Source organism: Gallinula chloropus, assembly GCF_964237585.1.
Source record: "Gallinula chloropus genome assembly, chromosome: 1".
NCBI lineage: Eukaryota > Metazoa > Chordata > Aves > Gruiformes > Rallidae > Gallinula > Gallinula chloropus.
The window spans coordinates 80,619,413-80,756,858 of record NC_140085.1 but is presented as its reverse complement, the minus strand read 5'-3'; the positions used below and the strand labels follow the sequence as shown (position 1 = coordinate 80,756,858).

The 137,446-nt window shown below is 42.8% G+C and overlaps 1 protein-coding gene across 4 annotated transcripts; it reads right to left on the bottom strand.

Moving 5' to 3' along the window:
* Window positions 1-18,281: 18,281 nt before the first annotated feature.
* Window positions 18,282-122,202, bottom strand: MICAL3 (microtubule associated monooxygenase, calponin and LIM domain containing 3; the record flags this gene model as incomplete). Of its 4 annotated transcripts, none has more annotated exons than XM_084267763.1 (42): window positions 18,282-18,665; window positions 18,750-18,823; window positions 19,771-19,870; window positions 22,151-22,216; window positions 31,744-31,794; window positions 36,279-36,372; window positions 37,103-37,210; window positions 39,018-39,068; window positions 42,508-42,602; window positions 43,519-45,379; window positions 46,485-46,576; window positions 46,983-47,108; window positions 48,281-48,385; window positions 51,537-51,599; window positions 53,728-53,865; window positions 56,941-57,078; window positions 58,117-58,358; window positions 63,018-63,213; window positions 82,879-82,966; window positions 84,057-84,145; window positions 87,125-87,311; window positions 87,946-88,053; window positions 90,741-90,848; window positions 93,261-93,365; window positions 95,251-95,307; window positions 97,499-97,594; window positions 102,722-102,808; window positions 103,921-104,094; window positions 104,826-104,888; window positions 105,364-105,476; window positions 106,355-106,551; window positions 107,249-107,396; window positions 108,736-108,829; window positions 109,305-109,431; window positions 110,780-110,895; window positions 111,483-111,740; window positions 112,370-112,470; window positions 112,990-113,145; window positions 113,366-113,467; window positions 114,132-114,248; window positions 115,738-115,945; window positions 121,939-122,202. In XM_084267763.1, the coding sequence occupies 42 exons, from the start codon at window positions 122,200-122,202 to the stop codon at window positions 18,481-18,483; spliced, it is 6,948 nt and encodes a 2,315-aa protein (XP_084123889.1). In that variant the 3' UTR covers window positions 18,282-18,480. The 4 variants fall into 4 exon arrangements, with proteins under 4 accessions (XP_084123889.1, XP_084123890.1, XP_084123891.1 ...); XM_084267764.1 differs by having other exon boundaries at window positions 56,989-57,078; XM_084267765.1 differs by lacking the exon at window positions 31,744-31,794 and having other exon boundaries at window positions 56,989-57,078.
* Window positions 122,203-137,446: the final 15,244 nt, after the last annotated feature.

Sequence of the window (137,446 nt, the reverse complement as noted above, 5' to 3'; positions counted from 1 at the left end):
CATTATTCCTTTTCACACTTCCAGTTCATTCAGACAAGTGAGCTGGATGTGTTAACTGCTGCCCCTGAGAAACCACTAGATGCCTTGAAGTGTTCAACAGTTAATACTACAACCAGAGTTGTGGATCATTAGTTCTTTTCACCTTTCTTAGGAAAAAAGGTGGAGGGGGCATTTTAAACACAAGTTTAGGAGCCTTAAATCAGCTCTGAATAGTCAGCGCAGAGTATGCCTGTTCTGACTCACTGAGTTGGGTTGGAGGGTTGCAAGAGGTGTATTCCTCTAATTTTACTAAACATACAGCCACTTGTCAGCACAGACCAAGACCCCATTCTACCCCTGTAGATGCCACTTTTCACAAGACAGAATGATGTGGATGCTTCCCCCAGAGGAAGTCCAAGACAATCACAGCTCTTTAGACAGGCCCAAGAGTACATTCTGAGGGATGGTACACACTGGTCTCCTCCAGTAACCCAGGTCCTTCAGGTCTGGTGCCCCATCTCCTGCTTCTCCCTCTCATCCTCAAGTTGGATTAGTCTTTAAATCTTACTAGGAACTCACTAGAGCAGCTGCGGCCCATCCATGATGGGTGGCAACACTAACTATAGTCAATAGCAAGCAGGGCCAGAATCCCCTGACTCAGGGCCTAAGGGAGAGATGGCACTGCAAGTTTGCAGGGTGGGAAAGAGGGAGAGGTAGGACCATGTAACAATTTGCACTCCATGGGTTTCCTCCACAACAACCTCCCCTCCCACATCACTGAACCACCTCTTGCAGTTCTGGGAGGGGTCCTCATCTGTTGTATAGCACTATTCTCCCACAGCTCTTCTGGTGGTACCACACCACCTTGGGAAAAAAGGCAGCACTGGCCATACTCATGCTGGAGAAGAGACCAAACCTGGACCTCCCTGTCATACCATTGTCACATATTATGTATTTCAACAGCACACATTTTATCTACCCAGGTAGGCAGGTACACACAGAAACAGTACAGCTGCAAAGCACGTGAGGTTTTACCTGCTCTAAAAGCAGTGTGGGGTTCTGCTGTACCTCTAGACACAGCAAACGTTGCCAGCAGCACTCCATGTAGCAGCAAGGATCAGCCTGTAGCATATGGTTGCCTGTTAGGGGAAAATTCTCAATAGCTCTCTCCAGGTCTCAGAATCCCTACAACAGTGCTAAGACACCCTAAAAATCAGCTTCTGTCCCTTCTTCACACTTTTGTTACAACTTCAAAACAGCTCAGAAGAGATTCCACCCCAGAAAATGCCTCTGCTCACCATGGCTTTCCCTCAGATCCCTTCAGCACTCCTCACAGCTCAGCCTGAGAGTTCCTGTTCTCAGTTGTACCAGACGCTGTCTGGGTAGGAGACCAGCAGCAAAGCCACATGCCTACAGTGCATGACTGACTTGTTTAACAACTCGTCTGGATTCCGAGACGGATCCCATACAGACACCTGGACAGACAGACTATCAGTCAATGTGCCTATTGTGTGAGCTGTCAAGATATTTATCTTTATGTGGCACGTTTGAGGCAGGAGTGAATTGAAGTCTTCAAAGCAGAAACTGCCATAAAGCATCAGTGACTGACAAAGAAAGAGCTCCCAACCTGCGCACAGCTTTCTCTGCCTGGCAGCTGAGAGATACGAACTCTATTTTTGGCAGCCAGGATGACATCATTACCAGAAGTGAAACAGCACTTATTTCCCCTGCTCCTGGATCTGCTGGCTCTACAGCCTGTCCTGAAGGCAAACATTTCATTGAACTGCAGGCACGCTTTAGAATACAACCCATCGTCTTACAGGCAGGGAAACTGAGGCACTTGATGTGACTTGACATTTTAAATACACATTTCAAGCTATAACCGGTCCATTTTACAGCCTTCCTGAAAGCCTGCTGCAGGCACAACTGTTTCACATAGCTAGCCATTACTAGACAGTGAGGAAGAGAAACAGTGCCACAGGAGAATTCCTTATATGTGGATATTCTGAGCTGTGCCAGGCTGCTATCTGTAGCACTTCTAGTCATGCCAGTGTAAGCAATCCCCACGCTGCAGAGCCCAAAACTCCCAAAGGAATCCCCATCACCCTGCCACACAATCCTAGACTGTAAGCACAAGAGGAACTTAACAGCCCAGCTAGCAGCAAATGACAGAGCTTTTCCTCATCTTTCTGCAGCTATGGAAGAAACCTGACTACTCCCATGGCAGTTGCACACGTGCTTCAGAATCTGAAGGGCGAGAAGGGGTGTGCAGAGAGCATGCAAACATGAGCCAAAAGCAAAAAGGAAAGACAGCCAATCTACAGATGAAAAAGCGGAGATAACTTCCTACTTATCAAAACCACAGAAAACCTGTCCCCATCACTAGAGCCTGCAAAGAACATGCCAGCCTGTAGCAGCACTTAGAAGGCCCCAAGACTTTGCCTCATCCAAGACCCACAGTCCTCCTGAGGTAGGATTCTAGACTTCATAAAAAGCAGAGTGGTGGTGGGGGAACAGCCATTGCAGGCTGCTACCCAGGCAAAAGATGTGAGCAAGCTCTTTTGTGCACCTGTGGATGTACATACATGAGCTACTGTGAAACACAAGTGATGGTTTGATACCACAAGTTTAATACCAAAGCTATTGGCTTGGATTTTCTCGGGACCTTCCCTACCTTAAGGGGCAACGGCTTCCAAGCTACAGGCATTTTCTACACATTTGCCCCCAAGGGAGGATACAACATCCAGGAGCTTCACTTCAGAAGTGGCAAACCTGACAAGCCAAGGACAGAATACTTTGAGATGCCAGCAGGTCTGCGGCCCAGCACCAGCCAGACCCATTCCTCAGTCACCTGTGATTCACTTGCTAGATTTTTGGGAAAGATGCCCTGCTTGTCAGGAGCCGCTAGACTGCTTAAATCCACCCCCCTTCCTGCTACTCTCAGGCAGGACTGCCAGTTGCTTGAGGCAGTTAGCTTTTGTTTCCCTCCCTTTCAGCTTTAGATTACATCCTCCTTTAAAGGGTGATTAATGCCACCACAGCAAGAACAACAACAGCAGCTTGCTCATAACATTTGACACACAAAAATGACATTGTAACATGACAGATACCTCCTCCTCCTCCCAGTTTCAGTGCATATTTATCATTCGGTGGCACCGAAACTCTAAATGGAATGAAGACCCAACACCCCCAATGGATGTTTGCCCAGCCATCCCCTTAGCCTGTGCATCTTTATCTCTGCTTCTTTATGCTGCCTTAGTGAGTGAACAGCTCAGCCTGGGCACTGGGTACTCTCAGCTGTGTGTTTTGACTTAGAAACACCCCACACAGTTTGACAGAGCTCTATTTTCCTTTTTGAAAAAAACAAAACTTTAGAGAGAGTTCTGAAGAGGAAGTTTCAATTGGCTTTATCAGAGATTTCTTTCAGCCTCAAGGTCTGCTGCTGCTGCTTCATGTTATTTTTCATGACAACATGAGTTGTAGCAATCTTCTAGTTATCAGGGCAGTACTTTGACTTCTTCAGAGGAAAATCATCCAGCTTCCTTGTCAATCTTTTTTTCCATGTGGCTCACAGCGCTGCTGCCCAGCCCTTACACAGCACATCAGTGAAGAAATAACACTGCCCTATTACTAATTCTCTTTAAAAAAAACCCAGCAGGAACTTTTGATTACTGTGGTTTCTCTATCAGATCAGCCCCGGAGGCAGCATGACAACACTGTTCAGTGTTCTTCAGAAGCCACCCTGCAGATGCAGCTGGGCTGAAACTGAGTCAGCAGAAAGCCTGCATCTAAAACTGCCCCGAAGCTCGGAGCTAGGATTTGGATTCAGCTCCCTAGAGCTGGACCCAAATGGAGTTTCCACACCTCCATATTGTGGAGGTGTTCACACCTAAGAGGAAGGGGCAAAATTTGGATCTCAGATGCCACACCACAAGTATTTTGATCTTAGCTCCCCCTACCAGTAACACCAGTCAGGTAAACCCACCCTGCATTTCACCTCTCAAGTGTTAAGAAAATGCTTCTACATTTCTGAAGACCTGGCAGGAAGAAACGGGGCAAACCCCGATGAAGAGGCCCCATCACCCTTGCAAGACTGCTGGTCTTCATGGGGTGCCGTTTGGACAGGCTCTGGCAAGAGCTGCCATCCAGAAGACCCCATAAAGTGGGATCAGATACTGTATCCATCACACCAGCTACAGGACAACAATTTCCTCCTCATTTTAAACACAGGTAGTACTGTTAGCATGCCAGCAAGAACACACACATCCATGATCAGAAGAATCAGGAATGACTCTTCACATTGCAACTTAGATGTGTTTCACCACTGAGATCAACAGTAAAGAAGAATGTAAACCAGTGTTTTCTTTGCCTGACTGGCAAGTTCAGTGAGCAAGGAAGGAAACTCAGGAAAAATATTAAAATCAGTAAGATGGCTGTCTGGACACAGATGGTCACTAACAGCAGCACTTTCTGCCTTTGGTTACCTTCAGGCCATATCATAGAATGGTTTGGGTTGGAAGTGACTTTGAAGATCATCAAGTTCCAACTCCCCTGCCATGGGCAAGGTCACCTCTCACTAGATCAGGCTGATCAAGGACCCATCCCACCTGGCCTGGAACACTGCTGGGAGGGGGCATCCACTGCTTCTCTGGGCAACCTGTGCCAGGGCCTCACCACTCTCAGAGTGAAGAATTTCTTCCTAATATTCGATATGACTGGAAAATAACTCTTCTTCCAGACTTGTAAGCACCAGGAATATCTGCACTGCTTTCTAAAAAGGACAAGTCTTCAGCTGCTTGCCTGTCTGCTCTGAAAGCATGTGCAATGCTGCCTCAACATCTGACTGCTTCTCCAAATTATGGAAGTGTATTTCAAACAGGCTTCCTTCTTCCTAAACATGAAGTATATCACAGCTACAAACATCTCTTACATGACTCACTTTTACAAAGCCACTATGTCCCAGTACAGGCAGGCTACAATCCCCAGAAAGCAAGCATGACACTGGTCCTTTAATTATGCTTGAACACACTGGCCCTTCAGAAAATTCTCTCCCACATTGTTACACTGCAGCCTCCTACTCCCACCATGATAATTAAACTGATGAAGCCAGTGAAGAGTTAAAGTCATCTTGAAGCAACCTCTTAAGGCAGGCCTAGACATCCTCAAGAACCTCAAAGAGGGAGTTGTGCATCAGGCCAGGCAGCCAAAAATTATAGTAACTCAAAAGAGCGTTCATAGCACTGATCAAAGCCTTCTGACAGCAGCTCCTCAAACACCGTGAACATAAAAGAAAGCATCATCTCTTAAACACCTCTAACAACACCACACATCTAGGAAAGTTAATCTCTATCGAAGAAACACAGCAGGAGCTGTTTGGGAACTGAGAGCAGAAGCACAGAACAGTTGCCTCCAGGAACACAGGGTTCCTACTGCGGAGGTTCACCCCTGCAGCCACACAAAATGCCTCAGCACCCCGCCCCAGCCTTCCACCCAGCACCGCTCCGGGCTCTGTAGGTGTAGGTCAGGGTGAAAGAGTGTCAGCTTTACAAAGAGGAAACACATGACTGCATGTGAAATAACGCAAGCCATTTCACATTCAGCTTTTGCTTTAGGAGGAAACAGATCAATACTGAAGCCCAGGAAGTGAATGTAAAACCAAGGCACAACAGCTAGACAATTTCAGTGGATTCCCTTTGTACAGCTGGTAACCGAGGGGTACAACAACCACCACCCCAAACTACCCGGAGTTACACTGACCAAGGAACATGTTTTCTCCTCTAAAAGTAGCAGCCTGCGGCGTCACAAACCTGCACGTTGCCCCTACACCACAAACCACAGCCAGAGCTTACTAGGAACTGGCCAAAGGTCACTGTGTTCTATCAGGAAACGCAGCGGGGTCAGGGACACTTAAACACCCATGTGTGCAACAGCTGCACACGCAGCCCAATCCCCTCCTCATTCCTCCAGTGACGCTAAGTAAGAGCTCTGAGACTTCAAAGGAAAGGGATGAGCAGAATACTGGGGTAAGAAGAGCCACAACAACACTATTCTCTTGCGAGGAAGAGTGGCATTACAAGGAGGTATTGAGGTGTACAACCCTTTCCATATGCACACAGGCAGTGACAGTCCAACCAGGGCCAGGAAGCACCCCCACAGATACGGTGCTGCACAGAGGTGACAGAGATAGCAACGCTTTTGGGCTGAGTCACAAACAGAAGTTAAGTTCCCAAGGCAGCACTAACAGCACCCCAAGCCATGGGGCTGCTGAAGAGGATGGGACTGAAGGGTTCCTTAGGGCAACCGCTGCAAAGAAGGGTGCAAAAGAGACATCAGCACACCACTATGCTCTACCCTTGAGCAATTGCTTCAAAAATCATGCAGGAAGCATTACCTGTCATATAAGGAGGTAGAAGGTATCTAATGCACACCACAGGCAGCTACAGGCCCCTGTTCATTTCCCAATACAGTTGATTTAACAGCAGGATGTCAGGACATGGTTCACTATAGACATTTGGTGCAAGTCAAGGCAGTGACAGAAGCCTAACAGATTGCCTTCAGACCTAAAGAATAAAGATTGGACACTGTGACTCACAACATTTTTCTGTATTTTACCCCTCCTTTCCTGCTCCAGTCTGGGTCAAAAGGAAAAAAAACCACCAGACTTAAAGAACTCTGGGGAGAGGACCAATTACAACACATCCTGTAATTACTGATTAATTAAAAACTGAACCCAAACCCCTGCAACCCTAAGATAAGCCATGCAAAGCTAGAAGGGGGTCAGACTTCAAGTAGGAGTTTCACACCTTTGGCCAAGCCATGAGTTGACCTCCTCATTTCAAAATATTTGCATGTCCTTGGCTTTGCACAGCACAGATGATAATTCCAGACCCAAAAAAGTTCGCAGTCTGACACAGACAGAAAGCCACAACATGCTAAGAGAAAACCAGAGGAAGGTGCTTTGCAAATAAACACCAGATTTGCTGGTATGTTCTGCTCTTTTGCTAGCTGAGGAGCTGCTGTCTAGTGGAAACCTGCTCATCTGCACTTAATTCCCAGCAGCAGAGAAAGCCTCACACCAGGCTGATTCTCTACCCCCTACCACTAATAGTTCCTACCCAGCAGCCATACAGAGCCAACACCTCACTCACAGCTGCTCCCCCAGTTACACCAGCAGCCTTCACACCAAGGGTATAAGCCTGTTAATAGCTACTAGACCCCTTACCCCCTCATTCGATGGGACATGAGGGAAGCGATACCTTCCCAATACCAGGCTGCTCCGGGGAGGTCTCCAAAGGTGGCAGTCACTAGATTTATACATCTGCCTGCCTCCAGATGGAACATTTTCATTCTGTTACAGAAAACCAGTATGTTTTATGGGCCAGCTTCTCTGACTCCTGCTGAGCATGGATGACTCCCATCACCCTGTTACACAGGAAAAACACAATACACAGAAACAACACGGCATAAGTGAACCCTGTGTGAGAGTGCTCAGTGAACACACACAAAACCACAACAGCTCTTGTTGTTTCGGGAGCCAACAGAAAAATGCCACACTGAGCACTTTTAAAAGGCCTGTACATTCCTCATGGATGTGGCGTGCTGGGTACAGGTACACCTAACTCTGCCCATGAGCAGATACTCCAGGTTTGCACAGGTGACACTGGTGTAGCACAGCACACAGTTCAGCTGATGGTGCACAGCAAGAAACCAAACTGAACTCACTTGCCACCTCAACTGTGTGAGTGTCCACTGGCCAAATCTGGTTGTAAGAAATCAGGAAGGCAGGAACCCAACAAAGCCACCTAACCAAGAGTCAGTCTTATTTTTTCCTTCCTCCTGAACTCAGCAGATATCGCCAAACACAAACTCAAAGGAGCAGCACAGTAAGAAGTGGAGGTTCTCATACCAGCCTTCCCTATTACAGGGCAGCCTACCCAGGAGGCTTAGAAATGTACACAATGGATGCTTTTTGCCTGGGCTCACCCTAAACCGTGCCAATCACTCACTTGCAGTGACAGACAGGAGACCTGGAAGAGACAACAGGAAAATGGGAAGGGGTAGATTGCAGAAATTCAAGCAAGTGAAGTGATAGTGTTTCCTTTTATTCAACCACTGCCCCAGTGTTTTTGTGCAACACCCTCAGCAGGGAAAGATCATCGCAAAGAGTAGGTGTTTCAAAGCATTACTCTACAAACATCTCTGAACAGTGTTAAACTTCTTTACATTGTAAGTTGTCAAGGAGAGAAAAAAAAAATATGCACAAGAAACTCCACTTTAAATGAATACGTTTTAAGATGTTATACTTCCCCAGGCAGGTGAGAGCAGAGTTTCAGTCTGACTAGTGACAAAAAGTTACAGCAGAACACCATCCACTCTTACCCACAAGTGGACTTTTGCAAAAAGTCCACTATCAACAACAAAAAAAGAAACCCCAGAGAAAAAACCTTAGCAAAGAAAAAAAATCAATTTCCTGTTGGGGAACCACCGTGCTTCTTCTGCCACTAAAGATTTTAATCATTTTTAAAAGATAGAGTATGGTACAGCAAGACTCTTGGCCCTGAAACATCAAGAACTGCCAGCTTCTCCCAAAATAAGCATAGGCTTTCTGGACAAAGGCTTATTTGATTTAAATACCTCCAACGCCCTGGAACTTTTTTTTTTTCAGTTAAAGCTATAAAACGCCGTGCTTAAAAAAAGCCCCTGAACAAGAGAACACCTTCCCAAACCCCCCAGATCCAAAGCCACTGTCACTGAAAGGCAGAAGCCGTCCCCCTGACCGCATGCGTGAGAGAAACACCTTTCTGAGGAAGGGGACCTGCCGGCTCGGCTCCTTTCCACTCCCTGCCCCAGGCAGCCACCCTGACCCGGGCACCGCCGCCGGAACGCCAGCGCGGCTCCGGGGAAGAGAAGGGGCAGCCGAGGAGCAGCTCAGCACCTCAAGAGGCGGCCGCGGCCACCTACAGCTCTGTGGAAGGGGAGGGGGCCGAAGAGCAGCACACACCGACCGGACTCACCGCTGTCGGGTCAGCGAGGCTTCCTACAAGTTGCAGCGCTTCATAGGAACCCCTTCTCGCCCGGCTCTCCCGCTGGGATAGCCACTCCCTCGCCCCTCCGCTCCCCGCTGGAAAGCCGAGGCGAGCGCCGCTCCCTCCGAGCCGCTGCTACGCGGTGAACCCCTCACCGCCCCCTGCCCAGCAGGCGCCTCTCCGGTCCGAAAAGCCGCAGCACAGCCCGCGGGGGGGGATGCCGAGGCTCGCCAGGCAGGGCCAGGCGAGAGGGAGCCGCTACCTCACAAGCCACGAGGAGAGGAAGAAGTTAAGGCGGACGGAGAGCGGGGGGCGGCCTAGCCCCGAGCGGGCAGCGCAGCCGCCGCGGGAGCCCGGAGCTGCCGGCAGCGGGACTGGGCGGGAAGCGGAGCGGGAGAGCCGGCAACCGAGCCGCCGCAGAGGAGGGCCGGCTCCGGCAGATGAAGAGGAGCCGGGGAGCGCTAGCAGGCGGAAGATTTTCCAGCGTCGGTCAGAGAACGCAGAAGCCCCACTCGGCGGGGGGCTTAAGGGCTGCAAGAAGCGACCGGCGAAGCGGCGCCTTCGGGCTCTTCCGCGCAGCGGCGACGCCGAGCGCGGGGAGCTCCTCCGCCCGGGAGCGGGCCGGGCCCGCCTCGCCAGGCCGCTACCGCCGCCGGCGCGCCTTCCTGGGGCGGGGGCCGCACGGCACTCCCCCAGCACCCACACCTCAGGGGCGGCGGGGCGAGCCCGAGCACCCGGGAGACTCACGACACTCGCCCCGCCGGCTTCCCGCCCTGCTCGTCACTTCCCCGAGCCCAAGCGAGCTGGTGGCGCTCGCACCACCGGGGTCCCTCCCTGCCTTCACCTCTCGGAGGAGAGGGGAAAGGGCAGGTGCGGAAGGCAGCAGGGACCTCGCGGGGCCCTTCCCAGAGCGCCGCGTCCCCCCACGGAGCGGGAGCGGCGGCGGCGCGGGCGCTACTCACCGAGGCGGGAGCGGGCCTCTGGCGCTCAGCTCCGCAAGACCGGCGCACGACACCCCGCCGCCTGCGCCCCCAGCCGCCCGGTATTTGAGGAGTACCGCGAGGCCCCGCCCGCTGGCGGAGGGGGGGCGGGGCGGAAAAGAGCCGCGCGCGTGGGTGAGGGGCCGGCGGATGGCGCCGGGCAACGGCCGCGCGGGCTAACGGCCAGCGCGCGGCGGATCTGCGGGGGGCGGGGGCTCGGCCCGGGCTGAGGCGGGGAGGAGCGGCCCGGGCTTTCCCCGGCGGGGCAGGGCCGACCGGAGCTGCGGGGGTCACGGCGGGGCGCCCGCCCTGCGCTTCCTTACACCGAGGCTGCGAAACCGATCCCGAACCGTGGCCCGGGGTTTCCCCGAGCGGCGCTCCCCGCCCGCCGGCGCGGCGGCCTCCGGGGACAGGCAGCCGGCGGGGAAGCGGCCCTCCGACCCCCCCACTGCGGGCAGGGACAGTTCTAGAGCTCGGGCGGGTTCCGACCTCGTGCTTCTCGGCCTCACTTCCCACCTGTAACCCCTCGCATGGTGCCAAATCATTTCACCTTCTCGCTTCATAGGGTTTTGGGGGGGCTCAACATAGTTCTGAGGGGATTTTTATGCATCGCAGCCTGTCAGCTTTGGCATAGCCGTGTTCAGAGCAGCGCTGGCTTTGTCTGCAGCACAGGTTTCCTGTCACGCTCTCGCTTCCTAACATGCCAAGTCACCGTGCCGCCTTCCCTCAGCGGCGCGCGCGGGGCGTGTTGTGTCTCGGGAAGGAGCTGCTCACCCAGCGCTCGCCTAAAGTTCCCAGCATTTCAGGAAACGAAGACCAAGCCTTCAGGCTTGAGTCATTCGTGTGCTGACCAACCCATCGGGTGGCTTCACGCCGAGGATTACACAGGGGGACAGAGGGGCATGTACGTTACCTGCCATCTTTTGTAAATTCTAAGGAAGCGGGAAGAGGTTTCTGGCGTTTCAAACTGGTCAGCTCGATCTTGAGAAGTTGGCGCTGCGAGCCCCAAGTAGGCAGAACTCCTATTCACCCTTCCTTCTGCCCAATGTACATCTTTGTACAAAGCGCATCTTGAAAAATCCATGTGGTTTTTTGTTTCTTGTATCTGCATAATACAGGTTATTTTATACGTTCATATAGAAAATTTTAATAATTCAAAAAAAGGAGATGTGATCTTATCTTTGGCTTACAGGAAACCATGTGATTCCTGCATCTGAGACATTCAGAAAAGCACCAAATACTCAGCAAGGTTAGAAAAACTTGCTTCTCTGCCCCTTTGGTCTCCACAGGCACTTATGCTGCTGCAGAGGTGCCAAGGGAAAATGACACTCAGGTTGGACAGGTCTGAGTTTTGGCTTTTTCCTTGAGAGGCTAAAGGAGGAGGCAACTCTTCATCACCTCCCTCGAGGAGGCCCCCTCCCTCCGGCTCTCTGGGAGGATGCCACCAGAGGTGTTGCAGTTGAGCAACCACATGCCAGCACTGTCACGTTCAACAGTTCCATTACCACCTATAGGATCCTTTCCTCTGATGCCATCTCTGTTGCTGCTGACCCTTAGGATTTAAAGTAGGAAGGTGCACCCAGGCCCAGCTTGCATTCCTAAAGGTCATCTCTTCCAAAAACGCTTTTCCTGAAGAGGTGTGGCCAGGTAGTGTCCTTACAGGATCAAGTTTGCATTTTCCTATATGCAGGAATTAAAAATGCTATGGCCAGCGTGGGCAGCTGTCACAGCACTCGTGGTGAGGACTTTGCCAAAACACAGGGGAAGCCGGAATACTGGGATTTTCACCTGCTCTGTGCTGGCAGTGCCTGGAATTACTTCCTCTGTTATTTCTCCTGACAAGTTGCACAGTGTGGAGGAAATCCACTGTCTCCCCAGGTCAAGTAGCTGTGTAACATGCTAGGTATCTTCTGCTGCCTAAAGAGGCTCTGCCTGTTACTTAATGAACCCATTGACATCTGTCTTCCTGCGCTTCCCCTCAGAGCTGACAGCACGTTCAGGCTCCCTCTGTGGTCACTACCCTTACACCTCAGTGCTGAACCCAAAGATTTGGGGAGGGGTTGCGGTCCCGTGCCAAGAGGAACACTGTAGGGTGGTGAGTAAGGCAGCTTCGAAGGCATAAACCACCACATGCAGAAAGGGTTGGGGGGTCCTGAGGGCTGCTTTCATCGTCAGTGGAAACTGAAAGCAGCAGCTGCCACCACGCTGGGCTTTGGTGGTGGGATCTGTTTGTTCGAGGGCCGTTTTCGGTGGCATTTGCTGGGCACACATGGCTAATCTGTGCCAGAAGTACGACCTTGCTTATCTTGGGGTGAAGTGGGGGGCCCACCCAGGGCCAGGGTAGCTCTTTGACAATGCAGGTAATACAGGAAGGTCTCTCTCGGAGAGTGGCAGTTCCCTCTGTAGCTTATAAAGGAGCATAACCTCTGGGTCCCTAATTGACACTGGGGCTAATTAGGTTGCAATGTAATTAAAAAGCTGCAATGAAGTATTGCAAGGCTGGTCTCCTAAGCTATGAATGGGAGCCGACCTCCTGCATCCCAGCATCCAGGAGTCCATTTCTCTTTTGGCAAGGGGAAAAACCCTCGTGGACTGGCACCAGAGGCTTCCCTCCCACGTAACTGCAGCTTTCCCCCACCGCTGTTTGAAAGCCAGTGGCTGAAAGGGCGGGAAGAGTTGTAGGGTTTGAAATGTCTCCAGGGAACTGCTGACCTACTGAGCTGCACAAAGGAGTGAGCTGTGTCACTCCTGCCTCATACAGCACAGCCTGTCCTCTCCATCCTCCCGGAAGAGCTGGGCAAGAGGACATCCATCACCACCCTCCCCCGTTGCCAAAACAGGCCTGCTTTGATCCAACCACCTTGGGAACACCAGGGTTTATCCTTTGTTTTGAAAATGGCGGGGCAAGACAGGAAAGCAAGACTCATTGTTTGGGATTTCCCCAGCCGGGATTTCCCACGCCATCTTGTGTGCTTGCTGCCTGCTGTAAAAAAAGGCACAAAGTCTTATGATTTTCCTGACTGTCCAATGACAGCAGCGCTGCTGACTGGATGGCATTCCTCTGGGTTTCGAGCTCCTGACACTCACTGGACCCAGCACCCACCGCTTAGGCCGAGCATCCGCCCTGTTCAAACACAACAACCAGACAGGATGCCTCTTCTGACGCACGGGCTGGCGAGGTTCAACCTTTGAATCCTTCCGCCCGTTCAAGGGGCACAGCTCTGGAGCCACACACCGCCTGGCTACCCTTCCTGAGCTGGCACAGCGCGGGGCAGACGTGGGCACCGAGTGCTGGAGGCTTAAAGCAACACAGAGGCACTGATGTCCCTGGCTCCTTATTTCACTGAACTCTGCTATACCAGCGTGAGGTGTTGGGGCTAGTGCTGCAGCCATGTGAGCTACAGCTACAGAAATCACAGAATCACAGAATTGTAGTGGCTGGAAGGGACCTCGAGAGATCATCGGGTCCAACCCCCAATGAAGTCCTGGTGCCTACAATTCATTGCCCCTTCTTGCCTATTTCTTGTAATTTCTATTTAGAGAACCTGAAGAAATGATGTAAAATACAGAGAAAGAACCACCAGGTGCTGGGCCTGTATCAAGATCAATTTGTTTGTATCTCAGGTAATTCAGATGGGCCCTGAGTGCTCCAGCAATAGAGAACCGAAGTCAGGCCCCCGAACACCTAATATTTTATCTCATGTCAGGATCACCTTCCCTCAGCTCCCTGCTTCCTCTTCAACCATTGGCTGGGGGAGGGGATGCAAGGGAAACAAATGGCAACTCCACCAACAAAAAGAAAAAATAATTAATGACTTTATTTTTTTTTTTCTTTTCAGTTCAGTTGGCCGTCTGAGGTGCTAAATTCTCAACACCAACAAAGCAAGTGTGCATAAAAACAAACGGTAAAACACAACCAAACAGAAGAAAACAGGCTGGAACAGAGTTGGGTTTTTTTACAGGTAGGGTATACGCTTTCTGTTAACACTCCACACGTGCCAACCGTAAAAGCCTTGAACAATCTGAATATCAGAGTTCAGTGTCGTTCGGAAGGGAAGATGCCCAGGCAGATCCCTTCACCTGGACGAGACTTCAGACACACACACACGCACAGCTACGGAGCAGTTCAACTTACTGCAGTGCCATCAGAACACGGCACCCTCCCCTTCGCATCGGCTTCCGGCGACTACCCTGCCTGTAGCAGTACTCGGAGCAATCCAAAAGCAGGGAACTTTTGGAAAGCTGCTGATAACCTCTGTTATTCTGCAGCGGTCGAGAGCCAGCGATCTCTTTCTCTGTGAACTATATACAGGCTGGTTTTTAGTACGCTGTAGAGTTCTCTTCACTGCAGACAGCGACGACGGAGATTCCCATGCAGCCGTACCGCGGCTTTTCACCTTGTACATGGGAGATGTTACAGCGCAACACCTTTCTCATCCACCGGTGTCTGGTGTAAACGCATCATTGAAAACTCATTTAAAAAGAATGTTAACCAAACAAGGTGTAGCTGTGAATGTTTTTAGGAACAGCTGCTAAGAAAAATGAAACTGCCAGCTGCTTTAGATCATGCAGTCTAGACCACTTATAATACTTGATAATGTTCAGGATTAGGATGTATAAAAATGTTAAAAACCACCAGAGTGCACACAAATGTGGTGACTAGCTCTATGCAAGCACCGTGTTCTAAGAGAGGCCTAGGCATTGCACAAAACTCAGTTTCTTGACCGTTGGGGTAACCCAAAGATCCACTGGTCTTTACATACAAACAAATATTTACAGAAGATGCAGAGACAGATAGAGAGGAGAACAGACTTTGTAAAACTTGCGGTTTGCTCTAAAATTATGTTCAGCAATGCGGTTTGTAACACGCCCTAGCGAGGCTGTGGGGCACTGGTTAACTGAAAGAAGGAATATATGTAAGTTGGAGCTGAAATGTCTTGTCACCTCCCCATATATATCTCTCCGAGGCTCGGGATTTTGCAGCCATTTGCAAGTTTTAATGAAAACATGGTTAAAAAGGAACAGAACAGTAAAACCAAAAATAAATTGTACTGTGAAAACAGCAGATTGGTTGTTTTGGCAGTCCTCGCATCCCCTATCGCCCTTCACCTCCTGGGTGTTTCCAGGAGGTGACATCCCCCTCCCTTCCCTGAGGGGGACTGAAATGCTTGCCCCATCCTTAGCGTGCCCAGGTCAGCACCACCACACATTGGGTTCCCAGCTTGCTCCCCTTCTACCTACTGCTGGGAGGAAGCGGACAGCCCCTGGTACAGCCCGTGTCACATGGGGATGGATTGCCCTTGCGTGCCCACTTCTGGGAAGACGAGGGCCTTTTTACTCCCCTCCTGCGCAAAATGGACACATGTCATTGAACGCACATGGCTGAGTCATGTGCTGCTGCCCAGCTGGGCAGCACAAAGAGCTAGAGCATCCTACTTGGATTTTGATACAAATAAGGGATCTTGTGGTCACAAGAGCCTTCTTCAGCTTTAAAAATATAAAATTTGAATTAAAAATACTCAGATAGTAAAAAAACCCAGTAGCTGATATGCAAGTCGTATTCTTAAAGTGCAACTGAACAGCAAATACAAGTTGTGCCTTTTCCAACCATTTTGATATAAAAAGGCCATTAACATTCCCTTTCGTGCATTTGTAATTAACTGGTGTGTGTGGTGCTAGCTCTTTGTTCTCCTTCTCAGGGCTGGAGGCCTTCAGCACAACATGAATAGTTCAGTTTTTGAGTATATGATTTTCCCCTGTCACTACACCCTCAAGCGGTGTTGCCGCTCAGCATTGCAAAGATCACAGCCAGCATCCCCCAGTACAAAAGGGGAAAGCAGTAATCCGGTATTTCTTCCTCAGGATTTCTTCTTGTTCTACGATCTTTTGTTAGAAGTTAGATCTGGCCCGTATACCAAGTGCCCTATAAAACAGACTGAGGCCAAGTCTCTCTGTGAGACAGTCTGCAATACACTGAGTGAGCCTAGCTTCTCTCCTCCTTCTCTCCTCCTTTCCAGCTTCCACCACCCCTCAGATCCAGGCTGTCTAAACTACTGATGCCAATTTGACTTGTGCAGCTGGCCCAAGGCCCTGGCATATGGAAGGGACATCCTGTCTGTAAGCCAACAGTTGGTGACACCGGTACAGCAGGTACCACTTGCTGGGATGCACAGATCCTGAAAAACACTGCAGCTGCCGGCCTGTGTCTTGGTTTCACGAGCACCTGGATTTAGTTTGTAATGCCTTCGCAGAATCACTAGGGGAGGTAAGGGGGGAACACTTCAGGCTGAAAAAGCACATTCCCGCAGTTAGCAACCAGCACTGTGCAGAGCCCCTGGGAACAGTCCTACCCATTCTTCCTCAGCCTGAGATGTGCTCCTGAGTCAGAGGGGAATTCAAATACCCACATTGCAGACCCCGGTTTACAGAAAACCTCTCTGAAGGAGGTAGAGACCCACCAGCAAGAAGCCAGGCTAGCTGCTGCCTCGGGGCAAAAGACTGAAGGATGTTCAGCCCTGCTTGAGTGCCTTGCACCAACAGTGCAAATCCGAGCTGAAGGAGCAACTGCTCTGCGAATATGCTGGGGAATCGGACTCTCTCAGCGACACCGGGGCACAGGCCCTGTAACAGGGAAACAGTCAGCATCCCAACGGTGAAAAACCTCTTCACACGTCGCTTTAAGGATGGGACGCTTAACCCAACGCACAGTGTCGCTTCAGCTCCTTGGGACACGGGAAGGAGGTGGTCTGCTCAGGGAACCTGTCACACCGTGAATGGCGCCGACTCGCCCAGTGCACATCCTGCCCATCGCTTAACACGCAGTTACAGTGAACACCCTCCTGGCTACAAAGCAGCAGCTTCATTCGCTGAGCCAAGAGGAGCTTCTTCCAACAGATGCAGCAGGAAATGTGCTATTTTTGTTTTCATGGAAGTCCCTCTAGCTCTGTCTCAAGCGTGAGGGTCCCCTCTTTCTGAGACACACACACACGTGGGATGTTTCTACCTCAGAGTTTTGGCTTGTTATAAAAACATAAAATTTAAATAAATTATGGGTTTATTAGTCCGAGAGAGGGAATCTGGGATGCCGAAGAAAGATGCTAGGAACACAAGTAGATTCTTACAACTCCATGAGTGCGCATGACTTTGTCATAAAGGGCAGGATGCATCTGTGGGTCCATGTAGGCTGCCCTCGCTGTGAAGCAGGGAACGGTCTGCAGTAGTGTTCTTCCTCTAACAGAGTTAAAACACTCTCCTCCACAATCAATTATCTGTAACAATCAAATTATTAATATGAACACTAATAAATAGCCACAGGTAACAACGTCCAGTAATTTAGAAGTGGAAGTTGTAGGATGCAGCAGGCACACACACCCATCACTCGTCCCATTTTTTTTTTCCCTAAAAGATACAAAAATGAATCTTCTTTCAAGTATTAAAAAAATAAGTTAATTGACATAAAAGGGTCAAAGTGACTGAGGGCCCAGGCAGGTCTTAAGCTTCATTTCCAATGTGCAAAAACAAAATACAGAGGAAAAAAATAAAAACACTGAAAAGTCTTAATGGTGTGGTTCAGTCACCTAAGGGCTTCTCCCTTTTTGGAGCCCAACAGCCAGGGAATGCCGCCTGGTAACACCCCTGCCCCGGCACACAATTACCACTGCCCCACAGTCAGTATTTTCCAGTGTCAAAACAGTCACAACAAAAAACAGAACAAGGAAGCCCACCAGCCTCTGAGCTGTGGCCATAAAGACTAAGGCCAGCAGTAGCTGTCTCTCCAGTGTGTAGCAAAGCAGGAGGGCATCTTCCCTCTCTCTTCTTCTCCCCTGTTTTCCCCACAAGAAGATTTAGGAGAGGGTCCTCTGATGCCCACATCTCTCTCAAAAAACAGGAGGCAGAGTTTTCCATCGTGCACACTAGCAGTATCTTCTCTGTCTCGTATTTCTTTGTAACGATCAACTGCAGGTTTCTTTGGTGGGGAGGAAGACTAAAGCAAAGAAGGTGTTGCCCTGGGCTTCTGGAGCTCTCTCAGACAGCTGACTCCACCATACAGGCTGCTACAGGCTGCTGTGGTTTTCCAGAGAGGGTTGCCACTTCCCTCCCTTTTATTATAACTGGTGTAGTAAAAACGGGAAAGGAACGGACTGCCATAAATCCAGTTTAGTTAAGGGTACTTCTTCCCTTAACCTCCTTCCCCACACATGGATTCTTCCTCTCCTTCTTACCCACCCCCCGCAAAAGACTGAGGTCCACTGGACCTCAAGGAGACTCCACAGTCTCAACTAATTATCTTCAACTTGGCTTGCAGACAAGTAAAACTTAAGCTTCTGGAACCAACACATTTATCAAAAGGCTTCTGAGTGCTTCAACCCAAATCCCTGCATGCTGTTGGACCCTTCAGAGGTTTCCCCTTCAACATCTTCCTATCCATGTAATTCTGGCGAACTCAGGGTAGGCCAACTGGACAACACAGACCAGCAGAGGTAAATGTGTTAAGCTCAGGACCAGTTCAAGCTAAAACCTTTGGAAAGCATGACTGCCTCCAGGTCCTTGTCTTCCTCTTTTTCTCGAAGCCGTTGCTCCTCAAGGAGAGCCACCAGAGAATCTCTCTGCTCCACTACTTCTAGCATCTCGTTCAGGATCCTCTTCTCTTCTGAGAGCTCCTCATCTGTCTTCAGATGATCTACAAAGACATCAAAAACCATCAGCACACACAAGGCTAGAAATATGCACGTACAATCTACAAAGCATTCCCTTCTGCACTTACCCTCTACTGCCATCCTCTCCCGCAGCTCCTGCTGTAATCGACTCTGCCTGTCTTCCAGTTCTAGCTCCCGAGCGCTGAAAGGGAAACATCAGGAATCCAAGTTCTGGGAACATTAAATTCTCTATACACTGCTTCATATCCAGTCCCAATTCCTGCTCCCTCTCTAGATATTTTACCAAACTCTTTTGGAACAACTCTTAAAGCACCTAAAATATTTAACTGTGTTTCTTAAGAGATTGAAATGTACTTTCAACATCTCACATTCTTTACCTTCAGAGCCAGGAAGTGCAATATGCAAAGTTGAGCAGATTGTGGAAGGGATTAAATCTAGAACAATGTGGAGGAACAACCAAATCTCCAATCACTGCAAAATTCTACTTTACCTCTATGTATCTCCTGCCATCTCCCACTCTAAAGGCAAAATCACAACCAAGGAGGTGTTGGGGCCATTAGCTTTTTCAGATTCCAACAGACACCACCATGAGCTTCCACAGGCCATCAGCTTCCACACTGCAGGGATCAGCTGACATATACTCAGAAGCACAAGGACTGCAAAAGCTCCCAATTTCACTACAGGGAAAAAACCCCTTGTTGTCTGAGCCCAAACGAGAGACACAGGGGTCCCGCTGCAGGCAGAGAGCCATGTGGTGAAGGTGACTGAATTAAAGACTTTGGGCAACACTTAAAAATGGACTCTACCAAAGCCAGGAGGCAGCACACAGTATTTTGGCGTGAAATATGTAAACAAAACGTGTTTTATCCACGAACAGCTTGGAAAGGGCTCAGAGCTTTAAACATACTTCTGCTTGTGCACAAATATTTGGAATTTTCATTCCTAATTGTTCCTGTTATTCCTTCTTCTACCGCTCTTCAGAAATGTACTTAGATTCATAGCTCAGCAGGCAGGAATCAGCCTAAGAGATGGCTGGCCTGCTGGCATTGTAGGGAAGACAGTACTGACAGACCAGCCAATGCTCTCTGTAGCATCACCCCCCTTTTGCAGCTTCACACGTTCACTCACAATATCATCAGTTCGGACTCGTAGCGGACCAAGGCGTTCTTCTCCTGCACCAGCTTGAACCACTCCTGCATCAGCTTGGGATCGTCTTTCTTACCCATGCCTGCCAAAAAGGAAACCCGGTGAGTTTTCAGGTGAGGCCCTGCACTCCTTACAAGCCCAAACTGCAAAAACAACAATGGGGCAAAATGTGCAAAGAAAGCCGAGCAAGATGCTGCCAGAGCACTCCCAAGCCGGGTCCATTCAGTTTGCCTACAGCACACGGAAGAGTGGAAGTCGCCTCCAAAAGGATTCTCTTCTCTTTGGAGCCTGATTTCATTTTATTTTATTTTAAATTACTTTTTGCTTTCTGATTTTCTTGCGATTGCTCATTTCTTCCTCACTCTTAATGCAGAAAGCCCACATTTCTCTAAGTATTTCACTTTTCCTTTCCTTAGAAGAGTTTGATAGGTCCTCATACCAGCTATTTAAACAGATGCTCATCAGAAATGGACTCACAATTGCCACTCCATGTGTTTTACCTTCAATTTCTTCAACTGCATGTCCTCGGTCTTTTCTTTTATGGGCCAAACGTAACATCTTGTCTTTTCTTTATTTAATAGCTAAATTTTTCTCACTCTTAGCCACATGTTTCTATCCATCTTCAAGATCCCCTAGGCCCAGTGAACACAGAAACTACTCTTGTATTGCACATCAGCCATGGAAAGGAAAAGAATCCCCAGGCACACTTGCTAATATCAAAGCAGAATAAAAATACCTTGGGCCTTGGCCACCTAGAACAGAACTCTAGGTTGGTATTTCATTTATTTTAACACCAACTCCTAAATTTACTCAGACCACTGATGAATCTCCTATCTGTCAGGAGGAATAACTTGCAGAATGCTGTTCCCAAATCCTCCTGTTGGTATTTATCAAATGCAAAAGCTCCTCCTAGCAGTCTCCTGGTCTGGGCCACTGATCCCACCCTGAACTACCTGGAGATGAATGCTGTGACCTACATCAGACACCTTCAAGGGCATAAGCCGTGCGCCTGCCTCTAATCAAGCTCGAGAGGATTTTGAGGTTGCTGCACCCTGTCAGCTTGCACTGTGTGTAACCCAGGCATCCTTACGTAACTAGCATATCTGTGTACGTTGTCATTACGGGCACATCCTACCTACATCAAGAGCAACAACTCTCAAAGGGTCACTTTGATGCTAAAAATAACCAAGGAGCAGGCTTATTAGTCAGACTCTGGGAAACACTGCACGACGACCACATTAAGGGCTAGCTCCTGCCGAGCTGGACCCTGTCTCCGCCCTTGGGATCTCAGACAAGTGCTGCACTGGCGCTAAAAAGAGGGAGAGCCTACGACTCCTGTTAAGCTGCAGCTTAGGCTGAGACTACCTGCCTTGGAGATATCCTAAGAGGAGACCCTTGGGGAATACTAGATGTGGTTGAACCACCCTAAGAGCCTCCGGCTCTGTGGACTTTACACCAGTGTGTTGCTCAGTTCCAAGCATTCCTTTCTGAGCCTCTCTGCACAATATGCCCGTGTGGCGACAGGAGAGGGAGACTGTACATGCAGATGTCCAGTGCTGTGGCGCCATGAAAACACTGGGAAGTCTCCCCATCCCTCCCGATGCCAGGATGTAGAGAAAACAAATGCCTCTAAGAAAAAGCCAAAACCACAACGCTACTGACCTATGAAATACATAAGTATTTTTAAACAGCCAACAAGCAGAGGAGTAATGGGAGGATTGGAGAGGGAGCACTGACAACTGATGTGAGGGAGCACCATGGAAAGCAGAGTAAGTGGTTAGCAAAATTACACCATGAACACACATAAACAACCCCTTCCCCCATGCCTTGGCAATGGAAGCTCTACAGCAAACTCTGTTTGGGACAGTTAAAGAATGAACTCGTCAAGACAGATGAGGGGAGAACTGGTCTAGCTTAAGGTTTGTTCAAGGATGTTTTCTCAAACCAGTATTCCTTTAATCCATACACACTAATTAAAAGGCCATATTTAAGGAAGCAGATTGTCTTCCCTTACCCCACCTTCCAAACATCTTTCAGGAGAAATAAAGAAGTTGAAGCCACCAAAATGAAAACAAACTTTTGAGCGTTAACGTTACTGCTCCCATTGCTGCTGCCGAATGTCCCTCCCAGTTGCTACACCTTCCCTAGCACAGCTGGGGACTAGCAAAAGGGATACTGTACCTTTAATAACCTGCCACAGGCCCAGAGAAGCTGGTTACCAGGTTGCTACTGAGATGGTTGATGTGGGGACACAGGAAGAAAAGGGCTGGGGAGAGGGGCCTTGTGTTTGCTAGCTGACTAGTGCCGCTACGACAACCCAGCTGTGGTCAAGGAGAACAGGGAGCATGTGAGGTTACGTTACCTTCATGGGCACAGCAAGGGCAGAAGGAGAGAGGTCTACGACGTGGTGTCCCGGCATTGGGCTCAACTTCAATAGGATCAAACGAGGAAGAGGAAGAGGCAGGAGAGGAAGAGGAAGTTGGAAGTGGAACGGAAGAGGAGGAAAGGGGTGAAATAAAAGACAAGCAAAGGACAAAAAGCGTAAGAGTGAGAAAGAAAGGAAACACAAGAAGAAAAGAAAAGAAAAAAATACAAGAAATGGAGAAGCAGAAACAAGGGATACAGTCTACAGATGAATAATGTCCCTAGCAAGCACAGATAACAGGTAAGAGGTAGACTGAGGCACTGGTGAACTCTTACTGAGCTGTACAGATACCAGGCAGGAGGTTACTGTTACTGCGCTTTTTAATAACGTACGTTTTTCAGTCACAGGGTCTTGCACTGAAAGGTTTGTGAACAAGACCTCAGGACAAGCAGAGACAAATATTTAACTTCTGCTGGTAAATGTCAAATTTCAAGCAGGGTTACGTTAAGTCTCACCTGCATATGTAAGACACCAGCCATAAGCAGCCGCCCTAACATTAAAGCTTCATCAGGACCATGCTTTCTTCACCACGGCACCATTCACTGATGGCACAAAAGTGTCCTTTTTAATGGAAAACAACTCCTTCAGCCAGGGAGCATCGCAGGGACGATCTGATTAATGTGGAACCAGCCTGCCAGGGTCTGCTGTGTCAAGTATGGCGAGTACACGTGTACTCAACCGGACTGTCGTGCTTAGAGGGGAAAAGGCTTTTGCACAGGTAAAAAAAGTGATTCACATCAGGGTCTGTGGGGGCAATGACCAACTGCTAGGGCCCTGCAGAGTTAAAAGGGCAAATTTAAAGCTCTCCTTTGACACGCTCATTTCACAAAGCATTTTAAAGCTTACATGTCCTGCCACATTATCAGTGACTTACTGAATGTTTTTCATCTTCTCTGTCGCCCAGTCAAGGACAAACATTTCTCATCTCTACAATGGTTCAGCTGTTTCAACACTGAGAATAACTTAACATCACAAAGACAAACAGCAGGAAATAATCAACATCACTAGCAGTTACAGAACATATGCACCAAGAAGGTGATGAGCCTGAAACGTCAGAGCTAGCAGAACCGAGCACTTAACCGCTCTCGACGCATGACCGCGTTCATAGAGAGGAGGCATTTCTGCATCAGGAGAAGGCACAAACTCCACAAACAACAACATGGCAAGAGCAGCGCTTGTTCTGGAGAGGTCAGCAGAGCTCGATACACACGGTTTGGAGACAGCTTTGCAGAACTAGACTACTGGTGAACTGGGAAGGCTTTAGAAGGGACCATCACAGAACTAGACCAGCACATGGAGGACACACTGGAGTGAGGGAGAGCACGTCGGCTTCAAAGCCTGTGACTGAGCAGCGTGGCTTTCTCAGACAGGAAGAAACCTCTGTACTGGGGGCAGGAAGGGGCCACACTAGGAGAGGTGCCACGGTTGGCCATATGACAGTTACAAATAAAGCAGCATACTGACATTAGCTGACAGCATCAGAACCTTTGTTACTATTGTTCTGAATTTTCTAACTCCTTCATCTATATAGTGAAAAAATACCAGGGCTTTTCCCCAATGCCTGCCATTTCACAGATTAGGTTACAAAAGCAGAAAACAAACAAGAAAGCCCCCAAACCACAAAAGCACTGTGACGAGTAAACTTCTACACAAAGCAGACCATCTGGTGAACGGTACCTGTTACCTTTTTTATTTCACACCCTATCTAACATTAATTCTTCTATGTAAGCTTTAATACTTTAACTTGGTCTAACCACTATTTTGGGGGAGTCAGGAAACAGATATTTAACTGTATGGAAAAGTCCACTTCAATTTTTCATGGTTTGAGATTTCACTCAGAACTGTGGGGTGCAGGGCAGAACGTTGGTAACTCAAGCACAGCTACTGCATCTATGCATTTCAAGCCCTGGACATACAGACTTAGTGAGGAACTCCCAATTTTCCATATTTGAACTGAAAAATAAAAATGAGGTATGTAAAAATGCCGTTCATCTCATTGTGGTGGGCCCACAAGTTACTAACTTTTGTCATCAGTAAGCAAACGGTCTGATAGTAGAAGATACCATCTGGTCTCCAGTAAAAAGCCACAGGACTTACACAGCAGAAGATGGTAATATGGAACTTGCTCCCTGCAACTGTGTCTTTTTCCTCTGCTCTTAGTTGTCCTACTTCTAAACACAAATAGGATCCTCCCACTCTTGCCGAAGGAAACTTTGTCCTTGAACGAAGTCACAAAGTTCATGGCATCAGTAACAGCCCTGCTATATTGGAAATGTTAACACTGCTTTTCAACAAGATAATGAACATAACCTGTACTATTACGATCCTTTCCAATGACTCCAGCTGTAAGTTATAGTTACATCAGTAAATACAGGTTATATCATCATTACAATTGCTTTGGAAGCAACTTCTGTCCAGACTAGGATGATCAACAAGGCTGTAAAAAAAGGGTTCCTTACATACTGGAGGGCCTGAACAGCAAGGATAGAGGAATGTGCAGCCCAAGAACTTACCTCCTATGCTCCTCTAAAGCGGTGAAAATTATTATGTCCTAAAAAGTGCCATAATCGAAAGTTGTAAGCTTTATAAAACCTATCATGTGGTAGAATTTTAAATATATATTTAAAACTTCTCTAAGGTGACAGTCATTGAAACTGCTTTCCCACCCTTAGTAACCGTATCAACATATGTGGTACAGGCTCTAAGCAGACTGAAATGGGAACTTTCTAATTTTAAGAGAAAATATATCCTATTTCCTGAAATGGAAAACATTTTTCACTGACATAACCAATCTTTAAGTGTATTCCATGTCACATATTTCTCTATCCCTTCAGATGAACTCTTTCAAGTGAAGGCCTCTGAATGGTTTCAGGCACAGAGAACTGGAGGGCCAGGGAGGGCGGGGGTCGCTTGAGAAATGGAAAAAACCATTCCCTCATCCAGCTGGTATTTTCAGACAGTGAATGGATCACCAGATCATTCACATTTCTGTCCAAGTTAGTTTTGTAAAAATACAACTTCACAGCAAGAGCTCTCACCTGTGCAAATGTATGGGGAAAGACAATCCCGGGGAAATGCTGAAGATTCCTCCTCCAGTGCTACCAAAAAGGAGAACTAGACAACACCCTGGTTCACAGTATGGTGTTAAAAACAGTCTCACCTACCCTGCCCTTATCACTCGTCCAATAACATTACAGAAATCCTTACATGCCATCTTATTTCTCCCAGAGCCATTACTAACCCTACAGCAAATAGCATTATATTATTGTTTAAAGAAGAGAAATCACCACCTCATCTTCCCACTGAGTTACAATTATGATCACCACTGCAAGGCAGTTTTCCTGGCCACGGAGCCAGGACCTGACAGGAAAAAGTCTTCTGTCAAACAAAGGTAAAGAAACCAACAAAGCCCCTTCTGTTCAAGTCTCCACCACCAAAACCTGGCGACACAGGTCTTCATCCACAGCATGGGAGTGCTGCTGGGAGCAGCCCTACAAGCTGCCCACTGGGGCAGTTTGGAAGAAGCTGAAAGGCAAGAGAAGAACCCTTTCTGTGACCACTCACCCCTTAGGTTCCCTCTGTGCTCTCAGTGAGAGTCGGGTGCAACTACAACTGCTGGACAGAAAGTGACCACTCGCCCCCCCAACCCTGAGAGACAGATCCACCCACAGACCGTGTCATGGGAGGTTGTTCCTGCCATGGGGCCAACTTTTTTGGAGGTGTGTAAAGCCTTCACAGCCAAGGTCAGCAGCCCAAGTTGCTGGAAAGCAGAGGCATTCAGAAGTGTGTATGGGGCCATCGGTAGGAGCCAGGTGCTGCATCTCACCCAGGGAAAGGAGTATGCCCCAGCTCCTGAGCACACAACATCCTGGAGAGGTAGAAGCGCTGCCTTGTAGATTAGCCACATCCCATCAATGAAGTGACCGGAATTATCTTGCATCTGTGAAAGGAAGCCTTTCCAGACCTTGCTGGGATATGGTTCAGGTAGCCTGACAAGACCGGCCTTGTTTGTCACAGAACCCTTGAGGGATCGCAGACTTTGTTACAGTGGTAGAAATCAAGACCTAGGCCAAGAATAAACACCGTAGTGCCAAAACCTCTTCCAAATGAGGACCAGAAATTGTATAGACATCATGAAAATACACCTTCCTTTTCACTGTTCTTTGTTACACGAGCTACACTTGACTGTTGTCTTTTCTACTTTTTGTTTTGCTATTGTTTAAGCAGCAATACTTCAGAGTGGTTTCGTCCTTCTGCTGTAGCTACACAACCCTTCTTCATAATCAGAAGCACAACAGTAAAAACAATCGATATGGATGAAGAAAGCATGGCAGAAAGTTCAAGATGGCAGCCACCGCTATCCCCAAGGTACAGCTCACAATGATCCCTTCACTATTTGCCCCATGTTCTGTGGTGTGATGATTTCTGAGAAGACGTGAACCACTGCAGATCGAAATGACACGAACAGATGCACCACAGAACAAGTGGGATCACTTCCTTTGCAAGTTTGGTATCCGAAGACTTTCATTTTTCTACTGCTGACTAACCAGGGCAGTTTGGAAATGAGTGACACCAGGCAGGAAGTACCTCTCCGAGGTTAATCTCTCTTCTTGTGAACCATTAGGCTGGCACTTGACCTCACAAGCTCAGAACACGACACTTTAGAAACTCTGACTCTACTAACAACTTCCATTACTCATTTAGCAGGCAGACTGAGAGCTCTAATTTTAACGTGGTGCTTAAAATAAGGATCAGTCCAAAAGAGATCAGCAAGACAAAGTGAGCACAGCTGAGAGGAAATATCCTCCTTCCCACCTTTTAAAAATCAGCTATAGTCACAAACCTGATTACTGAAAAACAAATCATTCCAACTGTATTATTTGGGGAAGGTGTTCAACAGCAGCATTGTACAAGAGCCAGAATCCAGAAAGCCATCCCTTGGAAAACAGCACCCACACAACTGCAGGTATTACAAAGTCGAGGGCAACCACTGTGTAAACTCCTTGCTCTGTTTTTCTGACTTAGCAGTGTACTGGGTCAAAACCAGTATCCTCCCATGTACCATCACTAGAAGAAACCTGGGGAAAACTCACAGGCCAGCGAATTGTCACACAAACTGAACCACACTTCTATTTGTCCAGCAGAAAAGGGGGGGGAGAGTGGAAAGAAAACTAGGGAAAGCAATAATTGGAGGTGAGTACACAACTGCACAGAAGTCTTCTGCTTCTACTAGATCTCAGGACTCCTCAAAATGCAGTCTGAATTAGTAGTGTCCTGCACTGCTCTACTTCCCAAGACTGTTAGTTCCTGCGTGCAGTTGTAAATGGTAATTGTTTGCCTCCAGCACCTACAAGTTCTGCTTATCAACTGTGTTTTCCTGCTCCAAGTTCACAGCAAAGAAACCATGTCACCAACCCACTTCAGCGTCAAAAGCAGCTGCAGACTGCAAAAACAATGCTTATCTTGCAACTCCACTCCTCTTCCAGGAGAGCTGCATTCGCCAGCCACAAGAAATAGGACTGGTCTCCTGTGAGCATATCAGACTCCAGCCCTGCAGAGCTAGATCTGCAGGACTCTAAAGAACATAATCAGCTCCAGTACTTTAAATAAGCTAATAAAAAGTGATGTTGTTGTAGAGGTTGCTTTAAACAAAGTACAAAGAATGAAAACCCCCCACAATCTCACTTCCCTCCCCCCCATTTATCTGATGTTCCTAAGACTCTTGTCAAGAGTGGGGGACCGTGACAGTCTGTGGTCAGCACTGCCAAACACACCAGCCATCTTCCCTCTTGCCTGTCTCAGCACCCTCCAGGCAAGATGGGAGCGAGGGGGCTGTTTCCTCAGCGGTTCCCTGCTGAGTGCAAGGAAAAGGAAGCTGCTCTCTGGGAGGCAGAGGGAATAACCAGGGTACTTTCCACAGGCAGACAAGGAGCGAACTGGGACAGGGAACCAGTGGGTAAGGAGAAACTGAGGCTGGGACGAGTTAAGCAAGGAGACTATGAATGCAAACTACTAAAGGAGAAGAGACAGAGAGGAGAGGGGAAAAGGGGTAATGGATGAAAGGAGAAGGCAGGTTTGTGAAGATATGACCAAACAAAAATCAGCAGACAAATAATTCTGGGTAGAAGAGGGAGCAGAGCCCAAAAAGTTTGGGAAAAGGCCAGAGGCAAGGATTAAGGCTGTGGGGACTGAGTCAGTGGGAGGACCAGAGTCAGAATGGAACAGCTATTGGGGAGGAACAGGAGGTCTGAAAGGAAGAATTCTAGGATTTTTTTGTCAAGAAAGTAGGATTAAAATTAAATGCCTGAGAAGCAGAAACTGGGACTCAGAATGAAAATGGAAATGGGATAAGGAGCTTTGGATGGAAAAAGACAGGATTAGGACAAGGACTGCTGGATCATGGGCATAAAAGGGACAAAGAACATATATCCACCAGACTACTGCATCCTTCCAGTTTCCAGCTCAGAATCCACATTTTCAAGTTTCACCACTCCACAGCTGTCAGCAAACATCTGTGAAACCCCCTGACCATGTTCCATTTCCTCTCCACGAGGATCTCCCCAGAGGGTGACAACCTAGCATTGCTACCACCAGTTACTCTGTAAGGACAAGAGAGATTCTCTGCACTGGATCTAAAGGTTATAGATCTGTTGATAGAACAAACATAATACCAAAATCTTAATTTCCATTGACTTTGCAACTTTTGCTGGGTTCTTTTAACATAAATGCATATATGATATACACATAGGAATAACTACTCAGGATTGAAATGTGACCTTCTGTAGCGTGAAGTGAAACATCTGGTTTATGGCAACAGTACATGACATTCTAAAACAGGAAGAAAGGATTATGGCATCTGAGCAGAGCAATGGGGGTAGTTAGGATAGCAATCTGTAATCCTGCAAACTGGAACTTGACCAAGGGTGTCAGAAGTTACAGCTCCCTTGCAGAAGTTGTTGTGCAATCTGTAACAACTAAAGGAACCGTGAGTCTCAGTAGTGGAAAGAAAACCCAGAATAAACTGATGCCCTAATCATTCCAAGATTATTACCAGCATGCAGATAACTTTTCAAAGCATTTTCTTATCATTCTACTGACAGCAAGACTCTAGAGCCATGCCTGTGCCTCCGAGACACAAGTTTCCAGCAGAACAGTTAACAACGGAGCCATCCCAGCTGCTGAGCTCAGCAGGACCACGCAGCCACGAGCTCAGCAGGACCACGCAGCCACCCAGCGCTCCAGGGACTTTAACGGCGCTCCACCCAGATGCAGCATCCTGCACAGCCACCCTAATTTTGAAGCCGAGCTCTAAATCCACCACGGAATAGTGAGGAGTGTCATCAGAGCAACGTATCCCTTCTGGAGAAAGTGTTCTGGCAGCCCCAAAAGCAAGTACCAAGCAGTTACAGAGGCAAAACAATACTATGAAGCCACATACTCCAGGCAGGCTGTACTGGCTCACTACATTTAAAGGGATACTGCCCAATAAAGTTTTTTAAAGTTTGTTTCAAAAAAGGTATTTTTGAGATGAGTAGAAACTTGATCATCTGGTTTTAAAATACATCAACTGTCTTTAAAAACCATGAACATTCTCTGACTGCTGGCAGCCCGAGTGACTGAGTCACCATATAAATAAAACCAGCCTGCTGTAGAAGATAAAAAAATTACTGCTCCAGGGTGACTGTGTTCAGAGAAATGGAAAAAGCAAACACACCAAAAAGTAAACAGTAAATCTGATTTGCAATTACGATTTTCAGCAAGACAATATTTTTTTAAGTGACAGTGTCCCTTTAAGTAACAATCATTTTGCTTTTCTTAAAGCCACTATTAGTGATTTTGATGGGATCGCTGTCTCTAAAGAGGCATTAGGAGGAGAAGCAGGAGGAGGGAGAGGAATAGTGGAAATAGCATTAAATAGGGATGAGGGTCTGTTAAGTGTAATTCAGCATCAACCCTTTTACAGCTCCTACTCTATGTGCATACAACTATGGGCCAGCCCTGATGGGCATCATTGGGAAGAAAGGTTCAGAGTCTCTCTACAGAAGATGCCCTAGGAAGGAGTGCTGGGGGGCTGAACAGTGAATGAATGAAGCACAGGGCTAGTGGAGGGTATCACATCAAAATTAGCACAGGGGAACTGGGCAATGGATTAGGTCTATTAAGGAGAAAATTGTCTTACATTTCAAAACTTGAACTTAGGTGGATATTCTTAACTCAGGTGGATGTGCCAGGACAGTTTGGAGTCACTCCCAACAGACAGCTACAGACAGACACTTTGTGGGACAGGCTCATTCCAAGGGGGAGAAAAAATGACAAAAGTCTGGGCAAGGTAACGTTTCAGGATCAAATGCAGAACACAATGAAACCAGGGGAAGACTTCTAGTGACATGTCTTGGATCAGGCCTAGAGCATGTGGATCTGCCACTCCAGCGGGGCAGGTCTGTAATGCACTCCCTCAACAAAAACACAGCTTAGATCACACAACTTTATATCCCAAAAGACAAATGAAATGAGACTCTCAGATGACGAGGCAGCTAAGCAGAGTTTGCTTTCTCTTGGATCTGCTGACAGATGTGCTCATTTTCTAGGAATAGATTTAGGATGATTAAACTAGCAAAGGGAATTTTAATTTTCAAGACAGGCAAATGCTAAACAAATGCCATTTGCAACCCAGAAGTTATTCACTGGCCAAGGGATTCAGGAAGTTAATATTAATTAAAGAAAAGCAGAACCATGGTGCAGAGTGATGATCAGATTTAATCACTTGTGGGAAAAATAGAAAGCTAAACACTGTAATGTGTGTGCTTAGCAGTGAAATATTAAAAAAAAACAACCAACCAACACAAAAAACCCTGAAAAAAGATAACAAGAAGCTTACTAGCTGAGTAACGATGCCAACTGGGCTGCCGGGAAACTCTAACAGCAGATTCCAGAAAAAATGATTGGAACTCTTAACTATGGATTGTCTCCTAACTTACACTAATACAAAACAAGGAAGAAGCAGCATTTCTGAAATCCCTTGAGGGAACATTTTGGTTTTGTTAGATCATCAACACACTCTGGCTTTTTTGGAAGAAGCAAAACAGGAGGGGAAGAGGGAAGCAATGGTATGACTAACCCTTTACAGTGCTGATAGCTCTCGGGAGCCGGTCAGTTCTGCTGTCCCCTTCATGTTAAAATATTCTCCTAAAGAGCTTTTTGATGATGGAGTTGAACTTTCCAAAGGAGAAGCAAAAAAATCCCAAAATGGCCTTCCACCACTAGCAGGGAAGGTGGCTGGAGTGAAAACAGTAAGTAAATTTTGAAATAACCATCAGCGTGGAGAAACGAAGTGGGAGCCTTACAGGAGGTTTGTGGAGCCTGCCAGGATGTCTTCTTCCTGAGCTGGAAAAGGGGTTCTGCTATAGCCGGTCATGTGCGAGGGCTGTTTCTTCTTGTGTGTGAGCCAAGGATGGGAGAATTAGGTGAAGGGAGGAGTGGGGAGGAGTGTCAGCAGGGTTAGTGTCAGCAGGAGGTTCAGCTATACATACCACCCAGATGCAAGTCGATGAGGTCACTGTAATAAGACTCTCCCCAATAGTCTACAACAAGGAATTGGTGAAGACAGAGTTATTGAATCAGGTACCTGCCCCAGCCCCACACAATCAAAGCAATATATGAGAAAAAGACAGAAACATCAAAAAGCAAACGAGAAATGCAGCTATACACATGGGCACACATATATACATATACACACACACAGAGAGAAGTCTTTCTCTGTATGTATACATAGATGTACACATACACAAATATATCACAGACATATATATGGGGAAGATGAGAGGAAAATTCCCCACAGGCAGGCAAGGAAAAAAAATAATGAAGAAGTCTACACAGAGGCACTTTCAGTCTGCATCAGTACCTAACACTGATGTCTTTCCTGTTGGTGCTGAGAAAAGCAGAACTAAGTCTTGTTGCTTTCACACTGAGCAACACCTCAGGAGGAAACAGTGTCACTTCTCAGCTGCAGGAAAGGTGTAAGGGTTGGTTTCTTGGCGGTGACTGAGTGGAGGATGCATGTGTAAGGCACACGGATGGGAAGGCACTGACCGAAGCGCCCAGACGAATGGCAAGCGCCTCAGTGTACAAAGAAGGGTACGTGTGAGGTATCTATGGCCAGAGAAGAACCTGCACACAAGTGTGTGGAGCAGAGGTGTTGTGTCCACGGCTGCTAGAGACAGGTACACCATGAGTCTAGCACCGGGCAGTGTTCCTCTGGGGAAGAGACAGACGGGGCACTGCGAGCACTATTTCTCACTGCACGATTCACGTCGTGTAAAGAGGCGACTCGCCGGTTTTTCAGTATTCATCTGACAGTAGGAGACATTTTCTCAGCTCTTAAAAAAGAGTATCAAAGTTTATGTTAGAGGAGGATAAAGGAGAGGAAAAAGAAAAGGTTCCAGAAATTTCTAATTTGACATCTATTTAAGTTAATAATTGAAAAAATATGAAAAATCCACACAGGAAATCAAGGTCATAAGCATGTCCAAACAGGCGAATGCACTATAATATCAAGTACTGTGATGTTAATAGGAATCCCATTCCAGGTGTCCCTTGGGACACCGCAGAAAAATGGGAAAATTATTCACTGAGCTTATCCTACTTCACCTGTGCAGTGAAATACTGCAATGCAAGAGAAAGGGGGAGAGGTGGGAAGCAAAGAGAGAGGTGACAAAAGCTTAGACCACCTGTATACATGACAAACTTGCCGCCTAACTAGAGATTACATTGCTACTTGAAACGGAGCTTACATTCCAAATCATTCACTCTTGCCGTGAATGTGACTATCAAAGGCTGAGATTCTCCAAGATAATCACAGAGAACATATTAAAGCAATTAAGTAATCACTGAGTGCGAGATCATTTTCTGAATCTGAAGCTAAATTAGGTAGATTGCACATTCGGCTTTTAAGAGAATAAAAGACCAACTGTGCCTTGCCTGAGGCTGAGCCAATTTAAAAAAGGAAGAGACAGGGAGGTAGCCAAGGAGGTGCAATTATTTTGTCAAAATTAAAGTTAACAATGACCTCCAAAACGGTTCAGAGTCTGATGAGTTGAATAGCTAGTATCTTCATATAAATACACCGACTTGACAACTATCAGATAAGGAGTGAATTTCCTGGAATGACTATTGAGCTGTCTGTCCCTATTGCTAGGATCTAAATTAACTGCAAACTCTCAGAAGGACCGCAGGGTATCGCTTTGAAGAATTTATTGATCTCAGTGTAAGTCATTTGGCAAGACTGTTATTAAGGATGATGCAAAATGGATGGAAAGTAAAAGCAAAATTATTCCAAGTAAAGAAATTATTACCTATAATACCAGTTTTTGTTCTTACCAGTCCAACTGAAAAACATTTTTTGTTCTAAAATGGAAAGAGGTTCAGAGGTCAGAGACCTGAACAATTAAAGTTAATGGAATACCTCTACAAAAGCAAAATTTGAAATCTGTCACAGACAGGAAAGATGACTAACAAGCAATTTGCTAAAAGATGGCAATTGACATAGGGAAGTAGTTCCAATGGGCTTGTCTATCCTTTTCTACAGTAGAAAAAGACACATTACAAAACACAGAATTCTGTTTTCTGTCAGGATTTTCAAGTATCTAGTAGTAGGAAAATACTTCACAGTTACATGCCTATATTAGTGAGTGATTTGCTCTACCCCTGTGGAGAGGGAAGCTGAATGACCCACTCGTTACAGAGCCTAACACATTCTCCCAGAACAGTTAATACTGGTCGATGTCTATGTGACAGCCATTACTTTGATCCTGCACTGCAAATCCTCCTCTATGGAGAGGGTATGTGCAAAGGAGGTGTACCTCCTGCCCTCCCCCAGTTCTTCCCCTTATACAAGATTGTTAAAAGGAAAGAGAGTTTAAAAATCTTTTTCAGATGAAAACCACCACCCTTCCCTTTTTTAACCTTTGTTTACATGGTTTCACTGAGGGGGGAGACACACCAATCAGAGGCCAGAGCATGACTCCAGACCTTTACACAATGGTACCTGCTGAATGCAGTGGCCACTGTCAGGTCAGTACCTTAGGCAATGCAGATGACAAGAAAATTATTCTGCTCTCCTGAATAATTAATGGCAATTGGAAGAAGAAATTATTTGTCTTTCTGGAATTCAATGTCTCAAGATTGAAAAAAGAAAAAAAAAAGAAGAAATTCAGTTACTTTATCAGAGACCTATGTAAAAAGTCCATGCAAGAGTGGCTGGAGAGGTGAGGATGGAATTAATTTGTAATCTCATGTTTCAGTCAGCACAGGTTAGAACATGCTCTTCTCCCCCAAAGGAATGTGTTTCTTGTTACTGCCCTGAAATAACTGGAAGAGTTCTTTCTGACAGAAATTCTTTCTGACAGAATTAAGCTTCTGTAACCATAACGTATGATCTGTTGGTAGAAACATGTTGCATGAGCAAAGCATACCCTGGAGACTTCCTGACGTTAAGAGATTTATTTTGCAGAGAGTCATCTACAGTTTGGTAATTCTGCTAGGAAACTCACAGCTATACAAGCTCATCTAAGACTGCTTTCATTTTGGGGGACCTGGGAGTGAATAGTTAGTCACACAAGGGTATAATTCCACAGCCTTCCATATAAAATAGCAGTTCCTTCTGTTGGTCATTTTCTGCCTTCTCTGACCGTTTATTCAGGATTCTGCTCTCATTCTTCAGTGAGAGAACTTTCTACCACGAAGAACGTGCTCTCAGCTGATAAGATTTCCCACTTGTGCTGACATGTCTTACATGAAAGTCATTTAGCAGCTAAATAATCAAGATGAAGAAAAAGGAAAAGAGTAATTATAAATAAGAGAAGTGGTTTTTAGTAAGTGCAGTAACTGGCAAGCCAAAGAACACAGTGGGTCTACACAGAAATACAGCATAAGGAAGGAGGCACCACCACAGAGAAAGAGTTTTTGCACGAGGCTGTTTTTTAGAACCCACAAATGAAAAAGCCAGTCAGATCACAAAACCATCAAAGCCCTCAAGATCATTCTCCACACCTGTAGTACCAATTTGCTTTGGGAACCATTCCACCCTGCTGCTTTGACACATCTTCAAGGGGCATCAAACATACCTAATCCTGGCTGAGTAGTAATTGGCAGGAAGTCACAACAGACTTTTCCTCTGTCAAACCTTCACTCCTTAATCGAGTTCCATCTTCACAGGCATAACAGTTGCTCTTCAATCCAAGCAACAAGATAAAACATTTTCCAAGCACCTGTTCCAGTGTTACCATTTCTGATCTCTGATTCTTGCAATCGGGTACGTAATCCAGGGCCTGTCAGGTACACTGCATTTGCCTGTTGGGATATTTGACTCCTTGCAATAGAGGATCCTTTTTTCCAAATCATGATACTACTATCAGCATTATCTGAACCAAGTACTCCTCCACTCATGTGCTTTGCCAGATCAGATGATATTAATTTAATTTTACATACACGTAATGCTCCTTTAATGGCTTGACATGGATACCTTTCAGTACACGTGTGCATTTCTGCTCTGCACAACTTTCTTGGAAGTAGCCAGTGTGCTGGGCTGTGCAGTGAGGAAGATGTTCTGTGATGGTCCCTTGTAAGGACACTACCTTGGTAATCCAACACAATAGAGAAAGCACACACAATTCACAATTACTCCCTTAACATACAAACAGGGTTCTCGTACTGCGACAGCTTTATGTGAATGGCAGCTAGGAAACCCCTGCAATTTCCTAGCTGTAATACCCAGTTATACGTGGAGTCAGTCAGCCAGCTGTTATTAATAGCTGGAGGAGTACCTCCCAAACCTCCAGCAATGGAAAGCAAGCTGAGTCTCTGCCGTAGGGAAGTCCCAGAATTAGAGAAAACACAGGAACAACAAACACCTCAAAATACAGTAGAAAAAGGAGAATGGATTTGCACTGGACTCTATTTCTAATAAGACTCTAACGGTCCGTTTGCTTCTAAAATCCAAGCAGCTATGGGCTACTGCACAAGCACTTGATAAGAAAACTATAAAAGGAAACCAGGTTCTGATGGTTACCTGCTTCTCCCCGGAGAGCCTTCTCCACAGCTACCCCTCTTTCTTCAAGTTGCCTCTGCTTTTCTTCCACTTGCTCAAGCTGCCGCTGGATGATCTGTCCAGAGAAGAACAGAGTAGAACCTCACCAACAGTGACTCACCTGCTCTACCTGCAGCAATCGTCCAGCACTGTAACTTTAGCCAAACAACTATTTGTATTCAACAATACACTGCTTCAAGAGCTACCTGCTTCAAATGCTAGGATCACAGTCCCTCCAGTGACAACATCCTCCCCACCCTGGTGCATCCTATCCCTTAATTTTGCAAGCACCTTGATACTCATCTGCTACAACTCCAATCACCTTCCTAAACATTGAAGTGAAAGGTAAGGTGATGCTATTCAGTCAGCAGAGCCCCTACCTCAGGTTTTCAACAGATCACATTACCTAAAGATGATGTCAACAGTTTTCCAACAGATTTTCTGATATTTAAAGGTTAATTTGGTAACACTTCACCCAGCAGAGTAATCTAGCAAAACAATAATAGGCGCTGCTTCGTTGGGTATGATCTCACTATCACAGTTCCATCCAGTGCATGATGCATCACTCATCTCCAGATAGAAAAGTATTATGGTCATTTTTCTCACTATAAAACTGTTGTTACAGGTTTCAGCCATTCTTTCCGTATCTGTGACAGCAAATTTGGAAGAGGGAGTAGGAGCAGGGACGATCATGGAGAAACAAAGTTCCATCTCTGGATCCTCTTCTGACACACTCAGAGGAGTGTCAGAATCATGGTGCTTTCAGAGAGTCAACTGTCATATCAAGAAGATGGTGAGACAGCTACCTGCGCTCTGTGCAGCCTCTTTAGCTCCTCTTGCTTGGCTTGTCTACGGGCAGCTTTCTGTACTCGCCGGGTCAGCTTGGCATTCAGTTCCTCTTCTGTGTAGGCTCTCTGAAGGAAGGAAACACAGGAGCAGATTTGATTTGCATGCCCAGAGGTACAGGGAGACGGGCAACCATTTTTTCTTCCAAAAATCTCAGAAGTGAGGTGTTCTGTCTTTGCCACGGCTGTGTCAAAAGTCAAGCTTCTGCTGGCAAAGGTGTTCACAGTGCAGTGAGCAACAATTTCAGGGTCAAATCAGGAGTGAAGAAGTGTATAAGCCAACTGCAAAGCTGTGATTTTAACGTCCCAACCCTGTCTTTCACTGCTATCCAAAATGTTTCGAATTTTATTCTATTTCTCAATAGATTTAGCTAAATAGATTTCATTAAATCAATGAGTACCATACGGAGGGGTCACCTTGATTTAATTTTAGAAGAGGCTAAAGGCATGTCTACATCAGCAGCTACAGCCGTATAGGCTAAGAAATTATTATAGACTAGCGTAGTCATACTGGTATTCCCCTCTTCCTATTTTCTTCTGGAACAAGAACACCCATAGTTGGGAGTTACACCAGTATCACTGGTAATGACTCCTGTGCAAAACTGCTCAACTCTTCTATGAATCAAAAGGCGAAACATCATTTGAAAGCAGAACGCCCTTCTGGCCTGAGATCCCATCCCACGAGCAACCCCACAAAACTGGCTGCAAACCACAGCAAACAACCTCTGAACTGAAACTGGAGTATTACACCACCAGAAGCCATCCAAAAGGAGAAGGGCTGGGTCCACAGAAATAGGGATTTTCTCCTGTTCTTTTCTCTCGGGGAAATGAATTTAAAATTAAGTCTTTTTAGCATTACTGAACTGGGGTTTAGTATCTTATCAGGTATACTAGTTGGTTGTGTTGGAGCCTAGGAAGGCTTTCTCTCATAGACTTTCAAGAGCGTCAAACAAACGCCACAACTGCATTAAGTGAACTACAGTGAAGAAAAGAACTCTCTTCCCACATAAATGTGTGCAGGTATTAAGGGACAGCTGTAAACAGGTGTCTTCCACTTCTGAAAGGACATCTTCTCCATGGGCAGTCAACATCAAGGCCAAAATGTTGAGACAGACTGCCCTGAAATTTGCCTCATCTAGTTATTGTACTGCTGCTGGTGAGTCTACCTCTGGTTTACTGTTCTCAGGGGAATGGAGTTTAAGGTGGGATCCACAGCTCCATTAAAAATCCCTCAGATAGGTGGTTAGCGAGTGCCATCATTAAAACTCCAACAAGCAAGCACTTCACTCCTCCTTTCTTTAAAGCACAAAATCCACCATGATACCTGAATGCGAAAGCGAAGTGATAGAGGGCATGACTTTCCTATCCTATGTAACGCTGCTGTGACTGTGTAGCAGCACAAGAAGAATTCCAGAAAGCAGCAACGTTCCTGCAATAGGTACACAACTTCTGTCTTGAGTTTAGCTTGGTACAGAGTTTCACCAAGATTTCAGCGAACCCAACAATTCTGAAGGACGCTGATTAAAGTGTGACGACGATTCACCTGAACTCCTAAGTATTTAAAAAAGTGTTTAGTTGCCTTGAAAACCATTTTGTTCTGAAGCTCAAAGATCATCCACATGACTCCATACAGCGGTGCACTGCTGTGCACTGGTAATTGCATGCATTCTAACCAGACAAACAATTCCAAGCTTAATACATTTTTGGTAGACAACCTCTACAAATGATTTGCTGCCCGTGCCTGCTGACATCTCACGCATGCACGGTCGATGTTTGTGATGTTAGTGCACATGTGATGGGGTAGCTATGGATTCAATGGGTTAATAGAGGGACATGCAATGCAATAATGGCCAGCTACTGGGAATGGAGACACTACCTTTGACGAGTATGATCTCTTGAATGCCAAGGCGTGTGGTACATAAATCGACTTTAAAGGGGGGAATGGTAAAGGAAAAAAAAATAAAACAACATACAAAATGTAGCAAAATCAGTTCAACATTGAAAACAGATGCACAGTAATAAAACAAAGCTGCTTTTAAATGAAACATAGAATTGTGCAAATGCTGAACATGACCCAGACTGGTGAAGCATAATGGAACTTCTGACAGCACAATCAAGTTTCTAGCACTCTCCTGAAAGCAGTTAACTTTAGTGGCCCCTTTGAAGGCACAGTCAACTTGGAAATACTTTTTTTTAGAGGACTATCTGGCCTTTACCTACCTATGGTATTCACGTCCACTGAGCAGGTACATTTTGATGTAGGGTTTGGAATAATAGCTTATGCTGGGGCACATATGGTCTGAACCAGCTCAGACAACCATATACTGTTACTCACAATTTTCCATTTACAATCTAATTTACAATCTCTCTTAGGAGTTAGGTTTATTTCATGAGTTTAAATAATCTCTACTTAATAGAAATGATCATTTCTGTTTAACTAACATAAGCCTTCCTCACTGCTGTGTGACAGGAGAAACACCAGATGAGCTCAGAGTAAGTTATGTGTCCTACAATAATACAGCCTCCCTGTCTAGAAAGAGAGCCTGAGGAGCTAAAATTATGAGGAGGGAGAAGGAAGAAAAAAAATCACTACTTTCTCTATCCAAGGACATTCTGCATTACTCTGCACCCCAAAATAAGGAAGTATATACTACTTAGGGTTTGTAAGAGAGGTAAATTTCCCTTGTGGCATGAAGCCGGGAGGGCACCTTGCCATTCTGGGCGAACAGCCAGCATTTTGCACATTCACATTCAATCAACTAAAATCAGACACAAATGAAAAGCCACAGACCAACTCCAGCATGTATGTGTACTTCAGTAACAAGCAAGCTACCTGCGGCAGTAAAACGCATGTCTGATGGCAACACCACAATTGTACAGGAACAACGACAAGCACAGTGACACACACCTATAAGCACGAGACCCATGGGACATTCACATTAGGAATTCTGTACAAGGTGCTTCTCTTGAAGGGCACTAAATTAAACCACGCTGAATGAATTCGCTGCTGATCACAAAAGAACAGGCTAAACAGCAAGCTGCCTGGGAAGCAAGCTCACTACAGTCACCAAAAAAGCAGCACAAGCAGAATTCCAGTTTAAAGAAGGGGTTCACATAAAAGTTATGTGGCACACAGGAAGTCAACTCTTACCTGTAAAATGTAGCAGGCAGCCTGCCACTTAAAAAATATCAACCTCACCCCAAATCAGTACAAACCCATTTTGTCAGTCTGGAAGCTCAGTGACCTTTCTTTGGACAGCAAGGCATTCCAGTGTTTGCATGTGTGTCCTGCATCCTTGGATGGGATGCAGTAAAACTACTAAGTGGTGTTCTCGGGCTCATTTCCTCTAAACAGCTTCATTCTCAAAACTATTCTTTAGGAAATCGACAGATGCTGAGCAAAGACATTCTTAATGTAGCTTCAGCAACAGCAAATGGGAGGAAATGAGATACCACCACCATATCCGCGGCAGACCCGGAGAGCTATTTTCAGTATTAGGATTCCAGGCATCTGCCACTGTCCCCTATCCCTTCCAGTGCTTGGAGATGAGATCTTTTTTTCCTCCAAAAGCCATCCTAAATCAAAATAGCTCAGGAAAAAGGGACCATGGAGGCATACCGAAGTCTGAAAACAAGCATGGACTTTACTGAAGCCCTGCTTCCTCCCGCAGGAGCTTACAAGGCAGAGCAGTAACTCTGTAACTCTTATCTGAACCCCCTGTGCTGCACCTGTCCTCTGCTAGTCACAGGTACCTCATTCCTCTGCATCTCTTGGAAAATGCAGAATTTCTCATGAAATGTCTTGAGCGCATGCAAGGATGGATGGAAGGGGGAGAGAAAAAAAGGGAATAAAACAAAACCAAAATCATCTTCCTCTTAGAAGAGATCTAGATTAACTATGGAGAGAGATTAAAAGAGAGGTAAGTAAATACAGAAAATTCCTACTTACTTCATTGACTCCATCCACCAGCCTTAAAGTTTTAGTTATTCTAATTCTTCCCACTATATATATATATATAATATATAAAGCGTTTCCTATGACCCTTCAGTTTGCCTCCTTCCATACCTTTGCCATCCGAGCCAAGTGCCAACTAGCTCCTGCCATTTGAGACTATTTGTGCACACTGGATGGCAAGAGGTTCATGCCACTGTGCCTGTGACACTACCCTCTCAGGTGCTCTCTTCCTTCCAAGTTTTCCAACATGTGAACCAGGCACCACCAGGAAGGGACGAGGGGAAACACATTTTTCCTTCTTCAGTACCAGAAGGGCCTCCGTGTTCTGTGAGGTCCAGGACATCTCTATTTATTCCACCAAGCCTTGCAGTCTCTGTCTAGCAGAGCTTAGAAGCTCTCAGGAATCAAAGAAGAGCTCTTTCACGTTATTATGATTGAACAGTTCCTTATATTTTTCACTTACTTTTGCATTAATAGTGCCATTCTAAAATGGCAATAAATGGTTTAAAAGCAACTAACTTTGGCACTTGGCTCTCACCAGGTGTATTCTTCTCTTTGGGCTTTTATGAAGACCCACTCACTGGTGTCTCCTCTTCTCTCCTTAGCAACTTCTTTAAAGCACCACTTGAAGTGAAACTGGTTTGGCTAGAAAGCTGTTAATGTATCTTATAATATGACATTACAGCACCAACTAGGGAAGGTCAGTCAGGAACAAGAAACAGCTCCCTCTGAAGAGCAGAATCCATACCAGACCAGACTGGAATGAACAAGAACACCAGGCTAAGATCAACCCCTACACGCTGTTACTTCATAGGGCCTCACTACTATGTATTTCAATATCATTGTTGTTATCTAGATATGCAGACATATGGAAATACTCAGCAACCACCAAGAAATCCTCAAAGAAAACAGGGTCAAAATGAAAGAAATGGTTGATGACTCTCCTCCAAAAGAGGAGAAGGTACTAATTCAGCCTGTACACATTCTCTTCTCTCAGGAAAAATAAGCACGAGCTGCAAAACTGCAGCCCGTAGCTTACCTCTGAGTTGATGATCTGTCTTGATGATGTTCTTGATGTATGCAAAGGTACATTCCTGTCTGCAATGTGCTTTAAAGGCATCAGAGATCTGTTTTGTGCAGATCACTGTCATGTGCACAACAAGGACAAAATTCACTGTTCTGACTGTGATATTCACTGTAACGTAACAGCGAGACAGCAGATCCTTCCTATACTGACAGCGGGGAACTGCAATTGTGAAATCAACTTGTTTTAGCAGAGCTTACAGGAAAGCTTGTTCTACAGAAGCAACGTCAAGAACAAAACGAATCATCCAAGTTTCTGAGGTGATTCTCTGGGCCTGTGATCTGAACAATGCTAGATCCATCTAAAATGCATTTCCCATCTGCCTACCTCTCGCTTGGATTTTTGTGAGGAGCGTTCCAGAATGTCGTCACTGGAGAGGTCAGAGTCCTCTGAGAAACTCAGGTGTTGACGGAGCTGCAAATCTGAGAAGCCAGGAATAAAAATGGGGAGTTAGAGAAGCACTAACTGTTCTTCCTGTAAAGATTTCTGAACTCATTTGATAAATTGATTGATTTAGCCTCAAAAATACTCAATCCTTTTATGCCAGTCTCAGTTGCTTTGCCTGGGATTAAAGAGTGATCAGAGAAGCACTGCTCCACAGTGATCAATAGAATAGTTAGAAGCTTCATTCTGAGAGACCATCACTTTCCGCACGTGCTGTTAGAAATACTGATTCCTCCTTTGCACTGTACCAATGCTCTTACGACAGATACAGTACTTCAACAGCAGCTGGCTCTATTTTGGCTATTTGTACAAGGCCAGAGAAATAGAACATCCCCGTTGGGTCCCATTTATGGCTAACTTATTTACTGCAGCACAAGCTGACATTAAACATCTCTGCCTATGCCTGATGCACCTGAAAGATTTACATGAGACTGCAGAATCCCCACTTCGTATAGTGACAGACCATTGAGAACACCAGAGTAACTGCATCTCTGCAGCCTTCAGCATCCAAGGAGCCAGGTTGAAAAGAAAGAACAGACCAGCCAAGGAAAGATAAGGATCAGGTTTAAAACAGAGATGAAATATCACAAACAACTGACTCTAACAAGCAGGGCTTATTTCTCAAACCATCAAAGACAGAGAGCTGATGTGCCTTGTATGTATTGAGTGAAGCATTTATTTAAGGATCAAGTTTTTTCAGTGGTGTACCAGCCAATTCTGTCAATACACTAATTTACAATTCCAGTGGCCAGCACTTGCCTTGATCTGCTCATGTGACACCAAAGAGCCGTGCCACTCAGCACAGGAGCTGAATGACCAGGCAAGCCAAACCTGCTTTCAAGGATACCCAGCTGTAGGAAAAGCCCGCGGCACAGACACACGTATCTGTTATACCTGCAGCTGTAACCAACGGAGAAGCTTTGTGCTTGCCAGAATCCACAGTGGCACTACTCGAGGGAGTACTTGGGCAGGATTTGTCATCAGTCTTTTTCTTCTTGTCTTTCTTATACCCAGAGAAAACAGACTTCCATAATGACCTAGGCTTTGTTGCTTCCTCTGTCCCACCACTAGATTTGTCGGAAAGCCTGCTGTCGTTTTTCGATTTCTTCTCCTTTTTGTTCTTACGAGGGGAGAAGAGAGAACTTCTTTTCTTACTCTTCCCGCTGGAGCCTTCTGAAGAGGTGACAGACCCTTCAGGTCCAGCCACATCAGCAGCAGGAGTGGAGAACTTCTCGCTAGAAACATCATGCTTTCGTGTGGATCCCTCTGCTATTTTCAAGGCTAGATGCTTTGGAGAGTCATATAACAACTCCTTGGTCTTCAAGGGCATAGAAGATGCCTTTCGTGCCCTTGAGGCCGCAGCCATCTCCATGTCTTTCATCTTACACAACTGTTTAGCCATGGCGTCGCGCAGCGCTTGGCTCTTGACAGACTTCTCTCTGGCTCTCATTCTTTCTTCAGCAAGCTCCTTGGCCTCCACAGAAATTTCAGGCAACACTCTCTTCTTCTGGTTAACTCCTCCTTCCATTGAGGGCGGACCACCATTTTCCTTGACCAAGGGCAAAAGAAGTGGCTTCTCTGGCCTTGGCCTACTGGTAGGAGGTGTAAAGAACTTGTCATGAAGGCTTGAGTCCTCTGTCCTGTCATCGTATGTGTCTTCTACATCATCAGCAAATGGAATCTCATCCACACTCTCTGCAAAAGACTTCCGTACGTCATCTTTTTTGGCCTGGGTTGACTCTTTGGCAGTAGCGGTCGGCTCACGGCATCGGGGAGCAGGAGGTGTTGATGCTGGTGTTGGAGGTGATCTGGCTTCAATTTCATTCTGCCAGACTGCTTGATGCCTCTTTCTACGCAAAGTGGCTGGTTCTTCATCCTGAGGAGGTGGTGGTGGAGGACTTGATGGAGGAGTTAGCATGGTAGAATCTGAAGTGTTGAAGCTCTGGCTAGCCATAGTTCTCATGTTAGATGAGCTCTCCTGAAGACCAAGTCCAGAACTGCTGGATACATCCCTCCTTACTTCACTGGAACCCTTTAGCTCTTTTTCTGATGGGGATTTTGGAGTGAGCAGAGAAATCTGCTCATTTTCCAACTTGGCCAGTCCCTGTCTTCTTGGTGCAGGCTGGGGTTTCACAAGTTGGATCCTTTCATCCCCTGAAATATTCTCACTATTAAAAGTCTTCAGAGGAGTTGTCTCAAGAGCAGATACAGTGAAGTTTGTATCCGAGCGTCTGTTTCTGTCTACTGGGGTGAGCCCTAAACTTCTCCGGATTTCAGCACTCTTCATCCAGAACTCTTCTACAAGGTTACTCCGTTTCAGGGCTTCTTCTGCAGTAGTAGGGCTCCCCAGTTTTTCCACCTCACCGTCCTGGCCCCTAAGGACCAGTTTGGCTAAAGGAGTAGACGTTAAGGCTGGGACAGGCTGGAAACATACTGGAGGCTCCACTGGGGACGGAATGGATGTTTCAGCAGAAGGCAAAGGCTGGGAGCAGATAGGCATCTGAGCAGATGTTGGGGATGGAGCCAGTGTCGGTGGGGCTGGCTGAGACTCCGCTAGTGATGTAGGTGCAATGGCTTCTGGTGATGCAGCCGGCTGGGATAACACTGGAGATGGTGGCACCAAAGGACTCTTAACTTTCCTGTCTTTGGGAATTTCATCCTTTGGTCCTTCTTCAAGAATGAAAGGCTCAGGAAAAAAGCGTGCCTGTGGAGATTTTATTACACGGGATACTTCAGCCAGGGGATCTTTTACATACTACAAAAAAAAACAAGAAAGGAGAAATGGCAGAAATATTAATAGTCATAGGGCACACTGGAATACTGTTGGGTTTTGTTGTTATTTGATTTGGGTTTTTTTTCCTTTTAACAAAGTTAGCAATAAGGAAACCATCCAATAACCACGGCCGCCTCACTCCTTTTACTGAGTTCTGGTATTATTCTTTCCAGTGACATCTTTTGCACCAGCCTTCTTCTGAATGCAGACACCTTGGCTTAACTGTACATACATGACCACTAGAGCATGAACCTCTGTGTGCTTGTATGACACATATCAAACACCCAGGTTCTGAGTACTGCATTTAGGCACCATCCAGATATAAACAATAACTATGTCTAACAGAATAATTCAACGGTGCTAAAGAAAACCCAAACCCCTTGGTTTTAGTAAGGCAAACCAGCCTTAACCCTTAATGTGTACATCATGAAAGTAAACTGGTTTATGACAACTGTCTAATACAAAGTCTGATCTTTTAGTAATTCCTTAGATACAAACATTTGGGGTGGGAAAATTTGAAGTGAACATTTTGAGGGCCACATACTTCCTGCTCGTACAGACCAGCAGCTGCAAACAGCACAGTACTCTCGCAGGCTGACTCCAAGGCTGACAACAGGAGAGTACATCCCGGTCAGGTCTCACTTCCTTAACCTGCCCTATGCTGTTATTCTGGAACAAACAAGGACTGTTTTGGTTACTACTTAGCACTACAAATACAATTCAGATTCACAACCGTATGGAATCTGCTTTTGGTAGAGAAAAGAGCCAAAGCAGAATTAACAGGGAACACTTTATTCAGTGCTTCTCTCCTGTTATGTACGTCTGTGTGTGCATTTGTATCTCTGTGTTGTCAACTGCATGTTGAAATGAAAACATCCTATACATCTGACTGTGACACACTGAAGATAGGAAAGGTAGTACATTACTTTTTAAGGCTAAATGAGGTCAGAGTTCAAGAATATCAACACAAATTATAGAGATAGGAAAGCAGGAAAGCACACTGCTGTTGGTCCTCATTAGTTTATCCAAAAGCTGTTCTATCAAGCTACAGGTAGGAACTAGAAAACTTCAAAGATTCTTTTCTTACCTCTGCTTGTTTTGCTTTGGGACTATCAACTGGAGATAGAGGAAGCACATCGTCATTGGATGACTGGATTGGGACAGTTGGCTTGCATGGATCTAGGGAAAGCAAAAATATTTCCAAAACCACATGAGACCACTACTATTCTTTCTTTTTTTTTTTTTTTTTTTTTTTTTGTAACATTACACACAGGAAGTAGTGGTAAATTTCTTAGCTCTTTACAAACTCCAGATCGGACATCAGGTACCTGGTAAAAAAATGTTTACATGTGCACAATGGTCCAAGCTTTTTAACATGAAAACTTCTACAAGAAAAGCCAGTTAAGATGGGTGTAATTAACGGATTCAGAACATTCTTCTCAAAAGGTCAATGCAAGCATACCTTGCCACTGGAAATAGTGAGATGGTTCCAATCAAAAAAATTCTCATCTCTTACACCAAAACACCCATGTAGATAATCTCAAATGTGATTAGAATCATTCAAATACTGATGGGAAGCTGTTACCTTCTGTCACACTGCAAGAAGCACTTTCTGCTTCTTCTTCTTCGTCTTCAGAGACTTGTACTTCTGGCTCCTTTACGCCACCTTGACGTAAGCGAAACTCTGCTTCTGCATCAGATGGGATGTCATCTGCTCAAGGACGGGGCAGGGGGAGAAAAAAAAAAGAGAGACCCTAAATACAAGTCCATCAGGACATCTGTTCATTATTTTAAAATCTTTCATAATGTTTTTTTCTGTTCATATGCTGCTAATCATTTTCCTAAGCTGAACATCTAAACCTTTCACTCCTTTTTCTGTGTGCTAAGGTAAGATAAGCAGTAAATGATAGACTATTACTAGAGAGAACTTAATTCATAATTGAAGTCACACTTTACCAGTTTTCTTCAATTTCTTCAGTGTTTTCTGGCATATGCAGTTCATCTTACACTAGACAGGGAAGATTATTGGCATAATACTGTGTACTTTTGTCTTGGTTTCAAGCTAAAGTAAAGAGTTCATTTTCTTTCTAGTAGCTGCTATAGTGCCCTGTTTGGGATTTAGGGTGAGGATAATGTTAACACACTTTTTAGTTCTTGGGAGGTAGCTGTAGCAAGTCAAGGACTTCCCAGCTTCTCAGGCTACACCAGGTGCACAAGGAGCTGGGAGAGCACAGCCAGGACAGCTGGTCCAGACTGGCCAAAGGGATAGTCCCTACCATATGACATCATGCTCTTCACACAACTGGGGAAGCGAGCTTGGAGGCAGGATCACTGCTCAGAAACAAGACTGGACATCTAGTTTGGGTGGTTGGGGATTTTTTTCTACATGTGGTAAGCAATTGCATTTGTGCATCACTTGTTTTATTATCATTAGTATTATTAATATAATTCTCTTCTTTTGTTATCCTATTAAATTGTTGTCTTTATCCCAACCTATGAGTTGGGTTTTTCCTCATACACCTCCCTGCCCCCTTGGGTGCTGCATTGGCTTAACTGCCAGCTGGGGCAAAAACCAACACAGCTTTTCACAAGTTTACTTCCATTTCTGTCATTCAGCAGGACTAGTACCGAGTACAGACAACAAGACCAAGCCTTCCAGTTATCAGATGGTGAGAGGACACGAGACGTTTATTCTACAACCCATGGCATTATGGTTTTTCTGTTTCTCTTTGTCCTCCACTCCTGGCTCCCTCTTGATGATCTGAAACAAACTCCTACATCACTAAAATTAAGATCAAGTTTAAGCACTCTCACATAAAGTATTAGCCGACACTACAGTTGTGTTCACAGAACAGGTTTAAATGGTGCATGAGGGTACCCTACCATCATCCAGTTCTGCACCCGTGTCTCCCTCTTCACCAGCCTGCCCTTCTGTGTCCGCAGGCTCTGTGCCCAGCTCGTCCTCCACATCGTTGTCCTCATAGGGAGCTAGAATACATTCAGATACTGAGAAAGAGAATGAAAAAAACACCCACGACCCCCAACAAAAGCCCCTATACAGTTAAAAGGTTTTACATTGACCTGTGCCAACAGTTTATAGTGGAGATATTTATTAACTACTGCCAAAACAAGAAATCCTGAAATGCATCACCTGGAAAGACATTTATGGTGAAAAGATACTTCCAGACTCCCAACAAACCAAGGAATGCCTGCCCTTGGGGACTCTCCAAGGTATTTTTTGAACAACAGGCCTTGTGAAAAATTAAACAAGAAGGGGACTGGGAAGTCATCAAACCAGAATAAAGTTTACTGTTCTTCCAGGAAGATTATTTTTTCCTTTACCACACCAGAACAGTTACCACCACTTTGTGGCACAAGTGTATTAGAGGAAAACTGAAATCTCCCAGTGTACCACAACAGGCCCTTGAGAGTCTAAGACAGAGATAGACTCTAGCTCTGGGACTGATCACCATTACATTTGGAAACTGTTTAACTCTGTGCAGCTACAGCAGTCTACGTTAAAAGGGTTCAAGAGAACTGATGTGCTAGGACACAAATTAATTGAGATGTTTTTAAGTAAACAAAAAGATTAAGTTCAGAACTTTCTTCTGTGTTACAGATCACATTTGATTTGCTGGATCAAAATAAAGACAAGATTCTTGAATTTATAACACTGAAAAGGGCATCTGACATTACTACTTGTGACAGGATTTAATTACAGGAGAGACAAGACCAAACTGTGGGGTTTTAAATTTCATTATTAAAGAATGCTTTTTAAATAACCTAAACCTTGTGACACACCTTGTCCCATCTCCAGTGCTATGGATGGTCTGCTTACCTTTTTTGTTTTGTTAAGCATTTTCATAAAGCATAATTTAAATGTAAAAAAAAAAAAGTGAGCACTTCCAGTTTCTTTTCCCCCACAGTAGAGTCAGGCAGCTACATTTTGAGATCCGTGCAGCGAGTCAGCATCAATTCACGTTCAACAACATACAGACACTTAACTCTGTTGTGTATCCTATTGCAAATGCATACACAGTCAGCATGTATTATTACACACAATGTTTGCTAATTATACACACAGGATATGGTTCTATCACGATGGTAAGAGACATAACCCTCTTGGTTGCACCTATAGCAGTAAATGAAGCAGTGCAACACTCTAGACCAGAAGGTGTATTGTTCAATGCTGTCATCTTTAGGAGAGCTCCTGGTGTGAGTCCCAGCAGTTAGTTCCCACGGTAGGGCTGGAGGCTGTTCCCAAAAGGCAGACTGAGGACAGCCCCCTGACTCTGGATGGCCAAGTTTAACCGTGTGAGACTGAATCCCGCTGTGCCGGCTTTCTCCCGAGCTAGGGAGTGGGCCCTGATCCTTTCTGTCTCCGAGCGATGACATGGCTTTTGGACCCATTTATAAGCTAGCACTGATAATTAGGACAGTCTTGAAAACAAACCAATCCTCACTAAAATTAAGGTCTTGCAGCCGCCTTCTTTCCCTAACACAGTTTTTTTTGCTTATTTCAAAACACAGCCTTGAGTGGGTGGTTTTTCTTCTTCCTTCAACCTGAGAAACTCTCTTTTTCCATGCTTTTCCCCTCTGTAGTATTAGGGCAGGCTAGTTTACCTTCTGTCAGCTACGGTGAAGAGGCAGTTAACACTTATGTGTGATAAAGCACTGGCCCATTCCGTTACGTCAGAGGCTTATAAAATCCAGAATCTTAGATGTCGAGCGTAGGAGACTGTATCATGTGGCAAAGGTTGGACTGCCCCCAGGGGCATTTACAGATCTACTGAACAAACCCAAACTGTGCCCCAATCTGATCGTTGCTCAGGCATGCAGTAGCTCATGTTATTTCGGAAATAATAATGACATGAGATGGTTTTATAGTAGCAGCAAATGTGACTAATCTTTAGCAAAACTTGCCAGAAGTAAAACTCTGATGTTAAGAACATTGGATGCCACCACATACACGTGTGTCTTCAGATCGAGAAACCACGAACTGACATGACACACAGTGGGGGTGTTGAAGAGAGCGGAGAAAATAAATTCTTAAATAGGTTGGTACACAAAACTCAACACAAGATGACAGATGCATAGATAAGTAACAACTTGGTACAAAGGTGGTTCCCCATTTTGAGGGACATGTAGAGCTTGCAGGTGGTTGGTTATATTATACATATACTGTGCATATACGTATATACCGTTAGGATAAGGAGCGAGAGGCCAAAAGCTGTCACACAACAACTCAGAAGCTACGCACTACGGCAGCCAGAAACTGGGTTCAGCACTGGGTTCATACCAGCTAGCAGCCGTGAGCAGACTGCACCGTGTCAACGCTGCTGCCTTGCCAAAGCAGCAGCAAAAGCAAAGTTTTACAGGCAAGCTAGCTATTCTGATGCGTGAAAACCATTTAACTCTACATGAACTACCTAGCCACAAACTACCTTAGATACCTTCACTACTTCATACACATTTATCCCCTTACTCTAATCCCAGAATCATCACCCCCATTAGTTTTGTAATAGAGCTTAGAGGACCACATGGAAAAAGCTGCTGAGCTCCACCATCCTTCAGCTTCCCCCAAGGCTTTCCTAAATAATGTGAGCCCCAAATCAAAGGGAAATACAATAGCCATCACTGCCCCTGAAGATCCCAGCTTCAAGCTTATTCTTCTTTCTTGTTTTCTTCACCAGATGACTAGAGTTTGCATTTGCTACAGAGATCTGCAATCGCTCTAAGCACTCTGTCACTCGATCATTCAACTGCAAGAAAGCCCCATGTCCTTTTAGTCAGTGACCTTGAGGAGTAATAACACTTCCAGTCTTCAGCTTACAAAGCAAATCGAAGCACTCAACTAGATTCCTCCAACTACTGTATTACCCCCAACATAACCTCTCTGTTTGGCCTGCCTTCAGAAGGGTTACAACAAACGGCGAGTTCATGCAAGAATGGACTGTCTGAGCAAGGCGTGCATGCACACTCCCCCTTCCTCCCCCCCTCCCTCCCTCCACGTCTAGTCATGCAGTAGCGACAGGGCCGTAAGTTCCAGGGTTAAAGTACCAGCTCAGCTGCTGAAGGCATGGAGAAGAGACGGGCAGGGTTATTGTGCATTGGAATACATAGAACATCACCAAACTACCTCCAGGGACCGTCTCCAGCCACGCCTGTACCGCCTCATGGCGTACGGAAGGAAGGTCGGATGCTGAATTTAAAAAACAATAAATTGTAAGAAATCAAAATTAGACCATCAGCAAGTGTCTAAAACAGAAGAGTGACAAAGGGAAAATTTTCAGTAGCAAAACAGGAATAAAACCTATGAGATGTTAACGAATCAATTCCAGGCTTGGGATTTAACTCAAGATCTTATCTTCCTTTAGGATCTGTAGGGTTAGAGGAAATACGGATGGCAGAGTGAGAAAAAACCCCGCAGGTTGCTGCTGCTGTGCTCCACTGAAATCTCTGCAGAGGACGGGATCAAAAAGATGAAAGAGCTGAGCAATGAGAGTCCTAACAGGTGTCCCAGAACCAGTGCTGCCCGGGTACAAAAGCCAGCAAAGAAGAGCGCTCAAAGCAGAATGAGAGGGGCTTCTGTGCCCTGTCTATCCCAGGCCTTCACATCAAACCCTACTGCAACTGATGGGCTTTTCAAACACCTTGCATCACAGGATACAGCTCAGCCAGGAACAAATTTGTCTGTTGGACTCAAGTTGAAAACTTACAGCGTATCCTCAGGCACTTGCTGGCAACAGCCCTTTAAAAAAGACACAGCTGATGCACCTGCACACATCTTTGTACTGTATGACAAAGTAATTGAAGCAGCTAAGCTATTGATCAGGATTGCCCTAGTTTGCCCCAGCTTTAGGGGATGGAAAGAAAATATTGCCTTCCTTCCCAGAGGAAGCTGGAAAGACCACAATATCACTTTTGGAAGGATCATCTTTTGTGGGCAGCTGTATCAATACAGTATGGAAAAACAGGATGTATAAAATAGAAAATAAAAGAAAAAAAAAAAGAAACTATGGTGAAATAGACCTTCAAGCAAAAGCTGAAGTATTCTTAATTTTTGTAAGGTTAAGAAACTGTTAATACTTTTAGCATTTTTAAATGTTAAGCAACTTCTTTAGCAACAATGAATGTTATAGACAGTTGAACACGGCCTATTTCTGTGGTTAGAGTGGGAAGAAAATACCCATCTCTTCTTTGTAGGGAGCAGATTTCATACCAGAAAATCCCAGTGCATTCTACAAACTGCAATTGTAAGTGTGGCCAAAGTGACCTGGAACCATGTATCAGGTTGGACCAGGATTTAAAAAAAAACCCAACCCACCAAACATCTCGAACTACGAGGAAAAGATAATGATCTGGACTGGAACAGGATCCTGCAACATGAGGTAAAGCCCCAGGCAATTTTAATACAGATCAATTATTAATTTAATTTTACATTTGCTATAAAAACCACCCCTTTCCCACAGCATACTGACTCTACACTTCTGGCACAACGAAGATGCAGAGAAGACCTCTCTAGTCACCAACTGCATGGCTAACTTTTATTAAGCCTAGGCTCCTGTGTAGTTTACATATAGTTAAGACATACTTACCTTAAGACACACTGTAATATAGACTTGAATAAAGTCAGCAGGGACTGCTGGAAGGTGCTTACAAGAGTGCTAAGACTACTGGCATCTTCCCCCTCCAAAGTTCTCCTTAAGTAATTGGCAACTCTCAGAGGTCATACTTCACTTTAAAAAACAGATAACCTCGCAAAATGTAACCATGGGGAGTAAGAACCACCACTGATCAGATCTGCAAGTGCTTTCAACCCCATCATTCCCTACTAATACCAGATGCAGTTACACACTTTGAAAAGGAGCAGCAAAGAAATAGGCTCAATACAGAAGTTGACCCTGTTCAGCCTTTGCTGCAATAGCTATACCACACAGCCCTAAAGAGGTGTAGAGTCCTCACTGCCACAAAAAGCACAGGACAGTTTCTATTACTATCCCTAAAGTCAGTTATCGAGGGCTGGTTGCCAGCACTCGCAAGTCGTGAGTGTAGTGAGGATAAATGCTACAGAGCCAAAGCAGGCAAACAAACGGGTCAGAAGTTGTCACACCACCACGGAGCTGAGAAAGCTGTCATTTTAAGTAGACCCTGACCTGAAAAGCAAAATGTTTAACCAAATTTCATTTCAGTGCAATTTGAAAGTAGTTCCTTTCAACCACTGCTGCGCCAGCGGGAGTACACTACTCTTGAAGGGTGCAGAAGCAACAGAGTTAAACAGCAGTAACCAGGACCCAGGAGTTGACGGTGCAGGACTTGGGTGAGATTACCTCTGGAGGTGGAGGACTTTGAGGTTGGGACCATTTTTTCCTCCTCCTCTTTTTCACGGATGTGTGTCCAGTGCACATCTGCCAGGATCTCCAGAGGATCAACCGGATTTACAATCTGCTGCAGTCTAAGGTTTCCAGCTAGTAGGAGGAGGGGATGGTATACCAGGTTGTAGGCAGGGGATATGAAGGACAGGGAGGAAAAGATGGGAGAACAGTGGAAAGGAAAGGTAACAAACACATTGTAGGAAAGGAAATAAGAAGAGAAGAAAAGAAAATATTACTGGCCAAGATCAGTTTGCAAGACAGACAAAGTTCAGCATTGTGTGTGCACGCATACACCAATACAGCACTCCTCACACTTCCCATCAAAGCTGAGTAACGCCATTCCAAAGGCAGAGAGATGCTATTAAAAACTTCACTGTAGATTCTCTCTATTGCAAGCAGCTTTGCTGAAATGAAAGACATTCTCTCGGTGTCCAACAGTATGCGGTACGCAAACACCAACTTAGCAGAAATTTCCAGCTCCTTCAGCCTATTCATTATGATTATTGCCAAAGGCATCTTAAAAGCAAGGGACAATCTGCACTGTAGTTTGATGCACCAAAAAAAAAAAAGGTCTTTCATTCCCTACTACTGGTTAAGCACTCCCCCCTTCTATGCCAGGCATCTATTTTTTTGTAAATTAAATTACATGCTGGATCTCTGAATTTCACGTGATTGCATGTACATATGTATGTACACATGGGCACGTGCTTATTTTAGCACTCGAACTGCTACTCTGTTTACTCTGGCTCTTTTGTACTGACTTGTTTGAAAAGGTAGATTTTTTTGAAAAGAAAATAACAGCATGTTCATTATAACTTAACAGCCCCCACACCACTCCAGAAGGGAATTCCTGTTGCACAAATGAATTTGTTTAAAATAAATTGCATTATTCCTCAAACATCTGCCTACACTAAGCTCGGTTACTTACAGAGCATCAATGGGAATAATGGGAACCTGAAGAAACTGATAAGCAACTTGTTTAACTGTTGCAGAATACTCAACCCAGGAGCATCTACCCTGAGGTATTATATTCACAGACCCCATGTCTATTTGCTATGTGGCTGCAGCTCAGGTTTTATTTACCCATAAACAACTCATTCTACATGGGACAGGTGTTCAGCGGCTGCAGGAGTGGTCCTCAAAAGCAAATGACTCATCCTGAAAGGAAAATGCCCACTTACTTTATAAAGCAGGAAGTCAGTTTTCAGAACAGCTGGATTACCACTGAGTAGGGCAAAACACTGTTTCAGCAGTTTAGAACCACAAAAGCAGTTAAGATTTTCATATGGTCCACTAGCATTTGAAGGAAATAAGAAACATTAGCAGCATCTGGAGGTTGCACTCATTATTTCCTGATGTCTTGTTTTAATGAAGTTCCTCTCTCCAGGCCATGCTTTCCCCAGACATGACAAAGTGTTTGGAACTTCCATTTCAGGAATGATTATATATGCGATTTGGCATTAAAACTGCAGAAGAAACAGGCAGAAGGAACTGCAGGAAGAACGGGGTCACCAGCTGGTTATTAAAGGGGAAAAGGGTTCAGTCACAATAACTCGAATACAGAGCAGGGTTCGCAATTTAGCCAAGTATTTAGCAGTTTTATGTCTCTGACGCCTCGCCAGAGAGTTCTTGTTTCAATTAGCACAACCACACGGTCGAGCAGAGCGGCTGGACACCCTGCAGGGACGGGAACTGGGCGTTTCTCACTCCGTCCCAAAGCACTCGCATGCAGGCCCCAAGATGAGTAGAGTTAGCATTTGCATCGCCACACAAAGTTTTCTGTTAAAAGGTTTAGGTTTGCCAGCAATGGCTGAGAAGTACATAGTCACTCAGCAAGGCTCAGGAAGAGCAGGTCCCACGTGATCTGCATGTTTTAAAATTGTCTTCTCTGGGATTTAGACTAGTGTAATACACACACCTTCGTTTCCTCCACAAGCCTCTAGACACAGGCCCAAGTCTGTCCTGATTAGGACATGAGTCATTCTCACCTTTTCCAGTAAATGAATCGCAGCACAGCCAGCCATGAAGGACGGCTGCTCAGCAAACAGGCAAACCTAACGCTTCCTTGAGGTCTAAATGAAAATCTAAAGACACCTGGTATACCCTTCCCTCAAGACTGCTTGCTAAGCCTTGCAGGGAGCTGGACATTAATTGCACTTACATTTGGAAAGGTAGTGTTCCCCTCCCGTTCCCCTGTAGCACCTACCAACACTTTATATGCAGCGGGCAGTCTCAATGTTTAACTTTCATGGAAAGAAAAGCAACCTGAAAATCAGCTCCTGAGGAGCTAGGTCTAAAGCACTGCAAGCAACTGCAAGGTGGGGAACTTCTTCATTTACGCTCTTCAGCCATCTTATTAATACTTCTCATTCTTACCATCAGAAAAGTTAAATTGGGAAAAATTGTAATACCTCTTCCTTTTTTTCTGAAAAAAAAAAAGGTCAGAAGTTAAGCTACAGTTGTTGTAGCCATAACCTGCAAAATGCGTGGTTTGACAACTGCATATGCCCTCTTACCTGCAGGAAGGCACTTGGATTTTCCTCTAATGTATTCTGGCTTTAATGAACCACATTGAGGAAAATAAGGGATTAGCAAGCTATTAGAACCAAGTGCTTCCAAAAAAAACCAACCACCACAAATACACTGCAATTATTTGCATCGCTGCAAATAACGCAAGCAGTTAGATTGGAATGTCAGATTAGTTTTATGGCCATTATATGACTGCTTGAAAAATCTTGAGGGATCACCACAGCTTGATTAGCTTCCCCCACAGACTCTCCCCACAGACACATGCTCACAAAGGACAACAACAAAAAATGCAAGTTTGCTGACACAGGCAATCGAAAGGCAGCACTTCTGACGTGTCCCATGGACCTGACATATTGAGCAGGTAAAATTACTCTGTGTGTATAGAACAAACCTGAAACTCCTAAATAAGTGGGGTTCACTCCTCATGCACATTAAAGTAGCAAATTGTCCAGGCTTTCCCAGTATCTTGAGGTACTTGACGGCTTTATATTTTTCCTAAAACCAGTGGCTATGTCAGACCTGATACATGGCACTTGGACCAGAAGATTAAGATAACAAGAGTTACCAAATCAGTTTTTAGGGAGCTGGTAAAGCAATTAAAACACAGAAACTTCTCATGTGGGACCTGCTCTTTAAAACATTCCCCCCTCTTTCGGGGAAATGGAAGTGGAGATGGTATACGGGTACCTTTAAATGTACCCGTGTCCTCTTCATTTGAGAGACGTTGAAGCCAGAGGCCTTGCTGCAGCTCGCTCTCCCAAGGGCAATACTCCCCCTCTACAGCAGAGGGAACCACACATCCATATATAACACCAGACACGCGTGTACACACACAAGCGATGGAGAAAGAGAGAGAAAGAGAGAGAAAGGACAGAATCAGAGAGAGAGGCTGCCTGGAAATCCAGCAACTCCCCGTACTCCCACTGTATTCCAAGTGTCTGGCAGGAAAACTGCTCAAATGAAACAACGTCCAAGAACACCATGGTTTAGCAGACTAAACACACAACATGCATGTTACCATACTTAAAAAGCAGGCTTGACTTCCAGAGTCTTCAGTTTTGGAGATACAGCTCCTACGTTGGAAAAGTAGCAAAGCAGCCTGCTGAGCTCATCAACAAAACTGCCACTAAGGCTCAAAAAACTGGATATCTCTCTTTGCATTAGCCAGCCAAAGACCTTTACGAGGAAGCTCTTTGGAGCCTACCAGCCGTCACAGAAGGGAAATGTGAGTACAAAGACAAAGACAAGATCAGCGAGAAATTTGGCGTGGTGGCGAAACGCTGGGAACATCTATTCTCAGCACAAACTTTGCATTTCAAATGACTGAGACAAACACAGGGGAAGGAGTCTTTCCCTAAGATTTTTCACAGAAATCCCCCAGAGATAAAATGGGACCCACCTGAACTCCCTGATTTCTCAAGGCCTCGCCTTAGCGAGGCACCCTGCAAAACTGAAAACACTGCCTCTGCAATGCTTCCAGCTCTTGCTGCCAAGGAACAAAGGGCACATTCAAATCCAATTCCCAATAATAATGAAAAACAACACTAAAACAATACAGTGCCACAAAGCTGTGAGTTGCACATGTTGGCATGGTGTATGGGAACCATATTGTGTTGGTACTAGTGCTGTAATTGCCCTGTGGGCAAAAATCTTCTGTGTCCAGAATGATCCACCTATTGATGTCATTGACAATAACTCCCTCAAAAATCACAATAAAGAAGTGAAAGAAGAAAAGTTTTCTCATTCCACATGGCAAAACCTCAACTGTTTTCCTTGCTGTCAGGCAGAAAGGATGAACAAATAAATCTGTCTAACCTTCGCTTGACTCCTCATCTTCGTCTTCATCTTCCTCTTCCTCCTCCTCCTCGTCTTCTCTGTCCTCAATATCATGATTTTCCTCAGCCTCAATCTCTTCTTCACTCTTTCCTTTCAGGAGGGCATGGATGCGCACAGCCTCTTTCCATGGCACACCCCCCAGATCCGAAGGAGGCTGCTGAGGCAGCAGTAGTTCATCATCTTCCTCCTCATCTTCCTCCTCCATCTCAGACTCTGAACTACTGTAAGGGTTTAAGAAAAAAGATAAAGAAACAGTTAGTGTTTCCTAGACCAGTCTTAGATCACTGACAAGTTGTTTCAATACAGAGAAGCCCCAAATGCACAGTGGAAACCATAATACAAATTTTCTGCTTTCAATATTTCCCAAGCATTTCAGTGATGGCACGATTGTGGGCTGCAGCATGGTCCCTGCCCTGCTGCTTTTAAAGAAGGTGAAGCAGGAGAAAGGTGCCTGTGAAGCCAAGTCCAAATATTTGTGCTTCATTAAATGTTACCACTCATGACAGTTGGATACAGCAGAAAAACTACTTTCCTCATATCACATTGCTCTGGACAGACTGCTGTGAGAGTTCTTCACAGTGCCAGAATGTAGGTGGTCACGTCTTTCCATAATGGCAGCTACTGCTAGCATTTTGGATGGCTAAGGCAGCTTTGGCACTTGCTGGCGTGAACCACAGAAGGTTTTGGGAGCAGAAAGAACACACGACAACTCTCAGGCCAAAGGGTACATACAGCCTGTGAGCTTAGCTGCGATGATGAAAAAGCCCTGCAAAATTCCTGACTTCTCTACATCCCAGACAGAACCCAATCAAGTACACAGTATACACAGTGGCAAGAAACCACAGGAAGCAGTGCAAGGTTAATTACAATAATGAGCTTATTCTCACAGCAATGACTGCAACATGCAAAACAGTAAATCATTAGTGCTTTTTATAAGACATGTCTGTTTAATTCTAACAGTTCTTCAGTATAAACAGCAGGGGCAAGAAACCTAACTGCCTATACAATGGCTTCTTATCTAGCTCAGTCTTACATGCTGGGCTGTCTAGAGGTACTGGGGAGAAGAAAAATGGTCCCATTTGTCACTGGGAAATGAAAGTGAACTACAGCACATCCAGAGGGCATATCTGCCAGGTGAAAAGCTCCTCTTCTTTTGTTTTTCCTTAATAGATCATTATTATAAAAGGACTGCATTTATTAGAGAGACACTTAGGTGCTTCCCATATACATCTTGAAAGGCTCAAACTGATCTGGCTTGAAGGAGAAAACTGCTTGTGAAGGGTTAAAGTTTGGGTAAATCATCTGGGAACAGTATTGTACTGCTGTTGCTTCCCTATGACAGCGGCTGGCAGAACCCAGTCCATACAGACAATGAAAGGGGAAAGTGACAAGCTGAAACTAATGAAGTTTAAATTTCAGCAGGTCTATAAATTATCACTTGTACAATTGTTTTCATTTGGTTTCCCACACAGAGGTTTTATTACAGTATGTGACAAACTGACCATTCAAAAAAAGTTATATATGGCAGCACTCTTGTGCTTATATTGCAGATAAACATACTCAGGTGCAGAACCTCATATTAGTCTTAACATCACACAATATTTACATAATTATTTACATAATTTTACTCATCTACCTGAGAGACTATCTTCGATAAAAAAGTTAACATGAAAAATACCACTGTTCTCATGCACTTCTGTCGGTAAGCTCTTAAGTTCTCCTCACTGTTCTGTATGTATATAGATACACTGATACAAATCACTTTTTGACACTGTATGATGGATACTTGTTTTGAAGAGATCGCCTGGTTTTCACAGGCTAAATACTGAATACAAACACCGCTGCATGCCAGGGATTCGGTGCGTATTCCAGGAAACCAAAGCGTATTCCAAAGGCTTTAGACAGATGTCACAGAGACAAAAAGTGATGTTCCTCTCCTCCCTGATTGACTTTCCCACCCTCTGCTATGGAAATAAACCTGACAGGTGCTGCATGCTGGGGTTTTCATGGGCTGTCAGTAAGGTTTACGGCTGCTCGAACTGCTGAATGGGACGAGCTGCTGCTCTCCAACCAGCCGGCTTATCGCGTGCAGTATTGACGACACAAATTCTTTACCACACAGCTCACTTCACCTTCTTTGGCTTTTATTTATAACTTGGGTTTTGTCTGACCTTTGAATACAGAGAAACGAGAAGCTGAAAGATGGCAGTGGGATGGCCTGGTATAGCAGGCATTCCTTCCAGCTCCGCACCACTGGAAGTAATTCAACAGTTAAAACTGTTTTCCCCTATAAAGCAGAGATCACAGGCTGAAGTAGGGTGCTTTACACAACGTGTGGAAGCAGCCGACTCTCTTATTGAAAAGGTGTACCTGACTACATTCAGTGCTGAGGAACCAAAACCTGAACCATGGAAATGAAGCTCTTCTCATCTCTTGCCCTGCAGCACAAGCTGTCCTGTGACAGTCCTTTGAAAGGCCACAGGGTATTACACCAAAACTGCAGATGACATACTGAGAGTTACTGCAAGTTAAAGTGGGTGGACAGGGCATCTAAAGGGTTTGCCAGCCCCTCAAAAGCTGTATAGTCAGGGTTCACTTGCTTAAATAATTCTTTTCTTGTTGAAGCTTAAACAAAATTAACTGTCTTTTGAAAGAATACACTTTGAGCATTGTTCTCTGCAGTTTTTCTCTCCAGTCTGTATGCTCCTAAGCGTGTGTGTGAGGGGAAGCCATGCACCAAAATGCACGCTCTCTGCTTCATTTAGGGTTAACACCTCCCCGAACCCTGAAGCCCAATCCACTGCTCTGTACCACACAGGGGGAACAGAAAGTTCCCCTTTTCCTCCGCCTGTGCCTACCCCTGCGGTACTGCACCAAGACAGTGAAGATGATCAAATCAGGGCTGTGCTTGGCTTGCTGCAAGGGTCAAACTTTTCCTTTTTCTTTTTTTTTTTTTAACTTCCCAGGCTTTCTGTGACTTACCATGGAGTGGGTAGAGCTGAACTAAGAATACCTGATAGCTACATTATCTAGAAAAGTCTCTGATGTTTCACCTGCATAGCTTTATCAATGCTCTGAGCATACTGCTTACTGTATTTGGTGGGACAGGAATTTTTCCAGGTCAAACTGATGGAAAATTTGATATATTTTCTCTTCCTATCATGGAGTATGAACTGCCCACCACACACTGCCCTTTGCATGCAAAATGATACAATTCAGTCTATCACCACAAACAGAAATAGTCAGTTGAATGTAGGTTACAGGAATTATGTAGGACAAAGGGAGATGAATGTAGCGCCCCATGAGAGGACATCAAACTCGCTAACCTAACGGTGCATTGCTGTCAGTCTCTGCAGTCTCACAAAACACCTCTTGGAGATGACCAATGCCTTCATGCCAAAAGTCAACCTTTTTTTTTTAACTAACTCTTCCTTTGGAAGACTTCTGCCCTTTCCTGAGCAGGCCTCCTGTGTTCTGATTTACTGCAACCAACACCAGTAATAGCAATACTTGATACTGGTAAATTTTCTCTTAGAGCTAGAAACAGAGTAAAACCCCCTCAATATCATTAATCCCTGTATTGTCACAATTGATATAAATCCTAATGGAGGGATGAGGGAAGCAAACAGAGTTTGAATTTCCCACAAGTAGTCCAGTTATTATTCAAACAGAGTGCTATGTAAGATCTCCATTGTGTAAAATGTCAAAATAGTATCTTCTGAGGAAACTGGTGTGTTAAGTAATTAATCAAACAGTATTATTTAGGTTTCAGACAAAACAGTTGTATAAGATGTTAGCAACTGCCAGGCACTTATATGAAAGCCACACCTTTATGAGTCCACATGTACAAACTGGTGTCAAGGCTGAGTTCAGGCTACTACAAGATACTCCCTTCCAGATGTTGCATCTTCAAACTTATCAGATAAATACATTACAGATTCTGTACTACATTAATTCTGTAAACATTTTAATGAACGTTTTTATTCCTGAATTCTTTGCCACACAAATCCATTTCCTATGCATTAATGTACTAAGAAATTTCTTATGTAGGCCTATACTTGCAGGTTATGCATACACTGAATATGTTTGTAGGATCTAAGTCACAGGACACCAGCAACAGCATTTTCTGAGTTTATTTTAAGACGACTACTGGACAAACTTGAGAGCTGAAAAGGTATGGGTTGTTATTGGTACAAAGCAAAGTAGATGATTAGGAACCATAATAAGAGATTGAGCCTGCAGAAAGTGTGACATTCACTACAGAGTTCACAAGCATTCTTCATCAACTATTTTCTCTACATGATTCTTGCAACAGCTATATCCAGTAGCTCTGTCTGCACATAGATGAATCCAGGTGTGCTTACACATGGTTTTACAGGGGAATCTGTGACAGTACAACATATTTTTCAACAGCCATAACTATTACTTCAGTTAGTATCTCTCAGCCATTGTCCCAGCATTCAGGCAGGATTACATGTGTCTCAAGCTTGAATCTTTAAACTGAGTGGTTTTGAATTGTAATGCAAAACATACAGAAAATAAGCTAACTTTGGAACCCACTCCCATTTGACTCCATGTTCCATTTTGCTCAAAAAGACTCGTTTGCCTTTAATGCAAAAAAAAAAAAAAAAAAAAGAAAAGTCCCTTTCAACTTTGGACTGAATTTCATGGTATTATGGTACTATACATGTCTTACAAGACTAGTAACAAGGTATGTAGAAAAACAAAAACTGCAAGGTAAGATACCTGTGTACATAAGCAGAACATTTTCAACATTTTTAGAAAAGGCAACCAGGTAAATATGTTTCAAAAAGCTAAGGGAAAAGCAGGCAAGTCTGTTGGGGTGGGTATAGAAAAGCTTATGGAGAACATGTGCTAACCTGCTGGGCCCATCCTCCTCTGTTCCTTTGTCCAACACACTGCTCAGGTTATGCTCTGCCAGCGTCTCTTCAGGAACCTCTTCCAGTTCTTCTTCCCGCTGCAGTGACAGTCGGTAGTTCTCCAGCTCAATGCGCTCAGGCGTGCCACGCAGACGCTTAGCGAGGCTGGGCTCTTCCAGCCCATTTACATTAGAGCCTAAAGAATAAGCCAGTGAATAAACAATAAATATAAGTCAGAACTGTAATATGTAAGGAAGTTGAGCAATTGGGAGAGACAGGGCATGAGGCAGAGGGAAGTAAATAAAGCGAGAGAATACCTTACGTCATTATCCCGTTCGCCACTACTGGCAGAACCTGCTGGGGAACCAGACTGCAAAAGGGAATCTTAGTGGTTTTGGCTAATAGATGCTAAAAACATGTTAAATGCCCTAATTGGGAGATGAAATATGGATATTTTAGCTACAAAAAGTAGAGCTGCAATGAAGCCTACATAGTAAGTACCAGGGTAGGTCTGACCACAGGCAGCATATATTTTATGAGACAGAAGTGGGAATGCAATGGGGCTAACCCGCTGCGTAACGCTAAAATTGTTGCCACTTGAGGTAGGTCTACAGTCAGGGAGTGAAAATACATTACCACTTCTTAAAGATGGGGAAGGAAGGGAATTAAAAGGCTCACCTGGAGCAAGTTTTGAAACTTTTTATAGACTTTAATCAATATGCTTTTCAGATTTTGTGATGAAATGAACTGGGGCGGCGCGGGGTGGGGGGGGGGAGGAGGGGGCACGGTGCAGGTAAATCTACATGAGATGTTTGCAAGCACAAACCCCACGAATCCCAGAAAACTGCAGAGACACATGAACCAGGCAGCTTGAGAAAACAATACAGGAGTTTCATTCACTGTGGCATTCAATTAATTCAACTCTAACCTGCATTCATACATTTCTTTTTGGGAAATTCTGTATTTTAGCTTGAACACCACACCCCTGTTTACTCTTACCCAGTTTACTATTTACAGAGCCCAATCTTTCCTAGCTTCTGGTTTGTTTTGCTAAACGAGCCAAGTCTTCCTCTCATGCGATAAGCTCTTGGGTGTGCTGATTGTCCCCTAGGTCCCTGCACCTGTCCCAGTTTGGATTCATCTTTCCAGACCTGCGTGATCAGAACTAAACACAGCTTTCCAGATGAGGCGGTACCAGCGCAACGTACAACCCTGCCAGGGATCCCTCCTCTGACACATGCTGAGAACACGCTTGCCTATTTATACACCACATAATACTGGTGGCTTTTCTTTATTGTCTGATATTCAGATCCTTCTCTGCTTTCAACTGATAAGCACCTTGTTGGTAGCCAAAATTCTCAACACTTCTTAATGCATGACCCGGTACTTTCTACTATTACATTTCTGTTCTACTATTACACTCCGCAACATTTCTTAAGCGTATGACATGCCTGTCCTCCTCTGCACTGATGAGGGTCTGAAAATTGCCTCAGCAATTAATTTCATTAGCAGACTTTTTTTTTTCCTTCCCCTTTTTTTGCTAGTAAGTTCAGTGCAAGTATTACAAAGATCAGTGCCCAGATTTTGTGAAACACCACAGTTGTAGGTGACATCCAACCCCATTATTTCCCTTTTCAATAAAACCTCTAAACTTTCATTTAATTCAACTTCTTAGGTACTTGACATTTCATGTCCTACTTCCTCATTTTATCCAGTTCAAATAATTATTTCCATGTGGCAGCCTCCAGGTGCTTTACTGAAGTCCAGAATTTCAAATACACTGCATTTCCCTTATGGAAGTAATCAGGTACTTCGTCAATAAACCTGTCAAGCTAATTTGCTTGAATCCATGTCACATTTCATACCACTTACCTTCATAAGGACTTCACTTGCAGAACTAGAAGTCTTTAGGTATTTCTTCAATACTGTTTAGATTAAATGATATATACTTGTTCTGATCACTTTTTTCTTTCTTATTATTTACAGTAGTTTTTATGTATTTATATTTTATATAGTATTTACTATCATATAGTAGTCACATAGTATTGCTCTCCATTAGATAGTCCAGGAACACCAGGATAGCTTCATTTAATGACAAATTGTTATCACAAAGCTCACAATTTCATTGTTCAACTCTTCCACTCCTCTGAGACAAAGACCAATTGGTAAAATTTTATTTCCATTTATTACAGTACAGTTATATTTAAATTTTCCTTCCAGCTTCACTGGGGTAATTTCTGTTTCCCAATCCTGCTAACACACTAACTACTTTTGCTCCCACATCCAATGCCATTGTTCCAACTGAGACTGGAGACTAAGTATTCATTTCTTCACTGGACTATACACAAAATTGCATTTTATGTCAGTCTCATCTTCACTGTGGACCCACTTCTGCTTTCCCTTGTCTTACTTTTACTTAAACACTTAAGAATACAGCTGCTTGCTTTCCTTTCCTTAACGAAGTCCAACCCAGCATGAGCTTTGGCAATGTTTACTTTATCCTCATGTGTTTTGACCTCCAAGATAGTTTTTGTTTTCTTTCTCCATCCTTTACAGTCATAAAGACAACTGCCAAGAATGTTTTTTCTCCCTTCCTTAATATTTTTGAATCTTTCTATGATGTGGGCAAGTGGCTGCTGTGCCCTCAGCTGGAACTACAGGGCTTCTTTATGGTATAAACCACAGAAGCTTGTTTAGGTGGCAGGCAGAACATTGCCCTGCATTTTGAGGAATGTTGTGGTCTCTACCACCTGCATTGCTAGAAGCCTTATATGTTGCATTAGTATTTTCAAAGTTTAATGGAACTGGGCTGCCTTTCACCTGGGATTCACATTTTGTTTTGCTTTGTTTCGTTTCATTCTCCCTAAGTAGTGATCCCACCTCAGCCAAACCTATTTTTGTAACCTGTGTTACATTCCCCAGCCCTGAGTTCACAGTAATGGGGGAAGTGACCTGAAACCTTGCTCTGCTGCTGCTGGCTCACAGTGAAAAACCAACCAAGGTGAAGGAAAACAAAAAAGGAATACACTAAATTACCATAAACCAAGAGTTTTTCTACTTGGAACTCTCTATACACATCAGAGCCATCAGATAGGCTCAGCTACTTCCCAGAAATATCTTTTCATAAACTGTTTTTAACTTCTTCTCCCTTGATGCATACCCCAACAGAGCTGCATAGTCAACAAGCAGAAAAGAAGGATAATAACAAAAAGAGTAAGAACTATCTGAGACATTTTCACTCCTCTTGTTTTCTAACAATCTTATGAGGCTTTTGTCAGCCTTTTTGCGGTTTAAAAAAAAAGAAAAAAAAGAAGAAAGTAATTCCCATATAATTAAAATAAAGGAATGGTGTATATAAATAAGAAATGCACTATCTGGGGTGGGGAGAAAGACTGGCAGAAATCACTCTGATAAAAGTAAAAGTTGACTGCAAATCCAGCTGACGTCTTTTTATATGCATTTCATGAACATATGTGATCTTTCAGGTATGTTATCTGAAATACAGATCATCATCACCTTTCTTATCATGAAGACAGAGTATGACTGGTACATAAGAGAATTAAACCAACTCTATCACAGGACAAACTATGTGGGAGTGACTCAAGACAACTGCATTAAAAAATAAAAAGAGAGAGATGGAAAACCTGCCTGAACTTTAATCTAAGAGGATACGGGGAAGCCCAGATTCCCCATGAGCTTGACAAGCACTCTGCCTCAATCTCAAAGAAGCAGGAAGGATATTCCCAGCATTTGCTTTCATTAATTTATATATCCAGATACTTGGGATGCCAGATTGGTCACATCCCCACACTTCACTTTGCAAAGAAAACGGCTCTACATCAGAGAACGTGATACAGAAACTCAGCTTCGGCAAGGGATTTCAGGAGTTTGGTCTATACAGACAGCTTGGTCTATTTGGTCTATTGGTTTTGTTGTTAAAATGTGCCACAGACTCATCTGGGTAGCTGCAAATCCATTGTCAAACCTTTTACCAAATGTGAAACAGGAGAAATGTTACTGATAGCCAACTTTCTGCACCGTGAAGCCATCAGCTATCAGAAGGAAGGTGTTAAAAGTTCACAAACCTACTTAAGTATAAGATAAAGATATTGTTAACATAAGATGCTGAACAATTCACTCACTTTACATTATAAAGTTCATAGTAATGCATTTGAAGCTACAGCAAGAAGCTGTAAATAGGGACAAGGAAGTCTGAAGCTCTGCTACCCTCCTTTCCTCCTGTATGTTATATGCATGAGCAAGGTCTCATTGGAACCAATGCAGTTCCTGTAGACACTAGAGCACCTTCTCTAATTTTTCTCTGGAGACAAAAGGTGCTTCTCAAACCATCACGCTGTATTCCCCAGGCTGGTTTGTAGCGTGCTGGTGGGATGAGCACAGAGCGCACTCATTATCCGTTAGCTGATGTTCTACACTGCCCGTGCATCTAGGTGCACGGAGTGGAAAGTCTGCAACTAGTCATAAATGATGAGACTGCATTTGCCAGAAAAAAGAAGCTACATTACTAGCCAGAGAGGGGAGCTACCTGAAAGCCAAGAGCAGCTTCTCATGCAATTAACCGTCAGCTAAAAATCCACAAACAATATCCAAAATAGGACACATTTGAAAATCCGATTCTTTACTTTGGAAGAGTCATAAGGCCATGAATCATCCAAAGGGACCTGTTTTTCCTAACAGGACAGGCTGCTTAGCTGTTGCATAAAAGTTGTCAGTCCTTTATCTCAGCCTTGACACAGCCTGCCTACTGTAAAGATAATCGTGTGATCAGAAACATTCCTACACTGAACCACTCCTTGCCTGAACAAATGTGCTCTAAATGATGACCTTTAAAGGTCCCTTCCAACCTAACACCATTCTATGATTCTATTCCAGTAACTTTGGTATTTACTGGAAAGCTTGAGAAGCCCCTCTTGAGAGAGGATCCCATCGCAATGTTCCTCCAGTACTACCCTGTTCTGTGAAACTGACATTATTCTTGTGAGCTGGATGAAATCATAGAAGAGTTTGGGTTGGAAGGAACCTTTAAAGGTCATCTATTCCAACTCCCCTGCAATAAGCATGGACATCTTCAACAAGATCAGGTTGCTAAGCACCCTGTCCAACCTGACCTTGAACATTTGCAGGGATGGTACATCTACCACCTCTCTGGGCATCCACCACTTCACCACTCTCAGTGTAAACAAATTTCACTGTTATAGCTAGTCTAAATCTATCCTCTTTTCATTTGAAACCATTACAACTTGTCCTATCGCAACAGGCCCTGCTAAAAAGTTTGTTTCCATCTTTCCTGTGGGCCTCCTTCAGGTACTGGAGGTATGAGCCTTCTCTTCTCCAAGCCGAAAAACCCCAACTCTCTCCCAGCCTGTGTTCATAGGAGAGGTGCCTCGGCTCTCTGATCATCTTCATGGCCTTCCTCTGGACTCGCTCCAAGAGCTCCATGTCCTTCTTGTACTGGGGACCCCATAGCTGGATGCAGTACTCCAGGTGGGGTCTCACAAGAGAAGAGTAGAGTGACAGAATTGCCTTCCTCAGCCTGGCAGTCACACTGCTTTTGGTGTAGCCCAGGACACAGTTGGCTTTCTGGGCTGCAAGCATATGTACGGGTCACGTTCAACTTCTTATCCACCAATCTTGTCAAGGTCATTCCCTGACATAACAACTGTTGAAGATGCAGGAAGAAAACCGGGAATATGAGAACAATTAATTCTTCCCAAAGGGAAACTATCTGTATATTTTACTAGAATTTGTTTTTCATTAATCAGGCAGTACCTTCTGACTTTTCTTAGTGAAATCTGTTACACTTGCAAGCCAAGACAAATGGCATCTCCTGTAAAGCGCCAGTCCTGTATTTTGCAGGACTCAGCTGTGGTCTTGGGGAGTTATGGAAATTCAGATAAAGGAGCCTACTGTGAAACATGAGCAAAAGTAAGAAGGAATTAACATATTTCTCAGGAAAATCTGGATTTTGTAAATCTTGTGCTTTTAGGCCAACATGAAACACTGTACCTGTTTGCTTTCACTCATCGTTTCCAAACTCATCAATTGTTTGAGAACACAACTACGTCACGTAGAACTACTACTACAGACAGTGCAGCGTATTGCGTATGACTGAGGACAGAAGTAGAAGATGGAAGCTTCTCTGCAGGAGTTTACAAGTAATGCAGGGAGCTCTGCATTACTTGTAATCATGCTGCAATCACAGAAAGTCCTCTCAGGCTCTGTTGTCACTAATTTCTGAGGAATATCTTTTGGGGCAGAGTTTCTGAAGTGTGCTTGCAGTTCAGCAAACATTACAATTGAGGCATAGAGAAGGTGACAAATGAGATCCAGCAGCATTTATAGGCTTCTCATTCTTCAACTGTGTTAATGTCAGGTTGAGTTTCAGTTTTTTCCCCAGAACTTTCACCCTTACTCATTTTCCATTCCATTAACTGCCTCTTTGTATTCCAACTCAATGTCTCATCCTAGGGTCTCCAAACATCTTACAAGTATGGCACAGTACAACAAACCTGTTTTGGATATAGGTAAGTACTTTAGAGGCACTGCACAAATCCAGACACAGAGATTAAACACCAGCAAGGCAGTCTCACCACAGAGTAGTGGCAGTGCCAGAAACAGGATGCCTTAACTTCAACCCTTCACTCAACTTCATTTAAGTCAAGACAAAACACTTTGAAGTAATAAAGAGATTAAAATATGTTGGATTTTAAGCATTAAAAATACATGATTTACATAAATAAGTTGAGCAACAGCAGCTCCTGTGAGATGCTCACTGCGGTCAACAAGGTGTGTACAAAAAAGAAGTAATCTTAGTACCGAGGCCTGCTGGTACATGTTCCACATGCTGAAACAGTTAGGTCAATTAAGACCCGCCAATTAAAGAAGTGCAACTGATTTCTCTGATTTCTTCTGCAAGACACTGCCAGAAAGCCCTTCCCTAATCCTCTCCAAAACTAGTATCTAGCCACTGTTAACAATTTCGCTACTGCACAGTAAGATGTATTAAACATGTAAATGGCAACTCTAAACTGACCTGCAGAAGCATGCTAAACAGAATGGATTTTTCAAGGGTTAGAAAGAAGTTTAAGGTTTTAAATCTTGATTCATCCTCCCATTAAAATTCATCTTTTCTTGTAAGAAACCGCGGGAGAGAGCCCAGCAGGTTTGGTGAACTCTTGTCACTGCTTGTTTGCACAGCCTCGCATCACATACTGCAGAACTGCACACCTCCTGGTAGGATCCCCTGAATTTTGATTAAGCACATCCTTGGAGCTAAAAGGGATAATACAGCACCTGCTCAGATAGAAACAGGAATGCATTTATTGGAATGTAAATGCTTGATAGTTATCAAATGTCAACATTATTTTGATATAATGACTCAACTTTCTCTCCCCTAGGGTATTCCCAAGCCCTGAGGAAGCCTTGATTACTCAACTGTATTGAGGATCCATCAAGTCTTGAATTTTCACGTGTTTTATGTCTGCATTTCCAGCTTGATCCATAACATGTTTTGCTAAATATAAAAGCCCTGAATTCAAAGAGGACTGCATGATAAGAAAACCAAAGTCTATTCATAACCAAGATATGCAGAGTATCCATGCACAAGATTCAAAATGAGCTCAAACCTCTGGCCCTACTGAATTCTGTAATGCACACGTATCAATCATAATAAATAGTAACTAACCAGGCTTTCTACAGGATATGCTCCTGGGAGTTTGATATAGTTATTGCACATACGCAAACAAGCCTTAGGCACGTTGGACTTGATCAATACAACTATCCTTAAACTGACATTTAAAAGTCTAGGGAATAAAGATCAGACACAGAGCAGAACAGCAGCTCTTTCTAGCCTACCAGAAGAAAAACGGTTTCGCCACTGAGCAACCAACATGTTCAAGATTTCTACTACCATGTTACGGCTCAGCCCTCTAACTGACAGTTTAGCAATTCTTCCTAGCAAATCAGGGACCTAAACACAGAAATGGGGTATTAAGCTGTGAAGACAGAAAAGTGTTTCAGCTAAATATCCCCTGCTGCAGAAACGCCCCATAGAGAATTATTACAGAACCAACACTAATTCCAATGATGACCAAGAAGTTTTATAGCATTGTTTGATTCAGCAGCATACAGCATGTGAAATAAAAATCAGTGAGATTCCTGTCAATAGCTACTGGATCAATGAGTAGCAGAGGGGCCCCCAAGCCCCACTGCCCTAAACTATTACAATGTGTATGGGAATAACTGACAGCTAACATGTTCAGGGGATTCTGAAACAGGTACCCCAGAAACAAACATACGACTGTGTAAGTCCTCCCACACACATTTCACAACCTCCAGCTAGAACGGAGTTCTTTGTATGTCAAGTACTGTCAGTAAACGTGGAAGTCTCTTCATAATTATAAAAGTGAGTTGGACTGACCACTGAATGAAATTAGCAATGTATGTGTTTATTTTAAGGGTGTTGCAATGTTTCCCCACACACACTACTGTGGTTAAAACAGCCTTCTAGAACTGTCAAAACAGACACTGATAAAACATTGCTTCCTACCCCATCAGTAGCATAAGGCTGAAAAAGCAGCTGTCAATTTGATCTCTCCTTGTTTTTTAGTGGAAGCAACCCAAAGTGAATATAATTAACCAGTTTTATTTCAAGGTCATCTATAATTTAAGCATATTGTCTGAAAATAAAAAAAGACATTTCATCTGCAACCCTATAGTATACGTTATGCCTGAGAAATAGCATTTCTCATATGTGGGTGTGTGAAACTGCAATATTACATAATGGAAGTTAAAAGTTCAGTGTATCGTTTAACAATACAGAAAAGTTGTCTTCATTACAGCTGAGGTACAGAACAATCCAGGAATACAGCTATTTTTGACTCCTGGAAAGAGTCCAGCGTTGTAGCTGGTGGGTGGAGAAAAGAAGCGGGAAAGGAGGTATTAGGTCACCTAATCCAAGCCCCAGGGAACACTGCTAAGCTCAATTGTCCTTACTGCATCTTGTCTGGCAGAAAAATCTTAATGCTTGTACAGATTTCACTTACACTCTCCTGTACTAGAGATTAAAAAACCCTCAATCAATTTCTATTAAGCCTGTTAATCACTGGTGTTTATTATTATTAGTCAGGAATACTGTAACAGTAAGATAGTACCTATCATTTTCCATTTTGTTGGTATCACTTAAGATGTCTGAGCTCTCACCAGCATTTCGATCAGCTCTACCCTACGCTCCTGGCCTTGTTTCCATTCCCTGAAAGAAGCTGAGTGTGGGAAGGCTGAGGAGCACTAATGGATAATCTGGCTAAAGATAACATTACTTCACAGGTGTAAACTTTGTCCTGCAAGCTATTAAAGGTATGTTACCTCAAAGAACCACATCTAAGTACTGGCAGGGAGAAGATGACAAGAAGAGAAAGGCGACGCTATATTTTAAATTCACCATTACTTTGGCTCAGGAGGTTTTCCCCTGTAAGTGAAGTACTCTCTGTGGTTTGTTAAGTTACTTGGAAACTAATATTTAGGCTTATCCAGTTGTAATCCAAACAGTATGCCCTTTTATGTTGTCAGAAAGAAAGCCTCCGCCATCTTCTCTACTACCTGTGCCATCATACAGTTTCATTGTTGCATCTATTTCTTGCCACTCACATGCAGCAGCCCCCTGGAATCCCTAATTACAGTGGGAGGGATCAGACAGGTGATTCCCACTGAGGAAGTAACACAAAGCTGAACCAAGGACATTTCCATCTAAAAGCAGTAGCAGAATCTATCAATACCAGTATTGGCATCTTATTCCAATAGCTGAAGGCACCTACAGGAAAGCTGGGGAAGGACTGTTTGTAAGGGCATGTAGGGGCAGGGCGGGGGGTGAGGATTTTAAACTAGGGACGGGTAGATTTAGATTAGATATTAAGAAGAAGTTCTTCACTATGGGGGTGGTGAGACACTGGCACAGGTTGCCCAGAGATATGGTAGAGGCCCCATCCCTGGAGATATTCAAGGTCAGGCTTGATGGGGCTCTGAGCAAACTGATCTAGTTACAGTGTCCCTGCTCACTGCAGGGAGGTTGGACCAGGTGACCTTTAAAAGTCCCTTCCAACCTCACACATTCTGTGATTCTATGAATACAAATATCCCCTACCTTTTATAGAAACTGGCACTTCTAGTTCTACACTAGATACTAGATGATGCTTTGATTATTAAAGTACATCCCGTCAGGAACTAGAAATTTTATCATTCATGCTAAAAGCATGGAATATCAAATGTTTTCAGTTTCCCATTCAAACTGTGATCAGATTCAAAGCACAGTTTTCAAATGGCTTGCTTTTTTGCAACTACTGAGCTATTAACCACTATCTCTTCTCTTGCAATTTACTACAGATTTTCACAATTGCTGGATTTCAGAATATATTTAGATACTAACCATGTCCTTACCTAATTTCTGTCATTTAAGTCAAGATTATGAAGTACTACAAATGGAACAGGATGAAATTTGAGGCTGGTGGTTACAGGAATATATACTGGGGAATACTTGCTCTAAAAAAAAGCTCCATATGCTCCGTCGACATCTGCTCCAGTTGGATACTTCTCTAATATCTACAGCTGAATACTCCAAGCAATCTAGAGCTTCACATCTTAGTGAGACTTTTTCTGAAACTATGAAAATTCTTGCATAGGGATATTAGTGTGTTTGGTAGGCAGGCAGACTCATAGAATCGTAGGGGTTGGAAGGGACCTCGAGAGATCATCGGGTCCAACCCCCCTGCCAAAGCAGTATATGCAAAATCTGCCTCAGTTACAGAAGGACACCTTCCAAAAGACACGTTACTGATTAAAAGATAACTTTCACATCAGTTCTGAGGCTTTAAATCACTGAGTTACCCAAGCCTGAAAGTATTTGAAACATCTCTTGGGTAAAAAAGTCCTATTTTTAAACACTTCTACCCTCAAGCCATCAGATAAACTTCTATAACAGCAGAAAGGACAGTTATGAAATTTTCCTTAAAAAGAAAACACAGCCTTCTGGGATGACAGCAAACATGAGAAATGTCAGACTAAACATACATTTTTGAGAGGAGATGTAAGCAACTAAACAGAGCATAGAAGTGCCATCTCATCCTTAAAGAGCATCTGCCCAGTTTTGTTTGGAAAGCCTAAGCTAAACTCTGTATCACCAGGATCAGCTCAGCAACCACTGCTCCACCTTCCTCCATAAACAGGCTTCATAGAAACAGAAGAATAGATTCAAAACATGTGGGGTTTGTTTTGGTTTTTTAAAATGTGGTTTCGGATTGTATTTTAAAATACCTTATCAACTACATGCCTTAATATATTACGCTGCTGATCACAAGCAGGTAGTAAAACTATCACTGACTTGTTTAAATTTATGTAGAGGTGAACAGACATTTTTTCATTAATTTTGTTATTTTAGAAGTACCTTACACCTTTCCATCACTGTTACAGTACATTAGAGGAAAAGATCTTTATGAAACCATTACTTTGATTTCTACCGTACCAGATGAAGTGCAATGTGTCTGAAGTTGTAAAACAACTCATACACAGCAGGTTATCTATACCTATTTCCTGTAAGACAAAGACAATTATTTATTTACCAAGTTCTGCAAGTCCTAAATAATGTCAGAGATCCTCAGAAGTGACAAATGCAACAGAAAGACAAATCTGTGGAACTTAAGATCCTGGGATAACATATTCAGAAAAAATTCCTGTGCTCTCTTTATAGAGCTAGGGCTAAAGAAGCACATGTAGTTGGCAAGAACATGGCCTGGCCCAATCATCTACTTCTCTTCCGCATTTTCAGGTCATTTTATTTGCACAGCAAAAGTTAAAAAGAACAGTATCTGACACAGCATGTAATGTGGGCCTTTACTTACAGAACTGATTTCCTCTAGAGTACACCACGCTAAGAAAGTAGCTCAGGTTGGAATGGGAGGCAGGAGGAAGGGTGGCAGTGAAGGGAAAGACATTCAGTTTTGTCTCACAAACAAAACTAGAATGCCTTTAACAAGAAGTGACTTTTGAGTCTCAGGGCCATGGTGGGAGTTCCCTGGCAGCACCCCTCTCCCATCCCGTGGGGCAGGATACAGACCTCAACTCTTCCTCTGGGCATTAGTAAGAGAGCAACAGAAGCACCACAGGCAGGGAAACAGAAAGTGTGAGGCATCTGTGTAGCCTTCAAAGAGAAAGAGGTGAGAACACCTGGGCACTCTCTCATCACACAAATAGCTGAAAATAACGTCTCCTATGCTGGTACAGCAAGGAAGTCAGATTTCACCTCTGATGAGAATGAGCTCAGGAAACACACCCCACACCCCCCTTCCTTTTTTCCCTTTCTTCTTTGTTTTAATTCTTAAAGCAAATATTTGATTTCTGAAGTGCACAAATGCATCTGCGAAGCTAGCAGCTCTCCTGATGCAGTACAGTGGAGGCTGTTCTAACGGTGCATTCAAATGACATTTCTAGTTCATGCACCAGCACATGTAGTTTTTACACTGAATGTTGATGGGACCTTCTCAGAACTGATTTTTAGGCTAAAATGGGCTGTCTGGACTACTGATCACAGTAAAGAAAAATAAAACGCCATTTTAAAGACATTAAGTGGTTGCTTTCCTCCAAAGGCGGAACTCTTACACGTAACAGGTAAAACCATAACTGGTTTTCAGCTGCAGTTCTGTGAGCTACCATTTAAAACATAAATGTTCTGGCCAGATAAACCCAAAAGAGAAGAGATGCTGCTCACAATTAAGACTCTCAAAAGTCATCTGCTATTACAAGCTTTTAGTTGCCAATGATGCATCAGGAAGCATGAGAAGCACAAGAGAAAAGACACAGAATGAGTCCCTGATGTAGACTAATCCAATGCATCTTTGAGAACAGGAAAATTCAGCTCAGAACTATGGTCAGGCTCCATCTGTGTCACAGCGAGAACATTACAGAATAGCCTCTTAACAATTTTGCGGGAGGGAGGTCATCTCACATGCCATTCTCCTGAGAGAAGACAGCAGTCCAGCTAGAACATAAGATACAGGATTTGGCTACAAGGTTCTGTATTTACTCCCTGTTTCTGCCTTTCCATAGCACTGAAACATCCCGACACCTCAGCTCCTGCTACACCAACAAGAGGCACTGAATCCTGCCAAGACCCTTACCTGTGACATTAGGGGCAAGGACTATGCCTCCCTGTTCCTAAGCGCTGACTTGCACTTGCCCACACTCCTCCTCTCCCCTCACACGTGCGTGTGTCACACTGCCTTGCTTACAGAGCGAGACCCAGACCTCTGACCTGCAGCAAGGCACGCAAAACCACCTCCAAAATCGCCTGGGGGATCAGTGAAGCCACAACACTTCTATCCAAAGCCACCTTTGCCAGAGCAGGAGAGTATTTAGTCCAGGGGCCCTGAACAGGTTTTCCGTGGCAATACACCGCGCTGCGCAGGCAGCGTATGCCCCGCACTCCGAGCCAACCACAACGCAACAGCCAAGATGTCAAAGGCCCAACAGAGAAGCAGCCTGGGAAGTAGCACCACTTTGCAGTCACTGATGGCACACGCCACGGAGCTCCCCCAAAATGTCTTTTGCATTTAACCTTGCCAGATCTATTCACTCTTCTCCAACTCTGCATCCCCCACCACAGCATCCCTCACCTGGAACCAGCAGAGGGAGAAAGGGGGTGACAAAGAAAAACTCAGAAACCCGAAGTTTGTTTGGAATTTATTCCCTTGAACGTTTCACACAGTTGAACAAATAATGTCTTGATTTCACAGCAACAGGAAAACCACGTGTTACATAATTCAGAGACACACGCACCCGAAACAAAAACAAGTTAAAAACAACTGCATAAATCAAAAACTTCAAAGAGGCTATACAATGGAGACATGAAGCCTTTCTGAGCACTAATTGTCTCACTTGAACATGAGCTGTCACGAAGCTCATTTTACGTACACTCCCTTCTTTTCTCTGAGGGAAGCAATCTCAAAATGATAATTTCTCAGATTCCACTTTTCAAAAACTCCAGACATTTTAATTCAGCAATCAAAAACAAACAAAAAAATCCAACTCCTTCACACAAACTTGATACTATTTTTCTAAGACACAAAAAACATTCAATGAAGCTCTTCAAGTGCCCAGAAAAATTCATATCACCCTTCAGAATATACACATACAAACAATAAACAAATATTCCAGTGGCACAAGTCTACAGGTCTGAAAGCTAGAGAGAAAGGTGGAATTGGGAGCCCAGTTACTCCCCAGAAAAAGTGTTCTTAGCAGGATCCAGCTACAAGCACAAACTCAGCAAATCACTGTTTTGTATATCCTTCCTCAGTTCCCAAATCATTTTTCAGGAATTTTCAGTGAAACTATCAGGTCAGCTGCACCCCCACTCTTCAGAACAAATAACCTTTCCATTGTGCCTTTGCCTTTCCAGATTTTCTGGGCTTCAAATTGCTGGTCCTTTAGCATTCTCCTTTTTCCTTTACACCAAAGCCACCCAAATCCTGATAAGAACACTGACAAGGAACATGATGGACTGGGAACAGTCAAGCACTATTCCTAACAGATTCCTGGCTTGCTATTAAGCGATGATTCACTGGGCACCGAACCTTGGTCCTAACTGGGCAACTCACATGCTCCCCTCAGCTTCCAAAAATACAGGGTCTGGTTCTTAAGTTTGTATTTTAAATGTTCCAGCAGAGAGAAATAAATCTTGCATCACATCTCTTTGGAGTTATATGAAACTCCATAAAAGGGTTCAGTATCATGTGCCATGTCCTGCAAAACACACCACCACAGCTCCTCCAAAGAGGACAGACAACAGTCAAGGCACAGGAGTAGAGGAATTCTCTTTCCTCCTTGGTGGTGCATCCTGAAATATTGATGTACTTTTTTTTTTTGTTTATTTTGGGGGGTTGGAGGGGGTATGGGTGCATTTGTAAATGGTGGTTACAATGAAGGCATCACAAACAAAACAGTTAGTTTCCTGCTACCTTTTGTAATGTGATGTGTAAAACAGACCAAATTAAAACAAGAACAAAACCCAAATATGAGTAATAATGAAAATAAGTGTCCAAGTGGAGATTTCACAAAGATGTTTGCCTGCACAAGCAAACAGTATTGCTTTGAGCTGAATCATTTTTACAAGTAAGGCATGTTCAATGTATGCAGATTCATAAAGAGACAATGGTTTTGAACAAGCAGCTTATTTCTATATAGAAATATATATAAAATGTATTTGTACTTCCTTAGACACAAAAGTAGAATTGTGTGCAAATAATATTGAGTACATTCATAAAGATGCCTTGAAATTGTAAAGACATTTAAAAATCTTTTGAAAAGGTGGCTCAGATAATTTACTTTACAGGGCATGCCATTTAGAGACAGCAACCAGCCTTCTCTAGCTCTCCAAGTCAGCAAAAGAGCTTCCTCACGTAAAGTCCAGCTGTGCTTGCTGCATACAACCGATTGCTTGTTCAAAAATCTACTGGGAAGGGCTTTGCTCAGAACATTGCTCCCTGAAAACACTTAAGGCACATCCATCAGAGGCTTTTTAACTTTTCATATTGCACACCTGTATCATACACACTACGTATTTTTGTCATTTTTGAAGCAGGAGACATAGTGCCGCCCCCTTTATTGCATTTTTTAGTTTTGCATACTATGGCTTATATTTGGCTTCTTGAATCTTTTACAGGTCAAGTAACTATTGCCAAGATCTTATGATTTGCCTTTTATTACTGTGTATTTTCAAGTATGAGTTCCCCTAGCAGGTCTTTTCTTTATGAACTCCTTATGGCTGATAGGGTCAGATATGTATTGCTGTGAGAACGCAAGCCTGAAATGGGAAGCACCTTACAACAAAACATCAGTAGCTAAAGTCACCTCAAGGAGCACTATCATAAAGCTGATAGTGGTACAGACTGTTCCAAGTCCATCTGTCAAGAAAGAGCTGAAAGTTCAGAAATATGTTCTTACAGACCTTTAGAACAAACAGAAAAACAGCATTTGCATCAAAAGCACATTAAAACCATATAAAGTACCGTAAATAATATTCAAAAAAATCCAAGACACAGCAGTCACAGATTATCAAAGAGAGACAGTTGAAAAGCGAAGTATTTCTTTTTTTCTCTTAGCAATAGCAGCAATTTTGGCACAAAGGCAAATGCAGAAGATAGAGAGAAACAGGCAGACGGGGTACAGAGAAAGGTTACAGAATCTACAACAAGCATGCCACAGTTCACCAGGACCAAAAGCACAGTAACAGCTTTCCCCAACTTCCCCAGAGAGAATGGCATCCATCACTCAAAAGCTTGTTGCCACTTCCCAGACTGAAGGGCTGATCTATATCGCAAGAGACAGTCTGACCATAACCTCCCTGGGAGCATCCCTTGTAACCACCACTAAGATGCCACACAGGTGCTCTGGAAAACCAGGCAAAACTTTGCAAGAAGGGTGATTTTTGCCAACTGCTACAACCCCCTCAAACTTGCTTATCACCAGCTGCACTCTGAGACTATTGGTGTTACAAGGGGCAGGCAAAACACATTAAATGCCAGCTAAGGCTGTGGCCACCCAATGAGGGACTGATATCTTTAGCAAAGTTAATACGTGCCAATCAGGTTAGTTACACATCACAAGAAAGTGCTGCTTGTGACCAGTCTGACCTCAGCTGACCAAACCCACTGAGCCTTATTTGGTGGTTGAATATATTTTACGCATTAAGCTGGCTAAAAAAGAAGAGGCCGGACCTTGTGGCCCAGCAACAGAGGCAGTGAGTGTAAGGGGAGAACCCATATGATTTTACGGCCATTTGGGATTCCAGGACAACTAAAAAGCAGCTCCTGCAGGTGACCCTAAAGCTCACTGAACAAGCACTTTTGTAACTCGAGGCATTTCACTCAGAGGTATAAAATTTAAAACCAGTGGTTTCTTTGTCTTGTGTATTTTTTTAATAGCTATTTCTGCTGTACACCTTCCTGTTGCCTTCTAACCTATCTTTACATTGCCATCAAATACCAAATGGGTATGTTTTACACTTTTTTTTTTTTTAACTTAATCATTTCAGAGGCAACTTACACTCCTACTTCACAACTGAGGATTGGCTCAGGCCTCAAGGTCTCAAACTGTTGTTGCCAAATTTAATTTGGTGGCACTTGCCTTAAGGGAGGTCGAACATTTTCAAATGTATGACCTGTATGAGATGAGTCTATCAGGTGGGTGAAGTGGAGTTTTGGCAACTGAGCTCTGCCTCTATCTCCATTTCACACAGGTATTTGTCTGTTCTACAGAGAAAGCAGAATGTCTACAGTCTCTTAAACAGACAATTCAATAAATTGCAAGAAAGCATATACACAAATAGTTCAGGACTTATACTCAGTTGTAATTTTATGGACTCCTTTTCATTATTCAGGAAGAATATCCTACTCTTCCACTGTATAAGCAAGCTTGGTAATTCAAAAGGATTTAATTTGTTTCTTCAAACCACCTATGACATACCACAGGTTTCCTAACCTACCTACCCAGCAACAACAGGAGCTAAAGGTAGGCACATGACTGTTACACTAAGAGAGAACTGACCTGCCTTTAATGACGCTATGGCTTGCTTTTAAGGCACACAGCTTTTAGCCTCCTCCCGCTTCTTAACCATTGTTAAACCAGTATTTTTTAAGATATACTTAGAACCTACTTCACAAAGAAAACGAGATCTCAGCCACTAATGGCATTTTTCTAACAGAAATGGGGAGAATCGCTCTTCTGCCATCAACTGTACTTGTTCTGTCATGCACACAGAGAACGCACCACAATGCGCTGCCTTAAAGATGACCCAGCTTGACCCAGCTGAGCTGAGTACATTCTGATGTCCTTTGGGCACTGCAAGAGGCAAAGCTTAAAAAAATGTCCAGAAGGTTTAAAAATGATGCTACAGTTATACACTGCTTCAGAAAAGCAGACAGCAAACAGAAGGAGCCCTAGATTTCAAGTTCTGTCCTTTGATAAAATGGTGTCTGTTCTGTTTTACTCCTGTGGAAATACTACAGTTCTGCAACAGGACTGTGCCCCCACTACATAAGGGGAGATGGAAGCAGTGCATTTATAGCTGATTTACATGTGATTTATACAAGTTTACAGCAAACCAAGGTCTACTGTTTGCTCTACTTACTGATCACTTACATGCTATTTACTAAATGCTCATTTATAAAAGTAATTAAATTTAATCATTTGGAAGGACTAAATTGGAGGCAGGAGAATTTCTGCCAGTAATTACTTTTATGGACTAATTGATACATATAGCTAAACTCTCTTTCTCATACTTCTCATCACCAATAGCTTCACTCCATAAATCACCTTATTCTCAGATGCCCTATGCTTTTTCATTTATCTTAAGGAATATGCTCCAGCTAAAAAGAAAAAAACCCCAAACCAAACCAAACAACGACAACAACAAAAAAATCAACAAACCCCAGATCTTCACTTTTAGAGAAAGCCATTTTAAGTCTATCCAATTGCACAAAAAATGCTGTAGCTATCCCAGCTGTCCACAGCATTTTGCAACTATCATTCTTCCATACCTTTTCCCTTTCCTCTATTTTACCACATGGAAATGCTGCACAAACAAAAGTGGAAATCGAAGAAGTAACTACGCTTCAAGAATCAACTGCACACACTAAGAATAAATTTATGTTGGACTGCATTCAATTACAATCTTAGAAATGCTTGTAAGAATCACACAAAGTCAAACAAAAGTATGAGTTTTATCTGCCTGCACATCGTTCAGGTCTTTTCTTGACTAGCACTCTGAAAACATTCTTTTCTCAAAGTGTTGCTGTAAGTACATTCTCTCTCTGAAAGCAGCTGATTTGTCCAGAGTGTTCTGGAACAAACACTAGAAATCAAATCCCTTTTTCTGACATCACTAAATGAGCACTTAGGGGTTGGGCAAACGAGCATTTGTAGCACAGACACTTCTCTCTCATGTTAGAAGGAATTAGAATTTCAAGTTAAAAGGCAAAACTACTTCACAGTAAGACACACACATTCACCACCCCGTTCCCAAAGCCATGGCCAGGAGCAGCACAGATTCTGGCAGTGAGGGAAGAGCACCGTGACCTGCCAGCACCACGAAATTCAAGGGGTTTAAGAAATCCCAACCCATTAGCTGTCAGAGACACCCGGAATTCCAAAGGAGACACAATCCAGACATAATGGGATCTTTCCCATTCAAGTACCAGATTAATGAAGAGAAGCTTGGGAGAATGAGAAACCACACCCAGAATTCAGATAAACACAGACATCCAGTTTGAGAGTTATCCCGTGCATCAGGAGAACTTTTAGCCTCACTGAAACTGCAGCGCACACATTAGACCCAGGGCTCTTTATCTGGGCCCACTCAGGGGAAACCCTCAACTGAGCATCTGTGTTTTCCTGAAATTCTTTCAGATAATGTCCTAGAAAGGACCGAGAACATCTAGGCCACAAAGCCAAAGTGCAAAAATAGCATACTGAGACTTTCACGTAACACACAAATTCACACGGTACCCCGAAAATCACAGGCAATTACACAGCTCAAAGTTGGGTCACATGAATCCTGACTGGTCAGCAGGCTGCGCACAGAACTCCCCTAGGATCTGCACAAGAACTTCTGACTGGACATAGAGAAAGGGAACCCCAAAAGCGATCAGCTGACACATGAAAAAGGAGTCCAAAGGGTTCTGGGCTACGTGGTGCCCAATCGAGGAGACTGTGCTTTGCAGGCGCTGGCTTGCCAGCCTAACTCTGTCAAAGAGGCCGAGCGAGTACTGCACCACCCTGCTAAAGAAGGAAGCGGAGCTACCTGGGGCCCTCTCTGCTGAGGCGGAGATGGCATTTGCCCGGCCATTTCCATCGCTTGCCATGGCGTCCTGCAGAGGTCCTTTGGTGTCCTGTAAGAGTGTAGGTGAAATTAAATTCATATTAAAATTGAAAAGAATATTTTTTCTTTTTTTTTTTTTTTAATGTGAGTCTATCTGTACTGAGCATGTTGAAATAGGAAAAGTTTCCTCTTGCAACTAAGATACCCTTTAATCACAGCATAAGGCAAGGTCTGAATTAAGTATGTTCCTTCTCAATTTATGGCTTTATTAAAGCTCTGAAAAAACAATCTGGATATCCAAGAAAGTAACAGAATTAAGATCCTTGAAGTCCACTCATCTGGGAAATAAAACAAATACCATTTTCAGCCTTTATTTTTGGCAGGAAGTATGGCACAAGTATTGAGATGGATCCCTAATCCTTTTAAAAAGAAGGAGTACAGCTTCAGCTTGTGCTAATAAAACCTGTGAAACAGGCAAAAGACAAGCACCACAATTACCACAAAGAAAAACACAATTTAAGGAGGAACACCACAGTTTGTAACAAATTCTGTTAAGCTTGCATGTTAAGAGATTACCATATAGTTTGCTCAGACAGTGTATGCAAAAAACACTAAAGAGAGGGATGAGGAGACCAATTAAGTGCCTGGCACTGAGGTGACAAAAGCTGGGAGACTTTTCTGCGTTACACAGTGGGGTTTGATCCTGTATTTAAAGCACAAATGGTTCCGTTACAACAGCATGGAAAAAGGGATACTCTTGCTTTCCACACAGGTTCCCATTAACATGCAGAAAACCTTCAGAAAGTGGGGCAGAACTTCATGTTTCAAAGGAAACACAAGTAATTTCTTTTATCTTAAGAAAAACCACAGAGAAACCAAGCAAAACCAAAACTGGTATTATCATTCATTTAGTCTCTGCATTGACTGAGTATTTCATATGACAAGAAAATAAATCGAAATCCTCATCTGAATGGGACAGTACAAAACTTTATAAGAACTGTGAAAAGAGAAGTGGTAATTAAAGGAACTGCTCTTAAGTAAAATGTATAGAACTGCAAGATGTCATGACATAAAAAAAAAGCAACTTGATGCACTCTGAATCTTTCTACTTTCTGATGAAACCTATTAACATGACACATTAGATGAAAATAATGAATTACCTTTCCTGACAGAGGACCCACAGCTGGCCTCTTCCTTTGAGCATAACCAGAGAGTCGGTAACAGTAGTGAGGCTTGCAGTAGAATTTACCTGCAGATAAAACCCGAAGGAAGGTCAGCAATGAAAACACAGCAGTTTAGCATAATAAAAAAGTCCATCTCACTGCAACTTATTTCCCACTGCCACTCCCATTGCTCCATCTATTTTATTCGCTATACATGGAGGCAAACGCTATCTGAAGTTTTAACTCCAGCCCTCCTCTCTCCCCCTTCTAGCTAGCCTGCTTCCCATTGGGTGCCTGACAATCATTTAGCTTAAAATCCTATCAAACCCAAAGCAAAGCTGTGAGGCTTGTGTGGCATCACATGCTAACAATGCGGCAGTGTGTGAGGAACAAAGAAATCATCACATGAAAAGCTGGCAGAAGCACTTTTGGAAAAGGCAAGAATGAATACAACCAGCAGAGGAAAGTGGGAGAACACAGCGTTAACTCCCAAAGAGCCATATCTCTAAAAAGGCACAGTGGGTACTTGTGGAAAGGACAATCAACCAATGGTTCTTTTTCACAATTAAGACCTTCTGTGATGCTACTGGTTTACAACACCCCAGAAGCCTCAGTGGATTTCCACTGGTATCTGAAACACTGACAGGATGCCAACACAGCTCTAGCTGTAATACAAATACTACTATCAGCAAATGGATGGCACATAATTATCTTCCAGTGTGGGGTTGTCAGTGCACCCTGCCTCCTACATGCACCCCTATCATCCCCTGCTACTGTCCTATTCCTAAACTTTGCTAATGCATTTCAAATCCATATTATCACGTTTGCCCCCTTCTCTGGTTCCTCTGGGCTGGTATTTGCACAATGCATGTTTTACGATAGAAAAGTGACAAAAACCTATTTTTCAAGAAGTCTCTGCTTCAACAAACATTTCTTACTATTTACTCTTTCCAAAAGCTGCTCTTCCAAATTCTCTGAAGAGAGCAACACCAGTAAAGCTCTTAGATAAAAATTGTCAGACTCTGAAGCTGAAAAACAGACACTGCAGAATGCTGCAGAATGTCCATCAATCTGACCAGCTAGACAAATAGCAACAAAGTGTGCAAAGCTTTGCTGTTTTCTCTCTAAGAGATCCCAGAATGAAACACAAGCTAAAGTTTCACAATTAATACATTAGATGGGATACCACATTTCTGCTTGGCCATATCTACTTGATATACACACACAACTGTTAGCCATGTAGAATCATTTCAGAATCAGTGCTTATCAGTGTGCTGGAAATCTGAGCTTTGTGTCTGCCTCACTGAAAACTCTGGCCAGAAAAGCACACCCGAGCTTGCTGGCAGAAGGAATCACTAAATCTGGGGGCAGAAACTGGTTCAGCCCTTACAGCTGAGAGAGAAGCTCAGTCTGTTATCACCAGATAGAGATATCATCACCAGATAGAAAATCAGATACTCTGTGACTTGTGAACGTGCAAAATAACAGCAGAACTTAAAAAATGCTTTTTCCCCAACTCTGATTACTAATGAAGCTTTTACTTTTAGATGTTGATTTCAAAATTATCACTGGCCCCTTTAAAGTCACAGGCCAAGTCTGCTGACCTTCCGCCCAAGTAATTTCTATTCCTTTTGGGGAGATGGGTTTGATGATCCTATTTCCTCAACAATTTGTGACCAAGCAAGTCTGTTACTTAAAGTCATTATATAAAATGCACCATCAATACATAATTTTGGTTCTTTTTGCCCCTTAATCCTAGATGGTGTTTCTGTGGCCAATATTCTACCCAGCATATACAAAAAGAGTCTTCCTGGCTACACAGAGTAGACACCTATTGATTTTACTTCAATCTGCAGTAGAATATTCTAGAGTTTCATCCTGTGGCATATCAGTTCATAATTCTTGCTTCATCTTTGCCTTAGTAGATGGGGAAAACTATCAACCCTACCACTTTATTCCTGTAGCTTTGTTTCCTACACCTTGAAGCCTCCGGCAGAATCCTTTCCACCAAACCTCTCACTAGTTTTATATAATTTTGCACATATTTTCCTCCTGAGATAGGACTAAAGTTAAATGGAAGATGTGGAACATCTGACATAAATATAATATACCTGCTGACATAAATAAAGGTTTATCTGAGATACTTTCTCATGTTTTTTAGTTCAAAAAATGTGAAATTTCTGTCAACTGCTGCTCAAGCAAGGAATGCAACATATTACTACTCTCAGGAGGAGATGCTTTTCACAAGTGATGCGTGGTTTCAAATTATCACAATCAATATACACACTTTGTTGCTAAACTGAGTTTCATCTGCTGTCATATTGGCTAGTATCTCAGATTTGATACATATATCTGCGGCTTCCCTTAATTCTTAGCATGTTAGGCTCCGTTAACTGAGTGATCATCAAGTTTTTTAATCACATTCCTTCCTCCTCAGTCTATCAGACACAGAAAACAAGAGCCATTACCGAATCTTTAGTAACTACTGCAACAACACATTATATATAATATATATACACACATAGATAAAATGCTGTCTCAAACTTTATTCAACTTCAATGCTCCATTTTTATGCATATAATTGGAACTTAAATCTGTAGCAAACTATTATCATGGCCCTCAATTATAAAGTTCCTATTTTAGTATATGTAAAACATACAGAAGTTATGAGGTCTTCAAGAAAAAAGCTAACGGCATTTGTCGCCAACATGTTATTTTTCTCTTAAGTGGTATTAAACACGAAGGAGTTTCCTCATTTGCCAGTACTGAAATAAGACATAAAGGATTTAGCCTTCAAACCCAGCCTCCAAGCCCTTTAACTCTTTGTGCCTTAGCATTCCATCAGCTGTTACTATGTTAATTCCTAACAGCTCAGTTATCCTGCTGTCAGCACGACTTGGCCACAGGAAATCCATATAGTTTTAACAATTTAAGATACAGTGGGTTTGGAACAGAAGTTACTCTCTTCACTAGCTCACCCAATAATTTTTAAACAAAGAAAGACCTGAAAGCACTAGGCAGCCTTCAAGGACAGCGAAGAGGATTCTGACAGGCAGCTCTCTTACCATCTTCAATATCATAGGCGTAGGATGACAGGCGCAGCGTGGTGGCGCAGTACTCGCACTTGAAGCAGCTGCGGTGGAAGAACTTGCCTTCGGCGCTCAGCCGTTCCATCACATAGACCCGCTTGCGGCAGAAGTAGCAGACGTCACTGCCGCCCAGGTTCTGGGGGAACTCCTTTTTGAGCGAGCCCTAGGCAGAAACAGGCATGGCTCAATCAGCGTGTGTCCGGGCTCACCTACACTCCACGGCTGTATTTTCTCTCCACTTAGGCAGACAGAAGAGCACCTGGATGCTGCAGTTCTCGGACATAATTCACAGGTTTAACCAGGAACAACAAAAACTAACCTTACTGTCCAGGGAAGAAGGTCCTAGGATGCCGTGCCTACACGTTAGGAGTAAATAAACTCTGGGTGGAAAAGTGGACACCAGTACCATTAATAATGGCTTTGAAATAAACAACTGAAGGAGACATTTAATGGAAAGTCAAAACCCCTCAAACAGCAATCCTTGGACCTACAGTATCAAAATCGGTATTTCCTCCAGAAAACAATAATGCAGAAGCAGCCTCAATGGATCACACACCTTCAAAACTATGGCAAGCAGTTTCTCTAACGTTTATGCCAACTCTTAGATGCTGAGATTAGATTCAAACATTTTGCAAGGAAATTGAGAAGAGTGAGGGCAGATGGAGAAAGGGAAATTAAGTCTTTCACAAAGCTAGGACAGGTTCCATCAGTGGTAGTAACAACTGGACACTCACAACACTTCAGATCTACGGCACATCTAGTCACAAACACGCATCATCTTCTGTACATTGTCTTACCAGTTCCTTCTTGTCTAGAAGGGTTTTGGGTTGTTCTTTCCTTTGAAGCTGATTGGCTATCTGCTCAGCCAATGAGCTCACTCCGCCTGTGTACATCTTTATATACTTCTACCAGATGAAGGGAACAAAACAATAGGGCAGTGAGAAAAGGGAGGGGAAAAAAAATCAAATTAAAAAAAAAAATGACTAAAATGATAACAGGTTAGGTGGTGAAAAGGTGCAGAGAGGTCAAATCATGCCAAGACAGTGGACAATATGAAGTGACAAGTAGTAAAAGCAAAGCTAGCATCGTCAGAAATTACCAGCACAGTCCAGGATCAACTGTGACAATGGAAAAGGTGGCTTGCATTTTGTATTCCCTACATGATCTAGATACACTATAATGATGAAGAAAGCAGATCTCATTTTCATTTGTGGGGTGTTTTGCACTGGGAAACCTGAGCACAAACAATTCTCAAAGACAAGGCCAAACACAGGTTAAGATTTTAGGTTCCAGGTAAAATTTGCATCAGAAACAAAAGACCTTTCAGAAGACACGTTACATCATCTAATGCAACATGCTGATCACAGCAGCATATTTATATGCTTAGCAACTGGAAAGAAATAATTTACAGAGCATTCCTACAACAGGATGAAATCCTTAACTAAGGAACTTGTAGTGATTCAAAAATACGCATTCTTCCAATGTTAAAAATACAGAGAGGTTTACATGGAGGAAAAGAAGAACAAAAAAATAAGGAAAGATGCAAGAGCCTAATCCAAAGCATTAAAGCCATGCCTGCATACATCTGGAACATACAGTTGTTCAACTGTGAACACTGCTTTCTGACTAGGCTTTTCTCTACCATGGGTATTGACTAATTCCATGACTCTGCAGATCTAAAAACCCACCAGTATTCCAAGAAATCTAGGCAGGTTGGTGGTTACCTTAGATGTTACAACACAAGTGTTTGCAAGCCATCTTCAGTCACTGCAGGAACGCAGGGGAAGTGTTTTTCACAGGAAATACTTCAAACCGTTGGCAACAATTACATGGTGAAGAACATTACGCCATCACATCCCTGTTAGCGCAATCGCACCGCAAACACCGTGTATTCCACTCAGAGCAGCAAGGAGCACACCAAGCAATTTCCCTTTTCCAGACTAAGAAGCATTATGAATGTTTCTAGCTGGAGTCTCCTCAGCAAACAAAGGATCATCAGCAACACACTCCAGCTTCTGGCAGGTGTAAAATACCAAGGCTAATAGAACTTAAGTCCTTCCCTTCAGAATACTATCTCATAACCTACTTTACTCACACAACAGAACTTGTCTGAAGCACACTATTTCCCACAACTAATAAACCAACATAAATTTTGTATGTGTGATTTTTAGCCTTTCAGGAATGTTTAAGACCTTCACATGTTCAGACATGAGAACAGCAGGAAGCATCACAAAAAATGAAATTCACCACAGAATGGGTAGCACTGTGGAGAAAAGTATTTTGGAAAGGGAGTGTTCAGCCATCAGAGATGACCACTGCTATCTCTAAAGTCCTAATTCCCTAAGCTATGTGCCACTGCAGTAATGAGGGTTTAGTTCCCCCCCACAAAAAACTTGCCTCTGCTGATTCCACCCCAAAATACATATCAGACTACTTATATATGCAAGAAATAACACATGATTTGTCTTTCAGATTCCATATTCTTCCTCAGCCAGCATGTGCACACATATATGTACAGAGTTGCCTTTCAATGTCATGCACCGTGTCTTGTCAAAAATTACAGTTTACATGGTCCCCACTGGAAGAAGTTTCTTCTTATTCAACATCAATTCTTAACCACCAAGCATAATCATCCGGCCAGGAGTTTTCCACATTCCTCTAAAAGACCAGAAACCTCTGCGGCTTTTTAAGTTTTCTTAAAACATAGCTCAAGCTTTTCTCTGAGAAACATTTTCTTTCAGTTGAATCAGATTTCCTCTGAACAAGTTTTGATTTGAAACCTTCATCCAACCTTAACTGCAGATGCTTCAGGATCTTTAAATTTCTACAAGCATATATGAAGCTCCATGCTTAAAAGCGATTATGCCAATCTTAACTCGCAATACCTTGAACTATTTGGTGCGGGAAATTTAGTTGCTCATTTTTTTAATTTGAGATTCTGTATTTCTTGTTTGGTTTGCTGTTTTCCCTGTATATCACACATCTGGACTAATAGTGGACCTTAAATGAAGCATTTTATCTTTCCTCCCATGGGCAAAAGCCTTCAAGATACACAATGTTCTGCAACATTTTCAAGAGCAAAGAACCCACTCCAGCTTAGGTCAACTCAAGTTCCTGGTGTTTATGTATGACAGCTGCAACTAGTTCAAGTTCTCAGTGATTTTTCAGAAAGCCAAAGTATCTTTTATTTCACACAATCCATTAAGCATTTATGCATAAACACATTCTGTAGTTTGGCTCAAGATCCCAACAAAAGCAGCAAGCAAAACAAGAAAGCTTTCCTGCAAAGCCAGAAGGGCTATCAGTGCTCAAAAAAAGACTGATTCAAGAGTGAGATGTACCACAAGCTTTTCATTTACACCAAGTGTTAAATATATTTAGTTTCAAGCTGCTTTACGGCTGACAATAACCAAGCTATGCTGCAGGCTGCCTCTGGCCTCTCCCTTGTGCGTGAGTCTGCAGAGAGGTTGTGGTCTGCAGGTGAAGCATTGCAAGCCCAGCCACCTCCTGCGGGGTGTCCCTGGCTGGTGGGACTGGGGTGAAGCAAGCCAAGGCAGCGGAGTGCACCTCGCAAGGCTCAGGCTAACGCTACCTGTCGAAGGGAGTCGGATGAAGGTGAGGAAGGGCGATTAGAAGAGCGGAGGCTAAGGGAGAGCTCCCACTGGTCAACAAAGAATCGGCGAGACGGTTCAGTCTCAGGCTAAAAAATAAAAGTCAAAATAATCATACAGTGCTACAGAGAGAAGAGAGGAGAGAACAGAACACTTAGGCCCTTCTCCCCACCATCGAAAACGTTTTCTTAAATACACTTGTAGGAAAACTTGGAGAAGAATGTCCAGTCTGTCTTTCCTTTCTCCCTACTGAGATAGATTAAGTTATTCTTAATTTGCTCTTTATTAGGTTTTAAGTTATTGAGGACCATTTGGAAGCTCTTACCTACTTCCACAGATGTCCAACCTCCTGTAACCCAACCAACAGAGAGCCACTGGCAAAGATCCCAAAACAATTTCCTCTGCTCCTCCTGTATCTCTCATTGTTCTGCATTACTGGCCCAAGGCACTAAGATTGTATTTCAGGTCATGTGAGACCTCTTCTATATTTTAACTATATGAACCAAAAGCCTATTCTCCTTGGGGATGGAAGAGGCAAAATTTTAACTTGTATATATCGCCAGTAATCAGCTAACATTTACTGCAAACTGTTTCCACACTAAAGAGAGTTAAACAATATAAAGCAATCCACTGTTCTTGCTTATCAAAGGGCAAAAAACCTGCCCAAAACCCAAACCAAGAATCTGTATCCTTCTGAAGTTGATTCCTCACAGGAAGACCCAAAATTTGGTTTTCCAGCATACTCATTTCATTATCTCTACAGGTCATCTCCCAAGAAATACTCCACATAAATAGGGAAAAGCCTCAAGACCTGGAAGTATCAGAGAAATAGTGCTTGTAGAAAGCATTCCTAGAAAGTATAAGCCAGAAAGAAAAACTATGCAAATACAAAATGTTTGTCCCTCTTAAAAGGTTTTCCATCGTCAAAGGTGAAAATAGATGTCATGTAGGTGCATGACCCATGAAAACAGCTACTGAGAATTGCCTAGCCTCAAGAGTAATATTGCTAGACAAAACACAAAATGGTTTTCGCAATTTCCCCAAATTAAAGAAATTACTGTTTATATACAGATTTTCTGTACTTAAGATCATAATTTCATCAAAATATTTTTCTGCTGTCTTTCATTCTCTTACTACTCTTTTTTTCTTGTTTCCTTCCCTTAAATCCCACACCATAACCTATCATTGCCTGCAGTGTTCCAACATCTGTTTCCTCTTTTTCCTCCCTGCCCTACCTATTTTATCCTTCCCTCTACACTGTTTTCTCTGTTCCTCCCATATTTTCTCCTTAATTCTGCACTATACAGAAACTAGATAGGTTCAAAAATCATTTCTATCTGCACTGTAATGCTGTTAATCTTTTCCAGGAGCTTAGAAGTGGTAGAGACCACCACAAAAGGTAGAAGCAAGATATTTTGGTCTAGATGTATTATCATTGCAACTGAGTAAGGAAATGCATATGAGCATTGCTGCCCTTGGATCATGCTCAAGATCGTCAGTTGTGTCACCCATTAACAGATGTTTAAATCTGACTCCTTACACAGGATTTTATGGTTTCTTATATACCCTCAAATTCTATCTCAAATCCAGTCAAAGTCTGGGTCTTCCTTCCTTGAGAACAGCTTCACTGACTTTAATGATCAGCAAAGACAGCATTCCCAAAAGAACAGCAATGGAAAGTGACCTAAATGTTATAAATTTCCTTTAGACATGGCTTGGAAGAGCTATACCCATCAGAAGTACTGGGACTATTTATACTCCATCCCAGGAAGAGAGTTATTTTGGATGGTTAACTCAAAACAGTGTTATGAAAAAATTCACTTATGGAGATAGTGTTTTCCAAAAGCACTCTCCAGTTTGCCCAATGCTGCTGAAGATATCTGAAACAGAGATTGGGCCAAGCAACAAGAAACCAAAGAAATGACTGCTGAGGTTGGCATGACCCTGTGTGCCAGAGGCAACACACTGGAGAGAAAATTAAACACAAAAGAAAACTAAGCCAAAAGTGTACACTGGAACCAAAGTACATCTGCACAAGTGGCCAACTCTACTGTTGGAAGTAGGTGTACAGGAAACAAGGACACAGATGTAGTACTTCACAGCCAGGAATTACACTTGAAAAAATGTTGGATGTTCTTGCTTCCAGAAGCAAGTAAAAACTGTGAGCAACTCACTGGTAAATGACCACTGTGACATGATTTGATCAGGAGAGCAGCTGGCTTTCAGCATGTATTTTCTGAAGCTTGGAGGCTGTTTCTTACCTTGTATTGTGTTATGAGAAACAAGAAATGCCACCCATTAAACAAGACGACAGTTAAGAATGGGCAAGTAGGAGAAAGACACTACACAAAATAGTCTAGGCTGTGTTTTCTTAACCTCATGACTGCACAGCAATGGTCATTGTATTTTGGTGAATTTTTCCACCCCTCTGACCTTAGACATCACTGGTACCCAGAATCCCACACTGATACAGGACACCAGATAGGCAAGGCTGTAGTCACCTGATGCCTCATGGCAGGTCTGGACTCCAGGAGGGCAGCAAGCTGACATGCCCTTTGCTCAACATTCTCAGGCACTTGGTCATCAGAAAATAAACGAGGAGATCTCTGTGAGGTGAGGAAGGAGGGAGGAAGCAAACAAACCATCAAAAAAGCCCCTGAAGGAATAGACACCCGAACTGCTAGACAAACGGTATGAAATTCACATGCAGAACAGTAAGGGAAGCTCCCAGGTAAAAACTGGTTTTATCTCCAATAAATGGAAATTACTTATTTCCAGTGTCTACTGTTCGAATAATGGGCCAAATTTTGACCCTCAAGGCCAAGAAAAAAAAAAAGTTGAATTAGCTGTTATTCACAACTCTCCTACCTAGGACTGCTGCAGCCAAAACCAAACAAGCGTGTGGCTTCTCTGGCATTACCATCAAAAAAAAAAAAACAAACCTAACCCAAAAAAGAGAAAAGTGGCATTATCATGCAGAAAGGAGCTTATGTGCCAACTTACTCCACCACAGTCCTCGATTCTCTACAATTTCCTTTACATATCTAAACCTGCACATACTTGTGTTTCTCAAACCTTGTGCACAGAAACACCTTTTTTTTTAGGGTAATGCAGTTTTCAAAGAGTTAGCTCATGGCCACTGGCACATGGAACGTGAATGCTGTACTTACCAGATGGAGGATATTTAATGAGATTGGCTCGCTGAAACAAAGCACAGCAAAATAAAGCTATCACAGAAGTTGCTGGCTTTATTTCTGCAGCTTCACTGCCCTACTTGTTCTTCCTGCACTGTCCTATCAACGCATCCCAGGCGCAATATCTGACACCTCTGCTATTCTGGTCTTTCGTATCAATCTCCTTAGGCTGTTGTGTGGTGTATTTAGCGACGTGGAAAAAGAGACCTGGCCTGTGCCCTGGGGTACAAGACAAGACTATCACGTAGTATCACCCAGCCTTCAGCTAATTTGTGTGTTGAGTTCAAAAGTAAACAGGCCAGGAACTACAAACGTGTGCGTGATGAACCACAGGTTTGATCTGTTGAGAAAGCCAGGGTGCTGCTACATATTGCTAATTGTCCTCCAAAGCAGAACAGAAAAGTGGGTTCACACCCAATTTACGAGAAACATTTATCCCATTCAGATACATTAATAATACTCCCCACACTTTCAGCTGCTTTCAGTTCCACCTACTCCTTCCTATTAGATCATTTTCAATAAAACTGGGGCCTATTATAAAGCAGTGGGTTCCTGTGCCACTGCAGACACATGCCTATTCATTTTCTACTGCCTGTCAGAAAACATTTGGCTCGCAAGAGGCTTCTGTTAGAGCACATTCTCAAAGTTGCAACAGTTTTATAGCTGGCTACCACTTATGACTTAATTCATTCAAAGCCTTTACAGGAATGTCAATTAATTTGTCAATATGAATTCAAATCAACCAATTCTTCTGTCTATCTTTTCCCATGCTCCCGTGTAATACTGACCCATTCAGACAGACCGCTGAATATTTCATTGTTAAGAAGGGCTTCAAAGTCTCTATGCTATAAATAATGCCTCATCGTTTTTCCTTTTACTTTGGCCTGTAGGAGGCAGGATGGAATGCCAGTTGTTTAACCATCCAGAAAGCAAGCAGTGGAAACAATGCACCCATGTCTGCATGAATTAGCACAAAACATCACTCTTCTTGTTCTGCTACAGGCACAGCACACTCAATAAAGACGTGGAAGAGAAAAAGAAAACCAGGAAGAGCTTAGGTGCTAGATTTAAGGCAAAATAAAAGCATATAGCAAACTGTTGATGAAGGCTTGTTACGCATTTATGTGGGTATCACACAGAAATAATCACTCCTAACTGGCTCTCAGCAGTTCCAGCGTGTTAACAGCAGCATTAGGATAAGTGTGTTTCACTACCCAGTATATTTGCTCTCCATATTGCACACATCCACCACAGCCTTGTGTCATCAGCATCCATGCCATGTGTTCATGCTCTTTACCCTTTCCTGTCTGGGACTCTGCTCCCCAGGATAGTCGGCACCAGGTTCCCTGTTTCTCTGCAGGCAAAAATTATGAGCTTAACAACAAACACAGACCAACTTCCTAGACAAAACACACTTCAGCTAGTTTTACTTAGGATGCAGGCAGAAAAGAGGCCATAACCATAGCAGAACCGTTTTTTTAAGAAGAATATTCTAAAACTGACAATAACAACTTGGATGCTCTAGAGAAAACTTCAGAAACACAGTCTGTATACATCCATATTAGGTCAGTAAACCACAATAAAGCACCCCAGTGTAATGAAATTAGTACAACAAAGATGATAAGACACTCAGGATAAATCATAGTGTGATGTTAGATCAAAGGAAGGAAATGGAAAGTTTAAAAGACGTGGCAAAATGAATGCATTAGAAGTGCAGAGATACAAGTTTTAAAAGGCATCAGAGTAACAAGGACATAGATCCATCTGTCTTGCTGAGGCCTGGGACAAGATTTATTCAGGAAAATAAATCAGTCCTAAGGAGTATCTCCAAAAGCAGACACCTCTCAAACAGTCTAACAGATCAGTGCTGTAGTGCAGAAGGTAAAAATTCCCAAGAGTTAAAAGGGGGAAGCCAAATTTTTTTACTATTCTTTGTCTGAGCAAGAAGTTTTCTACAGGACACAACACAGAAAATGGTCAAAGTACACTTGGACACAGCAGCAGTTGGCGCTTACAGCTGAACTAGACAAGAGGACACAGGACAAACACACACCTGGGGAAACTAGGGAGGGAAAATACACAGCTAAGGGATCCTTAGTAGCTGAAAGCCAATTGCTTTTCCTGGAAAATGAATCCCATGCCACAGAGTATAAAAGCAAAACTCAGCATTTAACTGCTTTAGTTTCTCTATCTGCAAGCTTTGGGAAAACCTTTCTTCTCTCATAAAATGGATGTCGACATTTTCAAAGGATGCTGACAAGAGGAAGGCAGCCAGCTATCACATCGTGTAGTAACCTTACACTCAATGCACTTTAAATGCAGGTTTTGCTAATGAAAAGGCCTTTGCTAATTAAGAGAGCTTTGCCCACCCATTCTACCTACACTTCCATTCCTGTATCCTTGCTTGCACCATGCTGTCCACAGTGTGCCAGAAAACTCACCAGGTTTTTGTTAGGCCAGTTGTAAATTAGATTATCAAGCAGCCCTGACCTATCTTGCTGATGCAGACACCAGAGAGACAGCAGGGAATGTGTGCTCCAGAGGCTGACAATAATCAGACTGGATTAAATGTACCATGTAACAACATCCTGAGAAATGACAGCAATAAGGCTAATCAAACTTTATGCCCAAAAGTAAGTTTTGGCTGCTCTGCTAGAAGGTAAAGTGCTTTTACAGAGTTTATAGGCATGAAGTATTCAGCAGAGAAACACTTTTCCACCTACAGGGAAATTTATTTGTACAACTCCCATTTAAAGTTACAGGAAGTCTATGCTGCCTTTTATCACTTAAAGGTTAGTTCAGGATTGATCAGGGAGGAGTCGAATTTATTATTGCAGTAGGAAAACATAACAAAATTTAAAAAAAACCCCCACACACAACTAAAGCAGCACGATGACCATGTACAACAAAACACAAATATTAAAGGATTTCAGGTAATATTTAACTAGAAGGACAACAAACACATGCACAACACCTGTATGCACACTTATACACTCTGTCCAGAACAGCCTCTGCTCCAAATTCAAACTCAGACAGAACAAACACAAACTCTGGTGAGACAAAGGCTTGGGTGTGGGGAAAACCAAGATAACACATAGGACATGTGCTGGCTACTGCACCGCTCTAAAAAGGCACTTCATACAAGTGATCCTGAAAGAGCTTCACAAATACATGGGCAAATTTTAATTCACATTTGTTAAAATGAAGAGCAGAGATGGAGAGAAGTTCTATTCTATTTCCCTGCACTACTCCAAGCATTTAATTTCTATTTTGCTGCAACTCAAAACTAGAAAATGCTACTGTAATTACAAATTAGCCTACAGTAAAATCTCAGGATATCCAGTGCATCACATAATCATTACAACCATACTTACAGTGAGCTAATGCCAACCTGTGTTTCTAATCTAAGATGTTGAAGAAATCCTATCACCATCCGTAAAAAGGAAACTGGAAATGCATTTTTAAATGGGATACCTGGTAACTGATCTAGTCACTTGTACAAGTAGTAATGAAGAGAGAATGACAGAGCATGCAGAGGGAATCACCTGCAGCCTGGGATACGGTGGAGAGGAAGGTGGAGTGGAAGAAGAGAGCATGATCACTTTTTTGGGGCAGGTCCGACAACGTTCTTTATTCCTCAGCTTTTTTTTTTTTAAAACAAAAAAAGAAAAAAAAATCATAGTAATGGTAGAAAAGAAGTAACATTACCACTGGCTTTGGTGAGACAGGCCAGAACACACGGACCGAGAGACCACGATCCTCTCACAGTTCTCACAAATGACCTAAAGCCACAATCTGTCTGCAGCTGAAAGACCAGTTTTTCACCCATGGCCAAACAATCACACGTCCATCTGAGAGATTCTTCTAGGGACAGCAGGTACTTCTATCAATCATCAGTTGAGTTTCTGATTCAAGGTCTTACAATCAGTGAAAAGGTACAACTCTGAACTCTCTTTGCCTCACAAAAAATTACTTATTGCTGTGACTTGTAATGCTTAAAGATATCCATCCTGTTGGCCTCATCACTCTTGCTTTCAGGACTGAACTCACAGTAGTCTGTTCTCAGCTTCAGATCCCTCCTCCTCTAAGATATTAAACCATCTCAGGCAAGTTAAACTGAACTGGGCCACTCTGGTAGAACAGAAACATAAGTGTTTTATAGCTAAAATGTAGCCATATCTAATAGTTTGAATAATACACAATGCACATACACGTTCTCATTTTAGTGTGCCAGAAAACATGCCTTTCTAGTTCTGTACTTCCTGACTTGGTACTGTCTTTTCTCCAACACTTTTATTAGTGTATCTTCTGCCTGACTTTTTTCTTTTGAGTTCTCACCAGAGCATATCTGGAAATTGTTGCACTGAGAAAAAAAACAATTTGTGTATTCAAAGGCACTGTTAGATAGCCTCCAAAGAAACAGTATGGTAAAGATATTACAGGTGTTCCTTACTGCTCTTACAACTGAGCTGATGGTAATATCTGTTTGTGTGTTCTCCTCCCTTTCAAGAAAAAAAAGTATCAACTCTCCTAATTCAAGCAGATGCTACAAGCAGCTGAAACTAAAGCACATGACTTCGGACTGAAGTGGATGATGAACATGTACATGTTATTTCAGAAGGCTCAGTATGAAGTCACTAATTTCTAGCTGAAAGGGTGATACCATTTTCAACCACTGCGGCTGTTCCTGGATGAAGGCCGATTTCAAATTTCAACTTTTTCACAAGGGTGTATTTTTCCATGGCACATCTCAGAATACAACACTGCACAGGTATGAAGTACACGTTCTGTCCTCCAGTAGGATGCACCTCTGAGCATGCAAAGACAGAGACGGCTATAGAAAAGAGGAAAGGTATCAACTGGTTCCACTAAGAAATTAAGGAGGAAAAACACTATCTGCAGAAATCATTGGTGGTGTAAGCTCTCTTCTGTTTTCAGTTCCTGCTGACTGCAGTCACCTCAGTCATTGTATATCTTCAGAAACCAACATCATTACTGGTAAGAGTTTATATTGCTGCATTTTTATCACACTTCAGGGGACCGACTCAAAAGAACACGCATCAGACCTCCAGAGGCAGAAAAGACTTTCACCGAAGGGCATGTGATCTCCATCTTACAAGCTTCTTTGCACACATCAGTGATTTAAGCTTACGTATTACACACATCCCTTGTAGATTGTAGGAGAGCTGTGAAGCTATAGCAGAAAACTGATGAAGGCTGTAAGCCAAGAGTCTAGAAAGCTAGGACAAAATGCAGTTTACAAGGCTCATCTCTCATACTATACCCAATGAATCAGATCCTCTTCAGACAGACCACATGGCTTTTCAATGGTTTCATGATCCCTGATGAGATGCTTTTTCCCAAAAGCAGCTAAAATGTCTTGGAAAACAACAGAACACACTACAGAAGACATTTCTATGCAAGTAGGCATTCCTTGGAGGAGATTAACCAGCATACCATGAAACACAATCCATTTTCTAGAAGACAGTACCATCACATAAAAAAATTTACGTGTATTTCCACTGTGTGCATACACTTAACAGTATCTTCATGCATTACTAGCTGCTGCTGAGGTGTTCATAAAAGCACAAACCCAATTTTGACAACACAGATCAGACATTGTGAAAATGTAGCTCAACAAAGTAAACGTTATGATCCAATTCACCAAGAAAATGCAGGCCACGCAGAACACTGTGAGCAGCAGATTAATAAGCTTTTTAACCTGCTTCATTTTTTGAAGGTTTTTCCCTTCCAGGAGAGATGCCATTAAAAGTCTTGTGCTGAAAGTAAACACTGCTTCCGAACAGATTCTGCCAGATCTCACTCTTTCTAGGAACTCTGTCTTAGCAAGTTACCCTACCCCACCTGTACAACAGACTGTCTGCCTTAAAAACTCATCAAAACTGCTGGCCTTGTAACTCTAACTCCAGGGCAAAGCAAGATTCCTGACTTAAAACTGATAAGCATGTACATTGAAAGAAGTCCACATGACAGACACTGACAAGCAATAGCCCAAGGCAGATGTAAGTTTTCCATCAAAACTGGGGGTCCAACCCAGACAACATTCTTGGCAACCACAGAGTTTATCTCCTGCAATTCCTCTTATGCTTTTGCAGTTTTCAAGACACAGGACCAAACCAATCAAACACAAGACATAAAACTTTTTCTCCCAAAGACCGCCAAGGACCTCATCTTCATTCTGCCTATTGTGAAGAATGTTCAGGGAAACCACATCATCACTTTGTCCCCTCAGGAGCTGCTCCTCTTCACAGGACTCTTCAGTAGACATTATTTGCTGTGTGATTTATCTTATATGCAGCCACTCACAGAAGTTTCTGCTCTCAAACTCTTGACACTTGAGCCAAACAAGACTACCATTTCTTCATGTAGAGCTCTTTACAGCAAACATACATCCTCTCTAAACTGCTCATCAGGAGCAATATTAATCCTTCACGGTATCTCCAGTAACACATACTGGTACCCTGCATCAACTCCACTGTTGGTAATCATGGCCCAGAAAACAGCTTTGCAGCTGGAGGGCCCAGTGTGACAGTAGAAAGCTGTTTCAGTACCACAGTAGGACACAGTCGCGCCGCTATCAGATTCTGCCCGAGCAAACAAATTGGGAACCCCAGCAGCCAGCTGAAGCACTGCCTCAGCAACAACTTCCTGTGGGCTGGATTTCAGTCCTAACTTGCTAAAGCTGGCTGCTTGGCTCAACAGATGACTTCCTGCCTCATCTGCTCTCTGATCAGTTGGGAATAAATTATTTTATATACCACCATAGCTTTTGAATAAAGGCAACTGAACCTCTTTATCTCCCCAAGCAAGTAATAAGAAACCTTTGGAATAGGGACCACGATCTTACAGAATCCTGCAGACCGTTCATCCTTGAGACCCAGTTTTCTTCTTCTCCAGTTCAACTGTCAGACAAAAAGTACTGAAAAATCCAGCATGAAACCTGGACCCAAGAACCAAACATCTTCTGTTGATGCAGTGAAGTCTATCAAGGAAAGATCATGCACAGCTGTAATCCTGAGGGTGAAACCATCCCCAAGGCAATCGATGTCAGTGTTGAATAAAATAACGTAGGTCCCCTGGAAGTACAACTGTTACAGAAAGATATTTCAAAGACCTGCCCTACATTACTGCCTATATAGAGGGGGACAGGAAGATATTTTTTTCCTTCCCCGCTCACTTCCTTTTTATTCAATCAAGTAGTGCAAGTGAAAACAAGAACAACAACAGCCTGCTTCCTAATGAGGAGCAATGCCTCATCATAAGAACAGGAAACAATTTTTTTGTCATTTTTTGATCAATTACAAAAGGGTGACAATAAGAACTCTTGTGTTTACTGTAAAGGCTTAATTATAAAGCCTTCACAAACCGGAAATAATAGTAGGTTTCAATACAAATCTCAAGGCACGTGATCTTCTCCAAGTGCTAACACACCAATCTTCATCCTTCTGAACGGAGATAAACTGGATTGCATTGTTGTCTTCCTTTCTTTTTTGTGGGTTAACACAAGTAGTGCTCATCGACTGACTTAATACTGTACAGTCATATGATGCATCAGTTCTTTGGGTTCTCCCCCTTTACCTGGCAAATTTGCTTGGATGAGACAATGTAGAAGAAAAAACACAGAATCTAAAAATAACGTTGATATATTTTTAAGACTCTCTTGACAGTTCTACTGGCAACAATTTCCCTGGGTTTAGGTCATCTTTCTTGGAGAGAAATCTTCTAGATCGTGGCACTGGTCATGACATGCAGCACTCACTGTGCTGAATGCCTTGACTTCCATCATCAATCCATAAACACGCACAATGGTGAATTTCCAGACTAGTGTCTTCATCTTGACTCCAAAGTATGCACTGATTATGCTGCAACCAGAAAGCAGCAGATGTTTCTCCAAACTATGACTGCCAGAAAAATGTATCTCGACATTCTCAGAAACTTGATGAGGTCATTTGCACCAGGCAACAGGGGAAGCAGAGGAAGCCAATGAGATAAGTATCCCTATCTGCCTGAAAAGATGGTCTGTCACAAGCCTTGCTATTGAAAGCGCGCTGCTGAAAGAGAAACACTGACAATGACACTGGGCCAAAACACACAAAAGAAAAGAAAACAAAATTTGATACCTGCTGATCTTTCTGCTGTTGATCCCTATTCTGACTCCCCCTGTGGCAGAAAACCTAAAATTTACTTAATTCACAGTAATACAGAACTCTGCAATGCAATCAATCTGAGAAGTTGGCAAGAACAGCCACGTTTGTCAGAGAGAGAAGGAAACCACCGTAAAGTCTCCTGTAACTGCAGAACACACAAGATTTCACATGTGAATAGCAAAACTGACAACCCATTTTACTATATGTACCATGGAAGAGCTGTATTATATATGGTGTGACACCTTTTACCCCACTGGTTGCAATAACTGCTCATGTATTTTCTTTTTCCTATCAGAGAAATCTCTAAATATTTCAGATGATAAAATGTCTACACTAGGTCGCCTCTGTAGGTAAGATTTCTGCTGAAACATCCACTGAAATCCTGGGAAGTTGAAACTCACATAAGAGGGCAGAAGAAAATTTGATTAAGTCCTTTTGAAACATTAAACCATGCAGATGTGGATTTTATTAATTCAAATTTAAATTATTTAAAAATAAAGAAGTCTTACAAGGTGCTAGAAAGGGACTGTTTTAAAAACAGGACAACAATAGCTGGTGCTGGGTGCAGGCAATGCATTTATTCATAATCAGTTTCTTTACCTGTTTCCACTGGGGAATGGGACGGCCCTGCTCTCGTCTGCTGGATGGTTGGTTGTGAACACGTTCTTGATAAGGCAGGACAGGTTGCTGCATGCAGGTTGTAGGGGAAGTGGGTTGGGACCAAGGAGGAAAGATAAAATAGTAAAGGAAACTCAAAGAAAGCCAAAGGAATGGGATACAGAACATGACAAGCAAACATTTAAAGAAAAAATAAATAGAGTAGGGGAGAATCCATTAAACAAGTAAAATATAAAAAGGGGAAACACACATCCAAAAATGGGAAGCTACATGTGTTTTTGGACCTTCCCTTTATGCTCATCCTTCCTTCAAATCAGCCGGGTTGTTCCAGCCAATATGTAGTGGCTGAGGAAGCATTTGATTGGTGAAGAGTGGGGTAACGTGACTGTTCTGAGATTATGTTACACTAGCACTGCTGTGCAGCGTAGCATAAACATACTTGACCTAGCTGCAAAGCAGCGAGTAGGTCAGGTCCCACTTGCAGTCCGGTTATGGCAGCACAGAGCTTGGACACAGGCTATGAAGACAGACTACACGGCAGAGCAAGAACTCAGGCAGTTAAACCATATTGAGCCTTGTACCACTGACACTGCACTGCTAGCAGCAGCTTGAAGGGACTCGATCTAACTTCAAATACAATTGCCCCACAGTTGCAGTAGTTCAGGTATCAGCCTGAATAGCCAGCAGTCATCAGGAAACCCCAGAGTGACACAAATATCCTGATTGCAAAGAAACTCACAGGAATTTATCTGCTGCTCTTACACACTCATACAAAACTTAATCACAGTTCACAAGAACAGACACATAACGTGGCATGAAAAAGTTCAAATCAGAAATTACATTGTAGTTCTTAAATGTTACAAATGGGATATCCCTGGAAAGGTTTTCAACAGTAATAGTACTTGTAAAAGAACCTAACTGCTGATAAGATGCTTTTGGAAGAGATTATATAACATAATACAGGCAATAACAGGGAAACAAGACTTTCATTGGGAAGTTCTTGCCTAGCCCAAACTCCAAAATTTAATTTTTTTCTCTTTTGAGTCAGTTCCACTCTTCCCTCTGAGAGCCTCTGAAGTAGAAGAGCACCATCAGCATCCCATCTCAAGGAATGCATGCTATTATTCACGACTTCCCTCCATTCATTTAAAAATAAAAGGGGTTTACTATCCATTTCCTACCTGTCTTCGTAAGCTTGAGGACTGAACTGGCGCATTCTCCTCAAACTTGGCCAGTAGCTGGGTTGCCATAGACTTGACTTTATTCTGATTCCCAATGGCAGCATCAATTCTCCTCTCTGTCAGGGCACTCACCAGCGTGGGCCTTTCTTCTCTGTAGCTTTGTGGGATGTCCTCCTAACAATCAGCAATATCAATATATAACAAGATGCAGAGAGATCACCTTTTCCTCTCTACTCCTTCACTTTAAGAGTTCTCTAACTCAGTAAAAACACAATCTATTGGTCTGCACTTAAACTCACATTTTTATTTTCTTTAGCATGCCATCAAAAGTTCTGTTAAACTTTACTTGTATTTTAACCTTATTTGATACACTTACCTACCAAGAAGACCACAGTTGAAACACTCCTGTGAATCCACTGACACAAAGCAAAGGCTTATCTTCAAACCTTTACTGACAACTCAAAGCACTAAAGTTAAACTCACTTGGCTATAGATATTTCAAGTGAAGAACTCCCTACTAAAAATGCTTTTTCACTAAGCAAGGCTAAAGTTTAAATATGAATAAAAATCCTGGCCATGCTATGTGACTGTACTAAATGAAAGTTTTATTCTACGTGTCCTCATCAAATCAAATCAAATCAAAGTAAATTGCAGTAAAAATAGAGTATGAGGGAACGGTGACATTTCGTTTGTTGTGTACTACTCTTTCATGACCATCAGTAAAATATTTGCACTATAGCTAAAAGAAAGTGCAATCTCTGAAAAATAATTCGTTTTTATCAAAAGTACCCAAAATCCAAACAATGGAACCACCTGTCTGGATATAGAAAACAAAAGGACAGAAGTGGGAACAATGACCTACCACTTTTTCCTCCCCTGAAACCTTCCTCGCTGTTAATACTTACATCCTCAGATTGGCTAGTTTTTCTCCTCTTTCCTGCACCATCCAGTTCCTTTTCTTTTTTGTCCTGCAAGTGGAAGGAGGAGATGAAAAAACCAAAAGATAATGGGTCTCATACCTTTCTGGTGTGAGATAAATGTCATCAGTGCACTTAAATAAGCTTTGCTAACACAACTGACTAATTCTCTGGGGTCATGTTCAATTTAAGAGGATTTTTACCTTCAAATTAGACATTCTTTAACACTTACAACTAAGTGGGCACTGAGCAACCTGTTATACTCCAATGCAAAATGCATCCCCACACACTACCACAAGGCTAGGATTTTAATACTGAAAATATACCACTGATCCAGAGTACATATTATGGATGCAATTCTGCAGTTACAAGTGTCATGTACTGCCCCATGCCGAGAGCTGTTGAACACACGGTCCTTTGTACACACGCAGCAGATACAGGTTTACAGATACAGTTTTAGTACCCCTGACTTGGACAGCAGCCTAACAGACACAAGTGTTATCAGGACTGTGGTAGGACTGATCACCTTTGGAGTGCGTTTCCGAGAGATGCTTTGTCCCAGTTTACTGAGAAAAGAGATGGGTGATTTGGTACTGGCAATTAGGGCAGCTTTTTCTTCTGCATTCAGGTCCAGACTATCTGTTAGCAAAATCAAGCAAGACAAGGGAAAGCCAAGAGATTATTTCTGTGGTGTTATTATTAAATAAAAGGCTGAAGGACTCATTGGTTTTTAAACACACAATTCCTTTTCTTAAATTCTCTGTACAATATAATTGTAAGGTCCAGAATGACTTTCTCAACTAACCTGCTTTTTCATTTTCCCAAAACCAAGTCTCCCTTCAGGGTTAACAACCACCCAGGTTTGTGGTTGTTTATTTACTTTCATCTTTACAGATCATGATCACCAATATTCTTAAGGAGAGTTTAGAGTTCTGGAGGTAATACCCGATGCACATAATATTTTTAAAAGGCTATTGAACACAATTATTTTCCCCACCAGAATGCCAAACTTGAATTATGATCATCAGTAGTAAAGAAACACGTGTAATAACACTATTAATATTTAAAAGCAGGCTATATTGATTTGTGTTAGGCAATTGCATCTTTCAGTTCTAATCAGAGAGCATTCATTCCTCATTGGCCTCAAGTTATTCTCACCATTCACAGATGGTAAACAGATATAAAATTTGGCCAGTGTTTTGTAATGAGCTCCTAAACACCTATTAGCAGGGCATCTCACGTTAGCCAAGGCAGATGAAGCCCCAGTTGTAGCAAGAAGCAGAAAACGTATCCAGTAGTGCTGACGTGAGTTTAGAACTTTTGAGGATATTGTGTTGAGAACATTGCTTTATATTAACTCATTTTTTTGCTCCTCTAAGAATTCAACTTGTATGATGTAAAGTTAATGAGTAGCTGGTACAAGCTTATGCAGAAGAAGCATTAAGGTAACTGAAGCATTCATCACATTCATCCTGAAGCTGCCTTTAAATCTAAGAGACCTGCCTCAAACTCCTTACCGCTAGAGGGGATGGTGTCTTTGAACATCTCATAGAACTGTGTGAGGTACATCACCATTGACAGTTTATCTGGCTCTCCAACAGATGCCATTTCCTTTCCAGTCATAATAGGAGATATTCCAAACTCTTTTTCAGCAATGTCAAAGGCCAGCTGGTTATTCTTCTCCACATTGTGCTCATCCAAAGAATCAAAGTCTCTGCGAAGGGCAGAAAGACAGCATGCACTGAATCAAACAGAAACTAGCCCCCCTTTCTTTTTATTAATGTCCCTTTGGGAAATTGCAGCCAATTCAGATTTCAATTAAAGTACCAGAACCTTTACTCCGCTCACTTCTTCCAGACAGCGTTTTCCCATTCTAGAATCTGGGCACTATTTTACCCAATATACATGTATGAGGATGGATGTCCCCCTTGCACTTCCAATCAGCATGCTAGTGCACAAACTATTTAAACCGTGGGTCACTACTTGTAAAAAAAAGCAGCATAAAAGTCTTTAGAAAGAGTTACTGTTAAACAGAAGATTTATAAAGGGCTATGTAGAGACTTGTTCATGAGAAATTTAACTGAAGCTATAAACTATTCCTGAGTAACTTCACAGAGAAAAGACCTGTCAATCAATAATGCTTTCCAGTCAGTACCAATTTGAAGCTTAATTCTGTCAAATCATCCAGAAGGGAAAACGACAACACATTTATCATCATGTTCATCGAGCTATTATGACCTTCCACTCTGCTGGTGAATCACCACACGTTAGCTTCTATCAAGTTTAATTGAATTCATTTCAATCCAACTCTCCACAAGTCACAAACACGTTGCCTCAGTCTCCATACTGTTAGTTCCAAGTACTACCAACGCTCTGCTCTCCCCAGTTACTCAGATCAGCCAGTTACTCACATTAAGTCTGGGCGGTATCTGTGGATAATGGCACACAAAGCTAGGCCACTTTTCCATGACATCGTGAGATCCGTCACATTCACACCAGCATATCCATCAGTTTGCCTCTGGCACCAACTAAGCAATTTACTAGAGCGAGCTACAGACTCTGGAAGAAATCACATTTTAAGTAGAAATGTAAAACATCTCTCTCATGAATTCTAAAACAAATGAAACCCTGAATCAACAACTTAAACAGCAATTTCTTTCTACAATGACCAATACAGAACAGAACTCTTAGTTGTTTGGTTTTGTTGGTTGGTTTGTTTTTTAAAAAGACCCTAATTTTTATTTTAGACCCAAGAAAGTATTTTTGTTTTCCTAAAACGTAATTACCTAAGTTATAACTTGCCAGGCTATTCACCCTGGCCCTTGTAAGAGGAGCCCCAGGAATTATAACACAGTCACAAAGGCTTGTTTTAAACATGATCAAAGGGATATCCAGTGGCACAAATGCTCTCTAAAGCCCAAATATACTATTTCTAATGGAATAGCTACAAATGTACTTCTACAGCTTTTTCTTCTCTCTTGAAAGCTTTCCTTTAAAAGCACTGACCTGCTTTGACCTTGCCTTACTGCAAGATCTGACAAGATTACAGCCTAAAGGGACATGGCTGCAGGTCAAAGAACAAATCAAAAGACTCTATAGCTATTCAGCGGCAAAAGGGAGGCTTAGCAGCAAAGTGCCACTCAGAGTCCCCAAACACTATCTGGGCATCCAAAGGCAAGGTATGCAAAAGGAGAAGTTCCACATACCCCTCAGGGTACAGGAGAAGTAGAGAGATGCTGAAATGCTTATCACAAGGCATCTAACTTCCAGAATAATGCAAGCAAAGTGAAGTTTCATTTAGTTAAGCTAAAGATGGGATTAAGCAAAGCATGACCACAAAAGACTGCACAGTATCTACCTTCTGCTATGTTTGTATGTATTCTGAGTTTAGAACAGTTAGAGTAAATTCAGGCTAGACTTCTGCACTCTAGGTTTATTGTTACAGGACAAAGCAGATGAAAAAACACTTGCATAAGCAGATATGCTTAGAAATGTAACAGCATTACAAAGCAAGGGAAATTAGGCAAACAAAAATATATTTTTATGTTACTTAAAGCTTGAAAAAATGGAAAATTAGACTACTGATGAAACGATTTGAGGGTGACAGAGCATTGGAATAGGCTGCCCAGGGAGGTGGTGGAGTCTCCATCTCTGGAGATATTCAAGACCCATCTGGATGCCTATCTGTGCAATATGAGCTAGGGAGCTGCTTTGGCAGGGGGGTTGGACCCAATGATCTCTCAAGGTCCCTTCCAACCCCTATGATTCTATGATTGCCGGATACTTTTTCTAAAACAAAAGAGACTGGTTAAATAATACTTTAGAGCTTTGCTATTCTATGTCCTGCATTGATGCACCTCTGGAATGCTGAAAGGAATGAAGCAGTAGCCAAGCCTACCATTCCGAGTTAGCTTTGGTGTCCTGGAGTTCACAAAGTTCTCTATTTCCAGGTGAATGTCTTTCAAGTCTCCTGTATTATACAAGTGGCGTACCTAAAGTGACACAAAAAATTTAAAAATACCAACATGTCATGCAACCAAGATCCATACAGGAAGACAGGACAAGAAAAAGACATCCAAATGCACAAAAAGGAAGCCAAGTACACTTATGTTCCAGAAATCTCTAGTCCAAGAACTCCCAGAACAACAAAGAACACCTAGTCAATGCTGAACAGCCTAGCTGACTGCTGCTCAGTGGGTATCAAATTGCAGTGACAGACTGCTGTACTAGATTATTACAAAGGAAACGTGTGTGCACACACATGCTATTCTCATGTATCAACACAGCAAGGCTGAAACTGTCAACAAAATAAAAAATTCCTAATCAGGAATATGTTAAATTACAGAGGTTTACTCTTGACTGATGTATCTGCTTTTTGCTGCTTCCAGGCTACACTGTCACATCTGTTCCCAAAACATTAGCTTCAGTTCACCAGACTGCAAGCACACAGAAGCACCGCCCAGTTACCTGCTGTGGCCGCAAGAAGTTGACGTTGATGTTGGGATAGCGGGTGGCAGGATCAATGCTGTAATGGCTGAAGTTTTTACTCACATTCTCAGGGGTGGTCTGAGGCAGCAGCCTATAAATGCTTTCCCTTGGGAAAATAAAATGAAAGAAAAGTTTTGGTTTTGGTTTTTTTTTTTTGGTTGGTTGGTTGGTTGTTTTAGTAAGGTTTTGTGGCTTGGGGGTTGGTTTGTTTGGGGTTTTTTATTTTGCCTTTCTTGGTTTTGGTTGGGTTTTTGTTGTTGTTTTCTGTTTTTTGGTTGGTTTGTTGTTGTTTTTTGAAGACATGCATCACTAGTAATACTGCTAAGTCAATGCTGGAGAGATAAATACACAGATCAGAAATCTAACCACTTCAGACACTGAAGAGCTAAGTTTCAGTATAAATAAGTGTATTAAAATCTGTGATTCAATGCAACTTCAGAATCAAAAGGAGGTAAGAAAACAATATATTAAGCATAACTGAAAAGGTTCCCCAGTACAAGACAGACATGTCTGGAGACACCGGAGCAAGTCAGCAGGAGGGCTATCAATGCAACTGGATCACCTGCCCTGTGTGGAGAGCCCAAGGGAAAGAGGTTTGTTCAGCTTACAGAAAAAGAGGCTCAGGGAAGATCTTAGTCCTGGAAAGGAGATGGAAATCTGACTGCAACTGCAACATTGTGATCTTCACCATTTCTTAAAAAATTTAAACAAATGGATCTTTAAATATCCACAGTGCCAATTACACAAGTTTTAAAACAATACTACAGTTCCAGATGGCCAGAAGCTGCAGTTGATAAAGCTAAAAATATATTCTTAGACCCTGCTTTTTACTCAGTCCATCTTTAAATTACCCAAGTTCTGATCTCTTAAGATACCTCCCTAAGTCACCCAAAACAACACTCAACTAAAAGATGATTAAAAAAATCAAGAAATCAATATTCCTAAGAAACACAACAGGTTGTTTAGCTTGTATGAAATAGTAATCTATTTAGAACATGAAATAAAAAGTAGGTCTTAGCTTCCTTAAAAGCAAATCATAAAATATGTTTACAAGATAACAGGGGATGGCAAGAATTGTTGTCTCTGGTACTTTAAAGGCATCTCCAGTCTTCATCAGCTTTGCTACGGCAAGGCTGGCAGCAGTTAAGTCAGGCTCACGTTCCCCATGCAGCATCACAGTAAGGACCAAAAAAGATTTTTAATCTAATCTGCTTTTAAAACTAGAATCAAGAACAGCTGCAACATTTCTTATTCCTCTATAAATACCTCTTCAATTTATCAGCTTCTTAGGAAATTTTTTCTTTGACTGAGTTATACTCAGAAGCATCTTCTAAAACAGCAAGAATTTTTATCTCCCATTCTGTCTATATATTTGTACTAGGAGAGATGAGAATGAATGAGGAGACACTGGAGGATTAGATTAGAACTGAAAGTTTATTCACTTTCTCCATTACCTCTCTGCAAGAACTTCCAAAGGACTAGCTCCGAGTGACCAACTTCGTACCATCCAAGCAGAGTCCATCGCAGCCAAAAATCCCCTGGCTATTCCAGTTCCCATTGGCCAAAAAGGCTAATAATAGAGTTTACCAACAAAAGCAGAGAAAGGAGAAGCATCGATTAGGGAAGAATTTAAACAAGTATCAAGAATATATTCAAATGGTGATCTGCTGGGAAATTATACTCCAGTAATTAGCTTAAAGCTCTACTCCTGCTGGGCTAGAGGCAGCCAGATGTATGCATGGTGAATTGCCCCAAAGCCAATGTTCCTCTGATTCCAACAACAATTCATAGCCTGGGGTGCCTTAATAGCTTCTCTTCAAGATTCTACTTTTTAATAACTAGCATTTTGCAGCTGGTTAACAGGCCTACAGCTGGTTCTGTAGAGAGTCTAATTGTCCCAATAAGCAGCAGATGGAACAGACATAACTTCAGAAGAAAAAATCTCAGCGCACATTCTACTAAGCAAGATCATTGCCATTCTAAATATCCTGCTTTCCCAAGACACCTCCCCTTCCTTCAGACCTCCCACTTTATTATAAACAGCAGCTTTCCTTGTAGTAGCTATCTTACAGGCAATGCATGTTTTGGTGACGGGTGCAATGGCTTGTGCTTATGCTTCAATTCACTGTTTACACATGGCAAGTTTAAAAGACAAACCTCTAAGAGACTGTCCCCAACCAGTGCCACAAGTAACTGGTGGCCGTTCTGCTCTCGCACCAGGGCTGCGTTCTCCGATGCATACATGCATGTAAAGTCAAACATGGCCACATCTGGCTGACCATAGTGATTAATGGCAAAGTCTAGGGATGGCAGCTGCTGATTAGTGGAGAAGTCAGCTGCTTCTCTGGCGTAGTTTAGCAGAGCCTCCTGGTCCACGTTCTCCCGTGACAGTAGTAACTCTGTGTCAGCATAATCCTGCCCAAAAGAGAAAACTTCAAGTGAAATAGCCAAATCCACAAGTTTATTTTAAGACTGGTATGTAAAATAGTTGGCAAATCCACTGATACAGGTTTGCCCTCTAATTCCTTTCATTCTTATCTCTGTTTATGCTTCCAAGAAAAAGTATGTGAATCTTTTATTGCAAACAGTAATCAGTCCTACCAGCGTTTCTGGCTGTGAAGAGTTAAGAAACTTCTGAGCATTTCTGTTCACACGCGCTTCAGGCAAAAGTCAAAAGATCCCAGTCCTTATGCATTAATTTGTGGTCAAAAGACTTTTAAATTGGCTTCCATGAGTATCAGACATATTTCCAATACTTCCTTCACTCCGTGCTGCCTCATTCCCATAAAATGAGGGAAGCTCAACTAAGCTATCAATGGTTAAGTATATTTTATCTTAAAATGAAAGAAACCACCAAATCTACAAAGAAATACAAATTCTGATAGCCAAGAACACTTCAGAAGGGCATCAGCCACATACATTCATGGTCTAAAATACACATGTACAAAAACATCATGTTGTGGAAGTGTTTCCGTTCTGTTAGCATAACGAAAAGCAAATTGTACCACAACTTTATAGAGAACACAGGAAAAGTTAATACTCACGTGCCGTATCACTCCTTTTTCCAGCAAGCTCTGTTTTTTGGCAGTCATAACAAAGTAGTGTGTATCATCTTTGTAGTAGACAATGTTCTCCAAGTCAATACCTTGGGACAGAACAAAGACGTGGTACTGAAGGAACAAGTTACATAGAACACAAGAGCTCTACTTGAAGAAAGTAAATTGAAACTATGTAACTTGAAGGCCTTAGAGAGTACAAGCACTTTAAAATATGAATCTTCAACAAAACCACTAACAGCACATTTCACCTGCAAATAGGTACGTTTAAAAATATATTTATCATCACTCTATGGTTTAAACTCAGATGTGAAGTGCAGGAAACTGAACTCAGTACTCAGACTTTCCCTATTTAGGGCTTTCATTTCCCTGGAGGTTTTCAGGAAATCTGTTCTCCACTGCTGGACAAAAATGAGACATATCTGAATTCTACACATTTGTTTTGTAACAGCTGCATACAACAGCTGTAAAAATGGGGAGGTCAGATTTCAAAGAGAGACAGGAATGACTGACTTCCTTGCACAAGATGTTCATTTATTGATCAAACCTGCTACCCAAATTACAGAGACACACAGTTTTCACTGGACATCTGTCCACTGCTAGCAAACCTGTGGCTTCTCGCAGATCCTGGAAGAACTTCTGGTTGAATATGAAGGCCACCCCACTGATCTCTTCCACTTTGGCTTCTGCTGTGGTGTTGCGATTGATGAAGTTTGCTGTGATAGCAATTGCTAGTTTCCCACGGAACTCTTTCCGGCGAAACCCTACAGGAAGGATACAGGAGTAAGACTGAGAAATAGAGCGTATCTTGAGAGTAGGCTCAGCATGCCATAGGCAGGTGTCCTCACAAAATAAAGACAGAATGGATCTGACAAAGTACAGAGTCCTCCACAGAGATAACAACAACTGCTTCATCAGAAAAATAAAAGCTCTCTCGTAGGAAGAATCATCCTATTTCCAAGTGGAATGCCGACACACCATTACCTTCTAAAGTGTTCCTCCTGCCATCCCCTCCAATGATTACTTCAAACTCATACTCTGATACAGGATGGGTTTTTGGGTGGACCAATGCACGCCAACCTATTCCTGTTGATAAATTCCAAGTTAATGACAATGTAAAACAGTGTTCATAATAGAACAAATACATAAAACCACTTCTCACTATCCATAATCCCTTCTGTACATCACTGCAGGGAATCTATACTGTTGACAGGGCTACTGCAGACTTGCACAGCCACTTTGGGAAAATCAGAGGCAGAGACAGCTTTGGTAAATCCCCCCATTAACTTTCAGGTTCACTACTTCTCAACTATCTATTCAATTAATAGGATGCAGAAAACGCTAAGTAAGTCACAATCCCTCACAGCCATCAGAGAACAGGTTTCTCAAAGATATGAAAAGCATAGCACAGTTCATTCATTGATATAAATATCTTCTCTGAAGGCAAGGAAAGGAGATGTTTTAAAAAAGTATCTTTCTAAGCATAATAAGCTTAAATATTTTAGGACCAATTATGATTTACTGTGTCATAGTCTTTTTCTTTGTAGAGGTGATTTTGTTTTATATAGTAACTCATTTGGATGTGTCACTAGGCAGAATAAATCGTACTAAAAATTCAGGCAGAAGCTTATTAATAATTACTATCATTAATGGAATATGAGGAAAGGATCTAAGCAGGGTTAAGGAGCAAGAATCTGTGTATCCTACCACAACTCCCCCTTTCTCTACTACCCATTTCAGTGCTACTTGCTTTCATTCTCCTGATCCTCTGGAGGGTAAACAAGTCCCTGAAATTCCACATTGACATGGATCTCTATTCCCAAGATCAAGGCAACCTTCAAAAGGATAAGCTGGAGCTGACGGATACCTGCAAAAAAGTAGATAAAGAAATAAAAGAGCACAAGTGCCCATGCATCTCCCTCATTACTGATAAACCAATACAAAGGACAGCTACTACTTTCATTTTCCCACTGTGTTCCCAGCATCTCATCCAGGCAGCACTGGTGTGTACTATCATGGCATGACAAGAAACTTCTATACAGCTGAAAGCCCAGCAGCCCTTCCCAAAGAATGAAACACACTTTTTTGTTTGTTTGTTTTCTTTTTGTTTGTTTCTGTCCTCAAATCAGCAATAAGAGAAACAACCACAACACACACTGCAGGAGAGGGAGAGAAGACAGCACAAGCAGAACAGTGCTTTTGATCAGCCTAGCTGTAGTACTGAACTGCAACTTCATCCCAACACCTTTGGGTCAGTGAGGGCATAGTAAATTCCTCACCACCTCTCACCTCTTCAGTGGTGAGGATGGGTGGGTATGAAAATGACAGTGTGCAATCTCAATGAGTTTGAAGGAAGACATCTTACTGTTGTGTTTCAGATACTGAGAAGAAAAAACATTCCGCTTAAATTTCAGCTGTGCTGAGATACAAAAGAAAACATGCATACAGTAGTGGGGAAAAAAATGACAAGAAATTGAAGGGAAAAGCAATCTGCAAGCCTAAGGCTGCAAAGATCTTCCAGTTTTGCAGTTTATTGGGGGGGGGGGGGGGGGGGGGGAGGGAAGAAACCCACAAAAAACCCCCACAAAAACCCAATCAAACCAACCCCAAAAAAATCAAAACCGTGTTTGTGCCACTTTATCCCACTTATGCCCAGTGGAGAACAGACACTGGTGGGTAAAACCTGTCCGTGCCATGTGCAATCAATTGGAGGGAGGGGGGATGGAAAAAAACCTGCAAGCATTCAGCTTTCAAAGGAGACTGATTTCTCAGAATTTAAGAATCATCAAAATATTCTCAATTTTAGTATGTAAACCTCTATTTAATCAAAGCTTATTCATAAGCCGACAGTGTTCTTGAAAGTATCTTCACCACTCTTCCAAAAATCAAAGCCAAATTGTTTCTCCCTTTTCCAGATCAACATTCACAAGAATGTTCAAAAACATTCAGGTTTCTCTTTTCTTTTTTTACAAGTTGCTTACAATGCTCAAGAGAAACAGAATAATGTGGCAGCTGTAGGAATGTAATAGTAAAAATAGGAAAATTACCCATCAAAAAAAAAGGTTGGAACCTTAAATGTACTTTTTAGTGCAGGAAAAAAAAAAGTGCCTTGGAAAGGAATAGATGTAACAGATGATAAATATATTGCATGTGTGATACTCTCATGGCACAATACATTTCTTTCACAACTAGGTCTAGGCCAAAACGCACTATGACAAGGTGAGACTGAATTGTACCATAAGGATTTAAGAGCAGTGATTGGTGTAGGCTGAATTTTAACGAGTTACCCCATGCCCTCACCCACTTTTTCCCCGTGAAGAACAAGTGCTGCTGTGTCTAACAGCTGCTGTACTTACTGATATGGTCTATGGACCCTGCACAGAATTTGCCGTAGAACTTTTTGGCGCCGAGACCCCTCAAGTCATGTATGGTGAACGGCCACAAGTGCAGCACGTTGTTGCGGGAAAAGGCATCCCTCTTTTCTATGACCACCACCTTGGCTCCCAGGAACGACAGGTCGATGGCTGTACGAAGGCCACAGGGTCCAGCCCCAATTATCAGACACTGCAAAACAACCAGCACAGAGCAACTTGACAGTCTTATAAGTAAAGAGGTATTTTTACTACGGCTTCCATGTATCCCATGACTCTTAGGGGGTAACTGCTTTTTATCTGCAACATAAGCTGAAAATTCAGATCAGTCTTTCTTTTGTTACCTGCCACATTCTGCCACTGATACGTTAAAGCAGTAACCACGACCTGAAAACAAAGCATACCACTGAAAACAAAGCATACCACAGAGTGGTGAAAGTTGGGAGAAGTTGGCAAGTAAACCCTTGTTTTAAGCAGAGCTGCCAAGGTGTACTTCCCAACTTATGTAAGCACTTGGAGAACAGCAATATTTCTGAAGGCTTCTTCCTCCCCCATCCCATCCATTGAATGTTGTTTTTTTTTTTAAAGTAGTGAAAACATTTCCTCACATATGCCATCCTCCAAAGCCTCAGCTGGCCTTTATTGAGAAACTCTTCAGTAAAACTAAAAATTCCTCCTCAGCAGTGGCTATAGCAAATAAATATGTGAGAAGCTACTGTTTTTATAAACACCGTCTAGAGTAGTGCAGACAGTCAGGTCAGAGCAGTAACTTATGCCTATGCTGGGAAATAAACATCATGAATGCAAATGACGTGTGACTAGACAGCTTTTATCAAAACATGACTTCTCCAAGATGACCTTTGTCATTTCAAAGGTCTTACATCTTCTCAGATCTCTCTCCACTCCACTCACAAACGCTATCGGAGGCTAATAAACAACTTGAGAACGTAAAATACATATCTAGTGTTGGAAGTACTTCTGAGAAACAAACAGCAAGATCATTTCTTTTAAAATCAGAAAGTCAAGCTATTCAGTTGACACTTCTTACTCACAGAAACTGAGGTCTACAAAGAAAGCTGGGACTGGTGCGTGCCTTCACAGGAATATAGTACACAGTTCATTTTGTCATATCATTTTTGTACTTTGATTTCTATAGAGTATAAGCAGAATAAAGTAATAGAGTGAAAACAGAATAAAGACCTTGCTACAGTGGTGGTTGTTGTTGCCATGTAAGGATTTGTACATACCACACACACTGGTATGTAAGGATTTTCCAGATCCTTACATACCCTTATAGATGGATAAAGCTCTATGAGATATTCTTAAGCATGCCAAAACCTAACCAGAAACTCAACCTTCTGATACACAGTCTATCCCAAAGCTCTTTCTTCATTCATTGTGCCCATATGCCAGTTTTTACAGGTCACCACATTTTCACCAGTTATTCACTGGGGCATAAATTCCCCAAATGTTGTGGAACTGCAAATATAAAGCCTGAATGATGAATGGAACACTACAAATTACAGCAGTGATGACACAACAACTGACATGCAAATTGGGAGCAAGACTACTGTATAAGATAAGAAGTCACATAAATCTGAGGGCAGAGATCCAAGTCTAGAGGAAAGGGAAGTGAAGAGTAACAGCACTGCTTCTTTAGTAGCTTCAGGAACCTGAAGGCATATGGAAGAAAAGGCAAGCCCAACCACTGAGCTATCAAATTCCAAAGTAGACTTGTCTATTGAACACACCCCCAACCTGTCATGTGTTAAAAGGGATAACCGTTTAGGATCTAATATATTTTCCCAAATTAATAGTTTTCTTTGTGGCCAAGTATAACTCTCAAACAGCACTTAGTCCTTCTCTTTTTTAAGCTTGTAAGAAAATGATCTGGGTGTATATTTATTCAAGTAATAATTTTGCTCATCTGACAGCTACAATCTTCAAAGAGACTGGGTTGACAGAATAATTTTGGTTGGAAAAGACCTTTATGCTCATCAAATCTAACTGTTAACCTACACTGCCAAGTCCACCACTAAGCATGTCCCTGAGCACCACATCTACTGATATTTTAAACACCTGGGGGGGTGATAGTGGTGGTGAGTAAACCACTTCCTGGGGAAGCCTGTTCCAATGATTGACAGCCCTTTTGGTGAAGAAATTTTCCCTAAAACCTCCCCTGGCAGAACTTGAGGCCATTTCCTCTTGTCCCATCATGTATTATGTGGAAGAAGGGACCAACACCCACCCGGCTACAACCTCCTTTCAGGTAAGGGTAGAGTGATACGGTCTCCCTCCAGCCTCCTTTTCTCCAGACTAAACACCTCCAGCCCCTCAGCCACTTCCTGTAACACTTGGTCTCTAGATCCTTTCACCAGCTTCACTGTCCTTCTTTGGACATGCTCCAGACCCTCAGTGTCTTTTTTGTAGCAAGGGGCCCAAAACTCAACACGGTATTCAAGGTGTTTCAGATTCTCTGGATGTAAAATACACGATAGTGAACTAATTCATGATCCAAGTTGACATTTTTTTTTAACATCACAAAAAAATTAAATTCTGTTGCTACTAAACAGAGCAAGTTTTAAACATAATTAAAAATAGAAGGAAAGATTCTGCTCCTTTCCCACCTCTAACGCTTCTTCTAGCTTCAGATGTCTTGTAGAAACCTACCTTCTGATACTCTCACAGGCAGCAGTAACTACATGAGATAACAAGTACAGCCAAGTAAGTACAGGCAGCTACTGCTTGTTCCCTTCCCCTCGATGACTCCAAGCAACCCCTGCAACTCCATGCGCTAAAGCTGTCTCACCCGTCAGAAACACTTCTTGCTCAAGACCTTTCAGACAGATTACATTACGTTTTCAGTAACACCACCATGGTAATGGAACAAAAAACGCAAACTGACACCCTGTATTCTCTGTATAGCCAATGAAGAGAGAGCACCATTTGTAACTACTTAGATCTGAACAACTCCTGGCATCCAAGTCCTGCTTTGAAGAACCCTGATTCCGGTTAACCCGCACGCTGGCCACGTGATGCACTAACTGCTGCCCAACTCCAGCCACAGCACTTCACCCCTAAACAATTTTTAAACGGGCAAGGAAGAGCTACGCTGCCGAGGATGAGAACTGTAACGCAGCCTTTAAGACACACCAGTTTTGACTGATCTTACTGATGGCCAACTTTCTGTTCCAATCACATAGCTAAAATCCTCACCTTTATTTTAAACTCTGTCATCTCCACATGCACGTTACATTTCTGTAGTTTTTAATCAGTGGTTTGCAAACTACACGAAACATCAGGAATATAAAACTTAGTGAGATAGGAAACATCAGATATGATACTGCCTCCACTTTGAATAGTTATTATTATCTCTTCAGAATCACATATTGACATTTAACAGTAGATAGGATATGAAAAAAGTAAAAAAGAATACTTTTTTTTAAACATTAAAACTTAAACAAATTTTATACATAAAGTGATTCAATATATACCTCATAATAGGTATATATTAACATACTAACAAGAAAAAAGCTAACGAAATTTCACTTTCTCTCAGCTACAAATTTCACTACTTGAAATGTCCTGAGTCCCCAGTCCAACATCCTGTATGTTTCAGTGTTGGGGCAGAGGGGATCCACCTTTAATTTATCCACTTAGGTTTCCATACAGCATCTCACCAACAGTTTCTTAGAAACACTAGTAAATTAGTTTCTGGCTTTCCTCCACTCCCCTTCTATTTGTTTGGGGTTTTTATAAATTCTCTTTCTTCTCCTTGTAACCTGTGCAGAAAAGCAGCTACAGAGTAAGCCTTCCTTTTCCTCTAGTAGAGGTCACTCGCACGTGATCACTGACAAGTCCATTGCAATCATTCCCTGATGCCACCACTGTGTTTTATAGACAGCTGGCTACATGTATTTCAGAAGGTGTGTTCTTTTCTGATTTCTTTTATGACTCGCTAATCTTTCAGACCAGTGAAGAGCTTTACTCATTTCTCCCATTCCTCTCACCACCAACTTCCCATAGGGCTTCGCCCATCATCTTTATCATCTTCCTCTACAATCTGCACCACCTCATTCACAGACAGTGGTTCAATCAGCTCCTCAGTGCTGTAGATAAACAGTACTTTCCCAACTCTTTTTGTCCAAGCTAAAATCTCTCCCTTTCCAACATCTCCTCATGGCTGCCTAGCTGTCTGTTCAAGTCCAACATGACAAAATGGAGCTCTAACGTCCTTCTAAACTCACCCCACCACTTCCCTTCTAGATAAGTGTCACAATCAATTTTCTAAGTATCTTTTAATAGCTGGATGTCAGCCTCCACACTCATCTCTATTTTTTGGTACATCCTCATAATCAAACACTATTAAAGTCACACACTTATTCTTCCATTACATTTCTTTTTGTGTTGCATCTCTATTATCAATGGAACCTTTTCTTCAGTGTTCACCAATACAGTCTTGCCCACTAAAAATATATTCACAGCCCAGATGCAAAAATCACTCTCTTAGTCTATTACTTCAAATGAATTAAAATACCTCTACATTCTTAAACAGCTTGCTTAATCTCTTTCTCATGGAAGGCTGTACAGTGTGCTTATGTTTCAAGCCTCTATTTCTGTTCTACCCATCATAGTTCATTCAAAATAAGACTAATTCCTGAATCCAATAAATGCAAAGTACAGTTGAGTTTTCAGAAGAAAAAAAAAAATCTGAATTTTTTCCCATGATGTCCATGGTGCCTGGAAGGTTTATTCCCAAATATACACATTTTCACTTTATTATACTGCCTGAAAAATAAAAACCATGACAATGGTTGGACTTCCAGGGCACTGAAGCTGGTGTCCAATTCTATTATTTTCCAAGTTAATCTACGTTCACCTGCTATAATCTGATGTACCACATGTAAACACTGAGTAAAGCATTACCTTTACAAAACCTAGAACAAGTGGACCTTTGTCTATTAGTAATTTTGCCACGTGTTATTGTAGTATTTAATTGTAAGTGCCACTATCCATTTGAAAATGGCCATTGGAAAGCAAAAGAAAATAAACAACCAAGAAACTAATATAACTTTCTTAGTTGGCAATTAAACTCCAATTCACAGACCAGAAATTACTGACATATCATAAACAGGATATATTTCCCCCTCAGTTATCTACTGAGGAATTAGTCATTAATTCCTCCTATTAAGATATTTCCTTCTCCCAAAAGGTGAATATTCAAGAGCAGCAGTGGTGTCTATTGTCCTCAAAGAAGAAGGGCTGAATCTTGTTCTAATTTTATCATATTCTGCACTATCATCCTATTTTGACAAAAGGAAAAGTGTGCAAGTATTTGCAAAAAACCCACCCTATTCCATTCATCCTTTGATGAATGGTATCAAGAACTGCTTTCAGTAACAACAAAACAAATAGCTATGCTCATACTGAACAGTCTAACACGGGTGCAGCACAAATACCAGCTCACAATAATTCAGGTTAAAAAAAATAATAAAATGTTGTGGGGGTGTGTGTGTAAAAGCAGGAATTCCTGCAGTAAATACCACACATACCAACCCTTTAAAAGGAATCAGTGTGAGTTTCCACAGCATTTTTTCTCTGAACTTGGAATACAACTGATTACTTTCTAAAGCATGGGAAATAGAATTTTTTGCCAAATTGGTATGAAAGTTTGCTTTTCTTGAGAGACTCATGAGAATTTCCAAATTGAAACTGGAAAATTCTAAACATAAATATATATTTTAATCTATATTCCAACAGTTTCCTGTTATTGGCTAGTAAAAAAAAGGTTTAAAAAAAAGCCTACCAAGAGTAAAGGTTTACCAATTAAGATTCTCTCACCCATCTATATTATTGATGCCACAAAAATGTAAAACAGAACCTTGCAGGCTGCCTCTCCTGAATAAATTACAAATATTCTGGTCATTCCCAAGGATTTCCATTTAGCTTCCCACATTCAGGTGGGCAGGCAAATTTGGCAGCAGCAAACACAATTTTTGACTGAAAGTCAGCTGCTGACAAGTTGTGGATATGCTATAAATAATTCGTGTGAGGACATTCCTAGATCTTCCCGGAGCTTTATATTGACACCAGGAAAGCACCTTTCTACACCAAGACGTCTTTATTGTGCATGCAACAGACAAACCAGGTAACAGTTATCTTCACCACCACCAGTAAATCTCTTACCTTCGTGTTGGCGCATGCTTTCCCCTTCTTGTAGTCCTTATGGCTGCCCCTTTTATCCAATTTAGCCCACAAGGCTTTGGCTTTCCAGTAATTTAGCTTGGACTTGAGTTTGTGATAGAAAGAACGATAGTCCTTGGGCTTTAGTTCTAGGTAGTCACAAAGCTCTTGGAAAGCCTTGAGAGTCCCCTTGCAGGTTGAAGCTTGGACAAATCTGTCAAAGAGAACATGAGCCTGGTTCACCTTCTCGTTCTTGCCTTCCTCCATGCTTCACACTTCTCAGCTGCCCTGGGGGGCAGCTGTTCTCTTCCAGTCTTCCAGACTTCTGATGTTGCTCTGCTGAGCCACTTTCACCTCTGGTTTACAACCATTATTAACCTATTAAAAAAAAAAAGAAGAAGAAAATGTAACTATGTTGCTTTTTTCTCTCCAAAATTTTGTCTAAGCCTGATGAACTAAGAGCCCAGATTCTCTGTAACTAATAAAGAATCAGTCCTACATTAGTCAGCTGATCAGTACTCCAAGGAGTCCTGCCCAAGTTGCCTAAAACAGAGCCTTCCAAAGCTCTCTGAGCTCCACTGCAAACAGTCCAACATTCTCACCTCTGTTAAATCACAAGACGCTTTACCTAAGCCAATCCCTAGGAAGTTTTACCAAAACTCATTTCACATGAACAGCAAATAAATTACAAGTAAACTGGCAAATGTTATGTGATGTTTGAAAATAGGCAGAGGTTTTAAAACAAAAGATAAGACTACTGCAATGCTTCTGTGGTGGTTTTAAAAAATATCATTGCCACAGCATCTGGTATTCCACCAGTAAAATAAGTTTTGGTTCCTTCACTCTGAAAGGACATATGCCTTTGCTCATTATAAATAGCTAAGAGGAAAGAGGATGGTACAGCACAAGCTGAGCTCTCTGTCAGAGTCCTTGCAAACACTGATTTTGTACGGTGACATAACAAACCCAGTGATGGCTCCTGCAATCCTAGAAAGAAGTTAAACCTGCTGATGGCGATGAAATGCTTCAGAAAATATGTCACGACTGAAAAAAACCAAGAGCCTGTCTGTGTTGCATCACACAGTATAAACATTTGCCTTGCCTAGAATCTATGCATGTATTCCTGCCAGTATGTGTGATGCACGATCCTCCTAAGATTCTCGCTCATCTATCCTGTGGTTTTCCACTTCTTTTGATATGCAGGTCCCTATAAAATTTTAGGTGACAATTGGGGTCCTCAGCAGATTAAATATGCTAAGAGGAGGTCTGCTACTCTTAGTTGCTTTTCTGAAGCAGCCTGCAGACCTACAAAATTAATTGCTTGGATCACAAATAGCAGATTTTGTTTAAAGAACAGAGATTTTTTCTCTCGCGTGCATTTTTATATATGTTAAATCTCTTTATTCTTTTCATACATAATAGAAGTTCACATATAATAATTGTTAGGAAAGAATAGTTCTGTTTGTCTGAAGATAGGAGGGGAGCATGGGAACATATGCAGGAACTACGGAAGTGAAAGCATTTCTGAGGTGCTTTTTGTCCTTTGTTTTTTGCAAAGAGATTTAAGGTAAAAAAGGAAATATGTGGACTCGGATAAAACTTTTTAGATTCTCACCAGCTCTTTTCCTGCTTCCAGCAGACAGGAAGCCAAGTCAAACATTACAGCTCATGTCTCTTCCCCTCCTGTATGACAGCTCTGCAGCAGTTTATCTGGGCACTCCTGCATTTCACCTTACCACAGTATTTATTGTTTACATTTAGAAATAGCAAAGGAGACCTGGAAACCTTTACAAACAGCCATCAACTGTTTGTAATTAAAAATAAAAATGAATTTTCCTACCAAAGCCACAGTACCACAATGGGTTATACCACAGAATGTGATTCTGACTTTATTAGGACAACTGCCTTAGAGGACTCTGCACATGAAGCTGCTGCTTTTCTAGCCGGCTGATAGCAATGCCATCTCCATATCAGTACTGCTCACTGAGCAGGATGGAACAAACTGCTTTGCTTATTTTTAAACTTCACTGTTGCAAAGCTGGAAACGTGCTGCAGGCTTTCACCTCGTGGTAGTCACTGCACCACTGCAGACACTGGGCTTTAAGCCTCTGTCTCAAAAGAACATTACAAAAAGCCCCAACAAACCACCTCATACAGTGAAGGAGTAATTTCAGTGTGTCTGTGTAATAATTACAAGAAAAAACCTACAGCCTAAAGCCACATGCCTTGTTAATCAGCACAACATCACAAGTTGCAAACTATTTTGTGCTGTTTCCTCCACCTCTTACACCCTGCTCTACCAACCAAACAATTTCCACCAGGGCTCCAGGTGACTGACACTTGTGAGAAAAGTTACATGACCTAAATGCACTAGAATGGCAATTTCAGTTTGTTAATCCACAATCCACTACTGACATATATGCAGATGTAAGGTTTCACTTCTTACTCTTGCTTCTTCTGTACCCTTTCCCCACAGCAGCGAAGCAGCGCTGATTCTGCACTGCTTGGAGGGATCCCACGTTAAAAATCCAACCTACTTTCATTCTAGGAACTCACTGCTTTGTGTTCAAGGTTTGCCAAGCCAGGAGGAAAACCAGCAAAAGCAGGTCAGTCATTTTACACCGCACAGCCCAAGCGGCACATTCTGCCAACATCCCGTTTTGCCCGGGCTGTGAAGTCAGCTGTGCCCACAGGTCAAACACAGAGGCTTCAGTTGCTTCCATTATCACTCCCCAGAACTCTGCATTCTTGATGTGAACACCCAAAGCCCTTGGAACCCAGGAGCAGTACATCAGAGACCATGGAAATTACAGGAGGCAAAGGAAGGGCAGGCAAGAATTATTTGCCAGGTTTCCAGGGTATTTGTATGCCTTGCTGGCTATCCTGCAAGTCTGCAGCATCCAGCATGTTTTGTCTCGAGGCAGCTGATTGCTGACTCAGAAGCTCTGTAAATTCCTTGGCTGGAGTGTTGGGAGAGAAAGACAAAGCCCGTGAAAAACCGCGTGCAAGAACAGCGCTCGTGTTGCTATTTACAATAATAGCATGAGGTTGTCACTGACTCATGACTGCAAGTACCCTCAGGATCTCCAGCACTTGCCCAGGACAAGAGAAACCTATGAAAACCAGTGAATAATTCCAGGTGTTGGTTCCTTCCCACAGTCACACCGGATGCAGGAATATGAATATTTTACCAAATGCCAGTATGAGAGAGTAAGTCCAGTGCTGCACTTGTGTCAAAGGCAAGAGATGAAGAGGAGATTTTGCAAGCAATACACATAATGAAATCCAAATTCCTGCATGAAGTGTTGCAAAAAGCAGGACTCTAGATCCAAAGTAAATAAACCCCCATTATAATAGTCACTCTCCCTATGTTTTATAGTAGTCACTCTACCTACATTCAGCTAAATCCACCCTGGTTTTGCTCATTCAACTAAGGACCCGAGCCTGGAAAAATAAAACATGATGGGAATGTATTTTCCAGCATCCTTCTCCACATTTTTTTCTGGCAGAAACCATTGACTTAATTCCATCTAAATTCATGGCTTGTTCTGGCTAGCTTAAAAAAGCATTTTGAGGGAATAAAACATTTGCCAAAGTAACTGCCCAGCTCCACTTCAGAGTGATGACTTTCTCTGAGCACAGTGTAAATACATTCTTACATGTTGATTATTTCCCAGCCAGCCACACATCACAGATGTACCCTTGACAGACAATTCTGAGAAGGCAGAGGTAACAAACTGCAATACCATATGGAATCTGAAAGCAAGTTGATCCATCAATCATAAAACTACTGATACCTCCAATAGCTCTAATTTCCACTGATTTCATCCCTTCCCTAAAATTCCCAGTTCCTCAGCAACATTCCCTATGCCTTTGTCTCCCTTCCATGGCCCCTCAGCTTCTGCCTAAGCAAGGCTCAGTAACATTCTCTGGAAATTCTGAGATTACTGCAGCACCTAGGCAGCAGCCAGTACACACTTGCAACTTGGCTAGCAAAAGCCTAAGCACAGATTACTGCTAAGCTTATACCACAGACAGCAGAGACACCTATTTTTGTCTCTCTCCTCCACCCAGCCTCCAGTTTTCTTGTAGGAAATCAATTACCTTTGAGACTTCTATTCCCTGTCAAATCTGGATGAAATTGTTCACAAGTTATTAAGGATGAACTGAAAAGCAGATGGACAAACAGCTCAATGCTGTAAGCCTCCCTTCTTTAGAAACCCCACTAAAAAAAGTCTTTATTCCAACAAATGAAAAAGCTCTGTTTTCATTTCCAGGATTTGATTTATTTTACTTTTAACTAAAGAAATGGACTTTGCTACAATATGTTCATGACTTTCTAAATGATCCCGGGTATCAAAAAGTGCAGTTTTAGGGCAGCAGCGAAACTGTGGAACAGATGGCAAAAAGAGGACAATTTTGAGACAAGCAAGCCAGAACTGGCAATTATTTTAGCTCCATGTTATGCAGTCAAGAAATGGGAATGCAGGAGGACAAAGGCGTGGCTGCCATTGTTTGCAGCTTCCCTTTTATACCAGATGGAAAAAAGGAATGTCAGCACTGTCCACTACAGTATGTTTTAAGATGGCATTTAGATCTGCTCCTGTTCATAAAATTTAAGACTCAAGCAAATACGCTAGCAAAAAAATGTTTGTGTTTTAATACATCTATCAAAACTGATATGGTGGGTCCTCCACCCACCATATGGAAATGAGTCTTTTGGGTCTCCCCCTTTCCTATCTACCCTGTCCCAAGCTAGGATGAAAGTGGAAGAAAGAAGCAGACCACATATGAACTTGGCTGCATTCTTAAGATGACCAAAGTACATACACAAACAGTTCACAGATTTTTCACATTAAGAAAAGCTCAATCCAATAAAAATTTTAAAAGATATGTAAATTATATCCACTAATATGGAAATACATGAGTTACAGATAGTATTTTGGTTCCCAAATTCATATCAAGGTACTGAATAAAAATGTGTACTTTTTTGTTACTAACCATTTCTTAAGTACCACAATATGAGCACTGCCTGAAAACATTAAACCTACAACATAAACCTTTTAGCTATCTGAATTCAGCACACTATTCTGCTGCTCTCATACACCACTTCGATCACAGCAGAGTCCCTGTGTTGAACGAACATCAGCATAAAGACAGAGGCCAAGAAACAGACTGTCTCTTTGGAAGAACTGGAAAAAAAAAAAAAAAAAACCAAACTGAAAGAAATTATACTAAGGAAGAATTAGTTGCTGCCCCCATACAAGGGAATAATGACAGCTACCCAGATGGCCTACAAGACAAGTTTCCAGAGCTACTAGCTTAAAAGCCTGACACAGCCACGTATAGGGAGATCCCTCTTAGGACAATTATTCATATCAGGCAACCAGTAACCAATGCAATGATCTCTTCTCACCGAGCACCAACTCAACAGCTGTGTGCTTGGGAAGTTGGAGACATTCTTTACATCTTGGAACTGCCACCATGCCATACACAACATGCACAGCAAAAAGAAAATTTATTTCCCAAAGAAGTGAATGTGCTTTTATTCCAACGGCAAAAAGTGCTACATCCCCCTCGAATCAAAACCCTCACAACAAACATTTTGGAGCATCATCATTGATGCAGCACATTCTATGAGCAACACTTCCCATTACAGGCCTCCCAAATTCCAATGACTGATGACAGCAAAGGCTCCGTTTGTTGTCTGGGTGGTGAAATCCAAGCATCTCCCACAAATCATCCTCAAAACACAAGCCTGCCTGTTCCAATAAAGGGAGCCCTCAGACTATGTGTGTCTCCCATAGAGAGACCGGCGGGCAGTCAGACTCTGGGTATTTTCTGATGAGCAACACCTACCCCACTTCTAAGGGACATGCACAACCACTTCACACTAGGTCAAAGTGACTTCAGTACAAGGCTGAAGCACATAGAGTCTTCTCACTCCACTACTTCACAGGGCAAAAAGGTTGAATGGCATTCTCTCATTTAAAGTGCTTTGAAGCTATTCCTGATGTTACGATTTCAACATAGAAATGTTCCTACCCAGCTCTTATTTGAAAAAAAAAAAAAAAGCCCTCTAAGAAAGGACTGGAATGACACTTTCTCAAAACTTTATTTCTATAACTCTAAACAGGGATTAAAAAAAACCCACAGTCACCTTAGCACAGCAAAACATACCAGCTTTTGACACCATATAGGACACAGATTGATTCATCTTTGCTATGCTACAAGAAAAAAAGGTTTTCAGAAAAGCTTTACTGAACATTAGAAAACAAGAGCATTGTTCTGACCCAATTAGAAATTTTGAGCATAACAAAGGCCAGAGGCTACAGACACACTATAATGACCTCTGAAGCCCAGTGAGCAAAGTCCTCTGAGGCCTTCAGGTTCTACCAGCACACTGATCACCCCAAGCCATTCCACGGCACAGTGAGAAAACAAAGCGAGCCCAGGTTTATATTTAAAAAGGCGGGGGGGGGGGGAAGCTCACACATGAAAGAAATTATCTAATGAAACTCATAAGAACATAGTTTTTAAATTTATGTAAGTGAAGGCTTCTAGCTGTCAGAACCTGGTATCAAAACAAGACTGCTGTGATCACAAAAGTTAACACAGGAAAGAATCAACAGGGACAGAGAGAGAGACACACAACCATGTGATCTGGAAGTAACAGAAGAAAAAAGTAACCAAAGAGCACACGGTTCATGAGATCTGAGAAGTAAAAAGCTCTGTCATCTACTGCAGTACGTGCTTACCTTCTACCATATGCACTTGTCTCCAGTTACGTGCTTCAGTTCTCCGTTTATCACCTCATTTTGCCTTACACAGGTCAAAGTTCACTAATCATGTAGAATCACAGGGTCCAAACTAGGGTGAACTTACCAAAGCTACCTCCATTTAGGTGATCAAGAGAAACACCTTAACACTTCAGAAGCAAACACAAAGACTGGTCATTTGTGCCAGCATTCATTCTAATTGAGGCTGGTGGCTGCCTGGACTTTTAACTCCAAGGCTAGTGGGCCTCAGCAGTTCAGTAAATACCAGACTCTCACAAAACAAAGAACAAATATTCCAGTTACACACATTAGAAACGTACATGGGAAAGCAAGTTTCATTTGTGCTGTTTCCAACTCTCAGCTATTATAGGTGTGGAAAAGAGACAGGCACTTTCTTGAAGAAAGTGGTGGAGAAGGAGTTAGAAAACAGGATTAAAAGACTGTTAATTCCACTCTCCGCACACTCAGCTAGCTAAGCCATCACAAATTTAATACACTGCCCAGAGCATTTCAAACAAATTATTTAATGGATATGTATCCTGTTTCTGTGGAGGAAGACCAAATATGGAAAGCAGAGAGATTTAGAAATTTCAGAATATTTTTCCCCCCTGATCCATATCTTGCAAGACTCTTTCGGGAGCCAAGAAATCTCAGTAAACAGACATCTGAATAAGAGAGCCACAAAGATTTCTCCAAGCCACAAACTACTTTACCTAGAGGCTGCTGATCTTTAAAAACAAACCAAACCCCAAGCTTCATTCTAGAAGTCCAGAAGGGGCTGAGACCACGCTACAAACGTGTGTGCAACCTTAGCCTTCACAACTGACAGGCAAAATGCAGAGTTCAAAAACCACCTAAACAATTGGATGTTAAACCCAGTCATCCAGAACTGACACCTTTTTCCTTACACCAGAAGGGTCTAACCAGGAACAGCAGCATCTTGAGAACTCATCTGCAGATAAGGATCAGCACCTACTCACTACTTGTCACATGCCTTCACTTATATTTGGCACTCTGCATGCCAGCTATCTGATCTGTCGCTGCCACCAACCCATGCATGGCCTACAGACCCAAGCTCCACCAGCACACGCTGACTCCCTCAAGCTTTACTGCTGCCAAAGAAAACCCCACAGTGGGTGTCTAACTGCTGATGGGTGTACCCTACTCATGCACACACACAAATCACTACACTTAGCCTGCCTTCCTCCTTAAACGCTGTGCATGAAGATGTGTGCTAGTCTATCTAAAACCAGAAATGGCAACAGTGCGGAAATCTATCAAGGGTGGATGCATCAGGGTGTTTCTTGATGCTCCACAGGCCACCACAGGCCTGTATTGTCCTCCCACATTAGTCATTAGATTAGACCATAATACACAATTAAGCAATTTCATTTCATTTTGCAAAGGCAGAGAACTACATACCTCAGCAAGGGTGCTACTGACTAAGCCGAGTTTGAACAGGACACAAAGCAGGATTTGAAGGGAACCAGAAGGAGACTGTTTTCCACCATGTTTTGAATTTTCTTTCTTTTTTGAACAACTGGTAGATTCAGGATGGAGCTACACCTCATTTTCATGGTAGAATTTACTTGTTTAGACCCTTGAGGCATGGGGCTTGTAGATAACAGAAACAATACTGAACGTGTTCAATGTTCATTACATCACAGGAAGAAAACACACACACAATAGTCTTATAACTTTTATTTCATAAATTAGATCATTTAATTGATATCTATTCCACAGGTCCCACAAACCTCTTCTAGAACTTGTTCCAGGCTGAATTCCTGTAGGCATTTTTATTTGGGGCAGGGGGCACAACATGGATGGGGACACACACACATGAATAAACTATCCCAGCCTTTCCTCAAATCTCTCTTACCATACTTACATCATGGAATTCTTAATTTGACAGTATCTTAAACTTAGTTTAGTATTAACTGTTGATAAATTTACTCATGTAAATCTCACCTAAAGATAAGAATATCTCCACCCCTTTGCACTCTGGTACTCCCCACATTCTTTAACAACAACAATAATGGTTTAAACAAAACCAAAGCAAAATCCAACCCTTAGCAACTAAAACTTCACTGTGAAACTGTCAAATGAAAACTGATCAAATCTAGCAGCTTAATGAAAATTCAACTGTTACACAATCCTGTGTGTCTAATGCTTCCCATCATCCACTTCCCTCAGAGCTACAAGGAAAGCTTTTACCAGAGCACAGAAATATATTGTAAGCAAACACCGTTTTTAACACTTTGGCTGAGCTACACCAACCAGGTAGCATAAAGAAGTTACACTTTCTCACGCCACAAAATATACCAGAAGTTTGAGAGGTCATCCAGATTGTATGACTGGGGGTACGGCAAAACAAAAAACTTGTAACACTGAACTTTCAACTCTGGACCTAAGTTAATATCATTTGCACATACTGTTATGTAGCTTAAAAATAGTAACCAGGGAGTATGTTCCCCACTTGGCTGGACATCTGACTCTCAGTAAATGCTGAAACAATTCAGTTGGCCAGATCCCGATTCCTCTCCAGCCGCCAAACACATGAGATGCCTCTCTCAGCAAAGACCATGCCAAGCTCAATGCCTCAGGCAAATGAAAATCTGTTAGGAAATCAGTTACAGAGGAAAGAGGTGGAGGCGGTTTTGTGATTTACTCTCCTCTCCCTGAGGCTTTGGCAAGCAGTTTCTGAAATAAGATGGCAGTCATCACTTCCAGAGGCAGACATTACTGCTCTGCTCGCTTACAGCTGCACTGGTGGGGGCATGAAAAGACTTGGTACGAATTAGTCAGAGATTTAATCCAATCTAAGTGTAAGGATGCCATTCAGCAGAAATTGTTCCTAGTACCCAGCACACATAAAAGCTTCTCTCTCTGCCTTTCATCCTTAAGGACTTTTTCTGTCTAGTCTTTCTAATTCCATCTTCCTTCGGATAAAGGTCCTTCCTCTGCAAGGGTATCTGAAGGTCTGTGGCAGATACCCTTAGCTGAACCTGCCAGAGAAAAGTTGCTCTAGAAGAGGGCACAGCCTTAATACAGGTTTCAAAGTGCTGCCCACCCCCAAGGGGCCTACAAACAACTTTCATGCAAGAGATCTGCACATGCCTCTAGTAGGTAACGCTCTGTAAAACAGCTTCTCTCCAGTGTGGTTCAACAGCCCTGATGCACTGTTTTGCCACTATGCTGCCTGTAGGCTGGAATTTCTCTCGTAGGGAATTCCTGGATTTCCACTGGCAGACTATTCAATTCCAGACCTTGGTCTTAAAGTGAGTAATTTCCTTAATCCCTTATTTCATAACACCACCTTCCATCTGGTAGCTGAGCGCTACCCAGAAGAACCCTTTTTCAAAACGCCTTTAATGCTGCAAGGAGAAGGGGCAAGAGAGACTAAAGGTAACTTGTGACTTTCTCAGTAACAGTACCAAACAGGCTGCTCCTTACTTATCTGAAGACAGGTAGTACCTTCAGAATCAGGCTGACAAGCTCTCTTTAAGAAGAAAAACACTGGAATTAAGAAGGACAGTACAGCTCTGTAAACCATGGATGACCCACAGTGCTGGCAGAACCACAGCATGACAGAAGCTGCTGATCTGGCAAGCTACACAGTGCTCCTGTGCACCAGGAACTTATGTTAACTGGAAATTCCCCTCCAGAGAGAACAACCTGGGGCCTTCAACATCTGGAAACCACCTCATTTCCAGTTGCTTACTGCAATTAAACAATTTAGTATTCATATATTTACTATTAGTTTACGCTTACAGAAGCATGTGGTACTATTAAGAAGGCTTGTTTTTCCCCAATTTGAAGACTGAGAAATACAAAGAATTTGTTCCTGATTACACTGGAAGCTACCAGTGATATCCATATGCCTACTCACTCCACTCCCCTGTCCTTCCCATGCCAGATACTATCAAAAGCAGCCTTTTCTCCATGGACTCAAGAGGTACAGTTAACTGTCATGAAAATTTTCCTGGTCCATGGAGTAGATTAGAAAACACTGTCATTTGGATTTGCAAATACTTTTAATTGGTTTTCACTGGATTTGGAGGTACTTTTTTTTCACTGAGTTACCACAACGATAAAAGGAATGTTTGCTTTTTACCTTTCATTTCTGTAACATCCCCAGTTTTCTAGAGTAGAATATTTCAGCTGGAAGGGACCTACAATGACCGAGTCCAAGTCCTTGACAAATTCAGGGCTGACCAAAAGTTAACATGCTTTAGCATGTTGTTACAGGCACTGTCATTCTGAAAGTGATAGGGCTGGTTTCCCTTCCCTGGCTAACACCTCTAACTGGACATGTACCTCCTACTCGATTATGTTCTGTAACTATAGGGGATAACTGGGAATGCTCATTCGAAAGACCAAAGGCAGAGAGAGGGATCTGAGGCTGACAGAAATGGGCAATTTCTGAGCCATATCATACTGTGACAACAGAGATTAGAAATGCTTTTTGTCCCATCCCTGTTATCATCCCAGAAGTTTCCTCCTGAACCCAGTTGTTTCCACGATCGATAGCTTTCTTTCAATTTCCAGGCCAAGTTTATACCAGTGTGTTTCTGTGATGATACTGAGCTACACATTAGCCCTCCCTCCCTTCCTATGTATATTTATAGATGGATGCCACATCCCATCTTTATCTTCATTACACTGAGGTCAAATCAAGCTCTCAGTCTAAGATAGGCTTTCTTTTCCTAGGCCTCCCAAGGAGAACAAGTAACTGCCTATCACTGGGTTTGTGGTGGACTCTGGGGGGGGCAGGTGGTATGTCTGTACTCTTATGAAGGACTACAGCCATTCAGTGCATTTGTCCTGATGAGTTCTCAGAAAAGGGCATCCTAGCGTGCATATTGCAGGGTACACACCTCTCCTGACAATGCTCTGATTGCTTTGGCCTCTTCCATGACTACAAACCTGTTCTACTATGCATTTCAGTGTACTCATTGACCACAGAGATGACTACTCCTTTCCTCATCACTTCCAAGTAAAAGTACTCTCAACTGTATAATTTTGATTTTACACTACTGAATTTAATTTAATGTGTATCCCATAAATTCTAGTGCCTCCTACAGAGTATCAATACAAAGGTCAAATTAGTCTCAAAGTAGTACTGCCACCCCCCTCAACCCTGAAGAACAGGAACTGTAACCTTTTCCCCCAAAGACCAGTTCCTTCCCCTTTTAAACACAACTTGAGTTGCCAAGGAAAAGGCTCTCGAGTGCAGTACTTATCCCAAATCCAAGCCTCACTCATTTTTCTAGCTGAACAGCAAGAACTATAAGTAGCCTTTGTGATGCAAGCATGATGCATTCAGCTCTATATATTCTATGAATGCTTCGCAGCGCATTCATTAGCAGAGAAGTGGCTTGGGTTCAGAGCTGATCAACCTTCTTATGGGTACACTCAAGGCTTCATAACATTGTACTTCCTAGCAGGGAAACAAAATATCATACATGTGAAAAGTAACTGAGCTCAAGCACTAGAGCAAGAGAAGTAGGATGAAACAGAGTGCCAGGACTATCAGAAATCCATCTGATCAAATTGTGGGGGGAAAAAAATTACGATATTTGGATACAGCAGTCTCTCCAGAAAAGAAGTGCAATATTAATGCCACTAGTGAGGAGACTGAAAAAGCTTCACATAAAAATGGAACCATATACAGTTCTGCTTTCCATGGATTGTTAGGCTACTCAGACTACCAAAGTATCTGACATCAGCCCTTCCAGCATCTCCTACTTCTTGACCCATTTCTATCAACATAGCAAATAGGGTAGAACACCTCTGATAGTGGAGAGTAGTAAAAATGTATAGGTTTTAGATTGCAACTTGGTATCTGAAACTAGAGAAATGAGGTTATATAGCACTCTTTCACAAGCAAAGCCCAAAGCAATTAAAGATTTGCATAGTTTATTTATTGAATACAGTTTTCTGAGACTGAAAAGGAACAGATCACATCCTAGGATTTGCCTCCAAACTAGCCCAGTGCTTTAATATTCCTGTACATATGCAGCAGACATGACAATATTTGCACAATTAATATACCAAGCTAGAATCAAGTGATCTTAACCATGACTGCAAACATGTTTATAATGCTGTGCAAATTTACCAGCTTTCAAGGCCTTTAGCAGCATAAAGATTCATTTTCTGTCAGAGTAGCCAATACTGTAGCCATTTCTGTAACCTCCTGTCCTCTTACCGACACATGTGTTGTGCAGGATGGGAAAAGCACGAGGGAGGCGGCTGTAGTCATTTGAAACTCTATTTCCTTGCCAGGATTCTTCCTCTATTTTAAAAATTACTGCCTAGAAAGCTGAAGGCAGCAACAGACTTCCAGAATTTTGCCTATGGGCACAGGGCTGAAAGAGCTAGTGCTGCCAACAGAATGGCTGTTTGGAGAGATGGGAAGGAGGTTCGTAGAATTTCAAGAAAATTCTGCTTTCAGTAGGGCACAATGATACAGAAGCAGCATACTAAAAACTGCTGGTACACTTCTGCATGTTGTTTACTGTGGAAAATAAAATTTGAATGTTGTTTTCCCCCAGAGGTGTAGATATGCTATGCCAAGAAATGCTTCAGGCATTTTATGCCACATCTGTGTCCCCACAGCTAATAAAGGAATATAAAATGACTACAAGCTATACAGGTATAATCACTTCACTAAATTACATCAGAGAATTTAAGAGATAAGTACTCTTCTAGTGCTGCAAGCATGTATTATACTGCCCAGGAGTCCATTATCCCCAAAGAAGAAAAATTACTTTATGTGCCTTTGAATTGCTCTTAAAAATGCCTAAACTACACCAACAATGTAGTTGATTCAGGACTGCTCTAATCTATGTGAGCTTGGATAAGCTTGGTTTTCCCTTTTCCATACACACTATACAATCGTGACTTCACTTCCATTAGTCCCCTGGCTGAGTCCTCGGGTCCAACAATAACACATCAGTTGTGTCTCAAGTTTAACAGAAAGATCAGGATTTACACATCTGTTACTTCAGTCCAGAGCTGTTGGCACACTAGTAAAATAAACAGCCAGAGATTGAGACATGCCAGTATCTTAGAGAAACAGAACAAAACAGCAGTCAGTTTACAGTATCTCGCTGCAAATACATTTGGAGCTATGTCCTTGAGAAGCACAATGCAGTACTGTGCAGTGGATACAAGAGATGGTCCCTTCTGTAGCCTGGATTGCTACCTGTAAAGTGTTTTCATTTCAAGTGCCCCTATGGCCCATCATTCTCACTACCTTTGGAGAAAACAGGCTGCCAGAATATTGTATGGAGGGTCTCAGAGCTCATCTCTGTACAGACTGCAGAGTGGAATCCTGAAGTTACTCCACACTCAGATGTAACTCACAAGATACACCAGAGAGAACACTAGTGGTTATCCACACTCTTCTCCATGTACTCCATGGACCACTTAGTGCTTCTATGTGTCCATATCCAAGTGTTAGACTCTCACGTAGCTCCACTCCAAGGGACAAGGCAGTTTGATTTTAGCACAGAACTACTTATTAGATATATCACACGTTACATTAACATCAGTTTATGTAAATAAGTTAATAGCAAGGTAGCACCTAATCAAAATAGCCAACAAGACAGGTACCTTGCTATTAAATGCTGTCTTCCCTGGAAGAATTTAAAGCAGTACAAGGAGCCTGGGAGAAGCTGACAATGCTACATCACCTATGTGCAGCATGGCAGAGGTGGATGCAAAACATCTACAAACAAACTCAATCCATTATCTAAGGTGAGGTTTTTTTTCACCTAACAACTAAATATCACACACCAACCTGTGCCCACTGCTATTTCAATCCTACCTCAGGTCACCTGAATAAATTTTTAGTGTAATCACCACAACCATACCACGCCTCGAGGTCAAATGACCACATGAAGTGAACAGGATCAGCTTTCCTTTCATAGGAAAGCAAAGACACCCTGTGGCTGAAGTGTCCAAGCAGGATGGCTCCCTCTCTCAGCAGTCTTTTCTCCAGGCAGGATTTAGCATAGGGAAATTTCCACCCAGCTCCTCTTCTGGTTTCCTTCACTGGTGACAGTTAAGTTCAAATTCATTCACAGAAAAACAGCACATGTGCACAAAAAGAAAAGCTAGTCTGTCTCAACTAGGCTATGCCCAACAACATGAGCCAGTACTAAGCTGACCCTGACAGCATTAAACTGGAGGCCTGCCATGCCATTAGCTTCCCTCAGGACAACTGACTGTAAGAAGCAGGAACATTTCTGGGGGAAAAGAATCCCATGTTTCCTGTTCTCCTCTTAGTTAGGGAAGCTGATTTGGCTATTGATTAGGGAAGCACACCAATCTACCAAGTTTAAAACACTAATTTGAGGAGCGGGCCAAATTAGGAAATTGGGAGTCACAGAACTAATTTGCCTAATTTGATCCCACTGCTCAAAGTAGAATCAGCTAGAACAGGTTACTCAGGACCATGCCCAGTCAGGTTTTGAGTATCTCTGAAGACGGAGTCACGAGGGATGCCTTAAACCTCACATAATACCCCTTGCAGCAGACCTGCATATTTAACCTCCGGGCGGATTAATTTTTATGTAACCAAGCAATACAAGGGAGGAGAGATGCTCAAGCCCCAGCATACATCACCCTAAAAGGTAAAGTCAAGACAGCCAAAAGCACCAAGTCACTTTTTCCCGTATATTCATGAAACTCTGTAAGGATCTCAGATTTCCTTCTTACCTTAAAAC